General features: G+C 50.3%; 2 protein-coding genes across 4 annotated transcripts; one reads left to right on the forward strand and one right to left on the reverse strand.

Annotated features, from left to right (window-relative positions):
* Window positions 1–17435: 17435 nt before the first annotated feature.
* On the reverse strand, window positions 17436–33792 carry LOC133749485 (cytochrome P450 4F3-like). Of its 2 annotated transcripts, XM_062178656.1 has the most exons (12): window positions 33299–33792; window positions 30053–30197; window positions 27504–27557; window positions 27286–27413; window positions 23509–23630; window positions 22448–22718; window positions 21437–21503; window positions 21127–21256; window positions 18656–18789; window positions 18494–18558; window positions 18242–18324; window positions 17436–17613 (listed from the first exon to the last, which is right to left on the reverse strand). In XM_062178656.1, the coding sequence occupies exons 1-12, from the start codon at window positions 33500–33502 to the stop codon at window positions 17436–17438; spliced, it is 1581 nt and encodes a 526-aa protein (XP_062034640.1). In that variant the 5' UTR covers window positions 33503–33792. The 2 variants fall into 2 exon arrangements, with proteins under 2 accessions (XP_062034640.1, XP_062034641.1); XM_062178657.1 differs by lacking the exons at window positions 30053–30197; window positions 33299–33792 and adding an exon at window positions 29278–29371.
* Window positions 33793–56614: 22822 nt separating this feature from the next.
* On the forward strand, window positions 56615–73644 carry LOC133749473 (cytochrome P450 4F3-like). Of its 2 annotated transcripts, XM_062178640.1 has the most exons (13): window positions 56615–56654; window positions 57553–57724; window positions 58909–59053; window positions 62041–62094; window positions 62184–62311; window positions 64764–64885; window positions 65959–66229; window positions 67138–67204; window positions 67379–67508; window positions 72177–72310; window positions 72408–72472; window positions 72641–72723; window positions 73377–73644. In XM_062178640.1, the coding sequence occupies exons 2-13, from the start codon at window positions 57554–57556 to the stop codon at window positions 73552–73554; spliced, it is 1548 nt and encodes a 515-aa protein (XP_062034624.1). In that variant the 5' UTR covers window positions 56615–56654; window position 57553; the 3' UTR covers window positions 73555–73644. The 2 variants fall into 2 exon arrangements, with proteins under 2 accessions (XP_062034624.1, XP_062034625.1); XM_062178641.1 differs by lacking the exons at window positions 56615–56654; window positions 58909–59053 and having other exon boundaries at window positions 57589–57724.
* Window positions 73645–102735: the final 29091 nt, after the last annotated feature.

Consider the following 102735-nt stretch of genomic DNA (forward strand, 5'->3'; position numbering starts at 1 on the left):
GGCTTAAGAGTTTTTTACTTTCTCTCTCATAATTTACATCTGTTTGTAACCGCATTACACTGTTCTCTGTTGATATGTGAGTGGCATTTGTTTATTGCTTGCTGTGTCTATCAGTCTTTGGGCAAGTCCTCTTATACAAGGGACAATACAGCATCCCATGGTGGGTAGGACCCCGGCCACAGTGATGACAGCAGTAGAACTGAGGCTGCCGTTCCCTTCCATTTTTTCCAATGAAGTCCTCCTGTGAAAAATAATTAATTCCTGAATTTTGAGCTAATTCACTGGGCAGGGACTTTAAGCCTTGTAAGGCTCTAGTAATGGATCTGTTGTGGGCGAGGTTGGACCTAAATTCTTATTCCAGGCTCTTGCTTCTTACTCAGAGAAGCATTCTAAGGACAGGCACAACACAACAGGAAAAGTGATAAAGTACACCTACCAAGTGAGGAACACACACACACACACACATGTAGACACTGTTCAGGGAGAGTGGGCTAGGGAAGGAAAACAGAGAACTTCCCAAACCCTGCTCACTCTGGATCCCCATGGAGAGAGGGGCAGTGGAATGTGGTTCCTTTACCAGGCTTCTTATGAGCTTAGAAAGGGAAGTGGCCATGTGATACCACCCCCACTTCCTGGGTAAGGGGAGGTACATCCTGGGGAAGGGGTCATTTGATTGGCAGGTGGGTGGATAAGATTACGGGTGGGGGAGTTGTGGCTTCCAGCTTGTTACTCTGACCCACCCACCTGCCTGACCGCCATCAGATCCGTCAGTTGTAGTGTTATTAGCAATAAAAGTACAACACTGTCCTCTCAGCTTCACACACACATTTCCCAAGTCATCAGCTGGTGGCACTAAGTATGGCTATTCCCTCCAGGGCATCAAAGGTACAACATATTTTATTCTAGTCAATATAATTAATCCAGTCAACATTTTTATTAATGGTTGTCCATCAGAAGAGAGAAGATTCGAATTCCACTGCTATTTGGTGTTCAGCCAAATAGGGACCCCTCTGGGGACTCCTATTGAGTCTAGATAGACATGTGATCAATCGCCAGTGTGGGATAGGTTTTTTTTATAGATTGATTCATTTGAAAGTCAGAGTTACACAGACAGAATGAGAGTGAGAGTGAGAGCAAGAGTGACAGAGAGGTCTTCCATCTGCTGGTTCACTCCCCAAATAGCTGCAATAGTCAGGACTGGGCCAGGCTGAAGCCAGGAGCCAGGAGCTTCTTCAAATCTCCCACGTGGGTGCAGGGCTCCAAGCACTTGGGCCATCTTCCACTGCTTCCCCAGGAGCATTAGCAGGGAGCTGGGTTGGAAGGAGAGCAGCCGGGTCTTGAGCCAGTGCCCATACAGGATGCTGGCATCGCAGGCAGCGGCTTTACCCAATATGCCCCACTGAAATGCCAGGATGAAAGGGATAGCTAATTGCACCGGGGCACAAGTTCCTGTCCAACCTGATGGCAACCCGTCACAAAGCATTCTTCCTCCACACAACCACCAGATGCAGGCCCGTGGGATGCTGCAGGCTGAATGCTTGTTGCTATTAGACTCACCAGAGACATTTCAGATCTGGTGCAGGTTGAGTGTTCTCCTCCAGGTTGATTGATTCTGGCCCCTTCCTGGAGAGGCAGGAAGAGTAATTCATCTAGCCTATGGAGAGGGAAAGAGCAAAGGACAACCCTCTCACAGGTCTCATTTCCCCAAGAATCCTTGTCTTTGTACGGTTCCAGCTGGATCTGGCTGGCTGCATGCGCACAACACCTGCTTTTGTTAGCAGCCTGTACTGATAACTGTACAGTTTGGTTGACAGCTCTTAAGTCCTGCACTAGTCTATAAGACCCAAAGGATCTCTTTACTGGGAGAGCTGGATTGTTCCTAGGGCCACACAGGGTTCTAGCAGTCCATACTTAATAAGACTCTATTATAGGCTGTTGTCCCTTTCTTCCTTCATTGGAAATAGGATATTGCCTGTTATGAACTATTTCTCCAGGCTGCTTAGGTTTAACTTTTAGAGGCTTAATTTTTAGCCCTCTTCTATTTTCCTCTTTTTCCCATACTGAGGGGTCAATATGCTTTTCTCCTTTTTCTCTAAGGAAACTCATTGGGACTCTTAGCTGTCTATTATCCATTAGGAGTCCCAGTCCTAATTTGATAACCTAGGAGGTTAGTTCCTGTTTCTGGAACATTTAAGAAGGATCCCTCTGTTTGTCCCAACCCTAACTTAACTTCCATTCCCCCCCACCCCCAAACATTTGGACCTGAAATCCTTCCCTTTCTACCCCAGACAGTGTCAATTTTTCTTTGGATAATTTTGGGCCCTAAGGCTGGCAAGTGAACACCAGGCTGCCTTGGAACCCATGAGGAATATATATATTTTTTTGACAGGCAGAGTGGATAGTGAGAGAGAAAGACAGAGAGAAAGGTCTTCCCTTTTGCCGTTGGTTCACCCTCCAATGGCTGCTGCGGACGGCTCATTGCACTGATCTGAAGCCAGGAGCCAGGTGCTTCTCCTGGTCTCCCATGCGGGTGCAGGGCCCAAGCACTTGGGCCATCCTCCACTGCCTTCCCGGGCCATAGCAGAGAGCTGGCCTGGAAGAGGGGCAACCGGGATAGAATCCAGCACCCCAGTTGGGACTAGAACCTGGTGTGCCGGCGCCGCAAGGGAACCCATGAGGAATATTAAACCCTCCCCTGCAGGTCCCACTTCCGGATTTATCAAGGGTTCCTGGTGGGAACTGGCAAAGAGGAACCCTTGACACACCCAGGCCTCATCGAAGGTTAGAGGAGAATTAATCTTTCTTTCTTTTTCTAACTCCACATCATTTTTTTGAAATGCCCTGGTTTCCACAGTGGTACCATCCGGCAGCTCTAGGAGTATGCCCATGAGTTCTAGGAGCGACTTCTTCCCTCTCTGCGGTTTGCTGGCCCTGGTGTTCTCTCATTCCCCCTAGAAGGTGGCCTTTTTATTTAACCTCTCATCCACTGCCTTTTTCACCATGGGTATTGTAACTTTTGCATTTTGCTTTCCTTTCTCCTCCCTTCTCACAGAGAACTTTTGAGCTTCTCTTAATAATCCTTATGTGGCCAGCTTTTAGTTACAAACTTGCCTTTAACAACCCTTGTCCCAGCTGACTCTCAGGTATTTTCTCATTTTATCTTTTTTTTTTTTAAAGATTTATTTACTTATTTGAGAGGTAGAGTTACAGACAGAGAGAGGGAGAGACAGAGAGGTCTTCCATCTGCTGGTTTACTCCCTAAATGGCTGCAATGGCTGAAGCTGGGCTGATCTGAAGCCAGGAGTCAGGAGCTTCTTCTGGGTCTCCCACGCAGGTGCAGCGGCCTAAGGCCTTGGGCCATCTTCCACTGCTTTCCCAGGCCATCAGCAGGGAGCTGGATCAGAAGAGGCAGACACAAACTGGTGCCCATATGGGATGCTGGTGCACTAGGAGGAGGCTTAGCTCACTATGCAACAGTGACAGCATCTCATTTTATCTCTTTTAAAAATTTCCTTGTTTATTTGAAAGTCAGAGTTACACTCACATACACACACACACACACACAGATAGATAGATAGATAGATAGAGAGACAGAGAGGTCTTCCATCCACTGGTTCACTCCCCAGATAGACACAATGGCTGGAGCTGCGCCGATCTGAAGCCAGGAGCCAGGAGCTTCTTCTGGGTCTCCCACGCAGGTACAGGGGCCCAAGGACTTGGCCCATCTTCCACTGCTTTCCCAGACCATAGCAGAGACCTTGATCAGAAGTGGAGCAGCTGGGTCTCAAACTGGCGCCCATATGGGATGCTGGTGCTTCAGGCTAGGGCGTTAACCCACTGCGCCACACCGCCACACCGTCAGCCCCCTCATTTTATCTTTAAATCTCTAAGAAAGTAGAGGAGGTTTCCTCTTTCTCTGTTGAGCTTCAAATGCCTTTGATACTTTTTGTGATCTTGGTGTTGATTTTCTAATTCACTTGATCACTAATTCCCTTAGATAATCTCTGTCATGTGGGGAGTCATTATCCCATTTTGGCCGGCGCCGCAGCTCAATAGGCTAATCCTCCGCCTTGCGACGCCGGCACACCGGGTTCTAGTCCTGGTCAGGGCGTCGGATTCTGTCCCGGTTGCCCATCTTCCAGGCCAGCTCTCTGCTATGGCCAGGGAGTGCAGTGGAGGATGGCCCAAGCGCTTGGGCCCTGCACCCGCATGGGAGACCAGGAGAAGCACCCGGCTCCTGCCTTTGGATCAGGTGGTGCGCCGGTAGCAGCGCACTGGCCGCGGCGGCCGTTGTAGGGTGAACTAATGGCAAAGGAAGACCTTTCTCTCTGTCTCTCTCTCTCTCACTGTCCACTCTGCCTGTCAAAAAAAAGTTATCCCATTGGGGATCCACTTGGGAGCTTGTCCTCAGCTGAAGAGACTCCTTGTCCAGGGAGGTGTTCTCTTTCCCAAATGGCCATAGCTGTCCTTCCGGTCATTCCCCTTCCTCTCCTGTGAAGAACATGTTCATTATGGTCACCCCTTCTACCCAGGTACACTGCCTTGGTTCCAAGAATAGGTCCGATTGATTGGCCAGACCAAGTGGGTCCCAGACATGGCCTCATTTCTTTCTGGAAGTTTTTGACTTCAGTACTTGTAAGAGCAGCATTGACAAAGCCAGTTTATCCCTGTCCTACTGGGACTTCCTGAGGTGAGTACACATCAGATGCCACCTGTGCAGGTGGAGTGGGGGAGCTTCCCATTGTGGTAATTCTTTTCACAATTTCGGATATGATCTGGAGGTGCTGTGGGCGCAGCCTTTCCCCATTCTCTGGGCTCCTCTTCCCGTGTCTGTCGTTCATCTCAGGCTCTGTCTGGAGCCACTTAAGGAGGAGGCACACATGATAAGGGGTCCCAGGACTTAATCTTGGAGTCCTTTTTCTCCTCTTTTAGAGAAAATGTTGGAGTAGGACCCAACAGAATGGGACTTTGGCTTTTCATCTAGCAAAGATTATTCTCTCTCTCCTCCTGGGAAGATGAGGCTCTACCATGTACAGCCAAAACCACAGCCTGCCATAGCCAATCCTCATCTGAGCCAAATTTAGGCCAGAACACCTAAGGCTTTAGGATGAGATGTTTTGGCCACATGGAACACACGCTTCACACAGAAGCACACAAGCATGCATGTAACCACGACACAGGCACAAAAACACAACTCCTAGACACATACAGGCATGATGCATAGGCTAAGTTATAGTCCATGGGTATCTTCCCAGGACCCCGACTTTGACCAAATGAAACTGTAGGATTTCTTTGTCTCTGGACTCCCCAAAGAACTTTCCAGGGTAGCATTGCAGAGAGCTCCCTAATTGCTCTCTTCCCTAAGCCTAGAATTTTTGTTTCCCATTTTTGGCTAGGCACACTCAGTCCACCCTAATGTGGGTGTCTAGCACACTCCCTTGTGTGCAGGTCCCTGTGACTGACATTCCCCAATGCACTCACCCTGCTCTTTGGAGGTCCCTCTCACAGCCCGAGATTTGCACTTTGCTCCTGGCCATGTCCCAGCCACACACATTCGACCCATCAAATTCCCCACTACCAAGGCAGAGCTTAATAAACTCTGATTTTTTACCTTGGTCCATACATGGAGTTCTTTGGTGGGTGGGAGTGCTTGCTTTTGTTTTTTCTGGTGTCACTCTGCTCTGTCTTCAGCCAATATTGGGCTAGTTTATGGCTTCCCTGTGGAGACAGAGCACTCGGGGAAGAGCAGGCGGCCTGATACCGGGTGGGATACATCTCCCCCTCTCCCAGAGCTCCCACTCCTCGTGTACACAGAGACCCCAGATGAGCCCCCCAGGTTGCGGGAGATAAACCCACCTGAGAACATCTATCCACCAAAGGATAGACTCAGAAGCATGAAAGTGATGCATTTATTGATAGTCCAGTTGCAAGAGCAGTGACCAGCAGGTGGAAGCAGGCACCTCCCTCAGAAGCTCAGATCCTTTTACCAAACCCCACCCCTCACTATGCTGAAGTCCTTTCCCCCAGTTTCTCATTGGAAGGTAGAACCTAAATCCTCCCTGCTGCCCAAGGCAGGGTGAGGAAAACGTAATAGGGGTGGGTGTTGCTGGGCACATCCAGAACAGGGCATCATCAAGGCTCCAGGACCTGAGATGCCAGGGCACCCTGTAACTGGCACCCAGTGGTTACAGGTTACAGGACTGCCGAAGGTGACACAGATAACAAGCGGTGCACAGTTTGCAAAGCAAGCTTAGCAGGTGACCTACTTAGGGACTTTTCCAGTGCTTTATCCTATATGCTACTGATGCATAGTATCATGGTTGCACTAAGACTAAGCTAAGTTGGTTATGAAAATACACCAGGGTCTGGCCGGCGCCAAAGCTCAATAGGCTAATCCTCTGCCTGCAGCGCTGGCACACTGGGTTCTAGTCCTGGTCGGGGCGCTGGGTTCTGTCCCGTTGCTCCTCTTCCTGTCCAGCTCTCTGCTCTGGCCCGGGAGTGCAGTGGAGGATGGCCCAAATCCTTGGGCCTTACACCCGCATGGGAGACCAGGAGAAACACCTGCCTCCTGGCTTTGGATCAGCGCAGTGCGCTGGCCGCAGCACACCAGCCGCAGCGGCCATTGGGAGTTGAACCAATGGAAAAAGGAAGACCTTTCTCTCTCTCTCTCACTGTCTACTCTGCCTTTAAAAAAAAATACAAAGAAAATACACCAGGGTCTATTCTCACAGGATGGCGACTGTTACATTGGTCTCTAGCGAAGAGAGTATGGCAGCTGAGCAAGGGACAGGGAGAAGCCAGGAGTCAGGTGCTTCTCCTGGTTTCCATGCAGGTGCAGGGCCCAAGCACTTGGGCCATCCTCCACTGCCTCCCGGGCCACAGCAGAGAGCTGGACTGGAAGAGGAGCAACCGGGACAGAATCCGGCACCCCAACCGGGACAAGAACCCAGGGTGCCGGCGCCGCAGGCAGAGGATTAGCCTAGTGATCCGCAGCGCCAGCCCTTTTCCCTATTCTATATGATGCTAGGTGTAGGTTGTCATACATTGCCTTTATGTGTTTAGCCAGAAGGTTCCTCCAGGTCTCCCTTGTGGGTGCAGGGGCCCAAGGACTTGGGTCATCTTCTACTGCTTTCCCAGGCTACAGCAGAGAGCTGGATCAGAAGTGGAGTGGTTGGGTCTTGAACTGGCAACCATATGGGATGCCGCACTTCATATGGCGGCTTTACCTGCTACACCACTGCACTTGCCCCATGGGTAATACTTTTGCTAGGGAATTTCAATCTTGTCCAGAAATCAGAAAAATATAAATGAATAATGAAGTGTATTTTTATATTAGCAAAGATATAGATCAGAAGGAGAGCACTTGGGACTCCATTGGGAACTCCAATATGGGATGCCAGCAACACAAGCAGTGGTATAGAGGGATTTATATACACAGACAAGACATGGGACCTTTGAACAGGAAGTAGTTTTTTATCATTATTTATGCTGGCATAAGGCCCAGGTAGAATTTTTTATCCAAGAGCCTGAGCCCCGAACAAAGAGGGGTATTTCCTTATATATGGTTTTAGCTGCTTTGGTCTCCCTTATCCATTTGATTGGATATTCTAACATTACATGGTGGCCACGGGAATTGGTAACAATACTGAGTTATTGATGCTGTTTCTTCTACACACATAATGAGCTGTACTCTGTCTAGCAAGGGTTAACATCGTTGCTTGGGGAGGCCGGTGCTGTGGCACAGTGGGTTAATGCCCTGGCCTGAAGCACCGGCATCCCATATGGACGCTGGTTTGAGTCCCAGCTGCTCCACTTCCAATCAAGCTCTCTGCTGTGATCTGGGAAAGCAATAGAAGATGGCTCAAGCCCTTGGGCCACTGCATCTGCATGGGAGACCTGAAGGAAGCTCCTAGCTCCTGGCTTCGGATTGGCTCAATTCTGGCCATTGCAGCCAATTGAGGAGTGAACCATCAGATGGAAGAACTCTCTCTCTCTCTCTGTGCCTCTCCTCTCTCTGTGTAACTCTGATTTTCAAATAAATAAATAAATCTTTAAAAAAAGAAAGAAACTTTAAAAAAATTGTTGAGGAGTGAACCAGCAGTTGGAAGACTTTCTCTCTCTCCCTCTCTCTGCCTCTCCTTCCCTCTCTGTGTAACTCTTTCAAATAAATAAATAAATCTTTAAAAATGTAATGTATTGTGGTGAAATAGACATTTTGAGATTTGATGATTGTTTACAACCCTTGTCAATTCCGTTGAGGAACAGTGTTTGTTTGTTTTTCTTTTCTCTGTACTATTTGTTGAACTCTTTTACTTAATATAGGGTTAACTTTATGATCATTAAGTAAACTGAAAGTAGATCTTTGTAAAAATTAGGAGTGGGAATGTGAGAGAGAGGAGGAAGAAGGGTTGGAGAGTGGGCAGGAGGGAGGGTAGGGTGGGAAGTATCACTATGTTTCTAAATCTGTATATATGAAATACATGAGAATTGTATGACTTAAATAAAAATTTAAAAATGTTAGAAAGAAACCATTGTGACATCATAAATATCATAAATGTGATAAACCACCCATGGTGATGTCATAATCTATTGTGAAGTAATGAAAAACCATTGTGATGTCATAAAAACCAATGTATAACAAACCACTGTGATATCATAATTCATTGTGATGTCATAAAAACCATTGTTGTGTCATTAAAAACATTGTGATATCATAAACCAGATATTCTGATTCCATAATCAATTGTGATGTCATAGAATACCATTGTGATATCACAACACATTGCTGTGATGTCCTTAACCAAGAATTGTGATGTCATAATGAATTATGGTGCCACAAAACAATTTTGATGTCATAAACCAACCACTGTGATATCACAATTGTGATGTCATAAAGCCATTGTACATTATATTACAAGTGTTGGTTTATGACACCACAATGACTTCTTGTGTCATCACAACTGTAACATCACAGTGTTTGGTTTATGGCATCACAATGATGGTTTTGTGACATCACGATTGATCATGATATCACAACAGTAACATCCGGAACCAGACAAGGATGCCAACTCTCATCACTTTTATTTAATATAATTCTGGAAGTTTTAGCCAGAGCCATTAGGCAATAAGAAGAATTCAAGGGAATACAAATTGGAAAGGAAGAATTCAAAGTATCACTGATGGCAGATGACATGATTCTTTATAAAGGGGAACCAAAAGACTCCCAAGAGACTATTGGAATTAAGAAGAGAATTTGGCAAAGTTGCAGGATAGAAAAAAATTAATAGCATTCTGGGGGCACTGGTTCTTGTCCTAGCTCTTCCACTTCTGACCCAGATTCCTGCTAATGGGCTGGGAAAAGCAGCAGAAAATGGCCCGCATGCTTATACCCTTGCCATCCATGTGGGAAACCGGGATGAAGCTCCTGGCATTGGTCTGGTTCACCTCTGGCATTGTGGCTGCTTGGTGAGTGAACGAGTGGATGGAAGATCTCTGTTTGTCTCTCCCTCTCTCTCTGTAACTCTGCCTTTCAAATAAAATAAATAAATCTTAAAAAAAAACTAATAGGATTCTTATACACCAACAAGGATTTGACTGAAAAGGAACTAAAAATCAATATATACAAAATACTGTGAATTCCTTGGGATAAATTTAATGAAGGATATGAAAGATCTCTACAATTAAAATTATAAAACATTGATGAAAGAAATAGAAGACACAAAGGATGGAAATATCTTTTGTATTTGTGGGATGGAAGAATAACATTTTTTTAAGATTTATTTTATTTATTTGAAAGACAGAGTTACAGAGAGAGAGAGAGAGAGAGACAGAGACAGAGAGACAGAGACAGAGAGAGGTCTTCCATCCGCAGGTTCACTCCCCAGATGGCCGCAATGGCCAGAGCTGCACCAATCCGAAGCCAGGAGTCAGGTGCTTTCTCCTGGTCTCCCATGCCGGTGCAGGCGCCCAAGCACTTGGGCCACCTTCTACTGCTCTCCCAGGCCATAGCAGAGAGCTGGATCAGAAGAGGAGCAGCTGGGACTAGAACAGGTACCCATATGGGATGCAGGCACTGCAGGTGGTGGCTTCAATCCACTGCGCCACGGCGCCAGCCCCAAGAATAACATTTTCAAAACGTTCATTCTATCCAAAGCTATTTACAGATTCAATGCAATCCCATCAAAAAACAAAGGGCATTCTTCACAGAACTAGAAAAAAAATTCTAAAACTCTTAAGAAAACACAAGATACCCTGAATAACCAAAGCAATCTTATACAATCAAAACAAAGCCAGAGGGCATCATAATCCCAGATTTCAAGAAATACCGTGGGGCTATTTTGATAAAAAAAAAATACAGTGTGGCACTGGCATAGAAATAGACATATAGACCAATATCACAGAATAAAAACCCCAGAAATAAGCCCTACAACTAGCTAACCTTTGACAAATCCCTGGAGAAAGCACAGTCTCTCTAACAAATGGTAGTGGGAAAATTGAATTTCCACATGCAGAAGTCTGAAACACGACCCCTACCATACACCCTATGCCGAAATCAACCAGAAATAGCAGTGTCTCCCCCTCCCTCCTGCTTTGCTGCCTTCCCTTTGTGCCAGCCCCTCAGTCTAGGTCTGGGCCAATTACGTTGTGAGTGCACTGGTGAGGGAGTCCCTGGGCTCCATGGGCAGGGGTGTTTCTGGGGCTCCTGCTGTTTTGTCCCTCTGTCTGTCCTGGCCTGAGTGCCAAGCTCTGAGTTTTGTGACCAAAGCCAGGTGGGCTGCCTCTCCTCTCAATCCCTGTGGCCACACCTCTGGACTGGGAGGGTTGGTTGACCCTCACCTCAGAGCTCCCCCAAAGGCTAGTAATGTATCTCCAGCCCTCAATCCCTACTCTGCTTTGGGATAGTGTGAGGACCATTTTGTGAACATGTGACTTCATCCACTTATAAACCCAGTAAACTCTGTAGAGCCAGGGAAAAAACTACACTGGGGTGTCATCTCACTCATTGGAATGGCTGCTACCCAAAATATGTTTTGAATGACCAATGCTGTTGAGGTTGTGGAGAAAAGGGTACCCTAATATACCTTTGGTGGGAATGGAAATCAGTGCAACCATTATGGAAAACTGTGCACATTCCTCCATAAACTAAACATTGATTTGCCTTATGACGCAGCATTCCCACTTCTGGGAATATATCCGAAGGAAGTGAAATCAGTACATGAAAGAGATACCTGCAGGGCCAGCACTGTGGCGGAGCAGGTAAAGCTGCCGCCTGCAGTGCCGGCATCCCATATGGGGACCAGTTCGAGTCCCGGCTGCTCCACTTCCTATTCAGCTCTCTGCTGTGGCCTGGGAAAGCAGTGAAGATTGGTCCAGGTCCTTGGGCCCCTGCACCCACGTGGGAGACCCGGGAGAAGCTCCTTGGTGTAGTTCTGGTCACTGCAGCCAACTGGAGAGTGAACCATCAGATGGAAGACCTCTCTCTCTCTCTCTCTCTGCCTCTCATTCTCTCTCTGTGTAACTCTTTCAAATACATAAATAAATATTTTTAAAAAAGAGTTATCTGAGGCCAGTGCTGTGGCATAGTGGGTTAAAGCCCTGGTGTGAAGTGCCTGAATCCCATATGGGCGCTGGTTCGAGATCCAGCTGCTCCTCTTCTGATCCAGCTCTCTGCTATGGCCTGGGAGAGCAGTAGAAGATGACCCAAGTCCTTGGGCCCCTGCACCCATGTGGGAGACCCGGTAAAAGCTACTGGCTCCTGGCTTCAAATCAGCATAGCTCCGGTCATTGCAGCCATCTGGGGCATGAACCAGTGGATGGAAAACCTCTCTCTCTGTCTCTACCTCTCTCTGTAACTCTGTCTTTCAAATAAATAAAATAAATCTTTATAGAAGAGAGAGATACCTGCACTTCCAGGTCTATAGCAGCGCAGTTCACAAAAGTAAAGATATGGACTCAACCTAGATGTCCATCACCTGATGACTGTATAAAGAAAATGTATATAGACGATGGAATATTACTCAACCATCAAAGAATGAAATCCCAACATTTGCAAAAAGTATATGGAATTGGAGATCATTTTACTAAGTGATATAATGCAGAACCAGGAGGTCAAATATCACATTTTCCCTTATTTGCAGAAATTAATATGTGGAGTATAACAATGTGTGGGTGTCACACTATTTAGAGTACAGTTAACTATTTTTTTGATTCACTGAATGATACCATGTACATAGCAATATACTATTCTTTTCCCCACATTATGATCACTGTTATAAACACGACATTTTGTAATACTAATGTACCTGTTTTTAGGGGAAAAAGTACATAAAATGGGAACACTTCACATAAATATTCCAGAGGCGATTACAGCACCTTGAGAAATCTCAGATTTCTTAAACTGTAATACACCTCTCTCCCCAGTGTATATCATCAGGTAATGATAATGTTCAGGGTGTGATTATTCTTAAGTAACAGAAAACCATTTTTATATTTTGCATTCTTTCCTGACATAGTCCTCCATTAAAGAGAGAGCTGCTTAAATACAGCCAGAGTTACTGTTCTACATGGAATTAAGCTAACATTGGTGATTATTTGTCTGAATTCAGTCATCATGGTTCTTCATTACCACTTCCCTGAGTACACAAAATAACCTCCATTTTAATTTTCCATTCAGTCTAAGAGTTAATTTAATATTTGAATCAAATCTGCATATGAATAAAATTATGTGTTGGTTAGTACTTTTTTAAGATTTATTTTATTTATTTTAGAGGCAGAGTTACAGAGAGAAAGGTCTTCCATCTGCAGGTCTGCTCCCCAAATGGCTGCAATGGTTGGAGCTGGGCCAATCTGAAGCCAGGAGCCAGGAACTTTTTATAGGTCTCCTACATAGATGCAAGGGCCCTATCACTTGGGCCATCCTCCACTGCTTTTCCAGGCCATAGCAGAGAGCTGGATCAGAAGTGGAGCAGCTGGGACTGGAACCAGTGCCCATACGGGATGCCAATGCCACAGGCAGAGGCTTAACTTACATCACGGCACTGCCTGTTGGTTAGTCTTTAGCCCATGGTTTCTGCTATTACCTACAGAACCCGCACAATACAATTTCCTTGGTGTCTGCTGTCTTATATTCTGCTACATATATGAGACCTAGAACCTGTTCATTTAAAACACTTGTGTCCCTATTGAAAATAACAAAATCCTCTGCTGGTCAAAAATTCTGCCCATTTATGTCTATGAATAATTAGTTTTAAAGTATGGATAATTATTAAAGCTTTCTAATTGCTTAATGTTATTATTAAAATTATTTAACACTTCTAATAAAATTATTTAATATTACTTGTCACTTGATTTTCTGCACACCCAAAAACATGAATGACTCATCAAATATGAGTACGTTATTGGGTGCCTAATATGAGTGACAATGTATCAATTTATTTCCAGTGAATCTTTTGGTCATTGACTTTAAATTCCTAAGTATTATGTCTACAGATGGTTTTCAATACTGCTTAACATATCTTATGTGCTAAGATACGACTCTGATAACAAACTTATCTTTGGTTCATATATTCTCCAAATACAATATTTTGTAACTGCAATTTTTGAAATGCGTTTTCTGTATTATATTAATGAAAACCAGGAATTAGTTTCAATTTTCCCTCCTCATACGTTGCAAAGCCAAATGGCAACTTTCTAACTTCCATTATATTAGGCAATTCTTTTGCATCTATAAAAAAATATGGGTATATTAATCTCTTTTCACTCTTTCACCTGTGGCTACGTATGTTCCTAGGTATTTTTGGTAACTATTTTTTTTTTTGACAGGTAAAATTATAGACAGTGAGAGAGAGACAGACAGAAAGATCTTCCTTTGCCATTGGTTCACTCCCCTAATGCCCGCTACAGCCAGCGCTGTGCCGATCCGAAGCCAGGAGCCAGGTGCTTTCTCCTGGTCTCCCATGGGGTACAGGGCCCAAGGACTTGGGCCATCCTCCACTGCCTTCCCGGGCCACAGCAGAGAGCTGGCCTGGAAGAGGGGCAACCGGGACAGAATCCGGGATGTCAGCGCTGCAGGTGGAGGATTAGCAAAGTGATCCATGGCGCCGGCCTTTTGGTAACTATTTTAAACAGAATTTCTTTCTTCATTTTTCAGCTAGTTTATTATTAACATACCCAAGCACTGATATTTGTGTGTTGCTCTTGTATCCTGAAACTCTAACTCATTGCTGATGGGAATGCAAAATGGCACAGCGACTTTTGAAGATGGCATGTCAATAATAGCAACATCCTCTATCATAAAATCCTGCGGCCAGGCTCCTTGGTATTTACCTGCAAGAACTGACAACTTATGTCCTCACAATGTTGGTAGCAGCACACGGTTTGTAGCAGCTTCACTCATAATTGCTCAAACTGCCAAGGAACGAAGATGCTCTTCAGTAGGTAGACAGGTTAAACTCTAATACATGCATCCCATGGAAGATTCTTCAGCATTTTTAAAACATGAGCTATGAAGCCATGAAGAGGGCGAGGAAACCTAGATGCATATTAGTGAGTGAAAGCAGCCACTCTGGGAGGGCTCCCTCTGTGTGCTTCCAGCTGTCTGGTGGACTAGGAAAAGCAGAGCTATGGAAACAGCACGGAGATCAGCGGTTGGCAGGAGGTAGAGGGAGGGAGTGATGGATGGTGGCACTCAGAGGATTATTAGGGCTGTGAGGTTTTCTGTGCGACACGGTACATGTGGATACGCGTCGTTATACATGTGTCCAATCTCAGGGTGTTTAAGGCCAAGAGCGCCCCCTGGGGTAGACTTAGGAGGATAACACGTGTCTGTGAAGGTTCATTCACTGCACTGAGTGTAGCACTCTGGCGGTGGGTGTTCATGGCGCCCCGGCGTGTGTGTAGGAGGAACAGAGGTATACGGAACCCACTTTACTTTCTGCTTAAAATGCTGTGAACCCAGAAACGCTGCTCTCAAAATAAAGTCTGTTTGTTAATTTTGAAAGTTAATGGCCGGTGCCGTGGCTTAACAGGCTATCCTCCGCCTTGCAGCGCTGGCACACCAGGTTCTAGTCCCGGTTGGGGCACCGGATTCTATCCCGGTTGCCCCTCTTCCAGGCCAGCTCTCTGCTATGGCCTGGGAAGGCAGTGGAGGATGGCCCAAGTGCTTGGGCCCTGTACCCGCATGGGAGACCAGGAGAAGCACCTGGCTCCTGGCTTCAGATCAGCGCGGTGCGCCGGCTGCGGCGGCCATTGGAGGGTGAACCAACGGCAAAAAGGAAGACATTTCTCTCTGTCTCTGTGTCTCTCTCTCTCACTATCCACTCTGCCTGTCAAAAAAAAAAAAAAAAAAGAGAAAGTTAATGCAGTGAGAACACGCACACACACACAGGAAATAAGACAGCTCAAAGTGATCTGTGAAGACTAAGTCACCCTCCACCTACAAAACTGTGACAACAAGGACAACACACGGTGACCCTAGCGGTCTCACTGCACACTTGTAACTGGCTTGTCTCCCAGATCCACTTGAACATCGGCATCTCCAGTCTCAGGAACATCTTGCTGGGTTTTTCCTTTGGACTGTGATGAAGGGTGAGACTCTGCTCCAAAGAGGGAACATGGGACCGGGAAAAACTGAGATGTTGGGGCCGGCGCTGTTGCACAGTGGATTAATGCCCTGGCCTGCAGCACTGGCATCCCATATGTGTGCCAGTTCAAGTCCCGGCTGCTCCACTTCAAATCAGCTCTCTGCTATGGCCTGGGAAAGCAGTAGAAGATGGCTCAAGTCCTTGGGCCCCTGCACCCGTGTGGAGGACCCGGAAGAAGCTCCTGCCTCCTGGCTTCTGATCGGTGCAGCTCTGGCTGTTGTGGCCATCTGGGAAGTGAACCAGAAGATGGAAGACCTCTCTCTCTCTCTGCCTCTCCTTCTCCTCTCCTTCTCTCTCTGTGAAACTCGTCTTTCAAATAAATAAATAAATCTTTAAAAAAAAAAAGACTGAGATGTTAGGAAATCAGAATCTGGGGACCAGCGCTGTGGCACGGCTGGGTAAGCCACCACCTGTAACACCGGCATCCCATATGAACGCCAGTTCAAGTCCCGGCTGCTCCACTTCAATCCTGCTCCCTTTTAATGTGCCTGAGAAAGCAGCAGAAGATGGTGCCAAGTGCTTCAGCTCCTGCTACCTACGTTGGAGATGCAGATGAAGCTCCTGGCTCCTGGCCCAGCTCTGGCCATTGTGGCTGTTCAGAGAGTGAACCAGCAGGTGGAAGATGTGTGTGTGTGTGTGCGTGCATGCAATGCAAATAAAAAAATAAATATTTAAAAAAGGAAACCAGCATCCAGGTGGGGGGCCGAGTGCAGAGGGAGGGGGCATCCGCTGGGGAAGGTGGTGTGAGGGCTGGCAGGGGATCAATGGTGCACAGATGACATTGGTAGCAGGATAGTATTCTGAGAAAGAACTGAGCTGTCTCCTATTCTCCCACCTCCGTGCCGCTCCAGGTGCCCCCAGCACTCTCAGAAACAACCCGCTCTACACACACTGCCCGGTGGGGCAAGGACTGATTGAACCAACACCCAGGGTACACGTTGGTCCTTGAGGACTTTGGTCTGCAGGAGTCAGGCTTTCTGAGAGAGGACAGAGCAGTGGCCTCCTTTACGGGGTGTTTTCCATGCACCAAGCACTGTGCTCAGTCCCTCACATGGAATCCCAGGGACAACCCTAGGGCAACAGGTGTGGCTGTCGTCCCCTCTACCACTGGGGAGATTGAGGCACAGAGGATTAACTTCTCAAGTCTCACTGCGGCATCAAGCCCAGGCCCAGGCCCCAAACCCGTGGGGGTGATTTTTGGTCTCCAGTGGTCTGGCTTTGAATCTCAAGAGTCCAAGGCTACGGCCCTGCCCGCACCCACCCCAAGCCAGGCACCTGGGATGAGAGGGAAGAAGGAGGAAGCTGGGAGTGAAATGGGGGAAGGAGGAGCCCACTGTGGTGCACCATGGGGCTTCAGCCAGTATCTGTCAGCCAGGCAGCCCCGGCAGCATCAGGGAGGCCAAAAAAGGGTTGGGGGTCCAGACCGGAGCAGCGGCCAGGGACACACATGCTGGCAAGAGCAGGGACGCAACTAGAATTCCCGAGGCTCCCCGGGTGGAAGTTGCAGGCCAAAGACCTCTGTCTTGGGGGCACTCCTAGGGGTCCAGCATGACCCTATATGGGTCTGTCCTTAACTCCAGTCCCTTTCCTGTTTCCTATCGTGGGATGAGGTCCACGCTTCGGCTGTGCCCAGCCAGAGAGACAGACACCAGCCTACCCTGCACCCTCCACGCCTATCCTGGGTCCCTGTAGCTCCGCAGTGCCCCCTGCTGGCTCCCAGCAAGGCTCAGGTAGAGGAGACAGCACAGTTTATTCCTGGGATTGTGCTAAGGCGGATGCGTGGGCTCGTGGTGGTCATTGTGGGCCTGCGCTCAGCGGCTCCACCCGCAGCCAGAGGCCGTCCTCGGCGCGCAGGATCAGCTCCGGCTTCCTGCGTGGCTTGGTGCCGTCGGGCAGGACGCGGAAGCGCAGCAGGGTGAGCGCCAGTGCCACCTTCATCTCGGCCATGGCGAAGGACTGCCCGATGCAGTTCCTGCGGGCGAGACCGGGCTGAGACCGCGCCCTGGGACCTCAGCCAGGGACCCCGCCCCACCTGCCCAGCCTGAGGGACACAGGAGGGGGCTACCCGTGCCTGGGACCCGCTGCGGGCTTGTGCATCCCCTGACCCAGCCCCCAACTCAGACCATGGACCACGAGGCTGTGCTGACTGCCCGCAGAACTCTATTCTGGGAACCTGACCCTGAGGGGTCCCTGGGGCAGAAATGGGGCACCCCTTTTCTGGGACCCCCTGTGCGTTTCAATATCCCCCCGCCTGTCCCGGACTCCAGCCCCCAACTCGGACCAGCAGTCGGGGACGGAGGTGCTGCTGCTGCCCGACCAGCACCAAGCACATCACTCCTGCACCTGGTGCAGGATCTTGCTGGGACCCCTGGGGGGGGGCTCTCCTATCTTCCCACCCTTGCCCAGACCCAGGCCCCAAACCAGGCCTGCACACCAGACGGGGGCTCTGCGTCTCCTATGGGCCCTCTTGGACCAGCTTCGCTCCATTCCTTGCCCCCAGACTCAGGCCTCAGCAACGCCCCCTCCACACTTCCTCCCCCACTCTCACACCCAGACCCCGCCCTGTCACTCAGCCTGGCTCAGACTCCCACCGCCCTCACCTGGGCCCAGCTGAGAAGGGGATGAAAGCCAGCGGCGACCTGTCCTTGACCTTCTCTGGCTCGAAGCGGGAGGGGTCATAGACCTGGAGGTGAGGAGGGGACAGGGTTGCTGGGTGGGCTCTCCCAGCACAGCCGGCCCTGGAGACACAGGTGTGCGTGCGTGGTGGGGGAAGCTGGTGTCTGATTCTCTGCCCCGTCTTCCCTCTGGGACCCTGGGAATGGGCAAGGGTGGATGTGGGGAGGGGAGGGCACCTCAGGGTCCGGCCACACAGCTGGGTTGTGATGGATCCCGAAAATGCTGATAACACAGATGACGCCTGTGGGAGGGGACAGGGCAGTGAGGACAAGGCCCCGCATCTGGTGGACCCCCTTCCTGCCCCTCCCTGGAGGCGCCCCCTACTGGTGTGCGGGCACCTTTGGGGATGACCCGGCCGTCCGGGAGCGCCACGTCCTGGGTGCAGCAGCGGGAGATGACTGTGACCGGGGGGTGCAGCCGCAGGCTCTCCTTGATGCACATGGTGAGGAAGGGCAGCTGGGCCAGGTCATCCCTGAGGAAGACGCAGACATTGTCCAGCGAGCAGCACAGAGCCCACCGCCCACCTGGTAACCGCTGAGAGCTTTCTCCCTACAACGAAATAAACTTAGATGGCCCAGATAACTGAGCTGAGACAAGCAGAATAGATCATGAGAAAGCAGAAAAGGAGGGAAATACCAGAGATAATAAAGCCAGTCATTTTTGGAAGATATGTTTCACAAAGTCAAGCACAAGCACACAGAAATGATGAATGTGATATGAGGTATTTCATCTGATCATTACGCATTGTTACTTATATTGCAATGTCCCACGGTACCCCATAAATATGTCCCACAGTACCCCACAATGATATCTAAAGTAGAAACTAAAAGTGACTTGTAAGAAAAGCTAGCACATTTGCATAAAAATGATGCTGAAGATGGTCACGTAGATATAGACAAATGATGATTGACAAGGAGTTGGATAGGCAGATAGATGATAGTTGGAAGACAGGATAGGTAGATAGACAGACATATAAAAGATAGCTGGACTAGGCAGATATGTTGATAGACTGTTACATACACAGCCAAGCAGAGAGACAGATGATATGGACTTGTATCTATTTACACTACAGGGCTGGCATCTCATACAGGTAATGGTTCAAGTCCCTGCTGCTCCACTTCTGATCCAGCTTCCTGCTAATGTGCCTGGGAAAGCAGTGGAAGATGGCCCAAATCTTACTGGGCCCCTGCACCTACATGAGAGAGCCGGATGATGCTCCTGGCTCCTGGCTTTTGCCTGGCCCAACCCTGCCTGTTATGACCATTTGGAGAGGGAACCAGTGGATGGAAGATCTCTCTCTGTCCCTCCCTCTCTCTGTGTAACTCGGACTTTCAAAAACAAATTATAAACATTTAAAAAGTAGTTTTCAAAATTGCTCAGAGGATACAACTCAAATGGTTTCACATATAATGAGTACCTGAGATGGTGAATACATCCATTTGTTAGATTTAATCATCCTACATCTGTCTATATGCTAACTTCATGTTGTATCCCATAAATACATATAATTTAAAGTTGCCAATTACAAATAAGGGACAAAGTTAAAAATATCCAATTTGCAAAACAAATATTTTGAGAAAAAGAACAGCTCTCAGTGATATATTGCTAATATGCAGGCTTGTGTCTATTTCATCAACACAGTCAGATGTGCACAGAAAAGGAGGTTGGTGTTCAGAAAGTGTTAGCATAGGAATAACCGTTTTCTGTAGAGACAGAAATCATTGACAGTGAGGTTTAAGAAGGCAAGTCATTTGTTATCAAAATGCTCTTGTACACTCATTTTTAAAAACCAAGTGCATAAGGTTGCTCCAGATTTTGGTTTGGAAAGGGTAAAACTGTTTCTTCACCTCACAGGGCAGATGTCCCGAGTAAGGGCTAGTGTGGGAGGGCGGATGCGTGTGCCATGCCAACCCCACTCCACATCTACCCTCTGCCAGGCTCAGGTCTCCTCCATGCCCTGTCCTCCAGCTTCTTCTCTCTGGTATGCCCTCACAGTAGCCCTGGGAGGATATTGCTGGTGCCTAGATCTGCTCAATTACTTCCCATGGTTCCCTGTTGCGTTGGTCATGGGGTGAAGACTGAGGCTGTTGGCACTATTTGCCAATTCTGCAACCAGCCTCCCCTGTCGTGTCCAGTGTTATCTTCTCATATGACCCAGCACTCTCCTCCCTGCTTCTTCCTCACTCCTTGGCCCTGGCTGTCTTCTGAGCCACAGCATTGTGCCCACCGATGCACTCAGATAGGTTCACTGTTCAGGTTCTTGGGTGAGACAACTGTCTTATCTCTAGCCTTGCTTCTCCACTCTCATCCTTATCCCCACTCATGTGGACTGGGCTGGGGCTGGTCCCCATCAGGATGGAAGCTCCTAGAAGACAGACCCCTGGGAGAGGTGCTTCCCAGGTCTCCAGAGCACAGAATACAGCTGGGAAGGCAATGTGGGCTGTGTTTGCTAAGACAGTCTCTTGGATGGATGAAGACTGCCTTGTGTACACGAGAGGCATGGCCCTTCCCACCGGGTGTTCCTGGACAATAGGGTAGGAATTGGGGGGCAGGAAGAAGCACAAATCTTCAGAGAGGGAAGATGTTTGGAGGGGAAATGAAAGTTCAGGAAGGAGAGGAAGGGAATGGGATGGAGGCTCATTTTAGAACCTGGATTGTTCTGTCCCACACGCTGCAGTCTTTCCCCTGCCACACAGCCAGTGCACCAAGGAGTAACAGCAGAATCAACAGAGACCTCCCTCCTGCCCCACTGTGGAGCACTGACCCAATGAGAGGGGCTTGGGGACAAGCCAGGAGGACCCACACTCACCACTCAATCTCTTTAAATTCCCGGTCTCTCAGCAGCTCCTGCACCTCCTGCCGGCAGCGCTCTTGGTATTCTGGGTGCTGTGCGAGGTTGTACAGGACCCAGGAGAGACCACTGGCCGTGGTGTCATGGCCTGAGGGAAACCAAGGCCTGCTCAGGTCTCTGGGCTGCTTCAGCACCAGAGTGTGGACAGCGCCCCTACCTGGAGTCCTCAAGGAGGCTGGGGAGACTATGGCATGATCTAGGACCAACCCATCATGTCTACGGGAAGCAGAGACGCCTGCCCCCACTGCAGTCCACATGGGATCCTCACCCTCAAACATGAAGGTATCAGCCTCTGCCCGTATGTCCTCATCTGACAAATGCCTTCCATCTTCATCCTGGAATCAACACAAGACGACCACATCACACTAGCTCCTGAGACTAACCTGAGACAATCTTTAAACCCCCGTCATTCACTCAGTGACCCAAGCCCACTGTGTATCCCTAGATCTCTCTCGGTGACCATCACAGGACCCCCTCCTCTCGGGCCTCCTCCTGGGCTTCCCTGAGCTTGCTGGGGAGAATCAATGATCCATGAGAATTTGCATGTTTCTGCATGCTGGAGGTTTCCTGAGAAAAAAATACGGACCATCTGGGATATAGGAGGACTGGGCATTAGTTTGCCTTGAAAGTCTGAGATTAAGTGTTGCTCCAAAGATAGTGACTCATACGCCAGGGTGGTAAGTCCACCTGGAGGCATTTTATCTGGAAATCTGTAGATAGCTTTCCACTGGAAAGATCTGCTTATGCTCTAGGGCTAAGTGTCTCTCTCTCAAACACACACACACACACACACACTTTCGAAGAAACAAAGTGCCAAGGTGTCATCGAAGACTCAAACAGAGCCCCATCTGTTGTGCAGGCCCTGCTGCACATACAAGTAAAAACGTTGCCTTCTCCTGGGGAAATGTGGGAAGGAGAAGCCTGTGCTATAGTCCTGATGTGGCTGCTGTAAGTTCTGTGAGCAAGAAATGAGCTGCTCTGATCTGGGGTTTTGGTGCCTCTGTCAGTAGAGGATGGGGACAGATTATGTAGACATAGATACAGACTTGGATATAGACGTTGATTGTGGCAGACTAACTGATGAACTTGCCAAGAGTAAAATCTCAGCCTCTTCCCAATCTCAGACTTAGCAGCCCCTGATGCCTGCATTCCACAGTCATCTCTTAAATGTTCCCTCCCTTCTTCTAGTACCTACAGTGAACGCCAGATCAAGTCCACATGCTTCTAACTGACACTGGACATAATGCTGCCTTTGACTGGAGGTCCTTGGGAAGCCCACCTTGGTCAGCAGGAGCACATCAATGAAGTCCAAAGTCTTGTTCTTGGCCTTGGCGTTGAGGACCTCATCAATCCCCAGATTAGGGAGTGTGTGACGCCGCTCCTGGATGATGGCATCGGTGAAATCATGCACCAAGTGGCAGGCCCTGCGGAAGCGTTGCCCATTGCAGGTGAGGTAGTACAGGAGGTCTGTGTGCAGGAGGATTTGCTGGTGTCTTTTGACTACAAGGGCACTGAGCTCCAAGATGGCGGCAATGTACTCACTGGGCTTCCTGCAGGGTGAGATCATAAAGAGAGGCAGCAAATTAACACACCTGAAGCCTGAGGACTCTCCAAGCAGCCAGCAGCTACCTACCATCAGGAGACTGTGTGTCTGCAAGTAGCCCCACAGATCAGCATGAGACTTGCCTCTCCAAATTCACTCCTCCCTCTGCAACCCACCTCTGCCTTGTGTCTGTGGCACAGGCACTCAGAGCCCAGTATCTAGGGATATTACGCTCTTCTTCTTTCTCTCCTGCCCCATCTCTCCTTTCTGATATTGGCCATCGACATCATCCTGCTCCAACAGACCCAGGGGCTGGCCCTGTGTATGGCCTCATTGTCTCCAATGTCAATTCCATTACGTGTCTACATGACAGTTCGCAAAAGTCAACTGTGACCAGGCCCATCATCTTCACAAATACATCCAGACTTCTCTGGAAACCTCAGGATAACACTTCATACTGCCTTGACTGGCTTTTCAGTGTTGTTAAGACCTAACCACTGCCTACCCCTTGAACCATAGTTCCAAGGTATCTCCTCACCACCTGTTGCTCACACTCTGCTCATCCTGGCCTCCCTGCCTTCACTCAAACATCTGTACCAATCTGGAAAGACCACTATTTCTCTCTATTTCTCTCTCTATTTCTCTCTCTCTCTCTCTCTCTCTCTCCCCCTGTATATCAATGCTTATATCTAAGCACCTCCTCCAGAAAGGCTGTCCTGGTTGCCAGTCAGTCCTCTCTCCCCCACCTTCTCCCTTCAGTCCAGGAACCAAGTTTCTATGCTTGGGCAAGGACTCACTCCTGACAATTGCTGTCAAAGCTGAAGACGCATCTCTGCAGGCTGTCCAGGGTCATGAGGCTGATGTGCTCAAACATGTCCAGACGGGCACTGCCCTCCGAGGCCAGGCGCTGCCACTTAGCCTGGCCAGAGAAGAAGAGAGAGGCAGGGCTGGGTCCTGGTTCTCTAAGCCCAACCACCATGGTGGACTCTCCCAAATTCAGCCTCTCTTACTCTGCCCAGGCACTCAACCCCAGCGAGGACCAGCCCTGGTGGGCATGAATGCTGTTACTGTCTAGAGAGGAATACTCTGGACTTGGTCTCAACAGACCTGGGTCCAAGTCCCAACTCTTCCTGTTGTTCTCTGTGTGCCCTTGGTAGCTCATTTCTCCTCCCTGAGCAATGTCAAGTCTACAGGAACAGTTGAGTTGACCTGTTTGGGTGCCAGATCAATCAAAGTGGTGTCAATGATACACATTCCAGAAATCGTATCAATGGTACACCATTCCAGAAAGTGGTGTCAAAGGTACACCATTCCAGACTCACTAACTGGGTGAGCCGGGGCAAACTCACTAATGTAGCTGACCCCTAGTTGCACCCTCCATAATGGAGTACAAATAACCTGTACCTCACAGGGTTCTGAAAATTAAATTAGGCAGAATATAGCATGGAATTGGCACATGTCATCATCTGTAGTATGTGTTGAATCTTCACTCAATCAACAGTAGCCATCCTCATCTTCATAATGATATGGGGATTTCTTTTTCTTTAAAGGTTTATTTGTTTGTTTTGAAAGAGTTACAAAGAGAGAGGAAGAGGGATGGAGAGAGAGAGAGAGAAGGAAGACAAAGATGAAGATGAAGGTGAAGACGAAGAAGAAGAGAGAAGAGGAGAGGAGATTTTTCATTCACTGGTTTACTTCCCCGATGTCTGTAATAAAGTCAGGAGCCAGGAGCTTCATATGGGTCTCCCTCATGGGTGACAAGGGCCCAAACACTTGGACCATCTTCTGCTGCTTTTTCTCAGGCCATTGGCTGAGAGCTGGATCTGAAGTGGAGTAGCCAGGACATGAACCGGTGCCCATGTGAAATGTCAGTATCACTGGCCATGGATATATACACTACACTACAATGCCAGGTCCCATTATGGGGGAATTAAAAAAAATACCCATATGTTGGGAGAGGTAGTTCTCCAGGGGGCCCTGAACACCCTTGCTAGGTATGTCAGGTATTCTAATCCCTCCTTCTCTTAACCTGATCCTTAACCTTTGAAGATAAAACTGAGGGATGAGGTAATGACTGCCACTGTACAAAAGACAGGAGTCCTTTCACTTGCCATAAAAATAGACGTCCTTGTTTGCACTTCCAACAGCAGGGTATTCAAGAGTGTAAACTAGTAGGAGCAGTATGGAAGAGTCCTCTGAAATCTGAAACTACATCTACTGTATGACCCAGCCATCCCACTCCTGGAATTTACCCAGATGAGAAGAAATCAGCATATGAAAGAGTTATCTGTAACCCCATGTTTATAGCAGCTCAATTCACAATAGCTAAGATATTCAATCAACACAAATGTCCATTAACTGATGACTGGATAAAGAAAATGTGGTATATATACATGACAGAATACTACTTAGCCATAAAAAGAATGGAATCCTGTCTTTTGCAAAAAACAAGCAAAACAAAACCATGAATGCAACTGGAGGCCATTATGCTTACTGAAATAAGCCAGTCCCCAAAAGACAACTATATGTTTCCTCTGCTATGTGGTAGTTAATACAGAATACAAAAAATGTACAAGAATGAAATTGGCACCTTATGATTTAATTACTGTTAATACCCTTTCTCCATATTCCTATAGAACAAAGGTCTTTTTTTTTGACAGGCAGAGTGGACAGTGAGAGAGAGAGAGAGAGAGAGAGAGAGAGAGAGAGAGGTCTTCCTTTTTCCGTTAGTTTACCCTCCAATATCTGCTGTGGCCGGCACACTGTGGCCGGCACACTGCGCTGATCCGAAGCCAGGAGCCAGGTGCTTCTCCTGGTCTCTGGTGCGGGTGCAGGGCCCAAGGACTGGGCCATCCTCCACTGTACTCCCGCGCCACAGCAGAGAGCTGGACAGGAAGAGGAGTGACCAGGACTGAATCATACGCCCCAACCGGGACTAGAACCCGGGTGCCGGTGCCACAGGCAGAGGATTAGCCTATTGAGCCGCGGCACCAGCCCAAAGGTCTTTCTACTTTTTGCTTGTTTAACATTATGGCTAGTGGTGCATTAATCCTCTGATCATTGAGTAAACTCAAAGATGGCATTGCGCAAAATTAAAGAAAAAAGAAAGGAATGAAGGAGGGACAGAGAGAGGGAGATAGAAGAGTACGACTATCTTCTTAGAATTTTGTCTATTATATACATAAAATCTGATCTTTTTATATTAATAAAAGTTGTTAAAAATCCAAATTTCCTAAGCCTAATTCACATACCTTGTAATAGACTATACTATATGAGTAGGCATCCATTGAATCTCAATTGTGGCACCCACATGTGTTTCAGGTGGCTTGGAGAAAGGTCGCAAGCCAAAAGGACTGTGAGAAAAAAAAATCTTAGTCGCTTCACAAAGCCTTTACTCAATTCTCTGCTTCTCCCTGTATCCACACCTCTCACAATGGGACTTCTCAGCAACTTCTATTAACACAGAAAGCCTGCATCGCTCCCTCCTGCTTTGATTCTTTGACCAACAAAAGGTGGTGAAAGTGAGGAAATAATGCCAGCAAAGCAAAGCCTCCTGCCACTCCTCTGAACTAGTGTCTCTGCCATGTGAGCTGAAGACATCCTTCCTAAGAGAGGAAAACACTTGGAAAAAGTCAGTGTGACCAAGCTTCCATTGCCTTAAAGCCAGCAGAGCCACAAACAGGTGTGACAACAGAGCAACGATCAGCAGTGTTGTCTCCTGACCCACAGCTTATCATGCACTGTGAGTGATCCCATTCACATCAGGAGAACCAGCCACATCATCTATGGGCTTATCAGCAGTCACAAACCCTTATTGCTTGAAACCTATGGGTTTTGAATGGTGCACGACTCAGTAACAGTTACTAGGAAAGCTTGGTCACCAACATATTGAGTCTGTTGGAGTTTCTGTGAGACAGTCTTGGAGACTGATGCCTTCTGAGCACCAGTGTGCCAGGAACATGATTTCATGAAATCATCTAGAACACCCTTTTGGTAGTTTTTAAAATGCCTCATTCATTTATTTTAGTGTCAGAAGATAGATAGATAGATAGATAGATATAGATACAACCAGAGATAGAGATGAGAGAAACAGGCAATAGATAGATAGATAGATAGATAGATAGATAGATAGATAGATAGATATAGATACAACCAGAGATAGAGATGAGAGAGACAGGTGGCAAGAGACAGGGTTCCCATCTACTGGTTCACTCCCTAATGCTTGCAGTGGCTGTGGTTAGGCCAGCACTGAAACTGGGAGTTGGAAACCCAATGCAGGTCTCCCACACAGGAGAGACAGGTACTCAAGGACTTGAGGTATCAGCTGCTGACTCTCAGGGTGCACACTAGCTGAAAAGGGGACCCACGAACTGAGTTAGGATCCAAACCCAAGCACTCTTGTCTTTTAGTTAGGGGTTATTAGTCCCATTACAGCAATGAGCAAGCAGGCTCAAAGGGAAAGACACAACAATGGCCTCCCCGCTACCCACAGATCAAACAGCTCTGGATGGAAACGTCTGTGGCCATTTTTGCTCCAGAGACTCCATCCAGGGTCCTGGGGTTAAGGCACTCACATGCATAACATTTACACTCTTGTTGAAAATCTTCATGTAGGGCTTCAGGATGTTGAAATGGAAGGCAGGCGTCAGCATGCGACGATGGCTGCTCCACTTGTCACCGGCACTCAGCAAAAGCCCATCTCCTAGGAGGGCAGCCATGGGCAGAGGACAAGGCCATCACCTCCCCCTGACCCCCAAGGGTGGCCTGAACCCTCCCACCTTCAGTTACTCACCCAGCCATGGCTCCAGGAATCTGTATAATACTCTGTCCTTGGGTGCAATGGCAGCTGTTGGGGACAAGGATAATCAGGGGCCATGAGAGGGCAGAGGAGGGACCCTGGGTGGGGTACAGACTGCCAGTCAGCGGGTGCACTTCTCCCCTCCCAACCCAACAAAGCAAGAAGTGTACCAAGGATAGAGAAGGAAAGAAGGAGGGAAAAATTTAGTGGGAACCAGACCAGGCTTAAGGATGCACAGCAGAGCAAAGGCACAAGCTAACATGGCCCAACACACTACATCATGCCTTCACATGGCTCCTGCATGGCCCACTGTGTTCTGCAACACCTGAGCACAGCACAGCTCTTAAAACATCCTTGCAAGGGTGTCACAACTGTGGCATAGTGGTCTAAACCTCCGCCTGTGGTGCTGGCATCTCATATGGGCACCAATTTGAGTCACGGCTGCTCCTCTTGTGGACCAGCTCTCTGCTATGTCCCGGGAAAGCAGTAGAAGATGGCCCAAGTGCTTGGGTGCCTGCAACTGCATGGGAGACCCAGAAGAAGTGCCTGGCTCCTGGCTTCACATCAGCCAAGCTTGGCTATTGTGACCATTTGGGGAGTGAACCAGAAGGTGGAGGACCTTTCTCTCTCTCTCTTCTCTCTCTCTCTGTAGCTCTACTTTTCAAATGAATAAATTAAATCATTAAAAATGCATTAAAAACATCCGTGCATGAACCTAGGATACTGCTTGCTCCAAAGCACTCTGGAATCTCCTGAATTGCTCCTGGATATGGCACTTGACCCCAACATGTCTAAACATGTCCTGACATGATCACAACTTTACAGCCTGCCTGTAAATGGCATAACATGCTCTGACATGGAGCTGTGACCATCTGACATGACTCCAGCGTGCCCCACAAGCAAAACTTAAGAATGTTCCTATTGATGTCTTAACTGTGATCCAGGCAAGACCTAGTTGGGCAACAGACATGACTTGAATATACCCTCAGACATACTTTAGACAAGACTCAAAAAAAAAGGCGACAGACATTTCACAAAAGAACTTGAGTTACAGATCTCAGACGAGCCCCCGACTTGAACAGGCATGAGTAGTAGGACAAAAAGACAAACTTAAACCACACTACAGACAAGAACCTGCCATGCCTCCAATGCCCTTGGCCAGAGTTGGGCTCTGGACACGATCATCTACTACATTCCAAAGCTAAGTCTACAACAGGTGTAACTAGGTCTAACATATGCCAGGCATAACCAAGGACCAGGTATAAATGCAAATGTGACAGGATGAGACCATGCAGCCCTTCCTGTCTGCACTTGGGTCACCTGCTCAGGCAGAGGCAGCACAGAGACCTTGGCAGCAGGGAAGCAGTGGCCACCATGCTATCTATCTGGAGCAAAGAGCACAGGCTTGATGTGTAGAGGGGGGAAGGTGGAAGATGTGGACGATGACATACCAAGGCCCCACCCACCAGCAGCACACATCCACAAACGTGTGTGCCAGGCCCTGGGGGTACAGGAGGCCTTCCTCTGAGCTCTGAATTTGGAGAAGAACAAAGAGGACCGATGCAGGCTCTTCTAGGCTGCCAGAGAAAGACCTGTGGGCAGGGACCCAGACGGAGCCCTGGAAATTCCACCCAGCGCCCATCACCCTCTGAGTGCTGAGTCCCCTCCTGGGCCCCCTCCCCACATTCCCAGTACACAGCAGTCAGAATCCTTTAGTCACAGGGTCACAGAAACAGCCGTTCCCCATTTGGATCCCCAAACCCCAAACCTGGGTTCTCATCCATCTGATTTTCAGAAGCCACAGAGAATGAGGGCCTGTGTCGGATCTCCTCACTTTCTGGTGGACATTGCCCATTTTTTATCATTGATCTGCATGGGGAGGAGAGGGCAGAGGGCAATGGGAGGGTTCCAGGATGAGGTGCAGTCTCCTAGAGGAGATTCCTGGGCACTGGAGCAGAGAGGAAATGAACATGCAGGGGACAAACCACTCATCTGGGTAGAAGGATCTGTCCCATCAGAGGTGGCTGTCACAGAAATAGTAATCCAGAGACTCCACGCTGCAAGCCCTCCTCATTACTCTGGGCCTGGGCAGAGGCAAGGCTGCTACTATCGTATGCTACCAAGATCCACTGCACCAACATTGCAGCACCCATTATCATCACTCCAGACCCAGCTGTGACAAGTCCTCCTCCAGGGAGACTTCAGCCTGGCCCAACAGAGACGTGGCACCTCCTCTGAACTGCTGCAGCCCGTCTCCCTCTGGCTTACTCCTGGCCACATGTCTCAGTTCTGATCCAGCCTCAGACTGAAGCCTCCTGGAAACACAGGGGAGCCCAGCACTCCAGGGCAAGGGGATCAGATAGCAGCGGAGGAAGGAGACAGTGGTTGGAGGTTGGTGAATGCATGAAACAAAGAGGAAGACAGCTGAGAGAGGAGGGATGGGGGCCAGGGAACACTGGGGGCTGCCCAGCCACTTGGGGTGAAGGGGCTGGAAGTGGCTGGATGTACCATGGCGCCCACCACCACCATCACTGCCTGGGCACCTGAGGCATTCAGGACAGGTCGGACGACGTCAGGGTGGCACAGCATGACGAGAGGCATAATGGGGCCCATCCAGATCAGAAAGCCTTGGGGAAAGGCGATCACCAGCTGGGTCACTTCCTTCATGCCCTCTTCCGTGGAGTTGACCTGCAAGAAAGGTGGGGTTGTCACCTCCTGTGGTGGTTCATTTCCAGTGTCAACTTGACTGAGCTAAGGGATGCCCAGAGAGCTGGTAAGACATGATTTCTGGGTGTGCTCTGAGGATGTTTCCAGAAGAAACATGTGAATGAGTAGCATGTGAGTGGATAGCCTGGGTCAGGAAGATATCCTGTCTCCAATGAGGGCAGGCATCGTCCATTCCATTGAGGACCCAGGAAGGGCAGGCATCGTCCAGTCCATTGAGAACACCAAGGCAGAGGTGGGGTGAATTCACTCTCTGTGGGGGGTGGGTCACCATATGCTGTCCTCGGCCACCAGAACTGTGGATTCTTGGGCCTTTGGGATCAACAGCTTACACCAGCAGCCTCCTTGGGTTCTTCTCAGTTTTTGCATCGAGACTGAATTACACCACTGGTTTCCTGGGCCGTGGGACTTCTCAGCCTGCATAATCATGCAAACCAATTCCCGTAATAAATCCCCTCTTTGATAAATAATTAGGTAGATAGACATGTTAGAATGATAGATAGATGAGAGAGATGATGGATAGGTGTGCATAGGTATATAGATGACGGTATGACATATACAATGATAATAGTTATATAGTTAAGTAGACTGGTCGATAGATAATACGTACATAGATATAGGTAGATGAGAGAGAGGATGGATAGACATTGATAGATAGAATGATACATATGTATCTAGATGATACATATATATAGATACATGGATATAGATAGATACATGTATGCAATAGATATATGTATATAATGATTCATGTATACAGATAGATGACAGTTACAGAGATGAATAGAATTATGGATAGGCAGATAACAGATGACAGATACATAGAACAATATATGCACAGATTATGGTTACATATATAAAATGTTGGATAGAGAAGTAAAGTGATATAGACAGAGAGATGATTGATAGGTATGGATAGATAGAATGATCCATGTAGAATACCATAGAGAGAATAATGGAAAGACAGACAACATATGATAGATAATAGTTACATAGATGATACATACATACATTCTAGATGGATAGATGATAGAATTATGGGTCAATAGCTAACTAGATAAAATAACAGAATGATGAATGAATGGATAGGTAGATGATAGACAGATTATAGTTGGCCTTCTGCACCACAGGTTTGGTTAAGTGTTTCTTTTTTTTTTAAAATTTATTTATTTATTTGCAAGTCAGTTACACAGAGAGAGGAGAGTCAGAGAGAGAGAGAGAGAGAGAGAGAAAGAGAGAGAGAGGTCCTCCATCCGGTGGTTGACTCCCCAATTGGCCGCAATGGCCGGAACTGCGCTGATCCTAAGCCAGGAGCCAGGAGCTTCCTCCAGGTCTCCCACAAAGGTGCAGGGGCCCAAGGACTTGGGCCTCCTTCTACTGCTTTCCCAGACCATAGCAGAAAGCTGGATCTGAAGTGGAGCAGCTGGGTCTTGAACCGGTGCCCATATGGGATGCTGGCGCGTCAGGCCGGGGTGTTAACCCACTGTGCCACAGCACTGGCCCCTTGGTTAAGTGTTGATCCAACACATTTAAAAAATGAACTCGATCTGTACAGTGTAGGTATAGCTTTGTTTCTTGCAATCGTTCCCTGAACAATACAGTCCAACTATTTGCATACCTCACACATTGTTTTAGATACTGAGTCATATACAGATGATATAAAGTATATGGGAGAGTTATGTGGGTTCTAAGCAAACATTATGCCACTTTATCAAAGGGAGTTGAGCATCCATGGATTTGGGTCAGGGGCTGGCGGGTCTGGAATGACCCCGATGGACACCACAGTGATGGGTATCCATCATGCTATATATGCTATCAAAGCCTGATGCTCCCTCCAGAAGGAAGCACAGCAGGTATCTCTGCAGGACCCAGAAGTGGCACAGCCTCTGCACAGTGCAGCAGGTCTGGATTCTGCAGGAAGGGGGGGGGGAACCTCTGCTTCTCCCCGCCCCTTCCCTCTTGGGACCCTCTCTAAATCAGAAAGGAGCATCCCCAGGCAGAGGGAGCAGCATGCTCTCTGTCCACAGGGAAGCCCACCTTGGCTCAAGAGGATGGGTTTACTCATTCTGGGATTGGTTCCAGCTCAGGTGCAGCCACAAAGGGAGGGTCCACGCAGGAACAGTTTCTGGGGACATCAGTATGGCCACAAGCTTTGTCCCTAAGTCTGCTTCCACATTCTCTCATGTGCTGCCCAGTCCACACGGCCAGCAGTCTCTCCACGGAGGAGGGTCTGCACACTGGGGACCCTCCAGCCTTGGCAGACCCCATGGAGAGCACAAGTGAGCCCTGACTGTCCTTGAGAACTGGGGCTCCCACATGTGGGCACCTTCTGCTCCCCAGGGTCTGCGCCGAGTGCATCCCATGCACCCTCTCGCTGAACCTCTGACACACCCATGGTGCTGCCATGCACAAGTGAGACAGCCGAAGCCACACTGACCAAAGAGGAGAGCGGGCCTGAGCCAGAAGAGGGGCCAGGGATTCTCCAAGGGGAAGTCGGAGGCCAGTGTTCATGCAGTTGAGCAACAGGGCCCCAGGGTGCATCTTAGGGAGGAAGAGCGAGATGACAGGAAGCGGCCAGAGAGGGGAGGCACTGAGAGACGCCCACACCTCTGCCCTGGTCCAGCTGTGCCCCGTGTGTGTGGACCTGGGGCATCACAGCTCATCCCTGTCTGACCACAGTAGCCAGACCAGGGCAGGCACGAGGAAATGGGCCAGATGGGACCTGACCCTGGATGGGCCCATCAGGAGGCCCCCAGTCCAGCAGTGGAGAATGTGGGGAGGCCTGGGGTCTCCCCACCATGCAGCCCACCCTGGAATCCCTTGGCAGTTCTCTCTAGGTGGAGAAGGCAGGCAGCAAAGAGATATAAAGCCAATGAGGGTGGGAGAACAAGGGTGTTGGAAAGGCTTGAGCAGCCCAGCAGAGGAGTAGCTGAGTGGCCTCGCTCATTGCCCTGCTGTCCTAGACCCCAGCTCCCTCCTGACTCCCAGCTCCCAGAGCCCCACCTCTAGCCCCTTAGGGAGTCCATTCACCCAGATACCCCAGCCCCATCTGCGGCCACACTCACCAGGTGCAGATGCCCCAAGAACCAGTTCCATCTGGGAGGTTCTGGAAAACTTCGGAGGGTTCGAGACATTTTATGGAAAGCGTGAGTCCAGGTCAGGATGCGGGCCAGGAGCAAGGAGGCACCAACCAGTAGCAGGAGCAGCCATGGGGAGACTGCCTCAAGCCCCAGCCCCAACCCCAGCCAGGACTGGATCAGCTGCAGCATCCCGCAAGGCAGTGGGAAAGGGAACAAGGGGGCTCAGGGCAGTGGAGAGAGGCAGGAAGTAGGGTAGGGAGGGCTCTGGGCTGGGGATCCAGCCAATCCAAGCTAAGAGACAGAGAGTGGAGATGGTGTGTGTGTGTGTGTGTGTGAGAGAGAGAGACAGACACACACACAGAGAGAGAGAGAGAGAGAGAGAGAGAGAGAGAGAACCAGCTTGTCCCTAACAGCCTCCTCTCCCGACAACCCTGGATTGCTTTTGTCCAGGCTCCTACTCTAGGGAAATCTGTGGGATGAGGCCAATCTGGACAGGGCTGGGCTGGAACTTCCAATCCCCACAGGTGTGGCTTCCTCCTCCCAGCCTGGGCAGCCAGCCAAGAGGGTGGGGGCAAGGCCATCTGGGTGACAGGAACCAACTCAGTCCACAGAACGCTTGGCGAGAGCTCCGTGGACCGCCTTCTGATCCAAGCAAGGGGCAAAGGTGACTCTGGGCTGACAGGTTCACAACAACTCCCTCCCCTTCCCAGGCCAGAGTACAGCAGGAGAAAACAACATTGGAAATTGAGACTGGGAACATGGCCAGGTTTAGCCTTAACTCAGAACAGCTTGAGCTCTTTGATCAGTGGGGGCTGGAGGACATTGGACTGTTTTATCAGAGCACAGTTAGGAGGCTCAGACATGGAACCTTCAGCCCTCAAACTGCGAACACAGCCCCAGAAGGAGTTCAAGTGCAGAGGCAGCTGGAGACAGAGCCCAGCATCCAGCCTCAGTGGGGTCACCTGGGGGCAGATCCAGCCAGTAGGAAGAGAAGTTGGAGAGGAGGCTTGGTGGGGAGGGGGCAAGGCTGAGTGTGGCTGAGCACGTGGTGGGGTCCAGGTAGAGCAGGGAGGAGGCAGGGGACCGAGTGGAGTCTTCATCTACCCCATCCTTGCTGTGACCATGGGCAAGCCCTCCTGACTCAGTCTTCCTGTCTGGGAAATGGGATGTTGGGTGACAGCCTTAGAGGGGGACACAGGAGGGCAGCATGGAGGAGGGGGCTCCAAACAGGGGGAGAGTGGGAGGGGGCTGCCCCGCTCCTTGAGCTGTGTGCCGTGTGCCAGGTCTCTGTGCAACAGACTGCAGGGGACGTCCTGTCACTGCATGCTGGGGGCTCCCCATAAAGTGGGCCTACTGTGTGCTGAGTGTGCTGCATAACATGAGCCTACTGTGTGCTGCCTCTTCATCTAGTGTGCCTGACTGCTATTCATAACATGTACCTACTATGTGTTGGCTATGTACCATAGTGTGGGCCTACTGTGTGCTGAGGGCTCTACATAATATGTCTTCTGTGTGCTGCCTCTTCATCCAGTGTGCCTGAGTGCTAAGTGCTATCTATAAAGTGTACCTACTGTGTGCTGGCTAGGCACCATAAAGTGGGCCTACTGTGTGCTGGGTACCCTCCATGAAGGATGCCTACTGTGTGCTGTCTGTTCTTTGTGAATTGTGTCTACAGTGTTCCAGGCACACTACACAAAGCACATGTACTATGTGCCAGTTGTTCCCCATGACGTGTCCCCTCTGTGTGCTGGCTGCTCTCTGTTAGCTCCTGCCTGCTGTGTTTCAAGTTCTCTACACAAATCCTCTACAGTGAGTGCCTGATTCTCTACATGAAGAATGATGACTATCTGCTGCTGTACCTACTGCATGCAGCATGCTCTGCACAAAAATGTGGCCTCTGTGTGCCAGGTCCTCCATATGACATGAGCCTGCTCACCCATATCACCTGGCGCCCTGCCCTCAGCTCTCTGGGACCACAGCCCCTTGGGGATCGGGTGGGGAGACCCAGGTGATGTCATCCAGAGAAAGGAGGAGGCCATTTAACAGGCCAGCAAGTGAGGCTCAGAGGGGACAGCTCTCAAGCCCAAGACACAGAGCTCAGAGGAATCCAGGTCTGTCAGAGGCGCAACCCTTCTCTCTGCAATGGTGCTTCCCTCCACTCACTGGGGACGAAGCTCTCTTCATCCAGGGACGTGGATAGTACTGGAACCTCAGGCAATGGATGGCCCAGAGAGGAGACATCGTGAGGCCCTTGTGTCACCACCAGGAGTCTTCTCACAGCCAGGAAGCCTCACCCAGCATATCCTGTGCTCCTTCCAGAAATGACTGTGTGTGGTGTCGGGAGAGAGAGGAGGCTCCTAGCAGAGCTACTGAATGGCAGGGCTGGAGAAGACAGCACTCCTGACACAGTAAGATGCTCATGGGACCCCACACCTCTCTCTACCCGCACTGCAACCTCCAGCCCAATCAGCCATGGGATTCAGGCAGCCGGTCCCAGTGCCCTTGGGAGGGGGGGTCCCTCCTACCCATGATCTCCTTCCCTTCCATGGGGACAGAATCCACCTGCTGGCCTGTCCATCACATCAAGTGTCAAAGGACGGGCACAGAGTTTAATAAACCAGGCAGAGCCTTGGAGACACGAGAGAGAGAGAGAGAGAGAGAGAGAGAGAGAGAGAGAGAGAGAGAGAGCTCCCAGTGAGTGAGGAAGCTCAGCTCCCTGTAGACCTACTATGTGTTTGAGATGGAAGGTTGGCTAACCACCTGCACTGACCAACTTTCAGGGTCACATCCGAAAACTTCACAAAGCAAGGCGAGTTTTTTCTCAGTCACACAGAGGGACAGGAGGGGAAATCAGGCTTATACGATATAGGAGTAGTGGCCCCAACTCTACCCAGGGAGAGGGTGATGTGCTATAAGCAGGATCCAGCTGCTCTGCAGGCCGTAGTGGTGCTGAAACCCACCCTCACTTTCAAACCGGAAGTGGTTGCTGCAATTCACGTACACAGCAAAGGTGGTCCATGCACCAGCCCCCGAGGGCATGGCCAGGGCTGCCAGAGGCTGCCCCACAAGGGGAGGTCTCAGGGCAGGGTCCTTGGGCACAGTCCTGAGGAGGAGGAGAGGGTGTTTCTCATCCAAACCCAACAGATGGGACCCGAGAACTCCACTAGGATGAGGAGAGGCTCCTGCAGAGAAAGACACAGGGTTTTGTTCTCAAAAATCTGCAGCATCCAGGATTAGGCCAGGCTGAAGCTAGAGGAGGGGGCTCAATCAATCCTGGTCTCCCCAGTGGCTGGCAAGGACCAGATCCCGGAGCCATCACCAGGGGCCTCCTAGGTCCTGCATGAGCAGGAAGATGGGGGAGGAGATGGAGATGAGAACTGAATCCAGCACGGCAGAGGGCAGGGTGTGGACATTGTAAATGCTAGGCTAAATGCCCATTTGTAGTACTTTTCCTTCTAAATGTCTACCATTTCTAGTTCATTTTCTTACATGAAGGCCGTGGGGGTTTTTATTTATAATGACCATATAAGCATGAAGCATACTGCTCAAGGAAAGGCTAGTGTGCAGCTGGGCCTGTGTTAAGTGTACATGACAGGTGGACAGCCAGAGAGCAACATGGCTGGGAACAAGGCCTCCAGCTGCAGACCAGCTGTGCCCATCAGGACCTGCTGTGTGAACTCTGGGCGAGGGCCTTTGCTGCCCTGGGCACCAGATTTGTGCCAGGAAACTGGGGCCCCTATCAACAATGCAGAGAGACTTTAAACGAGTTTAAAGTGAGCAAGATGCTGACAGCAATGCTCCCTGGTGCACAGAGAGCACAGGGCTTGCTTTCCCAACACTGTGCTTTGAGCAAGGGCAGGAGCGCCCATGGGAGCCTCGGGCCCCTGTGGAACAGGAAGCACAGCCCTCGCTGGCTTTGCACAGCCCTCGTGTGGTCCCAAGGCCCGGGATGGGGAGAAGACTTTCAGGAGAGGAATGAACGCCCAGCTGGGGGTCAGACGGCCCAAGGTCAAAACTGGGCTCTGCCGTTCTTCAGCTGTGTGGCCTGGGGAAGGGACTCGCCCTCTCTGAACCCCACATTCCTTCTCCATAGAACAGACACCAGGATGGGCCTCTGGGAACTCAGGTTGGGCTTCCCAGAAGACCCTGATGCAAAGATTCCAGGGGGACCCTTGACTGGAGGGGACTCTGAGACCAGAATGCAATGCCCACTGGGAGGTGACTCCAGGGAACACCCGCCGACAGAGGTGGACTGAGATGGGGAGGGAGAGCAGCAGCTGGAGGGGGCTTTGTGAGGGCAGAGTCCCCTTGTGGGCAGTGGGGACTTGGCCCCGCCGGCAGCTCTGGGAGGCAACACCAAAATGCTCCTCAGGGTCGTCCCACCCGGAACACGGGAGCTGGGGCACTAACACACACACACACACACACCCCGTTACTCGGGCTATTTCCAGGGACCCTGTCTGTCCAGAATCTCCTGCCTGCACCGCAGGGCTGGGGCCTGGGCTCATGGGCACTGGGCTCCTCCTGTTTCCAACCAAATGCTGATGTTCAGGCTGCTATGGACGGATACAGTCATTCAGTGACTCCAGCAGACACACACGCACACATGTACAGAATCACGGAGTGTCAGTGTACACAAACCTACACACACATCTGTGCATGTGCACAGTTACATGTTCACATGTACACAGTGTTCCCACATATGGAAGCAATTACACACACACACACGTTACATGCTCTAATGTACACACACACCTCCACATGTGCAGTTATATGCTCACATGCACACACACATACATTTTGCTCCTACATAGGGAAATGATTACACTTCCAGATTTGCGCACACACACACACGCACTCACACAAATGCAGATATACATACCCTTACACACACACACATACCCTTACACACACACACAGATATTCAGTACTGGAGACCAAACCTCTAGAGCATATTATTCCCAAACCTTCCAGCAGGGGCACTGGTCTTCCCACTTGGGAAGAGGAAGAAGCTTCACAGAGACAGGTGAGCAGAGGAGCTCTGGGGGTTTGGGAATTACACAGGCAGGTGTAGCAGAGTCGTGGGCACCAGGGCCCCACACCTGCCTGCCCTTCTCCATCACTCACTCCCTGCCACACCCCATAGAGGGATCTCAGAGTCTGTCTGATGAACAGGAGACATGTGACCCCCAGTGCTGACCACTCTTTGACTGGGTTGAAAAGACAAGGAGCCGTGGCTGTGACAAATGAGGCCAGAAGAAAGGTACCTGTGACTGAGGAAATGATGATTTATGCTCCAGTGGGAATGCTCCATGGTCAGCACACAAGATGAATGAGGCTTCTGTACTGTCCTCCAATGGCCCTCAGCCTGTTTCTGTGTGATTTGTGGGTTCAGTTTCTTAAAACTCCCATAAACACCCACATACCCAACTGTGCAAGACACCATCTCTCCACACACTTGATCCTAGCCAAAAGGCCAAGAAGCAATCCTGCCATCTCTCACAACTACACACACACACAGTCCTTCAACCTATGGCAACTACAAACATTTACCATACAAAGTATTTCCTTAATATTTACTCCACTACTGAACACAATTATGTCTAACCAATGTCACTAGAATATACCAATCCAAATGATCAAGTCAGTTATATCTGTTTACAGATTATATGAGTGTCTATCAAGAGAAATCCAAATACTCAATCAAGAGATTCTTAGAGGGGCTGGCGCTGTGGCTTGCTTGGTCAATCCTCCTCCTGCGGCACCAGCATCCCTTATAGGTACCACGTTCTAGTCCCGGTTGCTCCTCTTCCAGTCCAGCTCTCTGCTGTGGCCCGGGAAGGCAGTGGAGGATGGCCCAAGTGCTTGAGTCCTGCACCCGCATAGGAAACTAGGAGGAAGCACCTGGCTCCTGGCTTCAGATCGGCGCAGAGCCAGCCATAGCGACAATTTGTGGGATGAACCAATGGAAGGAAGACCTTTCTATCTGTCTCTCTCTCTGTCTATATCTCTACCTGTCAAATAAAAAAAAAAACCTTAAAAAAAAAAAGAGACTCTTAGAACTGGTGAAACAAACTCAGGAAAAGTTGCAGGATACAAAACCAACACACACAAGTGTTTACATGCCAATACAAAATACGAAATATGCAAATACATAAAAAGTTAGGAGACAAAGAAAATATCTTGTATTACATATAACTAAGGATGTATAGGCCCTCTACAATGGAAATTACAAAATACCAATGAAACACTATCAAGAAAAGGAAAGACATCCCAGGATCATTGAATATATGGATTACTATTATTAAAACGTCCATACTACTGACAGGGTGGGCATTGTGGCCCAGTGGGTTAAGGGGACACCTACACCCTACAGCAGAAACCAGTTCAAATCCCAGCCCTGCTGCTCCTGATCCAACTCCCTATTAATGTACCTGAGAAGGTATCAGATAATCGCCCAAGTGCTGTGTCCCTGTTGCCCATGTGGGAGACGTGGATGGAGTTTTGGGATTTTGGCTTCCTCCTAGCTGTTGTGTCCATCTGAGGAGTGAACCTATGGGTGGATTCTGTCTCTCCCTGTCACTCTGACTTCAACTAAATACGTCTTTAAAATATAAAATGTCCATACTCACGAAACAAGTGTACAGCTTCAACATGGTCCCCAACGTTGACTTTATTCACAAAAGAGGAAAGAAGTCCTAACATTCTCATGGAAGCATAAAGAACCCTCTACCAGTAAAGGGATCTTGAGCGAAGCAAAGCTTGGAGCATCCCAACACCACACGTTGAGACATCCTTTGGAGCCAGCAGACCACACTGCAAGGTACTAGCCCGAGACAGAGGCAGAGAAAAGACCAGAGATCCGAGAAGTGAACCCTGGTCCCTACAGCCAACGACTCGCCACGTGGCTGCAGAATGGGCAGAGAGCTGCATTCCTCCCGGCCCCTCAGGGCAGCCCCTGCTACCGCGTCTGCCCTACACGGACTAAGAGCTGGCACGTGGCCTGCCGGGGCCAGGAACCTGACCCGCTAACTCCCGGTTGTGCAGCCCAGCCCCTTCCTCAGCTGCCACCCTCCCCTCCCCAGAAACCAAGTAACCAGCGCCAAGCCCATGCAGCCACCCTGGACTGCAGGCGCCCGAGGCAAACTCCTGCACCCGCGCCTGCAGCTGCCGGCGGAGACTGGGAATGCGGGGCCCCTAGGCCCTCGGACTCCAGCCCGGAGTGACCGCGCCTCCACGCGGGGCTGCCAGAGCGGCCGTGGACGTTACGGGACCCCGGCTGCGCGCCCCTGCCCCACCATCCCCTGGTCTTGGAACCATGGCGGCTGTCTGTGACCTCACTACCGGCTCCCCACCTCGCTCCTGCTGGGGGCCTGGCCGTTAGGCGCCAACAGCGCCCCCACAAGGCCGCACAACCACCAGCGTGGCTGCCACCCCCACGCTGGTCACCAAGGCCAACCCGAGCTCCTGGCCTCTCCGCCACAGGCAGGCAGCAAACCCTGCAAGGCGGGAAGAGGCGGCCTCTCTAGCTTCCGCCTTTGCCCCAGCATTCCTGGCGGCTGGCCGAAGCGGGGCATGGCCAGGCTGCTAGAGTGGAAGTCACAGTACTCCGGAAGGGGCGTGGCCAGGCTGCTAGAGCGGACGTCACAGTACTCCGGAAGGGGCGTAGCCAGATTGCTGTAGTGGGCATAACTAGGAATCAGAACGGCCAGGGTCGTGCCTTCTCTCTGGAGACTTGGGCGTGGATTCCAAAGCCTGTGCCTTTCCTAAGGACTTGCACGTGTATTTTTAAAAAGAAGTTCAAAAGGCCAATAGCCACGTGAAGAATGCTCAGGATATTGGCCCTCAGGGAAATGCAAATCAACACCATAATGAGGTCCTCCCTGGCCACAGTTAGAAATCAAAAACTAGTAAAGCCCTGTGGAACAGCGTGGAGATACCGACCCACCACATGACCCACCGCGTGACCCAGCCATCTCACGCCTGGAAATGCAGCCAAAGGAAGTGAAATCAGCGTATGTTAGAGTCATCTGTACCCCTGTCCAATGCAGCTCCAGCCACAACTTCTAAGCTACGGAATCAACCCAGATGCCCATCTGAATAAAGAAAATGTGTTGTATCTACACACTGTGGAATACTACGCAGCTGTAAAAAGAATGAAATCCTGTCTTTTGCAACAAAATGGATGCATCTGGAAACCATTACACTTAGTGCAATAAGCCAGTCCCAAAAAGATAAATGCCATATATTTTCCCTGATCTGTGGTAATTAACAGAATATGAAAAATGTAACATATAGGAGCAAAATTGACATTTTGAGATGTGATGATGATTTCAGCCCTTGTGTCTTCTGCTGAGGAACAGTGTCTTTTTGTTCTATTTGTTGATCTCTGTACTTAGTGTAGAGTTAATCTTTTGAGTATAAAAAACTGAAAGTAGATCATTGTGGGGCCGGCGCGGTGGCTCACTTGGTTAATCCTCCTCCTGCGGCGCTGGCATCCTATATGGGTGATGGGTTCTAGTCCCATTTGCTCCTCTTCCAGTCCAGTTCTCTGCTGTGGCCCGGGAAGGCAGTGGAGGATGGCCCAAGTGCTTGGGCCCTGTACCCACATGGGAGACCAGGAAGAGACTCCTGGCTCCTGACTTCAGATCTGGCTGTTGCAGCCATTTGGAGAGTGAACCAATGGAAGGAAGACTTTTCTCTCTGTATCTCTCTCTCTCTCTCACTGTCTGTGAACTGTATCTGTCAAATAAATAAATAAAAAAGTAGATCATTGTAAAAATTGAAAGAAGGAAGAAGGAGGAAGTGTAGGGGTGAGTGGGAGAGAGGTTAGGATGGGGAGTATCACTCTGGTCCTAAGTCTGTACATATGAAATTTGCTCACCTTACATAATGAAACAGATAAATAAGGGGGTAAAAAGGAAAACAAAAAACTGTGCCTTTTGCTTCCAGGGGGCTCCAACCATTAAATACACAGTTGCTTTAAAGGTGTCTTGAATAGAATTAAATCTCTCTGAATGCTAGTACCAGTTGTTCTCCATCCAAGTGGTGGCTCAACTCCCATTCTTATACCTTTCATTTGTTTTTGAAAGTTCAGTTTTCCAGACCGGAAGTTCTAATCTAGCACAGGACACTGACACAGCAGGCAGCAGGGAGGCGCTTAGAGTTAGATGCTCTCTGTGGGTGTAATTCTTTGAAGTAATTTTGAAGTTATCTCCAGCGGGCTGTGACTTCAATCTTGAGTAAACACAAAATTCTACAATGTGACCCAACTTTAAAATGTATTAGCAATAACATATTTCTTAAGAGCCAAAGTGACTCTATTTTGATTGTTTTGTTTTTGTTTGTTTGTTTTGTTTTTTTTTGACAGGCAGAGTGGACAGTGAGAGAGAGAGAGAGACAGAGAGAAAGGTCTTCCTTTTGCAGTTGGTTCACCCTACAATGGCCGCTGCAGCTGGCGCACCGCACTGATCCGAAGGCAGGAGCCAGGTGCTTCTCCTGGTCTCCCATGGGGTACAGGGCCCAAGTACTTGGGCCATCCTCCACTGCACTCCCTGGCCACAGCAGAGAGCTGGCCTGGAAGAGAGGCAACTGGGACAGAATCCAGCGCCCCGACCGGGACTAGAACCCGGTGTGCCGGCACCGCAAGGGGGAGGATTAGCCTATTGAGCCACGGTGCCGGCCTTGTGACTCTATTTTGAAACAATAAAAAGCAGCCTCCGTTTCCCATAGCAGACCCGAGTCCTTGTAAAAGCAGGCATTCAGGCATTCCAGAAATATCAAAGCTCACCAGCGACAGCTAGCTCAGTAGACCAAGGGCAGCTCAGTAGAGATTACCAAATGAGGTAACTCCCTGAATCCAAGCCAAATGGAGAACCCCACCCCCGACTAAGAGCAACCCAGAATTGCCCTGCCCAATCACAAAAGGCCTGCACCCTAAGCCCTTGCTGATATATCTTCCCTTTAAAAGCATCCCCGAACAAAGACCTGAGCCTTTCCTCCTCCCTTCGCTGTGCTGGTTGGTTGTATGAGGTCCCCGTTGCAGCTTGTACTTTTAAAATAAACCTTGCTTTTGCATTTCGGTGTGATCAGGTCACTGATGGCTTCTTGGGGATCCACTTATCTGGGCATAACACTTCAAGATTTTCTAACGCCTTGACAGTAATTTCTGTCTATATGGGATAAAAGATCCCATTATAATTGCAGGTAGATAATTTTTTTCTCTCTTATGGCTGGTGTGGTGGCATAGCAGGTAAAGACACTGTCTGTGACGCCAGCATCCCATAAGGGCACCTGTTTAAGTCTCAGCTGCTGTACTGCATGAAAATGTCCTGGGAAAAGCAGTGTAGGATGGTCCAAGTGTTTAGACCCCTGCCACCCATGTGGGAGATCTGGACTGAGTTGCAAATTCTATATCTGTCCTGGTGCAATCCTGGATGTTGTAAGCATTTGGGGAATGAATCAAGGCTGGAGTCTATCTCTGGCAGTCTGAATTTCATACTCTCTGTCATTCTCTCTCTCTCTCAAATAAAAAAATAAAACAAGCAACTCTATTATATATATATACATATATATATATTTATCTTGAAAAGTGTACCTTTGTAGCAAAAATATTTTTTAAAGATTTTATTTGGCAGTCTGAATTTCATACTCTCTGTCATTCTCTGCTTCTCTGTCCCTCAAATAAAAAAAATCAAACAAGCAACTCCCTCTATAGAATATATTTATATATGTATATATGTATATATCTTGAGAAGTGTACCTTTGTAGCAAAAATATTGTTTTAAAGATTTTATTTATTTATTTGAAAGACAGAGTTACACAGAGAGAGAAGGAGAGGCAGAGAGAAAGAGAGAGAGAGGTCTTCCATCCAAGGTTCACTCCATTGTTGGCTGCAACAGCTGGAGCTGTGCTGATCTGGAGCCAGGAGCCAGGAGCCAGGAGCCAGGAGCCAGGAGCTTCTTCCAGGTATCCCATGCAGGTGCAGGGGCCCAAGGACTTGGGCCATCCTCCACTGCTTTCCCAGGCCGTAGAGGAGAGCTGGATCAGAAGTGGAGCAGCTGGCTCTCGAACAGGTGCCCATACCGGATGCCGGCACTGCAGGCGGTGGCTTCACCTGCTACCCCACAGCGCTGGCCCCTGTAGCAAAAATATTTTAAAAAATATTTAAAGTCTCTTCTATGACTTAGAGCACCAACTATCAGCAAGGATGGTTGTTCTGGTCTTCTCAGCTCCACATATCTGTATTGGCAGTGCAGCTGTTCGTACCTGGGAAGCAGCTTCATGGTGTTGCTGGTCTGATGGTTGCTTCCAGGCCACAGGAGCTCCCTTTATGAATGGGGCTCACAGGCCAGGATATAGAACAAGGAAGGAAAGCTCACAGCTGCCTCATGACCAAGGAAAACCACCTTGTGGGATGTGAAATGTTCCTGGGTGACTGTGGCTTCCTCCTTGTCAAGAGGGGGGCGTCTTCCCGATTCCATCCTTTCCCTCTTGTTGAACAAAAAGGCAGGACAGAAAGGACTATTTGCAGGGGAAACAAACACAGTGGGCTGTCCATGATTAAAAAAATGAATGACAGATTTCCCTTTTGTGGGCAACTATGTGTGGAATGTGGTGTTTAGCTTATCCAGGCTCTCATCAAGAAAAAAAGCTAAAGAAACTGGGCGGGGCCAGCACTGTGGTGCAGCGGGTTAAGCCCTGGCCTGCAGCGCCGGCATCCCATATGGGCACAGGTTCAAGACCCAGCTGTTCCACTTCTGATCCAGCTCTCTGCTATGGCCTGGGAAAGCAGTGGAAGATGGCCCAAGTTCTTGATCCCCTGCACCTGCGTGGGAGATCTGGAAGAAGCTCCTGGCTCCTGGCTTTGGATCAGCATAGCTCCGGCCATTGTGGCCAACTGGGGAGTGAACCGTCAGATGGAAGACCTCTCTCTCTCTCTCTCTGCCTCTTCCCTCTCTGTGTAACTCTGACTTTCAAATAATAATGAATAAAACTTTAAAAAAGAAACTGGGCATCCACCACTCCTCTTGGATCCATTAGGGAAGTGAAGTCATGGGAGAAACACTCCTCCCCTATCTGGCATGACAGACACATGCAGAGAATTGCACTTAGCTGAGTGAGCCAAGCACTGTCCTCCCACTCTTCCCAGAACCCTCCCACTCAGTGGTGGCTGCAGGGAGCCACTGGCTGTCCTTGACAAGACAATCCTGCAATCCTGACTTAGCCCCTGTCTCCACGTTTCAATCCCTGGGGCAAAATGCAATGCCATTCCCTACATGATGCCCCACTAGAGCTCACGGGGCCCAAGGCAGCGTCCACCCCTCCCTGCAGTACATGCATTGGAGGAGGGGGCTTGGTGTGGGGGTCTCTTCCCTATGGTCATGTGACCTCCCTGCACCTGCAGGATCAGCGCAGAAGACCCTGCAAACAACTTGCCCCTGTGACAGCTGCACGATGAATTAGTGTCACCTTCCACTGACCACAGCTGCATGATGGGCAGTTAGGAGTTAACCCCTGGGACAGTGGCCTGTGGGGCTGGGGCTTAGGTGGTTCATTGAAGTTCATAAGCCCACCTGTGTCGCATTGAGTCAACAGCCGAGCAGCTGGACGAAGGCCTGGCTTAGAAAGGGCAGTGGTTGTTGGAAGTGTGCACCTGCTTGCTCATGTCCTTCCAGCCCTCAGACCCTGCTGTGCAAACCTGCACCCTCCCCTCCCGCAGGGCCTGGTATGGGGTCTCAGGCTTGGATGATACTTGTGGCTCCCCCTGGTGGTCCTGGGCCAGAGGCACGTTTCACCTTGTGGAGTCCTGCGTGCACAGGAGGTGTCTTTGCCAGTTTACCTTTCTTGTGTCTCCTGCACTGGGCCTTTCATGGTATCTTTGAGTCATGATGCTGGAAAAGCTTCTTCCTCTCCCCGAGTGTGAGGGACACTGCCCCTGCTGGAACGTTTGGGAATAACATGCTCTGGGAGTTTGGTGTTCAGTACTTGAAAATTTATGTGTGTGTTTGTGTGTGTGCAAACACGTACACATGTAAGGATCTGTGTGACTGCATTTGTGTGATCAGTGCCACTTGTGTGAGCACATGTGTGTTTGTGTGTTCAAATCTGGGTGTGTGTAATCATGTCCATATGTAAGAGCAAACTGGATGTGTGTGTGCGTGTGAGCATGTAACTGTGCACATGCGGAGGTGTGTGTACGTGTGTGTGTAATTGTTTCCATATGGAGGGACAATGTGTATGTATGTGTGTACCTGTGAACATAAAACAGGTGTGTGTGTAGGTTTGTGTACACTGACACTTGGCGATTGTGTGCATGTGTGGGTGTGTGTCTGCTGGAGTCACTGAGTGACTGTAACCGTCCATAGCAGCCTGAACATCAGCTTGTGGTTGGAAACAGGAGGAGCCCAGTGCCCATGAGCCCAGGCCCCAGCCCTGCAGTGCAGGCAGGACATTCTGGACAGACAGGGTCCCTGGAAATAGCCCGAGTAACGGGGTGTGTGTGTGTGTGTTAGTGCCCCAGCTCCTGTGTTCCGGGTGGGACGACCCTGAGGAGCATTTTGGTGTTGCCTCCCAGAGCTGCCGGCGGGGCCAAGTCCCCACTGCCCACAGGGGACTCTGCCCTCACAAAGCTCCCTCCAGCTGCTGTTCTCCCTCCCCATCTCAGTCCACCTCTGTCCTGTGGGTGTTCCCTGGAGTCACCTCCCAGTGGGCATTGCATTCTGGTCTTAGAGTCCCCTCCAGTCAAGGGTCCCCCTGGAATCTTTGCATCAGGGTCTTCTGGGAAGCCCAGCCTGAGTTCCCAGAGGCCCATCCTGGTGTCCGTTCTACGGAGAAGGAATGTGGGGTTCAGAGAGGGCGAGTCCCTTCCCCAGGCCACACAGCTGAAGAACGGCAGAGCCCGGTTTTGACCTTGGGCCGTCTGACCCCCAGCTGGGCGTTCATTCCTCTCCTGAAAGTCTTCTCCCCATCCAGGGCCTTGGGACTGCGCGAGGGCTGTGCAAAGCCAGCGAGGGCTGTGCTTCCTGTTCCACAGGGGCCCGAGGCTCCCATGGGCGCTCCTGCCCTTGCTCAAAGCACAGTGTTGGGAAAGCAAGCCCAGTGCTCTCTGTGCACCAGGGAGCATTGCTGTCAGCATCTTGCTCACTTTAAACTCGTTTAAAGTATCTCTGCATTGTTGATAGGGACCCCAGTTTCCTGGCACAAATCTGGTGCCCAGGGCAGCAAAGGCCCTCGCCCAGAGTTCACACAGCAGGTCCTGATGGGCACAGCTGGTCTGCAGCTGGAGGCCTTGTTCCCAGCCACGTTGCTCTCTGGCTGTCCACCTGTCATGTACACTTAACACAGGCCCAGCTGCACACTAGCCTTTCCTTGAGCAGTATGCTTCATGCTTATATGGTCATTATAAATAAAAATGCCACGTGTTTCTAAGACATATCCTTCTTTTTAAAGATTTATTTATTTATTTGAAAGTCAGAGTTACACAGAGAGAGGGGAGGCAGAGAGAGAGAGAGAGAGAGAGAGAGAGAGAGAGAGAGAGGTCTTCCATCCGATGGTTCACTCCCCAGATGAATGCAATGGCCAGAGCTGTGCCGATCCAAAATCAGGAGCCAGGAGCTTCTTCCAGGTCTCCCATGTGGGTGCAGGGGCCCAAGGACCTGGGCCATCCTCTACTGCCATTCCAGGCCATAGCAGAAAGCTGTATCAGAGGTGGAGCAGCTGGATCTCGAACTGGTGCTCATATGGGATGCCGGTGCTTCAGGCCAGTGCATTAACATGCTGAGCCAAAGCGCCGGTCCCTGTAAGACAAATTCTTCCCGGTGGGCATTCGGCCTAGCAGTTAAAGCCCACATCACATTGGAGGGCTGGGTTCAGTTCCCGGCTCTGCCTTCTGACTGCTAACGCAGACCCCAGGGAGGCAGCAGCAGGGATGGCGTAACGTTCCAGAGTGAGCTCCGCTCCATAAGTCCCAGCGGGGTAGGTTGACATCAAGTCCTGTGAGCCTCTGGACATTTCTCAAGATGTTCTTGTGCTGGTTATCCCCAAACCAGCTCAGCGGATCCTCTGGCAGCGCTGGCCGTACCCTCGGGGGCTGGTGCACGGATCACCTTTGCTGTGTAAGTGAATGGTAGCACTGAAAGTGAGGGTCTGAAAGTGAGGGTAGGTTTCTGCACCACAGTGGGCTACAGTGCAGCTGGATGCTGCCTCCTCCACGGAGCCCATGGAAGTCCCCTGCATCGCTGTTTATCTCAGCACAACCAAAGAAGGGAGCAGGGACAGACACACTTCTCATTCAGGACGTGCTAGGTTTTTCTGCTTCTGATTTGGCCTTGGGGGTAGCTGCTCTCGATGCCACCTCCCCCATGTCCTTCACTTCCTGGGCTGTCCCTCCGTGATCACCGAGGCCAGGACAGCTCCGCAGTCACTTCCTGACACTTCTCATTCTGTCAGTGTCTCTCATGACTGCCACCGTTTGACTTGGTCTTGTGAGCTCTTGGCCTCCCCTGTCAGACATGAGAACCACAACAGCAGGAACCTCATCTGTACTATTGGTCCTTGTCCCTGGTACTAGTACTGGGCCAGGTACATAGTAGGTGCTCAAGAAAAATTATCATTGACAGCTGAGCTCTCTTGGATACATCATCCACTTTTCCATTTTTTTAAAAACATTTATACATTTATTTGAGATGTAGAGTTACAGAGAGAGAGAGAGAGAGAGAGAGAGAGAGGTCTTCCATCCACTGGTTCACTCCCCAAATGGTCGCAATGGCTGGAGCTGGGCTGATCCGAAGCCGAAGAAGTCAGGAGCTTCTTCCGGGTCTCCCACATGGGTACAGGAGCCCAAGGACTTGGGCCACCCTCCACAGCTTTCCCAGGCCATCAGCAGAGTGCTGGCTCAGAAGAGGAGCAGCCAGGATTTTAACTGGCACCTGTAGGGGATGCTGGTACTGCAGGCAATGGCTTAGCCCTCTACGCCACAGCACCAGCCCTTTGCCCCTCCCCACTTGACTGAAGAGAACATGAGTCTCAGAGAGAGCTGGCCACTTGCGCAAGGCCACACAGCTGACCTCAAATTTGAATTCAGCCCTGCTCAATCCACAGCTTGCTCCTCCTGGTGGCTGAGGGTGTAAACCGCAGCAGGTGCATGGCCAGTTTGTGTACCCTCGGGCAGCTCCAGACCAATTCCTCAGAGATGTCTTGGTGATACAACATGGAACAGCTCCCCTGTGCAGTGCACAACCACCTGCCCCTACTCACCAAATCCTTTTACTGTGCTAACATTTTGTTTCACTTGTTAAGGTGGTAGCAGCTCCATGCGAAAAATAAGCCACTGTATAGAAAGTGAACAGCGTTTCCTCCAATTCTACTTCCCTCAGTGTCACCGTGATATATGAATGGCTCTGGAGATTTTCTAAAAAAAGATGTATTTATTTATTTGAGAGGCAGAGCTACAGACAGAGGAGAGACAGACAGAGAGAAGTCTTCAATCCACTGGTTCGCTCTCCAAATGGCCGTAATGGCCAGAGCTGGGCTGATCTGAAGCCAGGAGTCAAGAGATTTTCCAGGTCTCCCATGTGGGTGCAGGGGCCCAAGAACTTGGGCCATCCTCTACCGCTTTCCCAGGCACATTAGCAGACAGCTGGATGGGAAGTGGAGCAGCCAGGACACAAACCAGCACCTAGAATGGGATGCTGGCACCACAGGTAGTGACTTTACCCTCTACAATAAAGTGCTGGTCCCTCTGTGAAGCTTCATAAGGCCCATTTTTCAGATGTGATGACTGAGGCTCAGAGGTTGATGGGCAGTGCTCGAGGCTGGTCACTCACGGAGAGCTGCACTTGCCCAGGGATGTCAGAGAAAGACTCCCCAGGGAGAAGCAACCACCTGCCATTTCTCCTGCCTCTATGCCAGGGGACATTCCAGAAGCCAGGTCTATGTGGTTGACAGCTGGGACATTTCTTGTTGAAGGAGAAACTCTGGGGGAGGCTGCAGGCTCCTCAGATGGAAATTTCTGGACAGAGACTTTCCCCTTAGGGTTGTCCAGAGTCCACTGCTTCCTTTCCCTCTGCCACCTGATCCAGGCACAGGAGCTCTGGGTGAGAAACTCGCCTTCCCCATGGCTGCAGGTTCTTGCTGGAGCTTGAGTCTTGGCTCACTGCCAGAGAATGTGCAACCTTGGCTGATGTCCTCCAAATCAAAACCATCCGATGGAAGCCAGTCCACATTCTGCTCCACACCCTGGCCCTCCCAAGGACAAGCCACACAGCTCTGTGCATCGCTGGTCTCAGCCTCACGTCAGACAGAAGAACGCACTTGCGTTGTCCCCACAGCTGGACGCCCCATCTTATGCACGCCCGTGGCAGCTACCTCCCTTCATCCATGTCTGTGGTGGAATGAGAAGGCCATGCCAAGGTGGCCACTGGCAAGCGAGTGTCAGTTACTCAGGAATGGCTTTGAAACCCACCTGGCAACGGAGCCTGCCTGGCAACAGGCTGTGATTGGTTGGGGCATAGACCGCCCCTTGACCAGATTTGCTGGTCTTGGCTATATAAGATGTTATTCCAACTGTAATAAACGAGTCTGAGGGCTGCTCGCCTCAAGCCTGCTTTCACCCGACTCCCGGGGTCTGTGTGTTGACTCCGCACCTCTTGCCCCCGCCACGCTGCTCCTCTCAGAAAGGAACCCACTGCAACATTGTTGAGAAATCAATGGCAATACATGTCTCTTCCCAACTTCTCACTTTTCCCTGGAATCCCTCCTTGGTACGCGATCTGAGTTAGGACTCTCCCCCAGGCCCATCACATATTACTGAGGTGTTGGATGGTTTGATCATCACTCATCTCTCCAGCTCTGTGAGAGTGAGCACAGTGCTCCCTGTTGAATCCCCAGCCCAACAGACATGCCAACAGCCCCAGGAGATACAGATACAGAGTTTTTTCCTTATTTTTTTAAAGATTTATTTATTTTTAGCCGGCGCCACGGCTCAATAGGCTAATCCTCCACCTTGCAGCACCGGCACACCGGGTTCTAGTCCCGGTCGGGGCACCGGATTCTGTCCCGGTTGCCCTTCTTCCAGGCCAGCTCTCTGCTGTGGCCCGGGAGTGCAGTGGAGGATGGCCCAAGTGCTTGGGCCCTGCACCCGCATGGGAGACCAGGGGAAGCACCTGGCTCCTGGCTTCGGATCAGCGCAGTGTGCCGGCCGCAGTGCGCTGGCCGCGGCGGCCATTGGAGGGTGAACCAACGGCGAAGGAAGACCTTTCTCTCTGTCTCTCTCTCTCACTGTCCACTCTGCCTGTCAAAAAAAAATTTATTTATTTTTATTTGAAAGTCAGAGTTACAGAGAGGCAGAGGGAGAGAAAGAGAGAGAGAGAGAGAGAGAGAGAGAGAGAGAGAGAGAGAGATTCCATCTGCTGGTTCACTCCCAAATGGCTGCAATGGCCAGAGCTGCGCCAATCTGAAGCCAGGAGCCAGAAGCTCCATCCGGGTCTCCCACGTGGGTACAGGGGCCCAAGGACTTGGGCCATCTTCTGCTGCTTTCCCAGGCCATAGCAGAGAGCTGGATCGGAAGTGGAGCAGCCGGGACTAGAACCGGCACCCACATGGGGTGCTGGCACTGCAGATGGCAGCTTTACCCACTACACCACAGCACCGGCCCCAACCTTATTTTATAACTGAATAAAGCTCTCAGTATCAGAGAAGTTAAAGGGCTCCTCTCCCAGCATCTTTGCAAAACTTGAACCCAGGGATCTGAAAGAAAAGCTTCTCCAACTAGACTGAGCACATACAAATCCCCCATGAGTCTATAAAGATGCAACTGTGCTTACATATTTCTGGGCAGGGGCATAAGTTACTGTACTTCTTCAAGTCCTCGAATGGTACCAAGCATAGAGATCTGTGAACCACACTTTGAGAACTTGAGCCTTAGTGCTCATGGCTGCAAACTTTGCTTTCTTCCCCAGACACTGCCAGGATGTGCCAATCTTTGCTGTCTGTCACGCTGTCCTAATTTGCCGTGGGGTTGGAGGAAATTGCTTTTCCCTTCTGGGTGTCCTGTTCCTCTTCTGCAAAACGGGCTCATGTGGTTGACGTGCAGGCTTGTGGAATGATTACACAACAATCGCAACAGCAAAACACCGAGTGCCATTTACAGAGCCCTGTTCCCCTGGTGAGGACCTCAGTTCTGCTCTGTGTCCAGAGGTGCTGCCTTTGGAAACTGATTAGTGTCAGGTGAGTTCACCAGCTCGGGGCCCTCACGCCTCTCCAGATGAAAACCTGTGTCTTTATCAGAAGAGGGAAAAAGACCAGAACACACACACACACACACACAATCTGTCTCTCACATGAGATACTCTGTGCCTTCATGAATTCTTCCAGCAGGAAGACCACAACCAGGTGTGGATCAGAGCCATCAGCCTAAATAAGTCTCTTTTTCCTTTGCAGCTTACCAGTCTGTTCTCTTGTGGTCTCAGCGACAGGAAGCTGACTGAGGCAGTTGGTCCACGTGGGCGGTGGCCAGTCTTCCTGCTCTAATCTGCTTGTCCATCCCTGGCACATAGTAGATTCCCATGGAGCTCAGCTTTTTCAGCCACAGGGGGCTCTTTCTTCTTTGTCTCCAGGAACCTGCCTGATTTATCAATCTCTGTGCCCCATCCCTTGACCCCTGACATGGACAGCCCTGCCAGCAGGCAGATTCTGTCTCCATGGAAGGGAAGGAGACTCTGGACTGTGGGCACCGTCCCGCTGAGGGTCTTGGACGTGCTGCCTAAATCCCATGGCTGACTGGGCCATGAGATTGTAGTGAGATGGTAGTGAGAGCAGAGGGGGTTTTGGGTCTCCTGAACATCCTACCTGTATCAGGAGTGCTTTTCCCCACCCTCCTGCTCAGCAGCTCTGCTAGAAGACCCATCTTTCGAGACATGCCTCCCCACACACTGGGAAATTCTGGAAGGACCCAGGGAGCACTGGTTATGCTGGGTGGGGCATCCTGGGTGTGGGAGGACTCCAGGGCCTCTACATGTTTCATCATCCACGTCTCTGGATGAACAGAGCATCGTCTCCAGTGAGTGGGGGTGAAGAGTGAGGCAGAGGACAAGGGCGTGGGGGTGAGGGTCTGACGGACTGGGGCTCCTTTGAGCTCTGCATCTGGGACTTGCGGTTTGCCCTCCTCTGAGCCTCAGTTTGCTGCTCCATTTGTCTTCTGGGTGACGTCACTTGTGTCTCGCCACCTGAGCCCCAGAGCTCTGGCTCAGAGGGTTGAGGGCAGGGTGTTGGGAAGCCTTGGGAAACATGATGGCCATGAGCACCTGGCCAAAAGCAGACTCATTTTATGGAGAGCGCCTGGCACACAGTAGGTGCATTTTAGGTAGAGCATGCTGCACACAGTCAGTTCGCTTTACAAAGAGCAGGCAGCAAAGCCGGCGCCGTGGCTCACTAGGCTAATCCTCCGCCTTGCGGCGCCAGCACACCGGGTTCTAGTCCCGGTCGGGGCACCCATCCTGTCCCGGTTGCCCCTCTTCCAGGCCAGCTCTCTGCTGTGGCCCGGGAGTGCAGTGGAGGATGGACCAAGTGCTTGGGCCCTGCACCCCATGGGAGACCAGGAGAAGCACCTGGCTCCTGCCATCGGATCAGCGCGTTGCGCCGGCCGCAGCGCGCCTACCGCAGCAGCCATTGGAGGGTGAACCAACGGCAAAAGGAAGACCTTGCTCTCTGTCTCTCTCTCACTGTCCACTCTGCCTGTCAAAAAAAAAAAAAAAAGTTTTGCCGGCACCGTGGCTTAACAGGCTAATCCTCCGCCTTGCGGCGCCGGCACACTGGGTTCTAGTCCCAGTTGGGGCGCCGGATTCTATCCTGGTTGCCCCTCTTCCAGGCCAGCTCTCTGCTATGGCCCGGGAAGGCAGTGGAGGATGGCCCAAGTGCTTGGGCCCTGCACCCGCATGGGAGACCAGGAGCAGCGCCTGGCTCCTGGCTTTGGATCAGCGAGATGCACTGGCCACAGCGGCCATTGGAGGGTGAACCAACGGCAAAAAGGAAGACCTTTCTCTCTGTCTCTCTCTCACTATCCACTCTGCCTGTAAAAAAATAAAAATAAAAAAAAAAATAAAAAACAAAGAGCAGGCAGCAGAGAGCAGTCATGATTCATGTAGAGGATCAGGCACACACTACAGAGGATTGATGCAGAGGACTAGAAGCACAGCAAACAGGACTTAAACAGAGCACACAGTAGGTCCATTTTATGTCAAACACCTGATATCTAGTAGGCATGCTTTGTGTAGTGTGTCTGAAACACCATAGACACAATCTATAAAGTACTGGAAGCACACAATAGGCACACTTTATGAAGATCAGCACATAGTATATGACACTCAGCACATAGTAGGCACACTGTGTGGAGAGTACCAAGCACACAGTAGACACAATGTACAAAGATCTTGAAGCAAATGATAGGAGGTTTATGTAGAGCAGTTAGCACATAGTAGGCACACTGTATGGAGAGTTCCAAACACAGTATGCACAGTTTATGAAGATCTTGCAGCACACAGTAGGAATCTTTTGTAGAGCAGTTAGCACATAGTAGGTGCACTGTATGGAGAGTTACAAGCACACAGTAGACACACTTTGTGGAGAACACCTGACACATAGTAGACGTGCTTTGTATAGTGCATCTGAGACACCATAGACACAAGCTATAAAGTACTGGCAACACACAGTAGGCACACTTTAAGAAGACCAGGCAGCACATGGCGTGCACACATTATATAAGACACTCAGCACATAGTAGGCACACTGTGTGGAGAGTACCAAGCACACAGTAGGAACAATGTATTAGCATCTTGCAGCACACAGTAGGTGTACTTTATGTAGAGTGCTCTGCACTCTGTAGGTACTTCATGGAAAGTACCCAGCACATGAGAGGCAAAATTATTGAGTAGAACCTAGTACACAGTAGTCACCCTTTATGGTGAGTACCAAGCACACAGTAGGCACACTTTATATAGAAGACTCAGCATATGGTAAGCACAATTTATGGAGGGTACCCAGCCTACTTTACAGAGAATACTCAGTGCACAGTAGGAACACATTCTGGAGAGTATTCAGCACACAGTAGGCATCTTTCATGGAGAGCAGCCAGCATAGAGTAGGCCCACTTTATGCAGAGCCTTCAGCACAAAGTAGGCCCACTTTATGGCACCTAGCCAGCACACAGTAGGTACACTTTATAGATAGCACTCAGTACTCAGGCACACTGGATGAAGAGGCAACACATAGTAGGTTCACATTATTCAGAGCCCTCAGCACACAGTAGGCCCACACTATGGTATCTAGCCAACACACAGTAGGTACATGTTATGAATAGCACTCAGTACTCAGGCACACTGGATGAAGAGGCAGCACACAGTAGGCTCACGTTATGAAGCACACTCAGCACACAGTAGGCCCACTTTATGGGGAGCCCCCAGCATGCAGTGACAGGGCATCCCCTGCAGTCTGTTGCACAGAGACCTGGCACACGGCACACAGCTCAAGGAGCGGGGCAGCCCCCTCCCACTCTCCCCCTGTTTGGAGCCCCCTCCTCCATGCTGCCCTCCTGTGTCCCCCTCTAAGGCTGTCATCCAACATCCCATTTCCCAGACAGGAAGACTGAGTCAGGAGACACTGCCCACGGCCAGAGCAAGGACGGGGTAGAATGACAGTGGACCCTGTCTGTGCATAGCTACTCTCAGCTTTGCTCCCCAGGCCTCCCCTCCATGCTCCAACGTCTAATGCTGAGTCTCCAGGAGACTGTGGGAGTTCCGCATGCCCAGGATCCGACCCAGTAACCCCAGAGTGAGGCTGGATACTTTGTTCCTGCTCCAGCAGTTGACTGCACTTGAACTGCCAGCCTGCAATTGAGAAGTGGGGAAGGGGAGGGAGGACGGCCACTTTCCTCCCTGAGCCTCCTAAGTGTGACTCTGACCAAAGGTGCCCCGACGGCCTCCCAGCCCCCACCTGAGGAGCTCCGGAGATAAAGCTTCTATCTGACCATGCCCACCTGGCACTTGCACTCTGGGAAGGGGAGGAGGGGAGGGGTTGTAAACTTGCAGCCCAGAGTCACCTTTGCCCCTTCCTAGAGCGGGAGGTATCCCAGGGAGCCGGCGCCCAGGGCTCTGGGACCTCAGTTTGTTCCTCTGGACCCAGCTGTCTCCGCCCCCGCCCCGCCCCAGCCTGGCAGGCAGCCTGAGCTGGGCGGAGGCAGCCAGACCTGCAGGGATTGGCAGCTCCAGCTCCAGCCCCGCCCAGCTCAGCTTGGTCCAGGAGGTGGGGAGAGCGGAGGTTGTTTCGGTGGAGCTGGTCCTGACAGAAGGTGACAGGCTGGGGAGTGGTGGGCCTGAAGGGTCGTGGTCCTGGGTGGGGTGGGGCACTGCCCATGGTCAGGGGACAGCTCCAGGGAGCAGCTGGCCCAGGAGATGGGAACTTATCAGTCACCAGAAACCAACTGAAGTGTTTTCTGGGCTTTGGCTCCCTCCCTCCCTCCCTCTCTCTGTCTCTCTCTCTCCCCCTCCCTCCATCGCTCTCTCCCTCCCTCCTTCTCTCTTTGTCTCTGTCTCTATCTCTCTCCCTCCTTCCCTCCCTCCCTCTCTCTCTCCCTCCTTCCCTCCCTCCCTCTCTCTCTCTCCCTCCCTCTCTCTCCCTCCCTCTCTCTCTCCCTCCTTCCCTCCCTCCCTCTCTCTCTCCCTCCCTCTCTCTCCCTCCCTCTCTCTCTCCCTCCCTCTCTCCCTCCTTCCCTCCCTCCCTCTCTCCCTCTCTCTCTCCCTCCCTCTCTCTACCCCTCCCTCCCTCTCTCCCTCCTTCCCTTCCTCTCTCTCTCCCTCCCTCCCTCTCTCTCCCTCCTTCCTTCCCTCTCTCTCTCTCCCTCCCTCCCTCTCTCTCCCTCCTTCCCTCCCTCGCTCCCTCCCTTCCTCCCTCTCTCTCCCTCCTTCCCTCCCTCTCTCTCTCTCCCTCCCTCCCTCCCAATCTCTCCTTCCCTCCCTCCCTCTCTCTCTCTCTCTCTCTCTCTCTCTCTCTCTCCCTCCCTCCCTCTCTCCACTTTCTCTGCCTCTTCCCCTGGATTGCCCTGGGTCTCCATCCCCCTCAGAGCCCTCTCTGCCTTGCCTCCATCACTCCCATCGCTCTCCTCCCAAGCCGTCTCCAGCACCCCTGATCTCTCCCTGGGTCCTGCCCGAGGTCTCAGGCATTCGCCTTTCCACCCCACTGCCCTGAAGGATGCTGCAGCTGAGTTCATCTTCCCCGTGGCTGCTCCTGCCTCTGATTGGCGCCTGCTGGCTCCTGGCCCGCATCCTGACCTGGGCCTACACTTTCTATGAAAACGCTCGCCGCCTCCGATGTTTCCCGCAGCCTCCCAAACGGAACTGGTTCCTGGGGCATCTAGGCATGGTGAGTGTAGCCGCAGACAGGGGGCTGGGGTATCCGGTGAATGGACTCCCTGAGGGGCTAGGGGTGGGGCTCAGGGAGTTGGAAGTCGGGAGGAATCTGGAGTTTAGGACAGCAGGGCAATGAGCGAGGCGCCCAGAGTGGGCTGCATAGCGGGGAGACCCCTAGCCTCCCCACATTCTCCACTGCTGGACTAGGGGCCTCCTGATGGGCCCATCCAGGGTCAGGTCCCATCTGGCCCATTTCCTCGTGCCTGCCCTGGTCTGGCTACTGTGGTCAGACAGGGATGAGCTGTGATGCCCCAGGTCCACACACACGGGGCACAGCTGGACCAGGGCAGAGGTGTGGGCGTCTCTCAGTGCCTCCCCTCCCTGGCCACTTCCTGTCATCTCGCTCTTCCTCCCTAAGATGCACCCTGGGGCCCTGTTGCTCAACTGCATGAACACTGGCCTCCGACTTCCCCTTTGAGAATCCCTGGCCCCTCTTCTGACTCAGGCCCGCTCTCCTCTTTGGTCAGTGTGGCTTCGGCTGTCTCACTTGTGTGTGGCAGCACCATGGGTGTGTCAGAGGTTCAGCGAGAGGGTGCATGGGATGCACTCGGCGCAGACCCTGGGGAGCAGAAGGTGCCCACATGTGGGAGCCCCGGTTCTCAAGGACAGTCAGGGCTCACTTGTGCTCTCCATGGGGTCTGCCAAGGCTGGAGGGTCCCCAGTGTGCAGACCCTCCTCCGTGGAGAGACTGCTGGCCGTGTGGACTGGGCAGCACATGAGAGAGTGTGGAAGCAGACTTAGGGACAAAGCTTGTGGCCATACTGATGTCCCCAGAAACTGTTCCTGCGTGGACCCTCCCTTTGTGGCTGCACCTGAGCTGGAACCAATCCCAGAATGAGTAAACCCATCCTCTTGAGCCAAGGTGGGACTCCCTGTGGACAGAGAGCATGCTGCTCCCTCTGCCTGGGGATGCTCCTTTCTGATTTAGAGAGGGTCCTAAGAGGGAAGGGTTGGGGAGAAGCAGAGGTCCCCCTCCACCACCATTTCCTGCAGAATCCAGACCTGCTGCACCATGCAGAGGCTGTGCCACTTCTGGGTCCTGCAGGGATACCTGCCGTGCTTCCAGGGATGGATACGTACATCTCTGTGGTGTCCATTAAGCACCCAGGAGGTGACCGCCCGCTGCCTTGCTTGCAGGTCACCCCCACGGAGGAGGGCTTGCGGGCAATGATTCAGCTGGTGGCCAACTTCCCTCATGGCTTTCTGAGCTGGATGGGCCCCACCATCCCTCTCATCTCTTTGTGCCACCCTGACATCATCCGGCCCGTCCTCAGTGCCTCAGGTACCCAGGAGGAGCTGGTGGTGGTGGGCGCCATGGTGCATCCAACAACTTCCAGCCCCTCCAGACTCACCCCCCATGCAGCAGTGCAGCCCCTGCATGTCTCTGGCCCCCACCCTCTTTTCTCCCAGCCATCTTCCTCTTTATTTCATACACTCACCAACCTCCAACCACAGTCTGCTCCAAGCACTGTCATCTGACCCTTGTCCTGGCTCGGTACAGGGCACCTCTAAGACTCCAAGAGGTCTCAATCCAAAACCCACCCTGGAGGGAGCCCCATCTCACTGAGATGAATGTGGACAGAGACTTCCCCAATCTTGTGTGTCCAGAGGGAGCTGGGCTCATTAGAAGAATCAGCCTGGGAGGCTTCCTGGAGGAGGAGTTGCAGGAGCTGGGTCTGGAATGACAGGTGGGGGTTTTTCCATAGAATGCAGGTTGGTGCAGTGGACATTGGTGGCATACGATGGTCATCTTTGCCTGTTGCCAGGCTAGGAGAAATGCGGAGGGCTTGAGGCTGGGGGAGGCTCTGGGATGCTCATACTGCGACAGCCACCCCTGGGGAGTCAGATCATTCTTCTCCATGGCTTGTCCACTGGGTGCTTGTTGACTTCCTGCCCCAGGTGCCAGGAATCTCCCGTAGGAGACTTCTCTCCATCCTGCACCCTCCCCTCACCCTCTTGCTCCCTGCTCCTGCACACATCAGTGACAGAAATGAGCAGCGTCCATCAGGAAGCGCGAGGGGATCCTGGGTGGATGCCTCCATTCGCTCTGATGGAGGAGGTGTCTTCAAGTTGCATGTGATAGAAACTCAACCCTGATGTTCAGAGTGAAGAAAGGAATTCTTGTAAAAGTCAAGGAGGGGGTGGACTTCAGGCATGGCTGGATCCAGGACTAGGAACCTGCCTCCCTCTCTTGCTGGTCTCTGAACCACCTTTCCCTGCACAGCAGCCCTCTCATCATGGTGTCTGTAGCGGGTCAAGCTAGTGCTGGGGTAAAGGCACACCTTTCCTCAGGGTTCTCACTCCTGACCTGTGATTCATTTTAATTGCCTGATCATCTGGACTGATTTCTCGTTTGGTTACAGTGACTCTGATTGCCCGGTCCTGCCAGGCACAGGGCTCCCAGGGCTATTGTTTCGGGAGCACCAAGCAGTGTAGTGGTTAAGACCTGAGTCCCTGCACTCAGACGGATTCAGGCTCAGGTTTGAGGGCACGGCACACCCCATAAGGCAGACTGAGCAGATGGCATCACTGGTCTCTGTTTCTGGAAAATTAGACGGACGAGAACCCAGGCTCATGAGGTTCTGGAGATCCCAGTGGAGAACGCCTGTTTCTGCGACCCTGTGACTGTAGAATTCTGGCTGCCCTGCACCAGGGACGTGGGGAGGGAGCCCAGGAGGGGATTCAGTGCTCAGAGGGTGATGGAGCGCTGGGTGGAATTTCAGGGCTCCGTCTGGGTCCCTGCCCACAGGTCTTTCTCTGGCAGCCTAGAAGAGCCTGCATTGGTTCCTCTTTGTTCTTCTCCAGATTCAGAGCTCGGAGGAAGGCCTCCTGTATACCCAGGGCCTGGCACGCACGTTTGTGGATGTGTGCTGCTGGTGGGTGGGGCCCTGGCATGCAGTCGTCCGCATCTTCCACCCCGCCCACATCAAGCCTGTGCTCTTTGCTCCAGGTAGATAGCACGGTGGCCATTGCTTGCCTGCTGCTGAGGTCTCTGTGCTGCCTCCAGCTGGGCAGGTGGCCCAAATGCAGACAGGAAGGGCTGCGGCAGACACGGCTGCCTCTGTCTCACCTGGACCCCCGCCTGTCTGACTTCTGATTGTGTCTGCTCCTGTTGCCATATGTGACAGTTTGTCGCATTTTGTCACCTTCCCATCGATAGCCGAGCCTCTGCTTGCACTTGAGAACTAGCAGATGGTCATATCTGGGGCCCAGCTGTGGCCAAGGGCACCTGAGGGGGCGGGGGGTCAGGCTCCTTACAATTGTCGTTCTCTCCAGTCAGCCGTGTCTGTCCACGTGTGGGGCTTGTCTGAGGTTTGGAACTCCAGTGCCTTTTGTGAGATGCTTGAGACTTTTTTTTTAAAGTCTTGTCTAGGACAGGTCTTAGTGTGTGTGCAGATCATGTCTGGGGCTCCGTTGGAGCATACCTGAATCACACCCATGGCATTAATGGGAATACATTTAAATCCTGTCATGGGGCATGCTGAGGTCTTGTCAGAACATGTGTCATGTCTGGGCAGTTCATAAGTATGGTGAGCATATCAGGACATGCTAAGAAATGTTGGAAGGCTGGCACTGTGGTGCAGTGGATTAAACCGCAGTCTGTAGTGCCAGCATCCCATGGGCTCTGGCTCGTATCCCAGCTGCTCCACTCCCAATCCAGCTCCCTGCTGATGCACCTGTGAAAGCAGTGGAGGATGGCCCATGTCCTTGGATCCCTGCACCTGCATGGGAGACCTGAATGGAGCTCCTACCTCCTGGCTTCAGCCTGGCCCAGCCCCGGCTGTTATGGCCATTTGGGGGAGTGGACCAGTGGATGGAAGACCTCTTTCTCTCTCTCCTCTCTGTCTCTCCCTCCTTCTCTCTCTGGGATTCTGATCTTCAAATAAAATAAATAAATCTCTTTAAAAAAGAAACACTGGGCCAGGTCACATCTCCCACGTCTATGTCAGTAGATATCAGAGAGTGCTGGGACAGAAAGGGAATCCCAGGTCTACTTAAGGGTGTTTCCTGAGGGCTGTGTTCTGCAGAGCCTGTTGGACCATGTAAGAGCGTGGCAAGGCATGCTGGGACATGTTGTGCATGTACCTCTGCTGGGCTGCTGCAGCCTGGTCAGATCCCCCGTTGTACCCCATGTCCTCTGTATTTGCCGCCTTCCTGCTATGCTATGTTGCAGGGGGGAAGTGTGGGCGTCATGTGGGGACCCTCCACTCCTACCCAGAGTCCCTCCCTTCCCCTCTCATGGCCCCTGATGGTCATCCTTCACATCAGCTGCCATCGCCCCCAAGGATGTCATCTTCTACAGCTTCCTGAAGCCATGGCTGGGTGAGTAACTGAAGGTGGGAGGGTTCAGGCCGCCCTTGGGGGTCAGGGGAGGCGATGGTCTTGTCCTCTGCCCATGGCTGCCCTCCTAGGAGATGGGCTTTTGCTGAGTGCCGGTGACAAATGGAGCAGCCATCGTCGCATGCTGACGCCCGCCTTCCATTTCAACATCCTGAAGCCCTACATGAAGATTTTCAACAAGAGTGTAAATGTTATGCATGTGAGTGCCTTAACCCCAGGACCCTGGATGGAGTCTCTGGAGCAAAGGGGCCACACATGTCAAATCTGGAATATTTGCTCTGCTGGGTGGCTCTGGGACCATTCTCTCTCTCTCTCTCTCTCTCTCTCTCTCTCTCTCTCTCTCTCTCTCTCTCCCTCCCTCCCTCCCTCCCTCCCTCCCAGTTTGCTCATCTCTGTAATGAGGATAATAACTCCTACCTAACTTCTTGATTCAGCTTTCTCCTAATTTGCATTCAGAGTCAGCAGGTGGGTGATGGCTCGATTCCTTGCCTCCCTGCTACCCCTATGTGGCAGACTTGCACTGAATTTTCAGTTCCCAAGTTCAGCCTTTGCCCAACTTAGCCACTGGGAGGAACTGGAAGTCAAGTCTGGCTGTCTCTGTTATCTCTATCTATCTCTGAATCTCTGGCGCTATAATAAAGAAATGAAATTTTCTTTTAAAAAATATACAAAGGGCCAGCGCCATGGCTCAATAGGCTAATCCTCCGCCTGCGGTGCTGGAACCCAGGGTTCTAGTCCCTGTCAGGGAGCCAGATTCTGTCCTGCTTGCTCCTCTTCCAGGCCAGCTCTCTGCTGTGGCTCGGGAGTGCAGTGGAGGATGGCCCAAGTCCTTGGCTCCTGCACCCGCATGGGTGACCAGGAGAAGCACCTGGCTCCTGGCTTCGGATCAGTGCAGCACGCTGGTCGCAACGTGCCAGCCGTAGCGGCCACTTGGGGGGTGAACCAACGGAAAAGAAAGACCTTTCTCTCTGTCTCTCTTTCTCCCTGACAAACTGTGCCTGGCAAAAAAAAAAAATACAAAAAAGACAGTCAAGATGATGTCATGGAATCATGTCCCTGGTACACAGTAGGTGCTCAGAGTTGTCCCTGGTACACAGTAGGTGCTCAGAGTTGTCCCTGGTACACAGTAGGTGCTCAGAGTGCATCAGTTTGTCCCATAGAATTGCTGTAGACCCAAGTCATTAATGTTGATGCTGTCATGGTTATTACTGAATCATAAACCACTCCCAACTCATTGGCTAAAATCAAAAAGGGTTTATGATTGCTAATAAGGCCATAGGTCATTTGACTGGTTTTCCTGATGTGGATGGGATCACTCACGGTATATGGTAAACTGTGTGTCAGGAGGCAGCTCTGTTGCTCCTGGCTCTGTTGTCCCCCCTGTTTGTGGTTTGACTGCTTTTAGACTGATCTAAGCTGGGGCAGCTGGATCTTGCTTCATGTGATTCTCTCTCTCTCTGGTGAAGGCCATCTAGGGTTTATTTACATGGCAGACATAAGATTTCAAAGAAGTATGAGGAGGCTTTGGTTTATCAGAGTGTATTATTATATCATTTTCACCACATTGTATTGGCCAAAGAAAGTCAAAAGCCCAACACAGAATCAAGGTCTTCATCTCTTAGTAGGAGTTGTAAAGAGATCACGTTGGGAAAAGTGCGGTTATAGGGAGAAGAAGAATTGGAGGTAAGGGTTCTGTAAAGTGCCTAGGACTTTTTCTAACACACAACTTGATAACTTAGCCTATAACCATTTCATGGCTTCTGCCAGAAGACACGAGTCCCCTGGGTCAGAGAGACAAAGGAAGGTTTATAACTTACAGTACAACTAACATTATGTGCTTCTTTCTCCAAGCCACCTATAACACATGTTGGCACCACAGTGGGATTTGAAGGGTGCTTGCTCATGTGGTGTTGTATATTACAGGAGAGGAGGATTAGGGTCGGGAAATCTGTTGTTACAGCAAGTAGAAGGAGCCTGACATTGGTGCATGGGTTGTTGTTGCCGGGTCTCTCAGTGTTGTTCTCTGCAGAGATGATTCTGAGAAATGGCTCAGGGTAGGAATACGAGGGACCAGAGTGCCTGATGCACACATCAGGGGTGCTCGGGAATCACAGAGAACAAGCTCTCCCAACGGATGTTGCTGAAATTCCAAAATTACAGTGATGATGAGGCCAGCTAACATTGACTGAGTTCTCACCAAAAATTATGATATATGCCAATTCCCTGATATATACCCATTATATTGATGGTGAAACTTACAGTTGGGGAGAGTAGTGAGCTTCTTCAAGTCCACTCAGCTGGTAAGTGGGTCTGCAGTAGTGTACCCCTGACACCCATTTGGTTGATCTGACATCCAAGTAGGTCAACTCAGCTGTTATTACAGACTTGACAGGTGGGGTTCAGGGGAGGGTGATGACCTTACCAAACACATACATAGCCTGGGAGGGTGAGCTGGGGCTTCAGCCCAGGTCTCCTGACGCCGAGCCTTGGGTATTTCTAGTGATAGCTTCCACTCCCACTCTAGCCTGATCCTTGCTGGGGTTGGGTGCTTGGGACAGAGGAACAGAGGCTGGTCCATCCTGGTTGATAGGATTGGGGGGGGCTTTAGGGAGCCAGAGCCCAGCCCCAACTATGTCCTGTTCTCTGGCCAGGCCAAGTGGCAGCGCCTGGCCTCAGGGGGCAGTGCCCGTCTGGACATGTTTGAGCACATCAGCCTCATGACCCTGGACAGTCTGCAGAAATGTGTCTTCAGCTTCGACAGCAATTGTCAGGAGTGAGTCCTTGCCCAGAGCATGGGAACTTAGCTCATGGGCTCAAGGGAGGAGGTGCGGAGGGGGACAGGATCAACTAGCAACCAGGAGAGCCTTCTTGGAGGAGGTGGGTTAGAAGTAGGCATTGAAAAGAGAGAGAGGCCAGTGCCATGGCTCACTAGGCTAATCCTCTGCCTGCGGTGCCAGCACCCTGGGTTCTAGTCCTGGTTGGGGTGCCGGATTCTGTCCTGGTTGTTCCTCTTCCAGTCCATCTCTCTGCTGTGGCCTGGGAAGGCAGTGGAGGATGGCCCATGTCCTTGAGCCCTGCACCCACATGGGAGACCAGGAGGAAGCACCTGGATCCTGGCTTTGGATTGGCACAGTGCGCCGGCTCTAGCGGCCATTTGGGGGGTGAACCAATGGGAGGAAGACCTTTCTTTCTGTCTCTCTCTCTCACTGTCTAACTCTGCCTGTCAAAAAAAAAAGAAAGAAAAGAGAGAGAGAGAGAGAAGTAGAGATCCTTTCAGATTGGTAGACATGTTTGAGTGAAGGCATGGAGATTGGGATGAGCCACAGGCAGCAAGAGACTCTTTGGAACCATGGTTGACAGGACAGGCAGTGGCTAGACCTAGTCAACAGGTATGACATTTATTCTGAGGTTTCCAGGGAACACTAGAATGGTTTGAGAAGATGAAGGGTTTGGTCAGATCTATACTCTTTGGACTGGCTCAAAGGAAATTACATTGCAGGCAATGAGGCACGGCTGGGGCCAGGCCATAGACTAGTTGGAAGAAGATGAGGTCTCTTCTGTATGGATGGTTTCAGGAGGAGAAGGGGCAGGACTAGGCACTGGGTAGAAGACAAGCATAATGTTCAAATGGGGCTCTGGGTGCCTGAGGCATGTAGGCAGGATGCCGAAGTGGAATGCAAGGGGTAGGACAGAGATTGGATATGCAAGTCTCATGCTTTTCCCTGCAGTGTCTGTGGGTCTAATTCTGGATGCTGTCTCCTGAAGGGAGGTATCTGCTGGGGAGAGGCATTGCACAGGCTTCAGATGTGTTGATTTGTTGCCTCTCTTTATGACCTCACCCTGCAGGAAGCCCAGTGAATACATTGCTGCCATCTTGGAGCTCAGTGCCCTTGTGGCAAAAAGGCACCTGCAAATCCTTGTGCACACAGACTTCCTGTACTACCTCACCCATGACGGGCAACGCTTCCACAGGGCCTGCCGCGTGGTGCATGATTTCACCGATGCTGTCATCCAGGAGCGGCGCCGCACACTCCCTAATCTGGGGATTGATGAGTTCCTCAAGGCCAAGGCCAAGACTAAGACTTTGGACTTCATTGATGTGCTCCTGCTGACCAAGGTGGGCTGCATGAGGACTTCTCAGGAGGTGGCTTAAGGTCAAATGTCAGCTAGAAGGGCTTGGACTTGATCTAGAAGGCGCTGGATGGTATCAAAGGAAGCAGCAGCCACAGGCATATTTCAGAGACTTCTTTGTAATACAGGGATAGGGTCTGCTAAGTCTGAAATTTGGAAGGGGTTGAGATTTTACTTTATTGGGAAGTTCATCATGTAGTCTTCCATGGTTTATATCTATACACGAATCCATATCTGTATCTATACAACCTGTCTCCATCGCTCTGCTGACAGAAGCACAGTAATGCTGGCTCAGAACAACGCATTTCTTGCTCACAGCAATCACAGCAGTTAGGACTGTTGCACCTGCTCCCCATTCCCAAATTCCCTTCAGGACAATGCAAATATTTCTTCCGTACATGCAGCAAAGCCTGCCCCACAGCAGGTGCCCCCTCATAGTCTCAAGTGGTATCTCTGCCCCTTACTTCCTCCTAGGAGGTTGGTGGGAGAATATAAACAGATCCTGTCCAGTGAGAAAGTTTTCTATAGATTTCCAGACAAAATACCTCCAGGAGAGATAAGACTCTCTGGATCTACCACCTTGGAATGTGAGCCAATGTCTCTGGAATCACATTTAAGCTCTAACTTCCAAGGCAAATTGATATCCAATTCTGCAACCCAAGGTGGCAGCAGCTTTTTCTTAGAAACCCCCTCATGGGTCATTGAATCCTCTCACCAAGGATAAAACAGGAGACAGGGAAGACTAGGGGAGGGCCTGAGGGCTGGGTCTCCTATGATGCTTACCAAGAGAGGTCTAGGGGTGCACAGTGGGCTGCAGTTACTGGATGTATCCTGTCTGTTAGACATGGGAGCTCTCAGAGCCGGTGTGATTTGGGGGTTTTGTGCTGGCTCCAGGATGAAGATGGAAAGGAAATGTCAGATGAAGACATACGTGCAGAGGCTGATACCTTCATGTTTGAGGGTGAGAGTCCAAGGTGGACTGACAGTTGTCTGCTTCCCTGGGATGTGGTGGGTGTGTCCTGAACCATTCCACACCCACTCCCCAACTTCTCCCTGAGGCTTCCATGTCTGGACGTTGTCTACCCTCTGGTGCTGAAGTTGCCCTGGGGCCCAAGCATGCCTGGCTGCCTTTCAGGCCATGACACCACGGCCAGTGGTCTCTCTTGGGTCCTGTACAACCTCGCGAAGCACCCAGAATACCAAGAGCGCTGCCGGCAGGAGGTGCAAGAGCTCCTGAGAGACCGAAAACTTAAAGAGATTGAGTGGTGAGTGTGGGTCCTCCAAGCCTGTTCATGAGCCCCTCTCCCTGGATTAGCGACCCAGTCTGGGGAAAGGGAAGCTCTCTTTGTTAATCCCACATTACTGCTGGCTAGCAGAGAAGGAGTGCAGGCTCTGGGGACAGAAAGATCTGGGCTGCTGTGATCATGGATGTGGGAAGATGACTCCACTCAGCACAGGTTTTTTAAACCTAGAAACCTTTTATTTAAGGTATACAAACTTCATGCATTTCATATATACAAAGTTAGGAACAGTGATTTTTCCCACCCTACTCTCCGTCCTGCCTGCACTCCTACCCTTCTTCCTCCTCCCTCTCCTATTCTCATTCTTCTTCTTTTTTTTTTTTTACAAAGATCTGTTTTCAGTTAACTTTATACTCATAAAATTAATTCTGCACTAAGTGTTCAACAAATAGTATGGAGAAAAAAATCAAATGTTCCTCAATGGTCGGGACAAGGGCTGCTCAAAGTCATTTCATCTCAAAGTGTCAATTTTACTTCTGTAGATTACCTATTAGGTACTCTGTTAGTTAATACAGATCAAGGAGAACATACGATATTTGTTTTTTTGGGACTGGCTTATTTCACTAAGTATAGTGATTTCCAGTTGCATCCATTTTGTTGCAAATGACAGGATTTCATTTTTTAACCACTGTGTAGTGTTCCATAGTGTATATAACCATAATTTCTTTATCCAGTCTTTAGTTGATGGACATCTAGGTTAATTCCTTACCTTAGCTATTGTGAATTGAGCTGTATCAGTACAGGTTTTGTAAGTGAATTTTTAGGTTTTCTTCTTCACATTCCCTTCTTTTCTTTCCTGATATCACATTTCCTGCAAACATCTTCACTTCCTGAATGTTTGATATTCTGAACCCTAAGTTCTACCCTGCTGTCCAGTCCAGGGATTCACAAGGAGCTGATGGGAAGAGCCATGGACTTTTTGTGTGAAACACACGCAGCACTCATCCATCCAGCAAACACAGCTCACACGCTCTTCCCAGTCTCAATTCTCTTCCCAGCCACATTCTGGGTTCTGGAGACCTGGGAAGGACCCAACACAGGGATCTCTGTTCTAGGAGTTCCCAGTCTGGTGGGGGTAACAATCCCAGGTCAGAACACTCCCAGTCCACCCAGGGAGGAAGCATGATTAGAAGATAAATGATGTGTCCCATCTGAGAATGGATATCAGTAGATGGTTGGGTCCAGCTGTGGGCACAGTGCTGTAGTTCAGGAGACAGCCTGGGAGGAGGGAGGGTGCTGAGCCATGAGATGAGGAAACTGGGCATGACGATGGAGACTGGTTGTGGGAGACTGGGAAAGCAATGCCAGTGGCCTCAAATGTCACCCAACCGCAACTGGGCACCACGGGATGAATTTAAGGAGGGGAAGTGCACGTCTGGTCCAGCTTCTAGAAAGATCCTTTTAGGGCTAGTGTTGGAGGCCATACTGGAGAGAACAAGGGCATGGAGGAGATCCAACCATGGCAGAGCTGCAGTTAGAGGCAAAGAATTGGGCAGGTATCTTGTGGTGACGCCATCCTGTCAGCCTTCATGTGGGACATCAGTCTGTGAGGTGAGGAGACATTTTTATGCTTTCACAACCTTGATTTCAAGCAAGATGATGCACTTGGTTTTAGTAAGTGTATGAGAGTGTTTATGATAAAAACACACGCTTGCATCTTAAACCCCATCCTAAGGGTGATGATGGACAGTATTTTCCTTTATCTTTACAAAAAATTGGCTATCCTTATGTCTGCATTTATAAGAATACATACTCTTTTTCTGTACAAATCGGCACATATAAATATAATAGATACAAGTATGCATATTAATAATATACCTTTGAGATCTTTTTCTCAAAATATGAGTTTTGAAAAATGAGTGCTTTTCTAGATTTGTCCTTCATTTTCACTTGACAACTTTATATGCATTTAATGGGGTATAGTGTGAGGTTAGGATGTGCACATGATGTGGAATGATTAAATCAAGCTGATGAGCATATCCAATATCCCACATACTCATTGTGTGATCACATTTGAGGTTTATTCGCTGAGCAAGTTTGAAAACTACATTATTACTACCTGCATTTACCTGCTATGCAATAGCTCTAAAAACTGAGGTCCCTCCTGGCCTACTGAAACTTGCATGCTTGGAATAGCATCTCCTGCTTACTCATGACCACTAACTGCCGTTCTGTTCTAGGCTTCCGTGAGTTTGAATATTTTATATCCCACAGATGAATCGAGTCTGCTATTTGTCTTTCTGTGTCTTGCTTTTTCACTTGGCCTAATGTCCTCTGGGTTCACTCATGGTGTTGGAAATGACAGAATCTCCATGTTTTAACAGGCCGAATTATATATAATATATATATGTATATATAGTAGATATTATATGTAGTTTTTGAACTCCAAAAACATATATGGATACAATTGTGGAATTACAAAAAAAAGGATGATGACAAGTTCTTCTTGCACAAAATGAGACGTCACAGAGAAAAATAGAGTTGTGTTTTATTCTCAGGGGTCTCTAGAGCTATTGATTTGTCATTTATCAATCATCTATCTCTCTTTATATAGAAATCTATATTTATAAATATACACACATGTAGATATAGATATAGATATAGATATAGATATAGATATAGATATAGATATATATAATCAACCTGCCTGCCTGGCTATCTACCTATCTGCATATCTGTCTATTCATCTATCTATATACCTAACTTTCATGTTTTTCTGTCTACTAACTCTATCATTGGTGCATAGTATCTCAGAGTGTGGAAAGGATACTCATCAGTTCAAATAATCTTTAATGTTTTTAATGGAGTTTAAGATATCTGCTTAGTGATTTTATACATGTTATGATAAATTAAGCTCCAGATACATTCATTTTCATGGTGAATTAATCTTTCATTTGGGTTGAGGGAAATTTTTAAGTTCTTTTGGAATGTACAGATTTCAAATTCTTCCTGAATGTAACCCAGATGTTTCACATTATTATCATTAATCTATTTTATTTTGTTATCTTTCCAACTGCTTGTTATTTCCACATAGAATAATGACATATGCATATAAATTTTGTGTCCAATGGTGTGGGCATTTGGCCTGAGTGGTTAACGTGACCCTGGCAACACCCACGTCCCGTATCAGAGTGCCTGGGTTTGAGTCCTGGTTCCACTCCTGATGCCAGCTTCCTGTCGGTGTGCATCTTGGGAGGCAGCTACAGGGGACGGCTGCCCTGGATGGAGCTCTTGGCTCCCACGTCTGAGCTGACCCAGCCCAGGCTTTTGCAGATATTGGGAGAGTGAACTAGTGGATGGGAACATTCTTCCTATATCCCATTCAAATAGAATTAAAAAATTGCATCCAATGAACACAGCAAGATTTGATGTCACATTTCAACAGGAAAATGTAGATAATTTAATAAAAGCTCTTGGGACAACAAGGAAGTTGTCTGGGAAAAACTCAACGTAATTCTTGTGTCTTATAACAAAGTAGTGTCTATCTGAGTACAGTTTGGGATTAAAAAATAGAATCTTAAAAACCTAAGAATAACTATGAGAAAATTATCTTATAGTTCCAGAGTAGCAAAAACTTTATTTTCACAAAGTCCCAGGAGAAAGAAGAGATTGATATATTAGTAAATTAAAAAAATAAGTCACAGCCAGTATGTGCTAGTACATTTAAAAAGTGCTAAAAAGTAGTTCTGGAAGAAAATATTAAAGACAGTACTCTAGGTAACCTCTGGGGAAGGGATCTGGCTGGTGTTGGGTCACAGGGTTGGCTGGTAAAGTTTCTTAGTGTTTGGAGTTGAACCAGTGAATTATCAGGTATTCCATTGTTAAACAGCCACACGCACGGGAGAAGGAGGAACAAAAATAATGATGCTGCCCTACTGCATTACTGATGCTTGTGGAAGATTCCCCGTGAATTCTCTTGTAGTTTCCAAGTATAGAATCAGTATTTGCCGAGTTGATACATTTATTCTACATATCAAATTGCCTCACTCAGCTTTGTTCCCTGGCTGGTAGCACGCTCTCTCTCTCTCCTCATCTATGTATCTATCTATCATCTATCTATCTCTATCTATCTCTCTATCATCTATCTCTCTCTCTATCATCTATCTATCAATCATCTATCTATCATCTATCATCTCTATCTATCTATCTATCTAAGATAGAGAGACAGAGAGAGACAAAGCCCCCAGATGTAAGATCTGTTTATTTTCTTTCTTACTCATTTGCATTTTGATTACACTCTCTTGCCATTCAGGGTTTTTATTTTTATGTAAAGGTGCTTTTGGCTTTTATTTTAGGTGTAATTCTTTGATGCATTATCGTAGATATCTGTAGGATCCAGGGTGATAGTTCCACATTTGTTAACAATGGGTGATGATCAGCTCCAGGCAGCAGGCATAACCAACACCTCAGACACTGTTTCGCTCTTTTCAAATATAACTTCTAAGAAAGCCTGGCTTTATTATCTCTGGTATTTCCCTCCTTTTCTGCTTTCTCATTATCTATTCTGCTTGTCTCAGCTCAGTTATCTGGGCCGTCTAAGTTTATTTCGTTGTAGGGAGAAAGCTCTCAGCGGGTACCAGGTGGGCGGTGGGCTCTGTGCTGCTTGCTGGACAATGTCTGCGTCTTCCTCAGGGACGACCTGGCCCAGCTGCCCTTCCTCACCATGTGCATCAAGGAGAGCCTGCGGCTGCACCCCCCGGTCACAGTCATCTCCCGCTGCTGCACCCAGGACGTGGCGCTCCCGGACGGCCGGGTCATCCCCAAAGGTGCCCGCACACCAGTAGGGGGCGCCTCCGGGGCAGGGCAGGAAGGGGGTCCACCAGATGCGGGGCCTTGTCCTCACTGCCCCGTCCCCTCCCACAGGCGTCATCTGTCTTATCAGCATTTTCGGGACCCATCACAACCCAGCTGTATGGCCGGACCCTGAGGTGCCCTCCCCTCCCCACCTCCACCCTTGCCCATTCCCGGGGTCCCGGAGGGAGGAGGGGGCAGAGAATCAGACACCAGCTTTCCCCACCACGCACGCACACCTGTGTCTCCAGGGCCGGCTGTGCTGGAGACCCCACCCAGCAACCCTGTCCTCTCCTGGCCTCCAGGTCTATGACCCCTCCCGCTTCGAGCCAGAGAAGGTCAAGGACAGGTCGCCGCTGGCTTTCATCCCCTTCTCAGCTGGGCCCAGGTGAGGGTGGTGGGCCTCTGAGCCAGGCTGAGTGACAGGGCGGGGTCTGGGCGTGAGAGTGGGGGAGGAAGTGAGGAGGGGGCGTTGCTGAGGCCTGAGTCTGGGTGTCCTTCCCTCCCCTAAGCTGAAGGTCAGGGGCAAAGGCCTAGAGCCCAAAGCCTGGTCCAAGAGGGCCCATAGGAGACGCAGAGCCCCCATCTGGTGTGCAGGCCTGGTTTGGGGCCTGGGTCTGGGCGAGGGTGGGAAGATAGGAGAGCCCCCAGGGGTCCCAGCAAGATCCTGCACCAGGTGCAGGAGTGATGTGCCTGGTGCTGGTCGGGCAGCAGTAGTACCTCCGTCCCCGACTGCTGGTCCGAGTTGGGGGCTGGAGTCTGGGACAGGCGGGGGGATATGGAAACGCACAGGGGGTCCCAGAAAAGGGGTGCCCCGTCTCTGCCCCAGGGATCCCTCAGGGTGTGGGAGAGGGTCCTGGGCGCAGTCAGCGTCCCCTCGAGGTCCACTGATCTGAGTTGGGGGCTGGGTCAGGGGATGCACAAGCCCGCAGTGGGTCCCAGGCACGGGTAGCCCCCTCCTGTATCCCCCAGGCTGGGCAGGTGGGGCGGGGTCCCTGGCCGAGGTCCCAGGGCGCGGTCTCAGCCCGGTCTCGCCCGCAGGAACTGCATCGGGCAGTCGTTCGCCATGGCCGAGATGAAGGTGGCACTGGCACTCACCCTGCTGCGCTTCCGCGTCCTCCCAGACAGCACTGAGCCGCGCAGGAAGCCGGAGCTGATCCTGCGCGCCGAGGGCGGCCTCTGGCTGCGGGTGGAGCCGCTGAGCGCGGGCCCACAATGACCACCGCGGCCGGGCCTGGGCCCCACCTGAGCCCACGCATCCACCTTTGCACAATCCACAACCCAGGAATAAACTGTGCTGTCTCCTCTGCCTGAGCCTTGCTGGGAGCCAGCAGGGGGTGCTGTGGGTGGGCATCTCTGGGCACCTTGCACTGTTCAGCTTCTCTGGGATTCCAGTAGTCACTCTGCTCCTTGTCAATCTCCCCCCCCGCCCCGCCCCGTTTCTCCTGTCCTTTGGTCCCATGTATGGCCCCCTTCCCTTCCCTCTTTTGGGTGTCCTGATGCTGCTGGGACTTCCTGTTGAATAGACATCAGCTGAGCCGCCACTGTGTGCCAGGGACTCTCACCAGAATGTCGGAGTGGGCACAATCTTCCCTCTTGTCACTCCCAGCGTCTTCCTTCCTCCCCATCGCAGGCTGCCCATCCCGGAGCAGCTGGGCTGCAGGGCTGGAAGCCTTCCTGGAAACAAAGGAGTGTGATTTGGGGATTGTATATCAAGTGGCTGTTGAGTTTTTGCAAGAAGTTGCCAAACCGGCTTCCAACATGGCTGCACCATTTTGCATTCCCATCAGCAATGCATTAAGGGTTCTTGTGGTTCTGCATCCCCCCCTCCCCAGGGTTTGGTGTCAGTTTTCTGGCCATTCTAACAGGTGTGCAGGAATCTGAGTCCCTTGACTGCTGTGGGGATTGGAGGTGAGGGAAGAATGAGCTGAGTACCAAAAGCGAGCAGAAGTGAGGAAGTCCATGGGCACCTCTCGCGGGTCTGCAGTGACTCAGTAACTGGCCTCCATGAAAGATGACTTGGGCTGCTTCTTATGCAGATATTATGGGAAGCACATTTTTCAAGGTCTCCAACAGAGAAAAGAGTGTGGAGAGGGTGAAGAGACCACCACCTTCTTCATCACCGAGGACAGTGGCCTCCCAGGGACTGCAGAGGGCACTAGATTAGGTGCACCCCATGCACCCTTGTAGCCAGAAGCAGAAATTCTTAGCAGCACGCAGGGTCCCAGAGGGGCGGAGGCTTGGGCACACTGCTGGTTGTAAAAAGGAACCGTGCCTCAGTGAAGTGAATCTTTAAGTATTGTCAGCTGAAACGGATTCATGCCAGAGTTTACTTGTGAACTATGATGAATATGAGCATGTTTACTCCCAATCCCTATCTTAGAGGAAGTATTGCAGATTTTTACTCCACAGTTCTGTAACCCACTATTTTTCTTAATATCCTGCCACGCCTCTCAACAGGTGTGCAATGCAGAGCAAGGAGGATGTGCTTTAAATCCCTTCCCCCTACATCTGAGCATCTACTTTTCTGTAGAGGAAGTGGCTGTTTCCGTGTGTGTGTGTGTGTGTGTGTCCATGTGTGCGAGCATGTGTCTTTAGTGAGTTGTCCCTTGCCTGGGGAGATTCAAGCAGGAACTGTCAGGGATGCAGTAGCTGGGTGGTATGCGGTTCATTCCTGCATTGGATGGGAGGCTGGACCCAATGAGTGCTCCTCTAGTTGCCCTCTTCCTCTAGCACACACCCTTGAGCATACCTAATGCCTGCATTGTGTTTGAACACTCGTGTTACTCCTTGTCCAAGGTAAACTCTTCTGGATTCAGGATAAGTCTCCTCAGAAAGATGCTCACTCAGCCACCATCTATGTTGAAGCAGCTGTGTGTGATAAGGACAGGCAGGTGCCATTTAGGGTCCTTTTCCAGTGCAAGGTCATATCTGCCCTTACAGGATCCAGTCCAAGTCACAGTCAAGCCTTAACTCCATGCCTTATTTGCCCCAGCCACATACTCTAGCATGTGAATCTGATTACATCATGCATTTCCTACTCCCTGTGCCTGTAATTCCACTTCACTCTGCTGTCAGACAAGAGAACTGCTCATCTTGCAAAATCCACGGAAACAGTCCTTCCTCCACATTCTCCCTTAATTCCAAGAAGATGTCTCCACCACAGTCCTTCACACAGGACTGTGGATCATCTGTGTGTGTATGTATGGAGGAGAGGGAGAGAGAGATGGAGGGAGGGAGAGAGATTTCTGTGTCCCTAGGGTCTAGAACACAGTTGGGCATACATTAATGATTCTGTACAGGCTTCATGGGCGGGATTCAACAACAGAGCCTTTGTATTCCCCTCTACTCTGGCTGCTTATGGTGAAATTCTAACCCTGCAGTGATGGTTCTAGGACATGTGGATTTGAGGAGGTGATTAGGTCACAAAGGCAGAGTCCTCATAAAAGAGTTTAGTGCCCCTATAGAAGGGACCAAACAGAGACTTTTTAAAATCTTCCACACCTAAGGACAAGAGAGATATCCATGTGTAGTCCAGGAAGCAAGCACTTACCAGGCACTCATCCTGGATTTCCTCTTCCCCAGAAATGTGAACAATACATTTCTGTTATTTTTGATGCTCCCATCTACCATATTGTGGTATAGAAGCTTGAATGGGCTAAGACAGGGTCACATTTTCCTGAGGTCAATGGCATATTACTGATGGGACTGGGGACCAACCCCAGGGCTCTGAAGAGGACAGTCATTGAAAGGTCCCGTTGGTGTTACAATGCCACAGTGTTGGGAGCAGCTGGAGGAGAAAGAGACAAGGCCAGTACTAGAAGATGGCCAAGCACGTGGCTCAGAGCCTGAGGGGACACAGCAGAAAAGACTCAGGCCATCATCCCTCCCTCTCTTTGGATGCTGTGGACCAGAGAGGACCTCTGAACTAAACTGGAACACATAAAAGTGGACAAGCAGTTCCACACACAACCCAGGCACAAGGGTTGACCCAGTTGTGACGGAGGCCCTTAACTCATTCTGGTGCAAAATGAGAGCCCTCTCAAATCAACTCATTAGCACCATCACAGGTGACCCCAGATTCAAGACATGCCATGCCAACAGGGCATATGTGGATGTCCCAAAATAGTGGAGGGCATTTGGGTGAATTCTCTTTGGAGGCTGAGAGTTAAGAGCATCTCAAAGTGGAGAAATGGAGACCAGAGCTGTCCCCTCCAGGTTTGAGGTACCAGAGGGGAGTGAAAAATTTGAGTTAATTATTTATTCATACTGCACCTGCTAAGACTCTATCTGGACCCGGACTACCCCTGCTGGAATCTTGACTGAAAACACCAGAGGTGTGCAGAGGTGCAGTGTCCAGAAAAGTGCCCACTGTGCCCAAGGAAGGACCAAGCCCTTCACCGGTACCACAGCTGATGCCATCCAATGCTCACGAGTCACTTACCATCATGTTTTCATTGTTGCTTTCACTTAATACTGGAGTAAACTGGATTGCATAAGTTATATCAATTGTTAGAAGACCTAGAATGTGATTCCTGGGTCCTCAGATGTGGAGCATCTAGAAATTATGAAAAATAACCAAACACAGATCCAAGGAGCTCAGTGAATCCTGCTCCCAAAGATAAGTTCCAAAAAGTGCACACACACAGAGCCTTAGTCACATCTTAGCCAAATTGCTAAAAACTAAAGATACAAAGAAAAGCCTAAGGCAGTCATAAATAAAGAAGCAGACATGACATAATATATGAAAGTTTCCTGATACTGCGTTTGGTCCATGAAAAAGCTCTGTGCAAAGAAATCAAGAAAATCCACAACAACAAAACAAACAACCCACTTAAGAGATGGGCCAAGGACCTCAATAGACATTTTTTGAAAGAGGAAATCCAAATGGCCAACAGACACATGAAAAAATGTTCAAGATCACTAGCAATCAGATAAATGCAAATCAAAACCACAATGAGGTTCCATCTCACCCCGGTGAGAATGGCTCACATTCAGAAATCTACCAACAACAGATGCTGGAGAGGATGTGGGGAAAAAGGGACACTAACCCACTGTTGGTGGGAATGCAAACTGCTTAAGCCACTATGGAAGTCTGTCTGGAGATTCCTCAGAAACCTGAACATAACCCTACCATACAAACCAGCCATCCCACTCCTTGGAATTTACCCAAAGGAAACTAATTTGGCAAATAAAAAAGCCATCTGCACATTAATGTTTATTGCAGCTCAATTCACAATAGCTAAGACCTGGAACCAACCCAAATGCCCATCAACAGTAGACTGAATAAAGAAATTATGGGACATGTACTCCATAGAATACTATACAGCAGTAAGAAACAACGAAACCCGGTCATTTGCAACAAGATGGAGCAATCTGGAAAACATCATGCTGAGTGAATTAAGCCAGTCCCAAAGAGAAAAATATCATTTGTTTTCCCCGATTGGTGACAACTGAGCACCAAAGGGGAAACCTGTTGAAGTGAAATGGACACTATAAGAAACAATGACCTGATCAGCTCTTGTCCTGACTTTAGATGTACAATGTAATACTTTATCCTTTTTAGTATTTGTTGTTGTTGTTGTTGTTCTAGTACTAGTGGTTGAACTCTGCAATTATCACACAATTATTCTTAGGTGTTTAAATTTTAACTGAAAAGTGATCCCTGTTAAATTTAAGAGTGGAAAAAGAGAGGGAGGAGATGTACAATTTAGAACATGCTCAATCGGACTTGCCGCAAATGGTGGAGTTAGAAATGTGCCAGGGGATTCCAACACAATCCCCCAAGGTGGCATCTACCAATGCCATCGCACTAGTCCAAGTGATCAATTTCAGCTCACAATTGATGGCTCTGATAGGCCTAAGAGTCAAAGGGATCACACAAACAAGACAAGTGTCTGCTAATACTAACTGATAGAATCAAAAAGGGAGAGAAAGATCCAACATGGGAAGCGGGATACACAGCAGACTCATAGAATGGCAGATGTCCTAAACAACACTCTGGCCTCAGAATCAGCCCTCAAGGCAATTGGATCTGGCTGAAGAGCCCATGAGAGTATAGTAGGCATGGAAAGCCAAGATATCATGGAAAAAAAAAAAGACCTAAATGAATGATCTCTGTGAGTGAGATCCCAGTGGAAAGAATGGGGCCATCAAAGAAGGAGGTACCTTTCTCCGAAGGGAGGAGAGAACTTCCACTTTGACTATGACCCTATCGGAATAAGATCAAAGTCAGCGAACTCTAAAGGCTTCCATAGCCCTGGCAACTCATGACTAGAGCCTAGGGAGATTACTGACGCCATGAACAGGAGTGTCAAATTGTTAAGTCAGCAACAGGAGTCACTGTGTACTTACACCCCATGTGGGATCTGTCCTTAACGTGTTGTCTAATGTGAGGTGATGCTATAACTAGTACTGAAACAGTATTTTTTATACTTTGTGTTTCTGTGTGGGTACAAACTGATGAGGTCTTCACTAATTATATACTGAATCGATCTACTGTATATAAAGAGAATTGGAAATGAAAAAAAAAAAACAACCTGGTGTTAAATTGGAAATGGCATAGAAAATTAATTAATTTTTTAAAAAACTATTATGTAGGATCTCTGTCTTTAATGTGCTGTGCATTGTTATTTAATGCTATAATTAGTACTCCAATGGTAGTTTTTTCACTTTATGTTGCTATATGGGCAAACTGTTGAAATATTTACTTAATATATACTAAACTGATCTTCTGTATATAAAGAGAATTGAAAATGAATCTTTATGTGAATGGAAGGGGAAAGGGAGCGGGAAAGGGGAGGGTTGCGGGTGGGAGGGAAGTTATGGGAGGGGGGGGAAGCCATTGTAACCCATAAGCTGTACTTTGGAAATTTATATTCATTAAATAAAAGTTTAAAAAAAAAGCTCTGTGCACCTGTGAGCACTCTTCTTGCTGCATGGTATCCTCTTTTTGAATCTTGGAGTCATAAATAGCTTTGGACACATGCTCTGAGAATGAAATTGTAAGAATGACTCCTAGTTTGTCATAACCACAGCTTTGCCTCTGACAAAGTTCAAGCTCCTTACATGTGGACATTATAAGGAACACGAGAGAAGTCACTGGGAATTTCTGAGCACATTAGAGGAAAACACTTGTTTCCACCAACTTGGAAGGGAATCAAATCTGTGGAAAGAATTTGGGGCTCAGCACCTTCTCCCAGTGTCACCTTGGAGATGCCAGGGCCATCTCCCCATCATAAATGAATGAGAACACACTGAGAGAGATTGGGGATCTTGCCAAGTGAGAAAGGAAGCACCTGAGGTTGACATTTCCTATGGCACAATAGGAGTGTCTTCAATGACAACTGAGAACACTGTGGGCCACTCAGAGTAGAATCAGCTGCAGCCATGGCTGAATGTAGGCACTGGGGTCAGAGGTTGTACAGGATCTCATACTGATGGAAGAAAAGTCTCTGTACATGACAGAGAGCCACAGAAGTCAAGAAGCTCAGAGCAGAAGTACTTTTATCTACACTGATGTATTGGATGCTGTGTGCACTGGACTATATAGACAGAGAGGATGCTTACTATCCCCTATAGAGAGAGAGAGGGATAGACCCTTTATCTATTGGTTTGTTGCCCAAATGGCTGCAACAGCTGGGGCTCAGCCAGGCTACAGTGCCGGAGACCAGCTCCAGCCAGTTCAGGGGCCCCAAGGTGTGAGAGGTGTCAGCGATCAAAGAAATGAGAGACACTCACAGCAAGGCTGATGGCAGGGCTCTGGCTTTTGAGCACCAGACTTTATTTTTATATTATAAGCCACATAATGTTTTTTTCTTCTTACAATGAAAGGCCTGTTGTCCATTTTTTCTAATTACAATTTTTTTTTTTATTTTCAAGAGCATACTCAGAGCATGGGTTACAATCACAAACAGGTGCAAGAAAACAGGCTGCCCACACAAGCCAAGGCCTCAAGTGCTGCTGAACTATGCAGAAATTGGCTACATAAGCTAGAATAGCACCTTCCTGATCTAATCTTTACTAGAAGCCCCAAGTTCAAAGCAGACCCTTTCTTCTACACTAACATTCTGCTTGATTAAAATTCTACAAGGCAATGGACATTTTGGAGATTATGAGACTAAGTGCTCTTCTGTAAAATTAGGAATACAGCAATCATTAGCAGGACCACCAGGAAGCTCCAGCTTGCTTATGCAGAGTGTAGTTCCCATCAAACCTAAAACCACCAAGAGGACCGCAGCTGTCCTTCTCACGCCTTGCTGAGACAGACCTTCTGCTGTGACCTTGTCAGCCAGCCGAAGTTGCCTTGGCCTCGTCACTACAGCCAGAATTCAGAAACTCAATCCAGGTCCCATGGTGCCTGGGACCCAAACACTTGAGCCATCACCTGCTGCCTTTCAGGGTGTGTATTAGCAGGAAGCAGGAATCAGGAGCAGAGCTGGGACTCAAACCCAGACATTCCAACCGATGTCTTCACTGGTAGACCAAATGCTTTTCTCAATTTTCCAATTTTAAAATTGTAGCATTTTTTGAGACACTAAAATGTATTACATATACTGCTTCATTCATTTGCTTGGTCTGTTGAATTGGTTTCTTCCCATCAGGAGGGCAGAGGACCTTATCTTGCTTTGTCTGTGTTTGAATTCCCAGAGTCTGGAATGTCAGAATTGCTCTACAATGTTTGATGACAAATGATGAAGGCACAGAGCATGGTAAGTGAGGCAGTCAGTTGGCAAATACCTACAAGACAGCACAGATAAATAAAATGGCACCCAGACTTACTAGGCATCTACTAAGTGACAGCAAGTTGACATGTACTTCATCTTAATGCAGGTGTTTTGGGTATTAGCCTCCCCATTTATATACATAGGCAAAGGGAGATCAATTTCCTGTTACCAAAGCTGCACAACCAGGAATTGACTCAGCCAGGATTTGCACCCAAGACTGTCTGAGTCACTGCCCTGAAGCCCAGAGTTATCCAGGCTGCTGTCCAATTCTCCATTTTCTGTGTTTAAGAATAGGAATAGAAACAATCAATTCACACTGATATCTAAAGAACAGAGCAACAGCCCCAAAGAATCCAGCTAAAGTGATTTCATGGGGTCTGCATAGCAGATGAGTAGTAGAATTCATGTGAACATGTCCCTCCAATGTCACTCCAAAGTTCTCAGCTCCTATTGGCCAAAGACCTTGGATTTCCTTTTGGGGGAAGAAGTCAGAGATGAATATGCTCAGAGTCTGCACAAAGATCAATGACTCCAAAGGTGGAAACTTGCCACTAAAATCCAGAGCCAGACAAGGATGTCCACTATCACCATCGCTATTCAATATAGTTCTGGAAGTTTTAGCCAGAGCCATTAGACAAGAAAAAGAAATCAAAGGGATACAAATGGGAAAGGATGAAGTCAAATTATTATGTTTGCAAATGACATGATCCTATACATCGAAGAACCAAATGACTCCACTAAAATATTGGAACTCATAAGAGGGTTTGGCAAAGTGCAGCATACAATACACAAAAATCAATAGCATTTGTATATACAAACAATGACTTGGCTGAGAAAAAAACTCTTAAGATCAGTACCATTTACCATAGCTACAGAAATGTTTAATACCTTGGGATAAATTTAGTCAAGGATGTAAAAGAGCTCTGCAATGAAAATCACAAAACTTTAAGGAAAGAAATAGAAGACACAAAAAATGGAAGACTCTTCCAAAAATATGAAAGAATCCATGTTCATGGATTGAAAGAATTAATATCATCAAAATGTCCATAGTACCCAAAGCAATTTACAGGTTCAATGTAATCCCAATCAAAATACCAAAGATGTTCTCAGATCTAGAAAAGACAATGCTAAAATTTATATGGAATCCTAGGAGACCCCAAAGAGCTAAGCAATACTAAAAAATAAAAAGAAAGCTGGAGGCATCACAATACCAGATTTCAAGACATATTACAGAGCAATTGCAATGAAAACAGCATGGCACTGACACAAAAATAGACACATAGACCAACGGAACAGAACAGAAACTCCAGGAAGCAATCCAGGCATCTACAACCAATTAATCTTCAATAAATAAGTTAAAATTAATCCATGGAGAAAGGATAGTCTCTTCAACAAAAGGCCCTGGGAAAATTGGATCTATGCATGCAGAAGTAAGAAAAAGGATGAACAAAATAAAATATGGGGTTGGCATTGTGGCATTGTGGATAAAGCTGCTGCTGGGATTGGTGCCAGTTCGTGTCCTGGCTGTTCCACTTCCAATCCAGCTCCCTGCTAATGACCTGAGGAAAGCCGTGGCAAATGGCCCAAGTGTTTGGGCTCCTGCACCCATGTGGGAGACCCAAAAGAAGCTCCTGGCTTCAACCTGGCTCAGCACTGGACACTGTGACCAGTTGGGAAGTGAACCAATGGATAGATCTTTCTCTGTCTCTCTGTAACTCTGACTTTCAAAATAAATAAATAGATCTTTAAAAAAATGAATACAACACCGTTCCTAATTCAAGGAACCCACAGTGTGGCAAGAGTAACAAAGGCTTGGGTGGGCTAAAATAGATTATTTCTAAAGCCTTCCACCCTACAGAAGCCTCCAATTACTCCAATTTCTTCAAGTGCAGACCCAGCCTGACACCAATATACCCACAAGTGCTCAGAATAGTGTTGAGGGGTCTAGCACTGTGGTGCAGTGGGTTAAGCTGCTGCTTTGACATTGGCGTCTCATCAGGGTGCCAGTCGGGGGTCCTGGCTGTTCCCTCTTCCAGTCCAGCTCCTTGCTAAGATGCCTGGAAAAGCAGTGGAAGGTGGCCCACGTACATGGTCCCAGGCAGCCATGTGGGAGATCCAGTTGGAGTTCCTGGCTCCTGGCTTCAGCCGGCCCCAGTCCTGGCTGCTGAAGTCATTTGGTTAAGTGAACCAACAGATGGAAGACCTCTCTCTCTCTCTCTCTCTCTCTCTCTCTCTCTCTCTCTCTCCCTTCCTCCCTCCCTCCCTTCTCTCACTCTGCCCTTCAAATACATACATATTTTAAAAGAACAGTGTCTGGCACTTCAGGAACATAGAGAATCATTCTTACTCTCCTTATCTCATGAATCTGAGCCCTAGGTCTCCCTCTGCTAGGGTTTTCTTCCTTCTCACCCACTCTGTGGCCACTTCACCTGCAGTTTAACTCTCACCTATGCTACTTCTCGCTTGTGTGACAAGGGGAACTTTGCTTAGTGATCCTGTGGCTTGGTTTTCTCAATTCTAAATGGAGACACCTAACTCCCGTGTCATAAAGGTGTTATAAAGATAGAACGCATGGGGTCGGCGCCGCGGCTCAATAGGCTAATCCTTGGCCTTGCGGCGCTGGCACACCGGGTTCTAGTCCCGGTCGGGGCACCGGATTCTGTCCCGGTTGCCCCTCTTCCAGGCAAGCTCTCTGCTGTGGCCAGGGAGTGCAGTGGAGGATGGCCCAAGTGCTTGGGCCCTGCACTCCATGGGAGACCAGGAGAAGCACCTGGCTCCTGCCATCGGATCAGCGCAGTGTGCCGGCCGCGGTGGCCATTGGAAGGTGAACCAACGGCAAAAGGAAAACCTTTCTCTCTGTCTCTCTCTCACTGTCCACTCTGCCTGTCAAAAAAAAAAAAAAAGATAGAACTCATGGTCACCTTCAATGCACTCAGGACAGGTTCTGACACTGAGATGGCACTCAAAGGCTGGGAGCTATCCTTATGAAGAGTGGCACAGTGTCTGCCTTCTCCTGCTCTCATTCCAATTGTAATAAAAAGACTGAATTTCAATGCATCTGCTCTGGTTCCTTTAGGGAGCATTGGACGTCTCTGGGACTAAACAGCAGAACAGGTGCCCTGGGACATTGGAGGAGTAACCCTGCCACTTGCTCATCAAGGTCTTGATGAATGAAGCGGCTTCTTAACGGTCTATTAAACGATCACACAAGGAAGTTTGCCACCCAAGTAAAGCCTTTCCCAAATGCTTGCTCTCTCCAATCCTCCTGGCCCAACTATGTGACTTCTAAAGATCCCACCTAAGGCACAAGCCCTTCCAGATCTTTCCAAATCTGACATGGCCTCTTATCTTGTTACAGTGGCCCAGCACAGAGCCCAGCTATGCCTGCAGCCTAGGAAAGATCTCTAGGGCAGATTCTCTCTCCATCTGAGCTCTGCCTGTCATTCCTCGGGCCAAGGTGCTACACCTCTGAGCCAGAACAGTTCCCTCCACAGAACAGGAAAAGCGTCACAGACCCTGGACACAGAAGAACCAAGGTGCTCTGATTTTTGTTGAGGAGAAAGGCAAAGGGTGCGTCATCTCAAAGGGGCTGTGACATAATCAAACGTCAGCTGAGATGCCACAGATCTGCATGGAACGGGGTCTGCTCACCTGCATTCACAAAGTCTCCAAAAGGTGTGGAATTCTGCCCCAAACCACCTAGGGAAGAGATGCTGTCCTAGGGTCAGGGAAGAACTCTCACTGGTAGCCCAATGTCAGGTAAGAACCACAGATACGAGGGCTCCCTCCAAGTCGTGTACTCAGCTATCGTAGACGCTATTTTAGTTCCATAATCTCCCACACATTCTGTGTCAGCACTCACATTCATACACATAGGGTGTATCTGTGGTGTGCGTTCGGTTACTTCTAAATTATAAGACACACCTGTGAAGCCGGTCTGTTAAGCTACCATCCATGGAGCCAGAGTGCCATTTTAAGTCCTGGTGGTTCTGCTTCGGTCCTATTCCCTGCTCATGCACCTTGGAAGGCTGTGGAAGACGGCCCCAGTGCTTGGACCCCTGCCACCCACGTGGGAGACGCAGCTGGACTCCCAGTCTTGTGGCTTTGGCATGGCCCAATCACAAGTTTTGTGCAGACATTTGAGGACTGAACCAGCAGATGCAAGATCTGTTTCTCTTTGTCTTTCCTGCTTGCTCTCTCTCTCTCACTCTGCCTTTCAAATAACTACATCTCTAAACCAATAACTGTGATAGCTTTTCCAACTCAGCAATCTTGTAAGGTATGGCAAGGATTATGCAACACCTCTGATTGTATATATGAGTGGCTGGAGCTCAGAAAAACAAAGCGATTTACCCAGAGTCACCCAGTGAGTACTTGACAAGCCCAGAATTTCTTTCTTTTTTAAAATTATTTATTTATATATTTGAGAGGCAGAGTTACAGGGAGAGGGAGAGACAAAGATCTTCCTTCTGTTGATTCACTCCAAAAATGGCTGCAAGGGTAGGAGCTGGGCCAATCTGAAGCCAGGAGCCAGGAGCTTCTTCTGGGTCTCCCACGTGGGTGCAGGGGCCCAAGCACTTGGGCCATCCTCTGCTGCATTCCCAGGTGCATTAGCAGGGAGCTGGATCAGAAGTGGAGCAGCCGGGACTCGAACCAGCGCCCATATGGGACGCTGCCTCCCCAAGTGCAGGTTTAGCCTACTATGCCACAGAGCTGGACCCAAGCCCTGTCCCTGAAGTGTTCCCCTCTTGCTAGGCACCACTTCCCACATGTCCATGGCATAGCAGGTGCTCAGCCCGCTGATCAACCCACGGAGAATCCTTCACACCATATCAAAGAGGGCAGAGCCAGCACACAGCTCTCAGCAGAGCTCAGCAGTGTCAACAGTGACCTGGGGCTTGTGTATTCTCACGCCAAATACCTCTTGGGCCAGGCACTACATGAGGTGACACACTGGACCGAGTCACACAAGGAGACAGACAGACACCCATGGGAGAGACCCAATGAAGCAACTGATTACAGCGAAGTGAGATGAGTGTTTTCCAAGAAGGCAGGAAGTTAGTCTGGGGGAAAAAAAAGCCCACCCCAAAGTCTAGACGCAAGGTTGGTGAAGGCAGCCTCTAGTGCACATGTATCTAGCTACCAGAACTTCACCCTGAGCCCTTTCTGTGGTTCCTCTAACTTTCCACCAGAGGGCACTGTCTCCAGAAGCGTGAAAGCTTGGAGCAGAAGGCCAAGCAACTTATGCTTGGGACCAATACTCAGAGCTACTTCTAACCCTCCAACCCTTATTTCTCTAGAGATGAGCATTTGAAAACCTAAGGACTGGCAAAGAGAAAGAAACAGCTGGAAAACTGTTTCCCCCCTCCCCCACCCTCTCCTGGCGGTATAATGGTAGCCCAAGCCACAACAAAGTGTGCCCGGCCTCCCTCATATCTGGCTAAGCTCCCTCAAGACCCGCCACGGGGCCACCTCCTAATTACAATGCTGCACCAAGAAGAGGAGGTGGAGCAAGCACTCAGCTGGTCAGCCATACAGGAAGACAACAGATCTGCATGTGGAGGAGCAACGGCCACAAGGGGGCGACACTAGGCAGTTGGACAGATCCTCCCCAGGACAGGAGGCTGGGTGGGCAAGACACTGCTGGGAGCAGGTTCTTCATTCTCACCCTTCCCACCACCACCTTGATGGAATGGCATCTTCTTCCTCTCCACTCTCCGTGTCCTAACTGGCATTCCTCAGGGGTTAAACTCATGCAAAGCCTGCCCTCTCATGCTGTCCCCGCAGATGAGTGGCCCAGAAACCACAGCAGCCATCGCATCCTTGCAGGAGGGCACTGGGCAGCACTCCCGTGATGCTCTGCAGGAGGATGAGTGCGGGCCCTGGAATCTGATCACACAGGACAATCCCCACACTCCCAGCCCCCCGTCTGTACCACCACCACCACACATGACCTGAAGCTGGCAGTGCCGACATCACAGGATGACGCCTGCCCTGGTGCTCAAGCCCTGCCTGTCTGTCATTTTCTGTGGCAATTTCTTCTTCACACACACACATCCTAGCTACTCACCTAGACCACTGGGTTCCAAGGAACTTGGAACTCTTTTGACTCCCAAGCAAAAATCACTGGGGACAGTGTTCTCCACACAGGAGCCCAGGAAAGGAGAAACCATGACGAGATGGCAGAGTCAGAGACCTCCGCTGTGAGTGCCAGGCTGGAACAATGGTTTCCAGTGCCTTCTTTTTCCCTTTTCTTCAATGCTCTCGGCACTACACACCTGATCTGCCCCCTGTGAAAGTGAAGGCAGAGCAATGCACCTCCTGTGGAGAGTTTTGCCATGAATCCTGGTCTCTATATGGCTTTAGCTGGTGGCTGAGTGAGCACTCCAGGTCCTGTTTCTCTGTAGGGCAGTGCATAAAACTGAACATGAGCTTTAGAAAAAAGACAGGCCCCTTCGTGCACCTCAGTAATCTCAGCAGGGCAATGCCCTCCTAGACGGAACATGTATTTCCTGAGCGTCTCCTCTGGGCCAGCTGTGACCCTCAGGGTCTTCTGATGATCACGAGACCACCCACCATCAGAAGGTGACTCCATGTTACAAAGTTCCTTGAAGAGAGACCGTCTCTGGTGTTGGGTCTCAGAACCATGTCACACCCAGTGGAACATTCTGGAGTAGGGCTGGCTGCAGGATGGGTGCTGCAGAGATCCATGTTCAGCTCTCAAGCCCTGGCAGGGGGCAACTTTATCCTCATTACTCATAAGCAATCTTTGACAGATCTGGAGTTCTTTTTTTAAAGATTTATTTATTAATTTGAAAGGCAGAGACACACACAGAGAAAAGAGACAGGTCTTTTCATCCACTGGTTCACTGCCCAGATGGCAGCAATGGCAGGGACTGGGCTGATCTGAAGTCAGGAGCCAGGAGCTTCTTCTGGGTCTCCCACGTGGGTGCAGGGGCCCAAGCACTTGGGTCATCTTCTGCTGCTTTCCCAGGTGCATTAGCAGCGAGCTGGATCGGAAGTGGAGCAGCTGGGATTTGAATTGCATCCATATGGGATGCCGGCGCTGCAGATGGTGGCTTAACCTGCTACACCACAGCACTGGCCCACCTCAAATAAAATTTTAAGATCTTTAAAAGAGAGGGGCCGTTGCTGTGGTATAGCAGTTAAAGTCACCGCCTTCAGTGCCAGAATCCCATATGGGCGCTGGTTCGAGTCCCCATAAAATAAATAATTAAAAAAATGAAAAGGGGGAGAAGACCCACAGCAAGGCTGGCAGTTGTGCTGTCCCCCAGCAGCCTTCCGCCTTAAATGGGAAGTCTCCAGCTTAGAGACACGGACATGAACAAACCACACTCACCACGTGTATAAAAACCAAAGACGAGAAATTTACAAGGCAGGTTGATTTGACGATGACTTTCATTGAAAAAGTGCACCAGATCGAATTCTAAAGGTACACTGGGTTTAGGCAGCTGCCTTTTAGCACAGCAAAGTTAACACAGTGTCTTATTCAAGGAGATAGCCTGATGGCGCAAAGAGCTGGCGTGTCCCTGTGATTCTTCCCATCATCATAAACAGAAGAGAACAAAGGGTATTTATAGGCCTGCACTGTGGCATAGAAGGGTAAGTCTCTGCCTGCTGCACCAACATCCCATATGGGTGCCTGCAGGAGTCCCGGCTGTTCCACTTCCGATCCAGCTCCCTGCTAATGCACCTGGGGAAGCATCAGCAGGTGGCCCAAATGCTTGGGGGAGCAAACTCAGGGCAGACACATACTTAAAAAGCAGGAAATCACAAATGGCAAAAGTGCCCGCCACCCCACCCTGCAGATGGAACAGAGAGGCGTAGGTTTGAATGGCATATGCACATCCCACTCTACACAAACAGATACACACACCATGGGCTCATGGCTGCTGACAAGGGCTGGAAGCGTCACAGTCCTTGTCATGGATGTCACAGCCCACAGTCATGGATGTCACAGTCCACAGTCATGGATGTCACAGCCCATGGTCATGGATGTCACAGTCCTTGTCATGGATGTCACAGCCCACAGTCATGGATGTCACAGTCCTTGTCATGGATGTCATAGCCCACAGTCATGGATGTCACAGTCCACAGTCATGGATGTCACAGCCCACAGTCATGGATGTCAAAACCATCAGGGCATGGGCCGGCGCTGTGGCTCAACAGGCTAATCCTCCGCCTTGTGGCGCTGGCACACCAGGTTCTAGTCCCGGTTGGGGCGCTGGATTCTGTCCCGGTTGCCCCTCTTCCAGGCCAGCTCTCTGCTGTGGCCAGGGAGTGCAGTGGAGGATGGCCCAAGTGCTTGGGCCCTGCACCCCATGGGAGACCAGGAGAAGCACCTGGCTCCTGCCATCAGATCAGTGTGGTGCGCCGGCCACGGCGGCCATTGGAGGGTAAACCAACGGCAAAAGGAAGACCTTCCTCTCTGTCTCTCTCTCTCACTGTCCACTCTGCCTGTCAAAAAAAACCAAAAAACAAAAAACAAACAAAACAAAACAAAAAAAACCAAAAAACCATCAGGGCTGAGGATGTCAAAGCATTGGGAAAGAAGGACAAGTTACCTATTTTAAAGGAGCTGAGAGGCCTCTTGAATCAAAAGCATTGAATATTCCCAGGGAGTCCTTCCCTTTGCAGATAAACAGAAATGGTAATGAGAAAGAGAATGGAGGGGCAGAAAAAAAAAGGGGGAACCTCAAGTGGCTGAGCCGCCATCTTTCTGGCTTCCAGACGCTCAGGCGAGAGCCACCACAGGCCTTAGGAGCCAGTGGGCAGCAGCAGCAGAGCACTGTCACTCAGCAAAACCCACAGACGGCGTCCTGGGATCTATACACAGCTGACTTTGGTCTGCACACATTCCAGGTGAAGCATGCCTTAGCCAAGCAAAGAGGCAAATTCTGAAACCTTCCAATATGGTATTTCTGAAGAATGTGGTTTTTACAAGGCCCAAATCGCCCAGGAGAACAGGTTGGGGGTCTCTGTGGTGAAGAAGCACCGTGCATGGTGGGCCTGATTCAGAGCCCAGTTCCCAGCTGTGTGGTTCCCCCACCCATGCATCTTCTCTTCATCTCCCCAGACAAGGCCCAGACACAGAGGAATCCCTGCACCACACTCATCTGCACAGGGAACATCTGTACATGGGAGCTGGCACCAATTGTACCCATGGACACCTCATACACTGGCACAGACATCAGCACACATCTTCCTGTGTCATCTAAGACACCCGTTTTCAGAAATAGCTCATATGTGAGCCAACAAATGCATTCCTTTTCATGCACACCCCTCTCTCATCACACAGCATTCCTATTCCTCTGTTTCTGAGAAAGAACAAAGCCCTTTCAGTACAATGCCTGGCATCTCTGACAGTAGTTTAAAGTGGGGGCTGGCGCTGTGGCATAGCAGGTAAAGCCACCGCCTGCAGTGCCAGCATCCATCCCATATGGGCACCAGTTCGAATCCTGGCTGCTCCACTTCCTATCCAGCTCTCTGCTATGGCCTGGGAAAGCAGTAGAAGATGGCCCAAGTCCTTGGGACCCTGCACCCACGTGGGAGACCTGGAAGAAGCTCCTGGCTCCTGGCTTTGGATCGGCACAGCTCTGGCCATTGTGGCCATTTGGGGAGTGAACCAGCAGATGGAAGACCTCTCTCTCTCTCTCTCTCTCTGTCTCTCTGTAAATCTTTCAAATAAATATATCCTTAAAAAAAAAAAAAGTCCTGGTCTTCAACACAGAGCCCAAAATAAGAAACCTCAGTGGCTCTCTTAGCTGAAACAATATGGATTGTAGTACAGTTAGCCGAGCGCAGCACTGGAGTGACTGCACGGGCGGGGCGAAGGGAACGGCCACTCTCCTGCCACAGCTTAGCCATGCGCGGCATGAAATAGCTCCACTTATCCTCGTCCCAAGCAACCAGACTTGCATTCACTTCACTCCACGTTTTCACTTTGCACAGGGATCAGTGGCAGGTAACACCAGTGACACCTGCCACAGGAAGACGGAAATGGAGGAGCAGCCACACACATCGTCGGAGGCGGTCCAGGCACACCCTCCCCGCGGCTCCTGCTAAGAGAAATGGCAGCTGGAGCTCTCAGGGTGCAGCTGCCAGGTGTGCAGGCGGGGACCCCTCCCTCGGATCCCTCCCCTCCCCCCCGCAGCGAGCGGATCCTTGTCTGATCCTCGCTTCCCCGCCGATGGCCATCCCAACACCGGCACGGAGTCCACCTGGAAGCCCCAGCCGAGGCGCGTTCTGGCCACCAAGCCTCAATGGGAACGGGGGAGCTTCTTAGAAGAGGAGACCACCGGCATCCCGCTGCTTTCCTTCACTGCCTCTCGCCAGCCCCTTGCTTGGGGGGAGCCATCCAGCTCGCCGGCAGCGCACCCCGAGAGCGAGCCGGGTCCCCCAGCCGTCATCCGCCCTGGCACCCACCCAGCCCTCTCCCACAGGGACACGCACCCACGCCCCTCCTCGGTCTCTGTACTTGCGGTGGAAATCCACCCCACCCCAGGACTGCCCGGAGCCAGGTGGAGCGTTTGGGACCGGACAAGTCCCTGGCACGCGGCACCTGCGGCTGCAGAGGCGGCGGAAGCAGAAGGAGAAGCAGAGGTGGGGGCGGCCGGCCGCGTTGTCCGCTCGCGCACTGCCCTGGGCTTGCAGGGGCAGAGCTGCCTCTGCTCAAAGAGCTTCTTGCGGTACCGGGCACCTGCTCCCACGTGCGCGCGCGCGCGCACACACACACACAGGCACCCGGAGCCGAGGATACACCGGGTCACCTAGGGCCTCTGGGGAGTGGAGTCCAGACCCAGCAGGGTCCCAGAGAACAGCCCTGCTGCCCCTCCCTGAGGGCTTGGCAGACGCAGCCGGTGGAGGCTGAGTGGAAACCCAACGCGTGTGCTTTTGCTGACACCCCTCCTTGCCCTCCCAAATCTCGAAGGTTCGGTCGCTGCTCTTCTTTAGTTGAATCAGAATCTTGAACTAGCAACACACCCGCTGCTGCTAACCGGCAGCATCGCCAAATCCTGGCATCTTCATAAACTCTGCCGTCTTCCAGAAAAATCTTACCTGCTGCTTTGTGCCTGGAAAGCCTCTCTGGGTCTTAACCTCTAAGGATCAAGTGAGTGTGAATACAATGGAACTTCTACAGCAGGTGCAGTGGGCGTAGCTGAGCCTCCAGATTGAAGAGTGAAAGTTTCCTTAGTGTTTTCTGAAGTTTCTAGTTCTCTTCAAATCAGTTGACATCACTTACTGATTTCCCAGGCCATAGCAGAAAGCTGGATTGGAAGAGGAGCAGCCGGGACTCGAACTGGCACCCATATGGAATGCTGGAGCTGCAGGCAGAGGCTTAACCTACTGTGCCACAGCACAGGCCCCCTTTTGATGGACTTTTAATGGAGAGAAAGTGACCCTCCACAGAGTGTATAATCTACATTATTTACGCTTCCATCACTGTTCACAGCAAAAACACTTTTGGTCTGCTGTTAGGTTCTTTTGCTTTTGGCATTTGTTTATTTATTTGAAAGGCTGAGTTAGAGAGAGAGAGAGAGAGAGAGAGAGAGAGAGAGAGACAGAGGCTGGGAGCCAGGAGTTTCTTCCTGGTTTCCCATGCGGGTGCAAGGACCCAAGGACTTGAGCCATCTTCCACTGCTTTCCCAGGCTATAGCAGAGAGCTGGATCAGAAGTGGAGCAGCCGGGACTAGAACCAGCATCCCAGGCAGTGGCTTAACTTCTTGTGTCACAATGCTGCCCCCCCCATACTTTTAGAATCTTAAGGAATTAAATAGTCTTTCAAGATGTTTAATGTATTGAAACATGTTTAACGTGTTGTTGGCAGTTCACAAATGTTGCCTAAACTGGGTAGCAAAAGAAAATGTAAACAAAAAAACAAAACAAACCACAAAACAAATTTCAACAAGAAAAGCAAACTTGCCAAGGACTAGCTGCATTTATGTTCATTCAGCCCCATGGAGGTGAATTTTGTTTCTTTCCCTTCATAAGGCTGGGACAGTGTGGGTATCAGGGACTTCAGGCTCAGTCTGGGCATGGTGCAATGTGCTTCCTCTCGGCTCCATGCAACCATCCCAACATGGAGACTCCAGCTACTCCGAGGACAGGGATCACATGTTTGGGTTTTGAATTCAATTGAGACCTAAAACCTAAAATAAATGTTCACAACTTACATAGAAAAAGCGTAGGCATGCCACAAATGTTGGGGGACGAATGATGAAGTGGACAGCTGTGAGGACAGACATCACTTACCTCAGTGCCAGCAGAGTGGAGATGCACCTGCCTATCCCCCCATTCTTGTAGGTAGACCTGGTGATGATACCTGGACAGGAACCCTGGTTGCTCAGTCAGTCACTGTAGACTAGGAGTCCCTCTGCCAAGGGATTGAGTGGTGAACAAGACAAGATCTCTCTGCCAAGGGATTCAGTGGCGAATAAGACAAGATCTCTCTCCTCAAAGAGAGAGGGTGGAGGAAGAATATAAAAATAGTTAAATAAGTTAAATCTGTATACTTCAAGAAAAGAAGCAGAGCAGCAACCCAGCCTTGAGATTTGGGGAGGGGCAGGATGTAGGCAGCCCATAAACAAGTCATAGACAAGTCAAGGTCAGTCTTGGCTTGTGGAATTCCTGGGAGGAAAAAAAGTCACCTATTCCCATACTCCAGGAGAATGATCAAACAAGAACACTCCACTAAAATTAACTATGTTATGATTGTGTTGCAGAAGCCTGATAAGTTGCTTGCCTGTGTTGTTCACTTCTGTGTTGCCTTGAGCTGCAGCTGGTTATGTATAAAATATCGCTGAGACGCTGGAATAAACGAGCCTTGATCAGACTTTTGTCTTGGCTCCATTCTCTGCGCCCTTGTCCCTCTTTTCATTCCCACTCCCTCCTTCAGGTTCCGTTCGACAGGTGCGGCTGGCCCGCATCAGCAGGAGAGGAGGGATGTCAACAAAAGCAAACTCCCTTAGATTCCATTCCATCGCTCCCAAACTGTTTCAAACCCTTAGGGCGCACCGGCCAGTTCTCTGGGCTTGTGCTGGGTCTGGACTCCATTTCCCAGAGCTCCTTGGTGCCCTGACGTCGTGCGTGCCCCGAGCGCCTGGTGCGTGGGTGCACGTCCGAGCGCGCCTGCGCGCTGGTGGCTCCGCGTCCCGGGGCAGCGGAAGTTCGCGCAGTGTTGAGAGCCTGGGCTGCTGTCCACCCGCACTCACGGGGGTCTTTTGCTGTACACCTTCCATTCCAGGCAGTTTGCGAGCGCATCACCCAGCCGGCCCCGTGCTTCTCCTTCCGCTGCTGCCGCTGGGTCCGAGCCCCCCCACGGCCGGCCCCGCACGCTCCGCCTTGCTGCACCTGCGTGTCCTGGAGCGCGCCGCCGGCTCCCCGCCAGTTCCCCCGGCAAGTGCGGAGACCAGCGAGGGCGGCTGGCGGCTCGGGGACCCGGCTCTGGGTGCGCAGCCCAGCGATCCCGGCGCCCCGACCCGGGCTGTGGGGGCTCCGCCCCGCGGTTCCCGTGCGCTGCTCCCCTCAACTTTCCGTCATGCGTTTTGTTCTGGGCGAGCGTGGCAGGCGAGAGGACGGCGGAGGGTGGCAGCGGAACTCCCTCGTCCATAGTTAGCTCCGGCCCCGCTTTGCTTGGTGGAGAGAATGCCGTCTGGCCGGGCTTCCGGGTCAACCCCGCGGCGGTCCGGGCGGCAGAGCGAGGCTGGTGGCCCCCAGCAGGGAGCCCCGGGCTGCAGTGGATGGCTCAGCCCTGCTGCCCCACTCCACACGCACACAGCCCACAAGGTGGGGTCCCCGCGGGCACTCGGGGCAGCTAGGGCTCTGCGGGCTCTGCTGACTTTCCCCCCTGTTCTTCACTGTCCCCACAGTGCCGCTCCCCGCTGATTGTCCTACAGTCCCTGCAGCTGGAAGTCAAGGGGCCGCCGAGTTTTCTTATTTTCTGTTCGGTGCCAAAGCCCAAGACATTTTTAGGATTGGGAGCGCATTAACTACTAAATTGCACAAGGACTGGTCTGCGGAGGCCTCTGGACAAGTTGTTAGCGTGACATGTAGATGTAGCAGGAGACTGATGGAGGGGTGGGATAGCGAGGCCCTTAGCAGGAAAACAGCTTCGTTCATTCATGGATGGATGGATGCTCGGCAGACCCAGAGGGGACTTCCTCCAGAATCTGGGCTCTGCAAACAACGTTAAGGTTTTGCCTTCTTTGATGTTTCTTCAGTACATTTGGTTACATATTGACTGGGTAGTGGCCAGCTGTAGGACTGCTCATACAGCCATCACGCCTGCCGGGCATCAGATTAACTCCCGCTGACTAGTGGTGTTAATTGCATTGGCGGTGGTTCTCAGAAAGCCCTGGCTGCCCTGCCGTTTCTGCCTTTAGCCGCTTTGTTTTCTACCTAAGGGGAGAGGGTATCCAAGAAAGGGAAAAGAGAAAAGTGCCTGGCTCATCCCACAGAAACTTACATTGGACAAGCTATTGCTGACTGATTCTCTCTCTCTCTCTCTTTCTAAGATTTATTTGTTCATTTGAAAGGCAGAGTTACAGAGAGGCAGAGATAGAGCGTGAGCGCGTGAGAGCTTTTCATCCACTGGTTTATTCTCCACATGGCTGCAGCAGCTGGAGCTGTGCCCATCTGGAGCCAGGAGCTTCTTCCCATCCTCTGACTTAGGTGCAGGGGCCCAGGCACTTGGGCCATCTTCTACTGTTTTCCCAGGCCATAGCAGAGAGCTGGATCAGAAGTGGGGCAGCCAGGACTGGAACAGGTGCCCATATGGGATGCTGGCACTGCAGGTGGGGGCTTTACCCGCTGCGCCACAGCGCCAGCCCCACTGACTGATTTTTGGTATAACAAAGTTTTCACCTGAATAAGCAGGTTTGAGTGATTCACATATTCTGTTAGAGTGCTTGGTGCTGTCACCAGATGGCTAGTTAAAAGATATTTTAGAGACAAAGTTAACAGAGAGAGAGAGAGGGACAGAGAGAGAGAGAGAGGTCTTCCATCTGCTTGTTCACTCCCCAAATGGCCTCAACAGCTGGAGTTGGGCCGATTTGAAGCCAGGAGCTTCTTCTACGTTCCCACGAAGGTGCAGGGCCCCAAGCACTTGGGTCATCTTCCACTGCTTCCCCAGGCCATCAGCAGGGATGCTGGAACAGAAGTGGAGCAGCTGGGATTCGAACCGGCACCCATAGTGGACACAGCACCACAGGTGGAAGCTTAGCCCACTACGCCACGGCGCCATCCCCTACCAGATGACTGATTTATGAAGCTCAGTGAACAGGGTAAAGCCATCAAGGAGTCAAAATAGAAAGCTGCTCCTGGATTGGGGCGTGCTGTGGTAGCAGCGAGCTGCTGCCTCTCTGCCCTGGTGCGTTGTTTTTGTTCTTTTCTGCAGTGTGTTTCCCATGGCAGTGCTCGTGTCCTGCTCTGTGTGAAGAGCTGCCTAGAGACAGCCATCGGCCCACTTGCTGAAGAAGTGTGTTGTTCATCTGACTGGGAGATGGCTGCAAACAGGCTGCATCAACTTGGCAGGTCATTCCCTGTGCTCCTGGAAGGTGCTAGGCAAGTCATGTAACATCTGGGACAGAGAATTGTTTTTTTAAAAAAATATGAGGCCGGCGCTGTGGCTTAACAGGCTAATCCTCCACCTTGCAGTGCTGGCACACCGGGTTCTAGTCCCAGTTGGGGCGCCGGATTCTGCCCCGGTTGCCCCTCTTCCAGGCCAGCTCTCTGCTATGGCCCAGGAAGGCAGTGGAGGATGGGCCAAGTCCTTGGGCCCTGCACCCGCATGGGAAACCAGGGGAAGCACCTGGCTCCTGGCTTCGGATCAGCGCGATGAGCCGGCCGCAGCGGCCATTGGAGGGTGAACCAGCGGCAAAAAGGAAGACCTTTCTCTCTGTCTCTCTCTCTCACTATCCACTCTGCCTGTCAAAAAAAAAAATATATATATATGAGATACATAATCTGGTCATTCAACCTTGATGCCTCTAAGATGCCAAATGAGGAAGCCGTCTGATGATGTCCATTCATCTCCCCATTAGTAACAGTCATTTTTTTAAGATTTATTTTATTTATTTATTTGAAAGGCAGAGTTATAAAGAGAGAGAGGGAGAGACAGAGAGAGAGAGAGAGAGAGAGAGAGAGAGAGAGAGAGAGATCTTGTATCTGCTGGTTCACTCTAGATGGCCACAATGGTCAGGTCTGGGCCATGCCGAAGCCAGGAGCTTCATCTGGGTCTACCACATGGGTGGAGGGGCCCCAGGACATGGGCCATCTTCCACTGTTTCCCAGGTGCATTAATAGGGAGCTGGATAGGAAGTGGAGCAGCCGGGACTCGAACTGGTACCCACATGCGATGTTGGCATTGCAGGCAGCGTCTTACCCCATCACACCACAACGCCAGCCCCATGGGTTTCACCTAGAATGGCTATAGACCAGAGCCAGCTATGTGTGGATCCCAGGAAGTTGTGTGTTGATGTTTCCGGAATGGGAATCCCCTGTTGTTGCTGCCCACTGGATCCTGAAGCCTGTGAAGTCTGTAAGCCAGGAACATGGAGGCCCAACCACTCGGGGTTTCCCTTTGTGTGTCTCTGTGGCTTTCTTCCCCGTCTCTCGTTCTCTGCTGTTTCTGCTGGTCTGCACAGGCAGCCTTCACCCTTGTGATGCAAGACACCTCTTGGCCTCTCCACCTGGAAGACTGCATCTTGTGTGACCCTGGCCACTGGCAGAGCCTCTGATGGACTTAACACCAGGCACCTTCAACACGGACAACTTGTCCTACTTTCCCAATCCTCTGGCATTCCCAGCCCGGCTGGTTTTGGCACCCCTGGCTGAGGTCAGCCATAATGCTTCCAGGCCTTGTGAGCAGGCATGAGCCTTTGGTGAATCAGTCTTTGTAGACAACCACGTGCCTGTTCCGTCCACCAGTGCTTCCTCTGCCTTTGCCTCTAGGTCCATCAGCAAGGTGGAGTTCCCAGGCACTTTTGCCAATGGGGATTTCCCCCTTTCCTGACTATATCTTTGCCCTCAGTGTGCTTCCTCAAGTCTAGATGGCACTGCAGTCAGCATGGTAGGGGGTTGCCATCCCTTTTCTTCCACTAAGGGCCAGACAAGCTGTCAGTCAACTTTTATGCCAGAGCTGCCAGGAGCAAGTCCCCCCGTTTGCTCTTCTAGGGATATGGCTTGGGGTCACAGGTACCATCTAATTCCTCTGTTCAGCTACTGTTGGTGACACTAAGACACCTGCCTAGCAAGCCTTGGCATTGTGTTGGGCTGTTGTATTTTATCTTGGTTGTCATTTGGTGAGTGATGTCTGAGTGATTAAGGCTAGCTATATATGGCCCGGGAGTGCAGTGGAGGATGGCCCAAGTGCTTGGGCCCTGCACCCACATGGGAGACCAGGAGAAGCACCTGGCTCCTGCCTTCGGATCAGCGTGATGTGCCGGCCGCAGTGGCCATTGGAGGGTGAACCAATGGCAAAGGAAGACCTTTCTCTCTGTATCTCTCTCTCTCTCACTATCCACTCTGCCTGTCAAAAATTAAAAAAAAAAAAGGCTAGCTATAAATCTGACCTCTGTCTAAAGCTGCTGTGGATTAGGGTGGGACTGAGTCCACCTGTTTATTGCTGCAGATACAGGTGGAAAATGCAGTCCCCTCAAAAGTATTCTACTGCAGTGTCTCCACTGGAGGTCAAGGTTTCTTTCTTCTCACCTAAGAGAGAGCCAGCAGGTCTCTGTGTTTCTGTTGTATCAGCCCCAACCCAGAGCAGACGCCTAGAGCAGGGGGAAGGTTGTGGGTCAAATCAGCACACGTGGGTTTGGGTTTCCGTTCCCCTCGGAGCATCAAAGCCCTAAGTAAATATATATGTAAGCGACAGCAGAAGTCCTGATTATTCTCAGTAGATGCCATTAAGGTCGTTGCTACAGAACTGTTTTGATAGAAGTAACATTTCTCAAATAATTGAGTGAGAGGCTACAACAGTGCTTCCAAAGGGAGAGAGGAGAGCTTCAGGGGGTGGAGGGGACAGTGATGTGGGGTTCGGGGGAGGATGGGGAGAGAAGAAGAGGTTAGAAAGTGTTCAAAAGAGCAGAGTAACAGGACACAGGTCATGTGTGCAGACTGCCAACACTAACCATGTATATATGTTACAGTTTTTTATTTTAAAGATGGATTTTTATTATTTACTTATTTGAAAGGTAGACTTACAAAGAGAGGGACAGAGAGATACCTTCCACCTGATGGTTCACTCCTAAAATGACTGCAGTGGCCAGGGCTGGGCCAGGCCGAACCAGAAGCTTCATCCAAGTGTCCCACATGGGTTCAGGGGATCGAGGACTTGGGCCATCCTCTTCTGCTTTCCCAGGCTATAGCAGAGAGCTGGATCGGAAGTAGAGCAGCCGGGACTCGAACTGGTGCCCATGAGGGATGCCATTATCACAGATGGTGGCAGCCCCCAAACCCTGACTGTTTTAAAGGTGCAGCTACCACCTGAGCTCGCACTCTGCATCCCATGCAGACAGGTCCCTGTGTGGATCCCTATATTTTAAAATAAAAAACCATAACATATATACATGGTTAGCGTTGGCAGTCTGTACACATGACCTGTGTCCTGTTACTCTGCTCTTTTGAGCACTTTCTAACCTCTCCTTCTCTCCCCATTGGAAGGAGGAACTGGCAGCTGTAGGGGAGTGCACTTGTGCCCCTTGCTTTATGCCAGAGGACCAATAGGCTGGATTTCCTTGTGACTGAATTCACATTTTTATGGAGAAGGAAATACAGTAATTTATGTAAAGTGGCCTCTCTCCTAGTACATTTCTCCACTGGTCTGTCCACCTGGCATCACAGGTGAGCCCCAAGGCAAGTGGTGGGTTCTGGGGGCGGGTGAGAGGAAGAAGCCTAGACAGCACTGACTCATGTTCCCTGAAACATGGGAGAAGTGTTTTTTTTTTTTAAGATTAATTTATTTACTTGAAAGTCAGAGTTACAGAGAGAAGGAGAGGAAGAGAGAGAGAGAGAGAGAGAGAGAGAGAGAGAGAGAGAGGTCATCCATCCATCCACTGGTTCACTCCCCAATTGGCCGCAATGGCCAAAGCTGCACCAATCCAAAGCCAGGAGCCAGGAGCCTCCTCTGGGTCTCCCACGCAGGTGCAGGGGCCCAAGGACTTGGGCCATCTTCCACTGCTGTCCCAGGCCACAGCAGAGAGCTGGATTGGAAGTGGAGCAGCCAGGACTCGAACCAGTGCCTATATGGGATGCTGGCTCTGCAAGTGGCAGTTTTACACACTCTGCCACAGTGCCGGCCCCTGTGATTTATTTTTGAAAAGTACTTGTAAGTTGCCAGAAGTCCCAAGTTGGAGGTGGTGCTTTGTACTCTGAGATGTGTCATTATCAAGGCAGGTGTCATTGAGGACCTTGTGTCCCTGAAAGTGAGCCCCTTGATCAGGAAGGGACTCGACTAGGGATAGAGAACCCCCGATCTCAATATACTTTCTTGTCCTGGAAATTTGTTTTGTCAGATGTTGTTTGGAATGAACAGTCTGCTAGAATTTGTGTGTCATGGAGATTGGGGTGATACAGAATCAGGTTTGCTGTGATGATATTTGAGCAGCATTCAGGTACAAGGTCTTAGAGTCTCTGGTGTGTGCTTAGACCGTGAATGACACAGACACCTTCACCCTGTGGCCTAGGGGAGATGCATCTGCACCACCCCCTCAATACCCCCATGTGCGTGTCCCAAGCCCACGGCAGGATGGGCTGTCTGTTCTCAAGGGAGGCTCAGGGTGTGGCTTGCAGGGGCCTCCTAGGTCAGGGGGGAAATGCAGAGCAGGGCTGAGGTGGGGGCTTCTGGGCAGGGATTGACGGGGAAGGGGAGGGGAGATGGGTGGGGAGAGGCCTCACAGGTCCTGTCTGTGTGCATCCTCCTGGGGTGAAGGATGGTTGGCCATTACCCCTTACCCTGAGCACACACATAGCCCAGAGTTTCTCACTGCACAGAAAGGGAGCCCCCTGGGTCCTGGGAACGCCAGAGAAGTGTTGTGATTGCCAGGGAGGTGTGGAGTAGGAGTGTGGGCATGGGAAGCGCTGATCCCCTCTGCCTGCTGACTTTGGACTTGAGTCTGTTACCTAAGTCCACTTGTTTAAGTAGAGCTTGTGTTTGGAGTCTCACGTTCATATGTGTGTAGCAGAGGCAGCCAAATGCTGCCTTGAGTCCTGTTGGCTCTTTCATGCCTGCCTTTCAATTTAAGGGAGAGGGTTCAGCTCACTGCTGGGACAGAACTTTGCTGTCATGGAGTACCCAGTTGTGCCTCTCCCTGTCCCCAGGCCTTCCCATATATGGTCACACAGGTGTGTGGGAGGCAGGAAGAGCAACATTGAACATGGGATTTAGGGTCAGAGGCCACAGTCATAGTGCAGAAAGAATTCCAGAAAAAGCCAGTGTGGGCAGCAGCCCAGGGTTGGGGGAGGAATTAGCAGGACTGTGGTCATGGCCTGGGATTCCGCTTCCTTCCTGAGCAGTAAAATTAAAAGACAGCAACCCTAGAATAACACAATCCTGGATGCGTGGGCTTCCTTCCAAACGAGCTAGTCTGATGGGGTTTCACTCACACTGAGCAGAATTGAAAGCTGACACAGGGGGCCGGTGCCATGGCTTAGAAGATTAAGCTACTGCCTGCAGCACTGGCATCCCATGTTGGCACTGGTTCAATTCCCAGCTGCTCCACTTACTATCTAGTTCCCTGCTGATGGCCTGGAAAAGCAGCAGAAGATGGCTCTAGTGTCGCCCCCTTGTGGCCATTGCTCCTCCACATGCAGATCTGTTGTCTTCCTGTATTGCTGACCAGCTGAGTGCTTGCTCCACCTCCTCTTCTTGGTGCCATATTGTAATTAGGAGGTGGCCCCGTGGAGGGTCTCAGGGGGCTTAGCCAGATATGAGGGAGGCCGGGCACACTTTGCTGTGGCTTGGGCTCCCACTAGCTCATCTTGCTGCTGTTAACGCTGCTGGGATGGGGCTGGGACTTTCTTTTTCTTCCCTCCTCTTCCCCTTCCCCTTCCAATTCTACCCCTTCCGGGGGCAGTGTCAGAGAGTGAGAGGTTAAATGAACCACTGAAAGGGCTCAGGGTGAGGCCCGGTGGCTTTACATATCTGTACCAGGGGATGCCCTCATCAACCTTGCTTCTAGATTTCTGTGTGGGATTCTCCCTCCCCCAACATAATTTCCTCCTCCCTTTACCAGGCTCCTCTCATTTCATTGTAATGATTGGCTTCATTGTTTCTCTCCCATGGGTGTCTGTCTCCTTGTGTAACTCTATCCAGTGTCACTGCATGGAGTACCTGGCTCAGAGGTAATGAGAATGTATGAACTGGGCTGGCTGGTGCTGTGGCATAGCAGGTAAAGCCGCCACCTGCAGTGCTGTTATCCCATATGGGCAGCAGTTCAAGTCCCGGCTGATCCATTTCCAATCCAGCTCTCTGCTATGGCCTGGGAAAGCAGTGGAAGATGGCCCAAGTCCTTGGGCCCCTGCGCCTGCGTGGGAGACCCAGAAGCTCCTGGCTCTGGATTGGTGCAGCTCTGGCCATTGCAGCCAACTGGGGAGTGAACCAGTGGATGGAAGACCTCTCTCTCTCTCTGCCTCTCCTTCTCTCTGTGTGTAAC

Source organism: Lepus europaeus, chromosome 20 (genome assembly GCF_033115175.1).
Source record: "Lepus europaeus isolate LE1 chromosome 20, mLepTim1.pri, whole genome shotgun sequence".
Taxonomy (NCBI): Eukaryota; Metazoa; Chordata; class Mammalia; order Lagomorpha; family Leporidae; genus Lepus; species Lepus europaeus.

Coding starts and splice junctions, on each gene's coding strand:
- LOC133749485 (XM_062178656.1), bottom strand. CDS start 33,502: ATGCTGCAGCTGATCCAGTCCTGGCTGGGGTTGGGGCTGGGGCTTGAG. Junction 27,414..27,503: donor ATTCCTGGAGCCATGGCTGG/GTGAGTAACTGA, acceptor CTGCCCTCCTAG/GAGATGGGCTTTTGCTGAGT. Junction 18,325..18,493: donor CTGTGTGGCCGGACCCTGAG/GTGCCCTCCCCT, acceptor CCTCACCTCCAG/GTCTATGACCCCTCCCGCTT.
- LOC133749473 (XM_062178640.1), top strand. CDS start 57,554: ATGCTGCAGCTGAGTTCATCTTCCCCGTGGCTGCTCCTGCCTCTGATT. Junction 62,095..62,183: donor CTTCCTGAAGCCATGGCTGG/GTGAGTAACTGA, acceptor CTGCCCTCCTAG/GAGATGGGCTTTTGCTGAGT. Junction 72,473..72,640: donor CTGTATGGCCGGACCCTGAG/GTGCCCTCCCCT, acceptor CCTGGCCTCCAG/GTCTATGACCCCTCCCGCTT.